The sequence below is a fragment of the Anomaloglossus baeobatrachus genome, chromosome 11 (assembly GCF_048569485.1).
Source record: "Anomaloglossus baeobatrachus isolate aAnoBae1 chromosome 11, aAnoBae1.hap1, whole genome shotgun sequence".
Classification (NCBI taxonomy): Eukaryota; Metazoa; Chordata; class Amphibia; order Anura; family Aromobatidae; genus Anomaloglossus; species Anomaloglossus baeobatrachus.
In genome coordinates this window covers 14,032,994-14,177,172 of record NC_134363.1, presented here as the reverse complement: position 1 = coordinate 14,177,172, position 144,179 = coordinate 14,032,994, and the positions used below count along the sequence as shown (strand labels likewise).

Genomic DNA, 144,179 nt, shown 5'->3' with positions numbered 1-144,179 from the left:
TACCCAGTGACTTTGGATATGGAAACCGTCTCTGCAGTACAAACTGTGCTCTGCTGGAAACCGTTAATTTGTCATGTCCAGGTATCAACCACCACTGTAGAAGGTGTGACAATCCGCTAGATGTAATAGTTGCAGGGCATTAATGAAACAGTTGCAGGGCATTAATGAAACATGTTCAGCATTTTTGGAAATGGAGCAAGAATTTTTTTTTTTATGCAAACAGAATCAAATCTCAAAATGTTCATAGTTGTATGAAACTGCGTATTTCAGAAAATTCGACTAGAAATCGATCTTTCAAGGTTCAAAGTGCTCATCCTAATTCTTTGTTTTTATGGAATATTTTCCTGATATTTTATTGCACATATTTAATTATAAATCAATATTCAATATTACGTATTACATATTTTTATTGATCACCATTTTCCTACAGCTATTAAGAATAGTGATTTTAGCAACATTATTTAATTGCCATACGCTTTACCTTGCATGCATTAACCTTGCACAGTCATCTAGCAACATCTAGTGGCCGCTACTAGTTCTGTTAGCACAATATCACCAGAGCCAATGTACATATAATATAATGGTATTTACTTTTCGCGTCTCACTTTTGTAATTATATCAATCTGTAAAGATCATGCTCTCTCCTCTGCTAAATGCAATTAGTTTTATAAGGCAGTTCCTAGAGACTAGTGACTCTTAAGAACTGTAAGTTGCCTGGATTTGCTGAATTTTGTTAGGAAATTCAATTTGCGGTGAATTAATTTCTCATAAATCAAAATTACTCTTTGTCTGTGTGCCCACGATGAGCTTTTGATGAGCTTTTGATGCCACGTATTTTCGTTATGTCAAAAATGTAGCATCATACTGTTTATGCAAGATGGATGGGATTTATAGAAATCTCCTGCCCGCTGTGTTTTTTTTTTAATACCGTGTAATCTGACCATGCGGTGCAGAAGCTGCAAAAACCCTAGTGCATTCCCTTATTATCTCCCGCCTGGATTATTGCAACCTCCTGCTTTATGGCCTCCCTTCTAACAGTCAAACCCCCCTACAATCTATTCTACACCATGCTTCTCAACTGATCCACCTGTCCCCACGTTACTCCCCGACCTCTCCTCTGCCAATCCCTTCACTGGCTTCCCATTGCCCAACGACTCCAGTTCAAAACCCTAACTATGACCTAAAAAGCCATCCACAACCTGTCTCCTCCAAACATCTATGATCTAGTCTCCCCGGTACTTACCCACACGTAACCTTTGATCCTCACAAGATCTCCTTCTCTGTTTCCCAATCATCTCCTCTTCCCACCACCGCATCCAAGATTTCTCCCGTGCCTCCCCCATACTCTAGAATGCTCTGCAACAACATATCAGGCACTCTCCTACCTTGCCAAGAATCAAAAGGAACCTGAAGACCCACCTCTTCCGACAAGCCTACAACCTGCCGTAACACTCGGTCCGCTATGGCAACTGCACGACCATCTCTACCCTCACCTACTGTATCCTCACCCAACCCTTGTAGACTGTGAGCCCTCACAGGCAGGGTCCTCTCTCATCCTGTACCTGTATGGTCTTTGTTTTGATTATGATTATTGTACTTGTCCATACTATGTATACCCCCTTTTATATGTAAAGCGACTTCCTCTTCTAGACAGGGGAACCTGTTCACTCAATCTCCTCCTCTCCTAGGCTGGAGAACCTACTCACACAATCTCCTCCTCTCCTAGGTTGGGGAACCTGCTCACACGATCTCCTCCTCTTCTAGGCTGGGGAACCTGCTTACATGATCTCCTCCTCTCCTAGGCTAGGGAATTTGCTCTCCCGATCACCTCCTCTTCTAGGTTGGGGAACCTACTCACACAATCTCATCCTCTCGTAGGCTGGGGAACGTGCTCACATGATCTCCTCCTCTCCTGGGCTGGGGGAACCTGCTCACACTAATTCCTCCTCTCCTAGGCTGGGGAACCTGCTCACACAATCTCCTCCTCTCCTAGCCTGGGGAACCTGCTCACACAATCTCCTCGTCTTCTAGGCTGGGGAACCTGATCATACTAATTCCTCTTCTCCTGGGCTGGGGAACCTGCTCCAGGATCTCCTCCTCTCCTAGCCTGGTGAACCAGCTCCAGGATCTGAAATCGAAACTGTGACACATTATGCTTGTGTTCATCAATGGTAACAAAACATTCTTTTGTCTAATCGTGTACTTATGATTAGAAAGTCTCTCTTTAGTTTAAGGCTAGGTTCACACACTGCATTTTTTTCACGCACGCGTTTTTGCCGTGATTTGGTGCGTTTTTGCTGCGTTTTGCTGCGTTTTTGCTCACTGCGTCTTTATGCGTTTTTTATCAGTGAACAAAAAAAAAGGTCTGATGTCATTTCCTTCTTCAATATGTTCTTCATTCTCCACTAGTGTATGCAGGAGAGCAGACAGCTGCAGAACTACAAGGCTCAGCATACTCCATCCAATAGTGTATGCAGGAGAGCAGACAGCAGCTCCAGAACTACAAGGCTCAGCATGCTCCATCCAGGACTGTATGCTTGAGGGAGAGTCAGGGGGAGCAGACCTACAAGGCTCAGCATTCTCCATCCAGTTATGAGTACTGAGCACCTGAGCATGGTAGTGCCCACTCATCACTAGTTACCAGTACTGAGCACCTGAGCATGGTAGTGCCCACTCATCACTAGTTACAAGTACTGAGCACCTGAGCATGGTAGTTCTTGCTCATCACTAGTTCCAAGTACTGAGCACCTGAGCATGGTAGTGACCGCTCATCACTAGTTATGAGTACTGAGCAACTGAGCATGGTAGTGCCCGCTCATCACAAGTTACCAGTACTGAGCACCCAAGCATGGTAGTGCCCGCTCATCACTAGTTACCAGTACTGAGCACCCGAGCATGGTAGTGCTCACTCATTACTAGTTACGAGTACAGAGCACTCGGACATCGTAGTGCCCGCTCATCACAAGTTACCAGTACTGAGCACCCGAGCATGGTAGTGCCCGCTCATCACTAGTTACCAGTACTGAGCACCCGAGCATGGTAGTGCCCGCTCATCACTAGTTACCAGTACTGAGCACCCGAGCATGGTAGTGCCCGCTCATCACTAGTTACCAGTACTGAGCACCCGAGCATGGTAGTGCTCACTCATTACTAGTTATGAGTACACAGCACTCGGACATGGTAGTGCCCACTCATCACTAGTTACCAGTACAGAGCACCCGAGCATGGTAGTGCATGCTCATCACTAGTTACCAGTACTGAGCACCCGAGCCTAGTAGTGCCCGCTCATCACTAGTTACCAGTACAGAGCACCCGAGCATGGTAGTGCACGCTCATCACTAGTTACCAGTACTGAGCACCCGAGCATGGTAGTGCCCGCTCATCACTAGTTACCAGTACAGAGCACCCGAGCATGGTAGTGCCCGCTCATCACTAGTTACCAGTACTGAGCACCCGAGCATGGTAGTGCTCGCTCATCACTAGTTACCAGTACAGAGCACCCGAGCATGGTAGTGCCCGCTCATCACTAGTTACCAGTACTGAGCACCCGGGCATGGTAGTGCCCGCTCATCACTTGTAGACATCTCTGCATTCATTTTTGTCTGCTATAAACAGCTGCATAAAATATATATAGGTGCCTGATCTATTTATAAAAATCCTGAATAGAACATGTAAATTCAAAATGATCAACTTAATGAGCCCTCAGTTTGTATTGTAATCATAATTGAGATTATTCGAGGAAATCACAACTCATTATGTGGAAATCTTTAATAATTTCAAAGCATGTTTATTTGAATTTTTAGGTTATAACACAAGATATATTTGCTACAATAGTTACTAATCTTTGACTACTTCATTTGGCTTCTTCAATTCAAATACCCAAAATTCAACCTTCTCCATTGCACCTTTCTGTAACAAAAAATAAGGTATTAGTCGAAAAACTAAACATACAAAACAATATGTTAAATCAATTAAATGGTCTGGGAAAAAGCAAAAAAAAATCCTTTTTGAGGTTTACTGTCTTAAATTATATGCCTTAGGGGTACTTTGCACACTATGACATCGCAAGCCGATGCTGCGATGCCGAGCGCGATAGTCCCCGCCCCCGTCACAGCTGCGATATCTTGTGATAGCTGCCGTAGGGAATATTTTCGCTATGGCAGCTTCACATGCACTTACCTGCCCTGCGACGTCGCTCTGGCCGGCGACCCGCCTCCTTCCTAAGGGGGCGTGTCGTGCGGCATCACAGCGACATCACACAGCAGGCGGCCAATAGAAGCGGAGGGGCGGAGATGAGCGGGATGTAAACATCCCGCCCACCTCCTTCCTTCCGCATAGCCGGCGTGAGCCGCAGGACGCAGGTAGGAGATGTTCCTCGCTCCTGCGGCTTCACACACAGTGATGTGTGCTGCCGGAGGAATGAGGAACAACATCGTAACATCGGTCCTTCCGAAATTATGGAAATGACCGACCCTACACCGATCATACGATTTCGACACTTTTGCGCTCGTTAATCGTATCAAAAATGATTTACACACTCCGATATCGACAGCGACGCCGGATGTGCGTCACTTTCGATTTGACCCCACCGACATCACACATTTGATGTCGTAGTATGCAAAGTACCCCTAAGTATTTAGAGACCACAGAGATGTGAGGAATGAATTTTCAGAAGTGAGAAGAATAAGGAGACACTGCCATTCTCAATGAAATCACAATATAGATACTAGACCCTTGATTTTGCGTCATAGATACTATAAATTACTATATATTTTTTAATTTTTTTTATGTTTTCTGAATGTTTGTGCTTTAAAATGGTTGTTGAAGGATTAGGAAATTAAAGCAGGACTGTTATGCTTACCAAGTCTCCTATGCGGCTGTATCATTACTTCTGAGGCCGCTCATTACCCCCATAGATATTCACTGCATCACCCACCCACTGACAGTCCTGGCATCCATGATTAATTGCAATCAGATCGCACCTCCACCCTGTGTGACAGTGTGTCGGACTGCTTACAGCCGCATGGGAGACTTGGTAAGTATAACCTTTCTGCTTTATTCCCTATTTTCTTTCTTTTTCCTTCATTTGTTTTTTAATTATCTAAGTGGCCGGATCTGAACAGTTACATGGAGTTCCATAAGAATTCCATGTTCGGGATCGGTGCATGGATGCTAGGTATCCAGTATGGATCCTGAAAGTTACAGTTCAGGTATCACACTGTACAAAGGGCTAGTAAGACGTAGTACAGCATGTTCCCCACTAGATGGCAGCAGAGTAGTGATGGAGATACAAAGTCACACTGTAACTTAAAGGCTGCTGAAGTACAGCAGAGTAATTTCAGCAAGCAGTAAACAGGGGGCAATAGAGTAGTCAAACAGTCAGGGTCTAGCCATAAAAGTCAAGTCACTGCAAGGGGAGTATCAAAATCAAGTCAGAAACAGAACGGAGTCGGAAGCCGGGAGATCAGGTATACAGAGGGAAACGCAAACAACAGACAGGAGTGGGAAGTCAGGGACTGGGACAGGCAGACAAATGGGGAAGCGTGCAAGTCAGGACACAGCAGCAGGGAGGCAGGACAGATCAGGAACACTCACCAGAGCCAGTATACACGCTGCAAGGCAGAAATATCACTGGCACTGAACCATAGGTAGAGAGGCAAGATATAGCGTCCTGGGATCAAGAACAAGGCAAGGGAAGTTAACTCATGACATGACCAGGCCAGAGCTGGGTGTAGCCACAGCAGGGAAAGATGGCCTGGATGATAACATCAGGTTTGTCCATCACTAGAGCTAATCTGTTACCCTCAAGAAGGAAGGGGCAGGAGAATGATGGAAACAGATGTTGACAGACAGGAAAAACATAATGTCAGACACACTACAAACTCACAGAAGCAAACAGTAAGAAACTAAAGAGGTAAGCAAGAGAAGTAAGGCAGCAACAAAAGTACAACAATAGTTAACGCTACAACTGCTAAAAGCAATAATGCGCAACAACCACCAGTAATTCTGGATCAAACCACCTCTCCTGACCAATATAGATAAACTATAGCTGTCACTAATGAAAGTGTCCAGCCAGCATATATAGGAGGAGAGTGAATGTGATTGGCTCTCCCCCACCATGTGACCAAATGAGATTAACAAGCAGCCCATCAGAGATGAACTTTTGCTAGCCTGCCTATGAACTACAAGTCTATGGGTCGATGCTCAAGTCTCCCTGCACTGATCACAGAAATCAGAGTATTTAGCAGGCAGAATACCACAATCTGTAGTCTCCATGGATCCTGACACCATCCTGTGCTAATGCAAATCCACTTCCTGTGACAGTATGGAGTCATCATAGCAGCAAGTCTCCACCCACTAGCTCAGAGACAATTAAAAATTAGAATTGAAACTTGAATGGTGGAATTGGTGAAAAATGCAGAATTTAAATTATATAGTGGCTAGAAATGTTGAAATTCCTGATGTACACATGGTATAACTCATTCTGAAACGTCATCTTACATTTCAAAATTGTATCTCACATTAACACTTCTGTCCTTCAATACTATTACTTTGACATAAAGTGACATAAAAATAAAACATGATATAAATTGTGAATGTATTAATTGATAATGCCTGGCTCATACCTTAATATCTAACACTTCAGATACTCCCTGTATATTTCTTGAAACCCAATGCTGCTGCCAAAGTTGTGTTGGCAGCAGTCCGAATTAACACAGCCTTTGCACGAATATTCCTCCACTACCCCAACTGTAAACATAAAAGCAACAGACATTATTACTAGGGATGATCGAATAATTTAATTATTCGGCTTCACGAATATTTTCCTCGCCACTATCCGACTATTTGCGAATATTCGATGTGCAATGTAAGTCAATGGGAAACCCGAATAACAACTATTCAGGCTTCCCATAGACTTACATTGCGCATCGAATAGTCGAATAGCGCCGAGGTATTCAGAAAATATTCGTGAAGCTGAATATTTGAGGTATTCGATCATCCTTAATTATTACTTAAAAAAAGTATGCACATCTTCTACATTTCATTAATTCGGTACAAACGGGATGTAAAGGTTCCAACTAGAGTTGGATACATTTATGTAATGCCTGCCTGGATCCACAGACTCAGACGAGCTGTAATGGACAGGCTAGAGGGGAGCCACTCACCAAGCAGGACCCCCAGAACCCTGAAACCCTTTAACCCCTATACAGGGATTTGGAATTACACAGGGCCCTGGAGATCACTACCTGTGGAAAGCAACAGTCCGAGAGAGTAGTCGTCAGGCAGGGTCAAACCAGGAATAGCAGAACAGGGACAGAATCAGCAGACAAGGACGTAATCAGAAACAAGCAGAGGTCAAAACCGGATCGGGCAGCAAGGTACAAAAACAGCAGCAGGAGGGTAGTCAGGAAACAAGTGGTAATCAGCATACAAAATCACAGAACAGGATGAAACAGGAGCCAGAATTTTCAGAACTATCTCTGGCAGAGGTCAGCAGGCAGGAGAGGCATTAAAAAGGGTGTGGTGTCTTCCCATTGGGTGCAGCTGAATGATGGTACTTCAGCCGGGAGACACCGACCACCTACAGTCAGCCAGTGGCACTGCAGATCCCCAGGAAACCCAGACTAGTGGATGAGCGGAGCCTGCGCCCACCGGCGTCGCTGACATCGACTCCTCTCCAATCACCAGCACTATCCACGGCAGGAACACGGCATCGCCTGGCGATCGGAGTAGAAGTCGATGGAGCGGACTCCAGTGGTGACGTAGCAATTTATTTGAGTGAAACTTAGCTCTAATAGCATTTTGCACAAATCTATATTTACCAGAATATGGCTTTTTGTCAAATTCAGCAAAATGGCAGATAGCTGGCCAACAATTTGCTAAGTATTATAGGGACAGCAAAAAGGTTAAAAAGAAATAATATTCATCTCACAGCTCACCTGTTCAGCCTCTTCCAGTGCTCACTGCCTCCATCCTACATCTGCCACCTCTTTACTGTAGGCCGAAACTTCCTGCCATGACCAGTCTTCAAATGTCCCTGCACATCATAAACTCATGGCCAACATTGTGATATCACATTTGAGGCCTGGTCAAGGCTGAAAATCCTGACCTAGAGTGAAGAGGCCAGAGATTTTATTATGCAATGGCAAAAGAAGAGTCATTGAGGAAGCAAGAAGCAAGCATCGGGTGGCTGCCAAACAGGTGAAAATGAGATAATACATTTTTGGTGTTACTAGGAAGTCCTGAAATATCTTCCTAACCTAGAGTCCGGAACCCCGTTTGCGACCAAATCTTTCACTTTGAGATGTTGCTTGTATAACATGACTATAGGGGTGGCTGACTCACTTCCCCTAAGTCACTGAGATTCTTTCTTCATTCTCCTCAGAGTTGACAGGACCACGAGAGTCCTCACCCCTGGTCAGTCTCCTTCCTCCTCCTGACTGAATGACTGACTCTCCTAACCACCAATTTTCAAACTCAACTCCGACCACTCACCTCAGACACCTCAGCCACTAAGCTCCTCACCCAAGCTGGTATCAGACCAGTGCACGGGGCTTAAGTGCCATAGTCCAGTACTCCACTGCGCAACCAGCTCTGTCCTCACCTATTGTACCATCACCCATTCCCTGTAGACTGTGAGCCCTCGCGGGCAGGGTCCTCTCTCCTCCTATACCAGTCTGTTTTGTACTGTTAATGATTGTTGTACGTATACCCTCTTTCACTTGTAAAGCGCCATGGAATAAATGGCGCTATAATAATAAATAATAATAATAATAATAATAATAACCAGACTACTGGTCGACAAGCATGAATGGGACCTGCCCAGGCTCTGATCTAATGTGTGAGCTAACAATTGAGTATCTGCAGGTTTTTTGTATGTGAACCGGTAGATGGCCTCTTTCTTACCCAGGACGGGGCACCACACCTCTGACTGAGGTGCAGTACCTCTGCGGTGATGGCAGCCTCAGGGGTGCCACACTATTCTTATCTCTTGTTCAAAATTGACAGCAAATGTGTCATGCCCAAACCCGTGTCTGTCTCTTGCTCTCTCTCGGATTTACAAATCCCATGCAATTTTCTTCACACTTCATCAGGAATAAACACAATTATTTTATTTTATTTTTTTGTGATCAAAAATAAAAGGACACGTGTCATATAAAAATGTGAAACATGTTTGCACTCAGATCTCAAATCTGCTTGGTAGTCTGTGTCCCGTGTTTCAACTAATGAACTTTCTACAAACAAAACAATAAACCCCATTAATGCATGAAGAGTTAACCTCTTGTGCCTTTTTTATTTGTGGCTCACTAAAATTAATTGCATGGGTGTGTTGTGCCCGAATGTCACAAGTGTCGCATCCAACTGACACCTGTGTTGTATCTGGGATTAGAAGGTCCCCCGTCCTTCTTCCTCCGGCTCTCTCTCTGTCGCTTCTCTCCCTGTGTTTCCCCACCTGATCTGCTCTCCTGGCTCCGACCTCGGCTCGTCACTGACTCTGATTTCCGCGCCCCTCCAGTCCTTTGTGCTTTCTCTTGGCTTCTTACCCAGCTTTTACTGACTCTGCCTCTGTATAACCCCTGGTATTGCGTAAGCTCCTGGCACCAACCCCAGCTTGTACAACTATTCCCTCTCATTCACTGGGTGAGTGTAGTGCCCCTGAAGCCATCAGGAGCTACAAGGTACTGTATCCTGTCAATGATGCAGGGCCTACCCCAAGGGACCCAGAAGACCAGTGCCAGTAACAGCAAAACTTTCATTTTAATACCTGTTTTTCCTCATTCCCAAAGACTGGTGACAGACTAGGGTTGGACCCAATGGATGGCCACCTAGGGGTGGTGCCCATCAAGTCCACTAGATGACAACCAGGTGGGAGGGGTCAGACAGTGAGTAAGTGGAAGTGAGAGGGGACGGACGTAACCGCACTGACAGGAGAGTGTAACGTCGACCTGAGGGCTCAGGCATGTGGTTGCCGGTGGAGTACGGTGGAGTACTCCTGGAACCAAAGCAACAACGGGGTACAGAATCCTAGATTAGGCAAACGCTCTAGGCAGACCTGATAAAATCTGTACAGTGAGGGGACCATCCAGGACCTCACTGACCGTAAAGTTCAGGACACAGTAGCAATGGGAGAACCGGGGAACAGGACAAGAGAAACTGACCCCACAGGGTTCATGCTACCTGTTATACAGACTAAGACTGAACGAGAACCAGGAGGGGACCCCCAGACACTCCAAGCCACGGGGACCCACCAACCAGAGACAGGTGCAGGGGAAAGAAGCCACCAGGTTACCACACCGGCACTGGGACTAAGGGGACCACTGGTCAGGACCAGCCCCCATTGGGTTACCAGCCATAACAATGCTGTGAGTAAAGAAACCAGTTACACTACAATCCCTTGTGTGGCTTACCTTCTTCCTGTGCCCATCAGCTATTCCATGTGGCCTGGCCCTACTTGCAGAGGGCCAAACAGCCAGGCTGCCACTATCACCAGCCCCAATAATGAGAACTGTGCAGCGGCGGCTCCACTAAATAACCGCAACCCGCAAGTGACGTCATGACAAAAACTCTTATTTCATCTCCCCTGTAAATATTTCCTCTTTTAAAAGCAACCCCCAGGGTCATGGAACCAGGCAACGGCCACCCAGTGACAAATCCCCAGTAATACATCGCCGGGGACCGAGTACCCCATAGCCCTTGGGCGACACATGAGCACTTCACTTAGTGGATGCTTTATGGCCCCTGCACTTCCCTGTGCTCTAGCTCCCGTCCTGGTGTTTTGCAGCTACATATGTGCTACTTTATCTGTCATCTAATGTCCTGCTTGTAATCTATGTTTGAGTAAAGAAAAATCTGTTAAGCCGAAGTTCTTGCCAATCCAATTTTGTCAGTGGCTATACTCATGCCCGAGCTCTGAGCAGAAGTGGATTGATATTGTTGGTGACCTGGATTCTACAATGAATTACATTTATTATTCGGAGCATAATACGGAAGATTCAATTTGCACAGAATACCCACACTGTATATTGAATTTCCTCGTAATTTTGCAAATTCAAATTTGGCCAGATCAACTCAACTCTAGCTCCAACTGTTGAAGCTTGCATAGGAGCTGTATACACAAAACAGTAAAATATATATTTTCAGACTATATATAAAGTTGCTATAGCTTTTTAATCTGCATTCATTGGAGCAAAAGGAACATTTAGTGGCAAAAGATTTACACAATTTTAAGACAGATTTGCTCACCTGGATTGATCAACTTTGCTCTATAGTCCATACATTGGTCCATGGATCCGGTGCAGTTCAGTTCCTTGTCGCTCTTACATTCCTCCAATGTCCCCATACAGAGAGAAGCTGGGCATTTTACACCGTTTGTTGTTAGGTTTTCTTTAGGAACTGGAGAAATTAAATTTTAATCAATAACCATGACTTTTGGTTAAGGAAACATGTTGATATAATTCCAAAGCATAGGTATCTGGAACTTCTTATTTACCTTCTTTGTTCCAGTTTTGCAACATTTAAAGGGCTTGTCCACTACTTGGACAACCCCTTCCATTCACTTTGTTCACCCAGAAAAATAAATAAGCCTATACTCACCTCTGGTGCAACCACGGTTCCAGAGATATCTGAAGTAATGTTCCCGAGACTCACATGACACTGTTATGACACACAGACCCTGCAACCACTCAGTGCCCGGAGCCTGTCTCCCTACCTTTGGATGTTTGAGCAGGATATGACTTCTTGGTCAAATATCCAAAGGTGGGGAGACAGACGATGATTGGTCTTAAGCCTACTTTACACGTTATGATTAAGCATACGATATCATATGCGATTGTAACCGCCCACATAGTATGTGCGGCACGTTCAATTTATTGAACGTGTCGCACAAACGATTATTTGCCGTCACACGCACTTACCCTTCCATACGACCTCGATGTGGGTGGTGAACGTCCACTTCCTGGAAAGGGAGGGACGTTCGGCGTCACATTGACGTCACGTGGCAGCTGGCCAATAGAAGCGGAGGTGCGGAGATAAGCGGGATGTAAACATCCCGCCCACCTCCTTCCTTCCGCATTGCCGGCGGGAGCTGCGGGACGCAGGTAAGATCTGTTCATCGTTCCCGGGGTGTCACACACTGCGATGTGTGCTACCTTGGGAACATTGAACAACCTCACGTTCAATTTTTAGCATGACAAATGGCAATCAGAATACTTTCAATTGGATATGAGTCATTATATACAAATAGAATTAAATTGAACTCCAATGTACACAAATAATCTGCATTTTCGTAAACTCACTTTTACTTATACTCACCTCACCGTTTATCTGTTCAGCCCCTCTGCTACTCAATATCTACTATCTGGTTTTCAGATCAGCCTCTTCTTTTTTTTGTCACAAGCTTCATATCTTTGCCCAAGTTGTCATATCTTCAACTTGTTCACTGTAGGCCAGGACTTCCAACCACAACCAAGCCTTGGAGGTCACATGTCATAATATCATGGATGCACATTGCTGAGTGACCTCTGAGACCTGTCTAAAACTGGAGATTTGGGTCTAATGTGAATAGGGTGAAGATGCGACAGGAGAAAGTATAGGAATAGATGGTGAGCAGCGATGCTCATTTCTTCCCAGGGCCTTTTCTTTCTGCCATCGTAGCTCTGACCTCTTCACTCTAGTCCATGAATTCCGGCCATGACCAGACTTAAGAGATCACTGCACATTGAGCAATCTTGATGATGTCACCAAGTACAATGCAGAGTGACCTCCTATGCCTGATCAAGGAACTGGGAACAGAACTAAGGTGGTAGGACAAAATCAGAACCACTCACAGGAACCAGAAATGTATACTGCGAAGCAGGAACTATAACTGGCAACATCTCAGGAAAAAGCCTCCAAGATAAGGCAGAGCGATCACCTGGAACGATGCACTACTGAATAGGCTCCTCTTACCGGGCCTAGACCCAGAAAATACAACACAAACAAAACATATTGGCCCTGCATGAAAGCAGAGTCACCAGAAAGAATCATGACAGTAGGGACCTCCTATACCTGATTAAGGTCGGAAGTCCCAGCCTGGTTTGAACAGACCAGAAGATACAGCTTTCAACAGGGAAAAGAGGAGGCTGCTCTAAGGACTATGCAACAGGCAAGCAGCAGTGGAGGAGCCGAAAAGGTGAGCGATGAGGTTAGGATGATGGGGTTTTTGTTGTATTATATATCATAAAGGGAGGTGGAGAGAATGGTAATTTAGATTTTGGTATTGTGTACCAAGCACTTAACCACTCCAAGGGTGCACCAATGCCCCTTCATTTACATATCTTATAAAACTGGTTTAAAATTCAATAAGCATACTCTACAGCACATGTATGATTTTTATATGCGCTAAGTCCCCTGCATGAAGGTATAAATGGTTGCATTTGAGTTTTGGGGGTGACAGACTTCCTTGAATAAACAGAAAATTGCAAAAGTGCATGTTTTAACACATCTATCAACTCTTGTATATGAAGATAGGAACAACTCTTTAAAAGTGTGGTTTTGGTCTTCACTTAATCCTTTACATTTTCATTCCTGGTCACATCGATATCATGTTGGGAAACAAGGTATCGCTCAAATATCTTGTGTTGCCAATAGTGCCTGTGGTTGGCGCTATTGCGGTCCACCCATCCCTTTCGTGTGACCATAGATCTTTGTGACCTCTGTGATCCGATGATGTCACGTCAACTTCCTGTTGGCCCGACATCACCACGGCCAGTCCTGGTCTACCTGAGTGACTGGACTGTGGGCGGAGTTTCACCGCTCGTCACAGCCCAGCGTTGCTGCTGATTGCTGTGTTCTGCAGTGAAGAGAGGGATCAGGGAGATGCTGGGCTGTGCCGCTGGGCTGTAACGAGCGGGGAGACACCACCCACAGCCCAGTCACTCAGGAAGACTGCAGCTTGCCTCAGTTGACGTGACATCACCAGAAATTAGAGGTCGCGGAACCCGGGGATCATGCAAAAGAGGTGAGAAAACCGCAATAGCGCAGCTCAGAAGTACTATTGGCAACACAAGGTGTTTGAGAAAAACGTTGTTTCTCAACATAATATCGATGTGGCCAGTAGTGAACCACCCCTTTAAACAAAACAATCCGGCTCAATGATCAGAATCTTCTTTATTCCTTGTAAAATTATGAAACATGAAAAATTAAATATTTACATAGAATATGCTTTGTTAGCCTATGCATCAACGCATTTCTGCGGCATGTCCACCCTTATTTGAATTAAAAAAGATTCTGCTCGTTGAACCGGATTTCTTCTTTTTATTTATCTTCAACCCAGCCCATGGCCTTGCTTATGTCTGAGCTCCGAACTCGGACTGGTGGTCATCAGTAATGGTGAGCCGGACTTCTCTAATTATGCCTTAAAGGTAATATCATTGGGATACTTACGCTCATAACTTTGATTATTACATAAGTTTCCAGTGCAACAGAAAACGTTAAATCGAAATTTCATATTTGCTACCATGGCAGAGCCCTTGGTTCCACACAAAGTTTCATTAGCGCATCCTCTATATATTGTCTTAAAGGTATTATTTTCACCTAAAAAAGAAATACATAGAAATAGCTGAGAGGGCAATAATGTAAGTTTGTTAAAAGAATCACCGTATTTTTTTGATTATAAGACGCACTTTTCCTCCCAAAAATTTGGGAGGAAAATAAGGGGTGCATTTTAAAATCCAAATGTAGATTAGCGGGAGATGGAGAATGGGCGCTGTGCTGGCTACCATGCGAGCTGTGTGGGGTTGTCTATACGGGTGGCTATGCCGGCGGCTATCTATCTGCCTGTTCGGGCAGCTGTCTGTCTGTATGTGCGGGCAGGTGTTTGCCTGTGCAGATGACTGTTTGCTTTTGCAGGCGGCTCTGTGCAGCAGGGCGATGCGGTGGGTGTCCTAGATGCTCTGCCTTAAAATAATGGTGCCCAGTTTTGGAGCATGCGCAGATGGAGCTCTCGACTTGTCATTGAGCCTAGAGCTCCATCTGTAGAAAAATTGCTGGAAAAGACAAAGGCGAAGATGGTATCTTATCTTAAAAGCATGAGAAGTGAAATGTACATTAGATACACTCACACTTATGGGTTGTGAGGATCAGAACTACCATAGAAACATATAAGCCACATAGGCTGCCGCGTACCCAGCAATAGCAGTGTTGTAGTGGAAGGAGGAAATGGTTAACCGCGCTGCCGCGGAAAGATTCAGGAGAGGCGTCCAGGAATGGATCTTTGTGATTTTTATTTTTAACGTGTTTCAGAGTCTATATTGACTCCTTCATCAGGAAAAAAACACTGATGAAGGAGTTCCATCTGCACACACACCGACTCTAGGCGACATTTCTTTTAAGCCCACAGTGGTGACAGAGCATCTGTGATAGTCATTACACTTCCCTGCTCCACACAGCCAGCATAGCCCCCATTGCTGCCATCACAGACCCCATTGCTGCCGGCACAGACCCCACCATTGCCAGCACAGCCCCCACCACTGCCATTACAAACCACACTGCTGCCATCACAGACCTCACCACTGTCAACACAGACCTCGGTACTGCCAGCACAAACTACACTGCTGTCAGCATAGCCCCCATTGCTGCCATCACAGACCCCACTGCTGCCCAGCACAGACCCCACCACAGCTAGCACAGCCTCCACCACTGCCATCACAAACCACACTGCTGCCATCATAGTCCCCACAACTGTCAACACAGACCCCAACATTTCCAGCACAGACCATACCACTGCCATCACAAACCACACTGCTGCCAGCACAGCCCTCACCACTGCCATCACAAACCACACTGCTGCCATCACAGACCTCACCACTGTCAACACAGACCCCGCCACTGCAAGCATAGACCATACCGCTGTCACCACAGCCCACATTGCTTCTTTCACAGACTCCACCGCTGCCAGCACAGCCTCCACCACTGCCATCACAAACCACATTGCTGTCATCACAGACCCCACCACTGTCAACACAGACCCCAACACTGTCAGCACAGACCACACCACTGCCAGCACAGCCCCCATTGCTGCCATCACTGATTGCTGCCATCACTGACCCCACCGCTGCCTAGCACAGAACCCACCGCTGGCAGCACAGCCTCCACCACTGCCATCACAAACCACACTGTTGCCATCACAGACCTCACCACTGTCAACACAGACCCCGCCACTGCAAGCATAGACCATACCGCTGTCAGCACAGCCCACATTGCTTCTTTCACAGACCCCACCGCTGCCAGCACAGTCTCCACCGCTGCCATCACAAACCACACTGCTGCCATCACAGACCCCACCACTATCAACACAGACCCCAACACTGCCAGCACAGACCACACCGCTGCCAGCACAGCCCCCATTGCTGCCATCACAGACCCCACCGCTGCCCAGCAAAGACTCCACCGCTGGCAGCACAGACTTCACTGATGCCAGCACAGCCTCCACCACAGCACCTGCAGCATGGCCTTACTCCCCTGCCTCCTATGAACCCACACCACTACTTCTGCTACCCCCTTCCTGTAAGACACCACTGTAGCAAAAGATAAGCCCCATTTTTCTTACCTTTTCATCTCTAAATTAGGAGTGCGTCATAATCTGATGTGTCTTATAAAATAAAACATATGGTAAGTTGTACTCACCAATGTTAAAGTATTGACAGGCGGTCATACATTGACTTCCAATGCATTCAATCTCAGTTTCGTTACATGTTGTGGAGTTGCGGGAGTAGCACGAATGACATTTATAGGAAAAGACTGTAAAAAGGAAAGTAACCAGTTACATATTGTGGAAATAATCAGTAAGAGGAATTCAGGCAAAAAAAATGATATACAGATTATCATGAGATTTATCTATCCAGTAAGACCCGGATGTGGGTCATTGCCAAGATTACTCACTTGTCTCCGCACTCCGCCTCCGCGACTTGTATTCTTGACTCATAAAGGCCTCCTATTTTAATATCTTCATCATATTTGACTTATTATTTATTCTTTAGTTCATTTGACTATTATGAATATGGGGTGCTCATTCATCCACTATAATTTCAATATGTTTACAACAGAACCCTGTAAACTTTTGGCACTTAATCATTGGCACAAATGGACACCTTTGATGGGCTTTGATTATTTACAGAAATAAGGCCTGTCACTTGCCAAAAATATGTATTTTTTGACCTGATGTAAATGTCATTGTTCTCCTGAATCTGGCATTGTTATTCCTTGTTTCCTGCACTTCTTCAGTCCTATGTAATAAACCATCTTCCCAGAATAGTTGTTTTATTCAACTGGGAGTGGACAACAGAAAGACCCCCATAGACAAGGGTTGAGGACCACACACACTTAGATAACAAGACCAGGGAGACATAAAGAGACATATCTCAGGAACGGAGAAGCTCAGGATCAAAAGTCAGATTCGGGAGAACAGACACATTTATATCAGCCCAAACATTACTTATTTATGGCAAAAAAATTGTTTAAAAGAACAGAGAGTCCTCAGTGGTTGATACCTTTTAATGGCTAACTGAAAAGATGGTAATAATTGCAAGCTTTCGAGACTACTCAGGTCTCTTCATCAGGCATGGTATAACACAAAATCTGAAGAGTCACATATTTATACACAACAGGACTTAGAATAGTGCAGTAAAAAAAAAAAAAAAAAAAAAAAAAAAAAAAAAGAGAAGAGACCTGAGTAGTCTCGAAAGCTTGCAATTATTACCATCTTTTCAGTTAGCCATTAAAAGGTATCAACCACTGAGGACTCTCTGTTCTTTTAAACAATTTTTTTTATCTCTACTGGCTAACACGGTACAAAGATATATTTTACTTATTTATGGCAAGAGATTCTATATAAATGCAAATAGTTTGGGCTTAAAATAATTTTGCAACTGAATTTAATTTGGGTTTTAAGGCTGTTTATTTGCTCCATACTGACTATATAGACTAATACTAAGGATCATTCTAACTGGGTGTTGGTATCTATTTGTACTGAATTCAGATGATTTATGTCTACATTAAAGGAGACATGAATATCCAGCTTTCAGAAAAGCTTAGTAAAACACATTTTGAAGAGTTACAAGCAGGGGCGGAACTATCGCGGTCACAGGGATCTCCACCATGACCGATCCCGGGTGTGCAGGGGGCGCGCTGGCCCAAGCAGCTGTTTCAGCTCGATGAGCATCCGAGGGTGTACATCCACCTGAATTTCATTGCAGTGCAGAGACCCATTACGCTGCTAGCCAAACAGAAGACAGCAGCTTTCACCGGCGTCCCCATGACTGAAGCGGCACTTTACAATGACATCATGCTTTGCCATAGCACGGATACCAATGGAAGTTGCCGCACACTGCTGACTGGCAACAGAGGAAGACATCATGCGATGTGGGAGCCGGGGAGGGTGAGTATGGTGTATATACCTAAAGGTGGACAGTATATGCCAGGAAGTGCCCAGTAGGGGAAGATATATACCAAGAGGGGCATAGTATATACAATGAGGGGGACAATATATACCAGGAGAGTTCCAGAAGAGGAACATATCTACCAGGAGGGGCCAAGGAGGGCAACTATATAGACTAAGAGGGGCTCAGGAGAGGAACAGTAAATACTAGGATGGGGAAGAGTATATACCAGGGTAGAGGGCATATTTACTAGCATAAAGGACATACCAGGGTGCAAGGCATATTTACCAGGATGGGGACATATTTACCAGGAAGGAGCCCAGGATGGCGTTCATTGTACAGGATGATGAACATTACTACATAATGGGGGAGGGCAACTCGTATGTCTTTATAGGCTTTAGAACTCTAAATTTATACATGTACAAACATATGACCAGCAAAAGGGGATGGGGGTTCAGCTCCAACTTTTGCACCGGGGCCCATCGAACTCTATTTATGTCCCTGGCTACAAGCTTAATCAGTTACTTGACTGATTCTTATCTAACTAACTAATTCTGCAGTCAGCAATAAATGGTGAAAGGGTGCAGTCATACGACCATATCACAAAGACGATGATTGTGTCATGATTGACTCCTGGCTCAGCTGGAGCTGAGCCTTTTTTTTAGTTTCACTTCTGATGCAGGTCACGTTAGGGGTTAATCCTTTCTGCCTCGTTCTGGAGGTCAGGCTGCTTTATTAGGGCACTGTTTCTGTTGGACTTCGCCAGTGATACTTCTGGCTCTGCTGTGTTCTGCTCTTGAGTGACCTGTTGTCTGCCCTGCCCCCTCCTGACCTCCGTGTTCACCTGACCTGGTAACCTCCTCTGTTGTCTGTTTCCATCAGTGTCTTTCCTGCTGTCTCCCTGTTTGTTCCTTATCTGTTTACCTTTATTCTGTCTTGTCTTCCCACTCCCCCTCGCTTCTAGGCTCTGATTTCCCGGCTACTGACTATTTGCTTCCCTCTGACTACGTTTAGACTTTTCCCCTGTGTACTTACAAGACCTCATGTTGTGACACGGCTTTCTGACAATTCTACTGCCATCTGGTGGGCTTGACTAGTATTACCTCTGCTAGGGAATTCCCTGCTCATACGTTTCCTCCACTTTTACGCCCCCTAGGGGTTTACCAGCTAACTACCTTCTCAGATAGTTTCAGGAATCCTCTCAGTCCCACATTACTGCGCTGTACTGCTATTGTACATCTTAGAGTACAGCGTGACAGATTGCATGGCAATGCTCAGACTGGCCAGCGGCTCGGGTCAAGAGTGCCACCGGTCAGTTCGAGCATTGCAATGCAATAGTTGTCCTTATTATGTGGCTCTAACAAGGATCCTGAAGACGGAAAAAAAAAATTGAAAAAATTTACATCAAATTGTAAAAAAATATTTTTAGCTAAAAAAAAATCCATGCATTTTGGTAAAAGAAAATGCCCCCAAAGATGTCCATATCTTTTAAGGCCCTTTCAGACCTTGTCATTAAGGGATTATTAGTGCAAGGGTCAACGCCACCAATGTGTAAGAGATGAGCCCAAATAAAATAATCATTGTAAAGGAAAAAGTTGGGTCTTTCTGAACATACCACCACTGGCATATGTAAGAGGTGGGTCCATGTAAAATTTTGGGGCACATTTATTAAAGGTCCCATTTTCCTAACACTAATTTTAACAATTAAAAAAATGTTCTAGTGTCACCATATTTACCATAAAAAGATTTAAAGGTAATATTCTAAGCTATAGATTAATTGAGGAACATGACAAAAAAAGTTTACAATGTATATATTCTGTAAAGTGGCTGCACCCGTCTTACCAGATCCGACAAGAGCAGAGGTCAAGCAAACTAAAGCCACCAGGTTCTTCATTGTGGATGAATGAGTATCTTCTCGGATTCTCTTCTTCTCATCCTATTGTCTGGGGATCATATAAATACTCTTTTGGAAATGTAAAGAAACTATTGTATTATGGGATGGATAAGATTTCTGCCATTACATTTGCAATGGCACACCTCACTTATAAACATTCATTGGCAAAACAATTCCCCCAACAGCAAAGTTTAAGGTTATTCCAGCAAGTAACAATGAAGTGGCATTTTATATTATGGAATTAGAATATCTATATGTTTGATCTCGCCAAAAAAGAATGTTTCATTATCTTAAAATGCGTCAAGAAAATATATTTACCTTCCTTGAGAAAATAAACTCACAATGGTTGTATACACAAACTTCTTATTGTTTTTCATTTACTGTGCTTAAAGTAAATATCCATCAATAATACACATTTTTAATATACTGTACGCATATACAGGACGTCTAGCTTGTTAAGGACACAGTCCCATTTTTGTTTAATTATAATTATTATTATTTTTATTCATTATATATTTATTATACATTTTTTTTTCACATTTACAATATAACATGAAACAACAACGGGATTTTTCCCGACACAAGAAAATAACATAATATGACGCTAAACAATATTCATGCTGGAAGCCGGTGTTAACTCGGTTACAAAGTTCAGAATGTGACGGGATCTGATCTGAAATCCACGATGAACTTAGACACAATCTGGTCTCTATCAGAATTATAAGTCCCCTGAAGTTTAATGTAAAGGAGTCTACTCCAAGATTTAACACTACCAGACCTGAAAAAGGTACTAGGTCGAGACCTGTCAATTCATGAATCAAGCCGTAAACCAGCCCCCAGAACACAACTGCTTTAGGGCAAGTCCACCAAGCATGAGCTAGAGAACCAGTCTGCTGACACCCTTTTCCAGCACATCAACGAGTATCAAGGTACACAATGAGCAAGGTTGGCAGGGACTAAATACCATCTAAGGTGTGTTTTTTTAACTGTTCAGTATGATTAATACATGTAGAGGATCTTTGAACCCAAGACAAGGCTACGTGTGTGACGGGGTATGCAACAGAGCAGTAAGGGACGCCAGGCCATTGAACAATCCAATGGGCTTTATTGGAACCACAAAGATAAAGCACCAAGCATGAATATGTGATGCCCAGGCAAAACCAGGTAGTCACAAAAGTGTCCACCCTCCTTGTTACCACCAAAACTTACACCCAGGTACAACACACAGCCATTAAAGCCTAGCCACCCCCTCATGATAATAAGGACACACCAGTGGGCGGGATCAGGTGGATGAGAATGCCCACCTAGGGGTTCTGAGGTGTCAGGGGCAGAACACAAACAGAACAGTACTGACAGTTGAAGCTGACAGTTGAGTGTAGTTGAAGTGGAAGTGGAGTTGAGCTGGCAGAGAAGTGTAGTCAGGGGTAGGAGCCCTTGGACTACCCAGCTAGGTGGCAGACAGTGAACAGGGCCACAGGCAACGGAGATCCGGTCATGGGAGACCTTATGTGGACCGGGGCAGGGTATTAGCCCATCAGTGCCGACAGCGGGAATCTGGTCCAGAGGCCATGCAAAGATGGGGTGTCTGGACCCTAGGACGAGGAAGATTGCATGTCCCCTGTTATTCAACCAGCAGAGGACGAGGTTTCAAGCCTTGTTCTCCAGAAGCCCAGAGAGCGAAATGGCAGCCCAACGCGGGGGATAGGGTGTCTGTCAGAACCCACAGAGATCCCAAGGGTCAGATTTCGTGGGCCACAGCTCCCAACAAAACTCAGTACCGGGAGTGGACTTCCCCGTTCCATGCGGTGTCGTCCAACAGAAGAGACAAACACAGAGAGCAGGAGGAAGGGACACCTGTTTACTAAACCCGGGTGTGGGACCCAAATACACCCTCCAACGGCAGCCGGTCACTGGCAACTTGGTTTACCAAGGGACTTGTGTGAAATTACTGAACTGTGAGTACACCATTGACCCCCGGTCTAACCTGGCACGCAACCTCCAGCAGCCATTACTCCCGTGTACCAACCGCGGGCCCTGGGACTACGCCTCCCCTGCCAGTGAAAGGGATCCCATCTTGCTACCACGCTCCATCAACCCCGGGTGCCCCATCACCAGGCAGCGGCGGTGTCACCATCCTTCACCGCAACCCACGGGTGGGGTCACCGACACACAAATACCCCTGTAAATATCCCACCCTTTACGACAGTTGTGAGGATGGATGGCCGTGCGAGCCCGGGTCCGGTCACCACTCGAGCCGCAGCAGCGAACCCGGATATGAGCGGGCCCAGAAAAGCCACAGCGGCCCCCACTTACAACATATATAAATCCTTAAAGTCTGCAAGGAGTCCACAACAAAACAACAGATCCAGGGGCGCCTCCCGATATTCCAACACCAGGGAAAATATGGCAATGGTCCTTTTATGAGTTCCTTGAGCAACAGGGTTAACAACAAAACACAATCCCACGTGGCCACTGATCTCCAATCTGTAACAGTCCATACACAGGCGCTAGGATCCAGCCTCAGCTATAGATCCTAGTACGTCTCCAGCCGAGATCCAACTAACTAAGATGTGTCTCATTGTTCTCCTCTCCTGGGATCAGCCCTTTAGGTGGACAGAAGGGCACAACTCCCCCTGGACATTTGATACATGAAAGAACTCTAGAGTTGTGGATTGGAGGAGTCCCATGCTGAGAAGAACAAACAATCTCCCACCAGAAGCAGTACAAAGGAGGGATAGACTATTTCACCATGAGCACAGGTAGGGGAGGGACACGCTGTTACAACATGCCTGTTTTGCCAAGTAATTCAAGGGATTCGATACAGCTTTAAAGAAGGCAATTCATTTTATTATAATGATTAAATGATTACAGAAAATAGGAAATAGTGTGATATTGTGTACACTTTTGCATAATATAGATCACAAAGGTAAAGTACTTACATTACACACTACATAAGAAGAAACTTCACCAGGAGCTACATGCATCATCTGCCTGGAAACTTCAGTTGTGGGAATCAAAACAGCGAAGACAGAGAAACTCCTGGGATCCACACTGTGGTGTCAACGGGCGTCCCCTCCACCGGTAACAAGGCTTCTGACTTCGCTGTAATCCTCACCAGTCTATATCTCACTTGAAAACAAATTGCTTGCATAACCAAATGTTACAAAAACTCAAATAGGTTTCATTTGTCCAATATAGTATCAGTCTTCTGAGTGGCCAACTCTTCAGATGTCAATCTACAACTGACAAATACGTCACCGGATGAGACATGCCAAAAAGCTCCTGGTTTCAGATGTTTTATCATACTATAAACACGCGCATATTCTCATTAAACATTGATAAGAAAACTATGTGGTACTAAGTGATACTATAAACATGTATTTTCTCACTGGAACTATAATTTCAGGTATGTGGGAAACTTAGAGAAAAACAAGCTAATATAAACTACAGTTGGGTCCAGAAATATTTGGACAGTGCCACAATTTTTGTGAGTTGGGCTCTGCATGCCACCACATTGGATTTGAAATGAAACCTCTACAACAGAAATCAAGTGCAGATTGTAACGTTTAATTTGAAGGTTTGAACAAAAATATCTGATAGAAATTGTAGGAATTGTACACATTTCTTTACAAACACTGCACATTTTAGGAGGTCAAAAGTAATTGGACAAATAAACCAAACCCAAACAAAATATTTTTATTTTCAATATTTTAACACAAAAGCGGTCCTAGTATTTATGGACACTTCCATTTTACAATTATATCAACAATTGAAAAAACTTTGTGAACTCATTTTTTCAAGAAGGAGCAACCAGTCCTAAATGTACCATATAAACTTTATTCAATATACAATCACACAAGCATAAAAAGATGTATACAACAAAAAAACATGGATTAACAGCATGACAATATTGCACATGTATCCGATCCACTATACAAAGTGACTAGTGCTGTACAAAAATGCAATTTATAGTAAATTCCCCTATAATGTCAGTATATAGGATTCTAGACCTAAACTAATTTACCACCAGGAATAATTAGTAGGAAGCCCACAAATAACCTGACAACTTTAAGAATAATATATTGTTGCATACAGAAATAAATATATGTAAGTCACTATATTACTAAAGGGGTCTGAATACCGTGCCATATAGCCCAGTTGCAAATGGATGGTGGTTTTTACCCAATTGCGTCCATAGATGGCGCTATGGTCCAACTTATTCGTGGGACCAATATAGAAATTGTTAGAAAAATAAATCAGCCGGCGCCTGCAACACCACTCCCAAACGGGAGAGATTATCGTGTATTGACAGACGCCGAACCGACAAAATATGGGCGCCAAACCAACCATACAAGAGCAAAGAAGTTACCTGGGCATACTGTAGTAAAAAGCCGCCAATCTCTTACCCCGACATACGTTTCGCTTCCCGCTTCAAACATACAAGAGCATACATGCTCTTGTATGGTTGGTTTGGCGCCCATATTTTGTCGGTTCGGCGTCTGTCAATACACGATAATCTCTCCCGTTTGGGAGTGGTGTTGCAGGCGCCGGCTGATTTATTTTTCTAACAATTTCTATATTGGTCCCACGAATAAGTTGGACCATAGCGCCATCTATGGACGCAATTGGGTAAAAACCACCATCCATTTGCAACTGGGCTATATGGCACGGTATTCAGACCCCTTTAGTAATATAGTGACTTACATATATTTATTTCTGTATGCAACAATATATTATTCTTAAAGTTGTCAGGTTATTTGTGGGCTTCCTACTAATTATTCCTGGTGGTAAATTAGTTTAGGTCTAGAATCCTATATACTGACATTATAGGGGAATTTACTATAAATTGCATTTTTGTACAGCACAAGTCACTTTGTGTAGTGGATCGGATACATGTGCAATATTGTCATGCTGCTAATCCATGTTTTTTTGTTGTATACATCTTTTTATGCTTGTGTGATTGTATATTGAATAAAGTTTATATGGTACATTTAGGACTGGTTGCTCCTTCTTGAAAAAATGAGTTCACAAAGTTTTTTCAATTGTTGATATAATTTTCAATATTTTGTTGCGAATCCTTTGGAGGCAATCATTGCCTTAAGTCTGGAACCCATGGACATCACCAAACGCTGGGTTTCCTCCTTCTTAATGCTTTACCAGGCCTTTACAGCCGCAGCCTTCAGGTCTTGCTTGTTTGTGGGTCTTTCCGTCTTAAGTCTGGATTTGAGCAAGTGAAATGCATGCTCAATTGGGTTAAGATCTGGTGATTGACTTGGCCATTGCAGAAGGTTCCACTTTTTTGCACTCATGAACTCCTGGGTAGCTTTGGCTGTATGCTTGGGGTCATTGTCCATCTGTACTATGAAGCGCCGTCCAATCAACTTTGCGGCATTTGGCTGAATCTGGGCTGAAAGTATATCCCGGTACACTTCAGAATTCGTCCGGCTACTCTTGTCTGCTGTTATGTCATCAATAAACACAAGTGACCCAGTGCCATTGAAAGCCATGCATGCCCATGCCATCACGTTGCCTCCACCATGTTTTACAGAGGATGTGGTGTGCCTTGGATCATGTGCCGTTCCCTTTCTTCTCCAAACTTTTTTCTTCCCATCATTCTGGTACAGGTTGATCTTTGTCTCATCTGTCCATAGAATACTTTTCCAGAACTGAGCTGGCTTCATGAGGTGTTTTTCAGCAAATTTAACTCTGGCCTGTCTATTTTTAGAATTGATCAATGGTTTGCATCTAGATGTGAACCCTTTGTATTTACTTTCATGGAGTCTTCTCTTTACTGTTGACTTAGAGACAGATACACCTACTTCACTGAGAGTGTTCTGGACTTCAGTTGATGTTGTGAACGGGTTCTTCTTCACCAAAGAAAGTATGCGGTGATCATCCACCACTGTTGTCATCCGTGGACGCCCAGGCCTTTTTGAGTTCCCAAGCTCACCAGTCAATTCCTTTTTTCTCAGAATGTACCCGACTGTTGATTTTGCTACTCCATGCATGTCTGCTATCTCTCTGATGGAGTTTTTCTTTTTTTTCAGCCTCAGGATGTTCTGCTTCACCTCAATTGAGAGTTCCTTAGACCGCATGTTGTCTGGTCACAGCAACAGCTTCCAAATGCAAAACCACACACCTGTAATCAACCCCAGACCTTTTAACTACTTCATTGATTAGAGGTTAACGAGGGAGACGCCTTCAGAGTTAATTGCAGCCCTTAGAGTCCCTTGTCCAATTACTTTTGGTCCCTTGAAAAAGAGGAGGCTATGCATTACAGAGCTATGATTCCTAAACCCTTTCTCCGATTTGGATGTGAAAACTCTCATATTGCAGCTGGGAGTGTGCACTTTCAGCCCATATTATATATAATTGTATTTCTGAACATGTTTTTGTAAACAGCTAAAATAACAAAACTTGTGTCACTGTCCAAATATTTCTGGACCTAACTGTATAACTGTTGCATTCTAATATCTTAAAGGGTTTCTTAAAGACAGACTTCCAATATGGATTCCTGATGGCCATATGTTAGCACTACAGTTCCAATCTAAGAGGGAGGAAGAGATGGAGAGATCCCTCTCCCATTTCATCATGAATGGGAGATTTTGATCCTGAAGAGGAGTATTTAGCAAATTATACGCACTGGAAAGGCCTTTAGCTTTAATGAAGCGCCCAAATACAAAATTTTGAAGAGAAGAGACCAACAGATACTCTACAAATCAAGTCGTATCTTAAGATATTGATAGTAAAATTTATTTAAAGAAGGAAAATTACAGCAGATGCTAGTACATGAGGCAAGGGAAATTCCATCCAGTAGGTCTGCAAGTGACTGAATCCCCGCACCCTCCCAACGAGAGAGATTTAGATAAGGTATATGACCCTCAATAGATTTAAAAACCAAAATCACAATAAAAAAATGGAAATATTTAAACCACTGAATATCAACCACCAACAACATATGCCATCACATAAAACAATAAAATTTTATTAGATGTAACATTGTTTAAAATCACAAACCTGAACGCACGTTTCGCACTTGCTATGCTTCTTCCAGGAGTCATCCTGGAAGAAGCATCGCAAGTATGAAACGTGCATTGGGTGTGTGGGACGCCATTACTACTGACCCCCTTGTAGGTATTATTATGTGTTATGATGGGATCTTTAGTGCTTAATTGTAATTCTTGTCATCTTATCAGCACACTTGTGTTTGTATATTGTTACTTTGTTTAATTGAATGTTATATTTGCATCACTCTCATTATTACCTAAGTTTGTTATTATCTATACTATACAGGGAGTTGGCTGACTTGGTGTTCCCAACATAATATAATACCTTAATAGATCTAAGCGAGATGTCTTTAAGCGGAATTCGAAACCCTTTGGGTATAAAATGGTTCCACACCTGAATGGTAGCTTCCATTGGGAACAGATGTGGGCGAGCTGACGACTTGGCCAGATATCACCTTCAATCACACGCTTTGTTGAGTTAAACTTAGCTAAATGCATTTCAATCTGCAACCACCTAAGCGAGGTATCTTCCCGCCACCGGGCCTTCACCCCTTCTAAAAGAGTGGCCTTATATTAAGCCCTGATGTTTGGAGTACCCAGTCCACCCAATTTATACGTATAGTGCATTACTTTGAAAGAGACTCTTGGCCTCTTTTTTGCCCAAATAAATTTATTAGTTAAAGATTGCAATTTGACTAAAGACCTCGTAGGGAGTTCTATGGAAATGCCCCTGAATAAGTAAAGAATTTTTTGGAAGGATAATTATACTGTATTTATCAAAGCAAAGCTAAAAAGCTTTGCTAATGGCTAATGACTCTGAAATTCGTTTTTCTTGACACTTTGTAATTTATATACTTTTTCATGGATATTTTTATCATGTTATTTTTATATGTTTTATATTTGTTTTTAGCATTCTCACACCATGACGTATGTATATTCATCAATGGTAAGGCATGGTGTGTGGATATGTACAGATGTGGGTATAGGTTCAACACGTGGCATGTTCTGGCTGTCTAAAACATCCAGCACCTGCCTCTAAAAGCAGCAAATGGAATTAGCTCTGATTGCTGCTGTTTATTTACTTAAATTTTAAAGAAGTTGTCAATTTGTCAGACAACCCCATCTCAATCAATATTTTTCACTTATATGAAATAATAAAAGCTATAGTCCCCTCCAGTGTGGGTGCTTTTCCAGTAATGTCAGTGCTGGCTCTCCCAGGGCTTGTGTGACACTATTTCATGTGAGTCCTGTATCTAATCAGTGACCACTTCTGTCACGTTCCTCACAGAGTCCACTCCTGCGACTTCTGCTTCGATCACCAGGCGGCGCCGCGCTCCCACTGTGGATAGTGCTGGTGATAGGAGAGGAGTCGGTGCTAGTTGCTCTGGTGAGCGCAAGCTCCACTCATCCACTAGGCTGGGTTTCCCTGAGACCTGCAGTACCACTGGCTGACTGTAGGTGGCGTGTGCCTTCCAACTGAAGTTACCACTATTCAGCTACATCCAATGGGAAGACACCACGCCCTTTTAATTCCTCCTCCTGTTTGCTGGTCTGTGCCAGAGATAGTTCTGCATTCCTGCTTGTGTCTGGTTCCTGTTCTGTTCTGTTCTGTTCTGTACTGTCTATTGATCCCAATGTTGACCCCTGCCTGCTCATTGACTTCTCTCCTGCCTTCCATTTATGTACTTCTCTACCTGATCCAGATTTGACCTCGGCCTGGTTTTTTGTTTATGTCCTTGCCTCCCTGATTTCGTCCCTGTTCTACGTTTCCTGATTTGACCCTGCCTCATTATTACTCTCATTGGACTGCAGCCTACCACCGGTAGTGATTTCCGGGGCCCTGTGTATTTCCAAATCCCTGTATAGGGGTTAAAGGGTTTCAGAGTTCTCAGGCTCCTGCTTTGTGAGCGGCTTTCCTCTAGCCTGTCCTTTACAGCCAGTCTGAGTCTGTGGTTCCAGGCAGGTGATACAACTTCACTCTCATCTCCATTGAACAAATCGGACATCCGGAAGAATTTGGAGAGCAGCAGTAGATGGAGGATAAAGACCATGCAGTGGACAACTTACTGTTGTGCATCAAGCGGCAACTCGCATTTTGACTGGTTCTGCATTTTGGAATCACCATGAATGACAATGCCCAAAACATTCTGACTGCCTTATACTCGGGCAGGGTAACTCCCACTCCATATATGCCCATATCCTGAATTGCAATATTTGCAGCATTTTTATGCATGGACTAGTTTCTCCATACAGGAGGTGTCTTAGATAAAGGTTCGCCAATTTCAAATTCAGTACGAGCCTGAGCTTGTTCTTTCGGGCTTGGCAAAACTGAGCCCCTCCCCCAATAGTCGGTAATGTTTGTTTTTGTTAGTTTTCCGCCCCCTAATGCTGGCCACGTTTCCAAAAATGCTTTTTTTTTTGCTTTTGGATATGATTGAGGGACTGTTTGATGTAGGGATGTGTAAAATCAGTGGAGAAGGCAGGGACTTTCCACCGGGAGAAGGCTTTTTGCGCTTGGCGCCATTTTTTTTCCTTAATTTGATTTGTGGATGTTCCTGTAGCCAATCACGGAGCAGCAAACATTCTCAAAGTGGAGACAGATGGGCTTCTGTGATTGGCTTGCTAAGTCACATGTCAGTGTACATATAAATAGCAAGCATTTTACGTGGGCTCCATTTCTAAATGTTGCTCGTCAGGGAAGGTTCTGCTACTAGATGGTGAGATTGGAGGTTTACTGCTCAGCAGTCTAGCTATATAGCCCAGCGATAGTTTAGAATAGGTACGTGCAGTGTAGGGAGAGGTGTTGTGCCACAAATCTCCCAAATAACCACAAATAACTCTCTGGTGTTTTAAGACCCTATGGGGATGGGGCAATCGATGCTACTGTACTGCTGTTTTTAAAGACAGAGACTACAAGATGTGTCTCCAAATGTTGTGTAGAGGTTACTGCCAGTGTTCTTAGAAAGAGAGGCCTACACCTGTCACTAATGCATGTCTTGATTTAAAAAAAAAAAATGCCGGCCCACAGCCTGTGTGTGGCATGGACCATAACTCCCTGGTCTTTTAACGCCCTATATGGAGGGTCAATTGATACTATTGTACCGCTGTGTTCCTGGAAAGATTTTTAATGTTAAGACTCCAAAATGGGTGTGAAACTTATGTTTTGTGAGTAGTGTAAGGCTTCTGTGTCCAAGAGGCCTAGACCGGTCACTGTAGCATGTCTTCCCTTTTCTATTTCTAATGCCAGACCACACACATTCAGTGTGTTGCATGGACCGTATCTTCCTGCTGTTTTAACACCCTATGGGGAGGGGGGACAATTGATGCTGCTTTACCGCTGTGTCCCTGGAATTTTTTTTTTTGCCCAAACTACAAAATGGGTGTGAAACTTTTTTGGTGTGGGTAATGCCAGACTTCTGTGACCAAGAGGCCTAGACCGGTCACTGTAGCATTTCTTCCTTTTTCTAATTCTAATGCCAAACCACTGGCCAGTGTGTTGCATGGACCACATCTCCCCGCTCTTTTAACGCCCTATGGCGAGGGGGGCAAAGGATGCTATTGTACCACTGTGTCCCTGGAAAGATTTTTAATGTCAAGACTACTACAAGGGTCTCCAAGTTGTGTCTTGTCTGTACTGGCGGGGATATGGGAGCGGCAGACCTACACCTGTCTCTCATCCACATCTATATTTCTTCTGTTAAGAGCCTAGGAAGCGAATGGCTATGCTAAAACAGTGGTGTTGTACGGTAAAATGTATTTTTGCTGTTTTGGAAGCTTTTCGACCCTCTTAAAGGTGTTTACTGTGCCTTACGTTTAGCCTCCCATTGAAACCAATGGGGTTAGGAAAGGTTTGATGTAGGTTCGAAGTTCGGTTCGATAATGGTTCATGAATGCACCCCTTGTTCAGTTCAGTTCAGCAAACCAAACCGCAAGGAGTTTGCTCATCGCTATTAGTGATGAGCGGGCGATACCATGCTCAGGTGCTCGGTACTCGTTAGGAGCAGTTGGATACTCGAATGAGCGCAGAAACATCTTCCAGAAAAATTCTAGAGTCCAGCATTTAATTCCACTATAGTCGGGTACTCGGTTCGGGCCTGAATACCGACAATTCAAGCATGGTAGTGCCCGCTTATCACTAGTTATAAATACAGAGCACCCGAGCATGGTAGTGCCCACTCATCACTAGTTACAAGTACCGAGCACCCGAGCATGGTAGTGCCCGCTCATCACTAGTTACAAGTACAGAGCACCCGAGCATGGTAGTGCCCGCTCATCACTAGTTACCAGTACTGAGCAACTGAGCATGGTAGTGCCCGCTCATCACTAGTTACCAGTACTGAGCACCTGAGCATGGTAGTGCCCGCTTATCACTAGTTATAAATACAGAGCACCCGAGCATGGTAGTGCCCACTCATCACTAGTTACAAGTACCGAGCACCCGAGCATGGTGGTGCCCGCTCATCACTAGTTACCACTACTAAGCATCTGAGCATGGTAGTGCCCGCTCATCACTAGTTACCAGTACTGAGCAACTGAGCATGGTAGTGCCCGCTCATCACTAGTTACCAGTACTGAGCACCTGAGCATGGTAGTGTCCGCTCATCACTAGTTACAAGTACTGAGCACCTGAGCATGGTAGTGTCCGCTCATCACTAGTTACCAGTACTAAGCACCCGAGCATGGTAGTGCCCGCTCATCACTAGTTACCAGTACTGAGCACCCGAGCATGGTAGTGCCCGCTCATCACTAGTTACCAGTACTGAGCACCTGAGCATGGTAGTGCCCACTCATCACTAGTTACAAGAACCAAGCACCTGAGCATGGTAGTGCCCGCTCATCACTAGTTACCAGTATTGAGCACCCGAGCATGGTAGTGCTCGCTCATCACTAGTTATGAGTACCGAGCACCTGAGCATGGTAGTACCCGCTCATCTCTAGTTACAAGTACCGAGCACCTGAGCATGGTAGTGCCCACTCATCACTAGTTACGAGTACTGAGCGCCCAAGCATGGTAGTCCCCGCTCATCACTAGTTACCAGTATTGAGCACCCGAGCATGGTAGTGCTCGCTCATCACTAGTTAAGAGTACCGAGCATCTGAGCATTGTAGTGCTCACTCATCACTAGTTTAGAGTACTGAGCACCTGAGCATGGTAGTGCCCGCTCATCACTAGTTACAAGTAGCGAGCACCTGAGCATGGTAGTGCCCGCTCATCACTAGTTACCAGTATTGAGCACCCGAGCATGGTAGTGCCGCTCATCACTAGTTACCAATACTGAGCACCCGAGCATCGTAGTGCCCACTCATCACTAGTTACCAGTACTGAGCACCCGAGCATGGTAGTGCCCGCTCATCACTAGTTACCAGTACTGAGCACCTGAGCATGGTAGTGCCCACTCATCACTAGTTACCAGTACTGAGCACACGAGCATGGTAGTGCTCGCTCATCACTAGTTAAGAGTACCGAGCACCTGAGCATGGTAGTGCCCGTTCATCACTAGTTACCAGTATTGAGCACCCGAGCATGGTAGTGCCCGCTCATCACTAGTTACCAGTACTGAGCACCCGAGCATGGTAGTGCTCGCTCATCACTAGTTAAGAGTATCGAGCACCTGAGCATGGTAGTGCTCACTCATCATTAGTTACGAGTACTGAGCACCTGAGCATGGTAGTGTCCGCTCACCACTAGATACCAGTACAGAGCACCCGAGCATGGTAGTGCCCGCTCATCACTAGTTACCAGTACTGAGCTCTCGAGCATGGTAGTGCTCACTCATCACTAGTTACGAATACTGAGCACCTGAGCATGGTAGAGCCCGCTCATCACTAGTTACCAATACTGAGCACCCGAGCATGGTAGTGCCCGCTCATTACTAGTTACCAGTACTGAGCACCCAAGCATGGTAGTGCTCGCTCATCACTAATCCCCAGTACTGAGCACCCGAGCATGGTAGTGCCCACTCATCACTAGTTACGTACTGAGCCCCCGAGCATGGTAGTGCCCACTCATCACTAGTTACCAGTACTGAGCCCCCGATCATGGTAGTGCCTGCTCATCACTAGTTACCAGTACTGAGCACCCGAGCATGGTAGTGCCCACTCATCACCAGTTACCAGTACTGAGCCCCCGAGCATGGTAGTGCCCACTCATCACTAGTTACCAGTACTGAGCCCCCGAGCATGGTAGTGCCCGCTCATCACTAGTTACCAGTACTGAGCCCCCGAGCATGGTAGTGTCCGCTCATCACTAGTTACCAGTACTGAGCACCCGAGCATGGTAGTGCCCGCTCATTACTAGTTACCAGTACTGAGCACCCAAGCATGGTAGTGCTCGCTCATCACTAATTCCCAGTACTGAGCACCCAAGCATGGTAGTGCCCACTCATCACTAGTTACCAGTACTGAGCCCCCGAGCATGGTAGTGCCCACTCATCACTAGTTACCAGTACTGAGCCCCCGAGCATGGTAGTGCTCGCTCATCACTAGTTACCAGTACTGAGCACCCGAGCATGGTAGTGCCCGCTCATCACTTGTAGACATCTCTGCCTTTATTTTTGTGTGATATAAACACCTGCATAAAATATAATAGGTACGAGATTTATTTGTAAAAATTCTGAATGGAAAATGTAAATTCAAAACGACCAACTCAATATGCTCTCAGTTTGTATAATGATCATAATTGAGATTATTAGAGGAAATCACAACTCATTATGTATTAATCTTTAATAATTTGAAAACATGCTCGTTCAAATTTTTACTGTATAATGCAAGATAATAGTAACTTTGACTTCTTCATTTGGCTTCTTCAACTCAAGGACCCAAAATTTAACCATTTCCATTGTACCTATGTGTAACAAAAAATAAAGTATTAGGAAAAAAGTAAGCATTCAAAACAATCTGTTAAATCAATTATATGGTTTAGAAAAAGGAAAACAAAAATCTAGCTTTTTGAGCTGAACTTCCTTTAACTATATGCCTAGGTTTTTAGGGACCACAGAGATTTGGGAAATGTAATTCTCAAACGTTAACAACATCATGATTTTGCTTCAGTGTGTAACGTTCTATAAATTACTATACATTTTTATTTATTTTTTATGTTTTCAGAATTTAAATTACTCTATGGAGGTTGCCATTGAGTGTCAACTGCTTCTTTAGTTGTTAATGAATATCCAGAAATTTGATTTTAAGAATCCTCATAGCCACTGGTACAAGGACATCAAGCAAAAAATGTCTCAATGACTTGTATGGGGAATCTACTGAGCATGCTCTGTGACTCTGTGCAAAGAGAGGGTAGATGGAGGAAGAGATGTGCTGTGTACATCACTGAATGTTAATGTGATGACTGCCACAAGATGGCGCTAGACACTACTTTTATGCAGTAGATGGAGAGGTAGTCAGGCAGGCTGAAGTCATAAACCAGGAGGGCATGACAGTATAAGGGAGTAGACAGAGACAAGGTCAGGATACAAGCCGAAGGTCAAGGTTCCAGGAGAATACGTACAAGATACAGGGAGCAGGTGAGGACGTGGTCAGGAGGAAGTCCAAAGTCAGAAGCCAGGAAGTAACAACAGAAAATGGCAGAGATGGGTAAACAGCAGTCTGGAGTCGAGAGACCAAGATCTGAACACTGAGCACCATGGGAACCTACCAGGAAGTACAACTGGCAGCGTCCTGAGCTAACACCTCTCTAATGAGGCAGAGCAATCACCGGGACAAGAAGCATCTGCGAGAGCACCTCCCAGGACCAGCGTGAAACCCAGTGCTGTGAAACAACCAGCAGAGCATTCATCCTGCAAAACGCTCTACAGGAGAGTGTGCAACATTTGCCAGCTCTGAAGGAGAGCATGGCAGAACAATACAGAATGTTCTGCACAAGGAATCGGGACAGTTAATAGTATGATCCAGTTTTATAAATCTGTTATAACGTTTCATTCTAACCCTGATCTCTGTTGACTCAGATGACCGCTGAGAAGTAATCTCCAGTTCTCCACACATCATGGAGGGTCAGTTTATCGTGAGCATTTTTGAAAACCAGAATGTAAATTGTGATCAGATGATATTTTCCCATTGTGGGAGCTCCTGAGGAACCCTGGCGGGATTATGTGCCGGGGGGGAAACGCGTCGGGCAAGCGGTTCCTGATTTATGCCCTCTCCTTTAGGCTTCCAGCGATCAGGCTGAAGCGTCTTTCTCTGGCGATTTGTCCAAATCTGCGCTAAAGCTAAGTATCACTTTAGCCTGTGGAAAATATCATTTAATATATTGGAGTTACATTTCCTACTGTAAATTGGCTTCTAGTGGGGGTTCCCCCCCTCCCCTGATTATTTCATATATCTATGATAGTTGGGTGGTTGGCTTATTTATATATACGTATGTGCTGTTTTGGGAGCCTTTTTAGACACTGATACCTTGATTAGCATAATAAAGCTTTGGAACAAGTTATTGCTGCTACATGCACAGCACTTTAATATCTGTCTATTCATATGCTGCTATTGCGTGGAATGTTTACACATCAATAAGCATAGCACTATAAGGCTAGGTTCACACACTGCGTCTTTTTGACGCTGCGTTTTTGTGCGTTTTTGGCCGCTAAAAACGCACAAAAACGCTTACCTGCGTCGAAAAAACGCATCAAAAAACGCATGTGTTTTTGCCGCGATTTGGTGCGTTTTTGGCTGCGTTTTGCTGCGTTTTTGATCTCTGCGTTTTGCTGCATTTTTCCAATGCATTGCATGGGGGGAAAACGCAGAAAAACGCAGGAAAGAACTGACATGTCCATTTTTTTTAACTCAAAAACGCAGGTAAAAAAACAGATGTGTGCGGACAGCAAAAATGAAAACTCATAGACTTTGCTGGGAAAGCAAAGTCCTGCAGTTTTGAGGCCAAAAACGCACCCGAAAAACGCGCAAAAACGCCGCGAAAAACGCACTGTGCGCACATAGCCTAAGGCTTTCTTTGACTATATAGCACTACTGCACCTTACTACCCACTAAGTGTTTTTGGTGGTTGGAAATGTTTTCCCCCTTTTTGATATTCCTCTATTATAGAGACTGGTTATCATCTAAGCCTTTTTTCATGTAGGGTCACACCTATATGTTCAAACTGATAATAGGTTCTACCCCTGACAGTTTTTTGATTTGCACATTTTTGCTGTATTTGCAGTGCAGAGATCACCTTTGTGCACTCCTATACTGCAGGGAGAGGAGGGCGAGCCGACATTGAGCGGGGGCGCCACTACGCAACCCAGGGTGCCAACCTCCGCGGCAAGGGAGGGAAAAGTGTGAGGGTGTTTGACCATTCCCGCTCTGCACTGCAGCACTTTTTCCTTTCATGTAATATATTTGTATGTGATGTTTATCATATGGGATATCTATTTTAATCTAATTTAAATAAAGGTTTTTAAGGGTTTTTCTATGGTATTTCTGTATCCAGTAGTGACCCTGAACGATAAAGTTTGGATTCACCCATCACTAGAACAGAGCTAATCTGTTCCCCCCAAGAAGGAAGGGGCAGGAGTGTGATGGTAACACAGATGTAGACAGACAGGAAAAACAGAAACTCAGACCCACTACAAACTCACAGAAACAAACAGTAAGAAACTAAAGAGGAAAACAAGAGAAGTAAGGCAGCAACAAAAGTACAACAAGGGTTAACTCCACAACCACTCACAGCAATAATGTACAACAACCACCAGTAAGTCTGGATCAAACCACCGCTCCAGACCAGTATAGATAAACTATAGCTGGCACTAATGAAAGTGTCCAGCCAGCATATATAGAAGGAAGCAAATATGATTGGCTCTCCCACAGCATGGGACCAAATGAGATTAACAATCAGCCCAGCAGAGATTAACTCTTGCTAACCTGCCTATGAACTACAAATATGTGGGTTGACATTCAAGTCTCTCTGCACTGATCACAGATATCAGACCAGATAGCTGGCAGAGTACCACAATCTGTGGTCTCCACGGATCCTGACACCATCCTGATTCATGACAGTGGCCGATGCAAAACACTCCTTGTGACAGTATGGAGTCATCATAGCAGCAAGTCTCCACCCACTATGAAAAATTAGAACAGGAACCTGATTGGTTGAATTGGTGAAAAATGCTGAATTTAAATTATATTATGGCTGGAAAAGTTGATATTCCTGATGTACACATAGGATAACTTATTCTGAAAAGTCACTTTACATTTCAAAATTTTCTCTCATCATCAGGACTCACTGCATCCTGGACACAGCGGGTCCTGACCGGTGGAGCCGCAAGTCTCCGCAGGAGAAAGCAGGAGACTGCAGCTTCTCTACCCATAATCAGGACTCACTGCATCCTGGACGAAGCGAGTCCTAACCGGTGGGGCCGCATGTCTCCTCCGCAGGAGAATGCAGGAGACAGCAGCTGCTCTACCCATGATCAGTACACACTGCATTATGGATGAAGCGAGTCATAACCGGTGGGGCCGCAAGTCTCCTCCACAGGAGAATATAGGAGACTGCAACTGCTCTACCCATGATCAGGACTCACTGCATCCTAGACGCAGTGAGTCCTGACCAGTGGGGCTGCAAGTCTCCTCCGCAGGAGAATATAGGACACTGCAGCTGCCTATACCTACGATCAGGGTTCTAAGCGCTGCAGTCTCTTGCTTGTGTTCTCCCTACGGAGCATGCATGCAAATCCGCAGCAAACAATTGACATGCTGTGGTCTGGAAACGTAGCTTTTTCAATGTTCCAAAACGCTGTGAACACTGATCATGTCCATGCACCCTAACACTTCTGTCCTTCAATAGTACTACTTTTCTATAAAGTCACACAAAAATAAAAGATAACATAATTAATTTGTAAATGTATTAATTGATAATGCCTGGCTCATACCTTAATATCTAACACTTCAGATACTCCCTGTGTATTTCTTGAAACCCAATGGTGTTGCCAAAGTTGTATAGGCAGCAGTCCGAATTAACACAGCCTTTGTTCGAATATTCCTCCACTACCCCGACTGTAGACATAAAGACAACAGACATTATTACGTAAGAAAACATATCCACATGTTCTACAGTTCATTAATACGGTACAAATGGGATGTGAAGGTTCCAAATACAATCATATGAAAAAGTTTGGGCACCCCTATTAATGTTTACCTTTTTTCTTTATAACAATTTGGGTTTTTGCTATTTCAGTTTCATATATCTAATAACTGATGGACTGAGTAATATTTCTGGATTGAAATGAGGTTTATTATACTAACAGAAAATGTGCAATCCGCATTTAAATAAAATTTGAACAGTGCAAAAGTATTGGCACCCTTATCAATTTCTTGTTTTGAACACTCCTAACTACTTTTTACTGACTTACTAAAGCAATAAATTTGTTTTATAACCTCATTGGGCTTTGAGCTTCATAGGCAGGTGTATCCAATCATGAGAAAAGGTATTTAAGGTGGCCACTTGCAAGTTGTTCTCCTATTTGTATCTCCTATGAAGAGTGGCATCATGGGCTCCTCAAAACAACTCTCAAATGATCTGAAAACAAAGATTATTCAACATAGTTGTTCAGGGGAAGGTACAAAAAGTTGTCTCAGAGATTTACACTGTCAGTTTCCACTGTGAGGAACATAGTAAGGAAATGGAAGAACACAGGTACAGTTCTTGTTAAGCCCAGAAGTGGCAGGCCAAGAAAAATATCAGAAAGGCAGAGAAGAAGAATGGTGAGAACAGTCAAGGACAATCCACAGACCACCTCCAAAGACCTGCAGCATCATCTTGCTGCAGATGGTGTCAATGTGCATCGGTCAACAATACAGCGCACGTTGCACAAGGAGAAGCTGTATGGGAGAGTGATGCGAAAGAAGCCATTTCTGCAAGCACGCCACAAACAGAGTCACCTGAGGTATGCAAAAGCACATTTGGACAAGCCAGTTACATTTTGGACGAATGTCCTGTGGAGTGATGAAACAAAGATTAAGTTGTTTGGTCATACAAAAAGGCGTTATGCATGGAGACAAAAAAAACACGGCATTCCAAGAAAAGCACTTGCTACCCACAGTAAAATTTGGTGGAGGTTCCATCATGCTTTGGGGCTGTGTGGCCAATGCCGGCACCAGGAATCTTGTTAAAGTTGAGGGTCGCATGGATTCAACTCAGTATTAGCAGATTCTTGACAATAATGTGCAAGAATCGGTGACGAAGTTGAAGTTACGCAGGGGATGGATATTTCAGCAAGACAATGATCCAAAACACCGCTCCAAATCTACTCAGGCATTCATGCAGAGGAACAATTACAATGTTCTGGAATGGCCATCCCAGTCCCCAGACCTGAATATCATTGAACATCTGTGGGATGATTTGAAGTGGCTGTCCATGCTCGCCGACCATCAAACTTACCTGAACTGGAATTGTTTTGTAAACAGGAATGGTCAAATCTACCTTCATCCAGGATCCAGGAACTCATTAAAAGCTACAGGAAGCGACTAGAGGCTGTGATTTCTGCAAAAGGAGGATCTACAAAATATTAATGTCCCTTTTATGTTGAGGTGCCCATACTTTTGCACCGGTCAAATTTTGTTTAAATGCGGATTGCACATTTTCTGTTAGTGCAATAAACCTCATTTCAATCCAGAAATATTACTCAGTCCATCAGTTATTAGATATATGAAACTGAAATAGCAAAAACCCAAATTGTTATAAAGAAAAAAGGTGCACATTATATAGGGGTGCCCAAACTTTTTCATATGACTGTAGAGTTGGATACATTTATTTGAGTGAAACTTAATTCTAATGGCATTTGACAAAAATCTAGATTTACCAGAATATAGATTTTTTACAAATTAATTTTGCACGAATTCATCAAAATGGCAGATAGCTGGCCAACAATTTGCTATTATAGGGCCAACAAAAGGTTATAAAGAAATAATATTCATCTCACAGCTAACCTGTTCAGCCTCCTCCAGTGCTGACTTCCTCCGTCCTGCTCTTCTACCTCATTACTGTAGGTCAATACTTCCAGCAGTGACCAGTCCTTGAATGTCCATGTGCATTATAGACTCATGACAAACATTGTGGCGTCACATTTCAGTCCTGGTCAAGGCTGAAAATCCTAAATAGGCCAGAGATTTTGTTGCATAATTAAAAAAAAGAACCATTGAGGACAGCGAGCATCAAGCATTGGTTGGCCACTGGACAGGTGAAAGTGAGATATTAAGTTTTTACATCTTACATTTATTAAAAAAATAGCTGTAGTACCCGGTGTTGCCCAGGATAGTAACTAAGTGTCTGTCTGTCTTTCCCTGTCTCCGACTCTCTCTCTCTGTCTCCCTCTCTGTCTGTCTGTCTCCTTTTCTATCTTTCTACCTCTCTCTCTCTCTCTGTGTCTCTGTCTCTCTGAGTGTGTGTGTATCTGTGGGTGTCTGTCTCTGTGTGTCTCTGTCTGTCTCTGTGTGTCTGTGTTTCTATGTGTCTCTGTGTGTCTGTCTGTGTCTCTGTGTGTATCTGTGTGTCTGCCTCTGTGTGTCTCTCTGTGTGTCTCTTTCTCTGTGTCTCTCTATATCTGTGTCTATCTCTGTGTCTCTGTGTGTCTCTGTGCCTATACGCTCTGAGCCTATATACAAAATATTTTTTTCAGCTGCCTGTTCCTGTGATTTTATACTTGTATATGAATTAAGGTTAAAAAATGTAAGACTCCAAGGATTGTGCTGGATTCTTTACATATTGGATTATTTGCTCTGGTTGCCCTGCCATTTCGTGCGCTGGATCCTAATTGGTGAGCTGATACATCTTGCTTTAATTTGCTATTTTATTCCCACTTTATTGTCTCTCTCCCCATGTTGTCTTCTTGTAGTGGTAAGACTAGTGTCCTGCTGCCCAGTTTACTAGCCAGGGCTCACCCATGGTCAGCTAGGGCTTCGGCATGTGATTGAGCAAGGGTGGAAAGACCTGTCTCTTGCAAACATTAAAAATAGTGATACAATTTGCTTCCAATTCTTCAATGACAAGGTTAAAGAACTTAAAATCCCATGCAATATTATTCACACTTTATGAGAAATAAACACAATTATTCAAATGTATTCTGTATAGGAAAAGATAATTGAATATGTGCAATATCCATCATGGATTTCAACCAAATGTATTGTATTATTACAATGTGCATTACTTGGATTGTGATCATTTTAATTCACTGAGTTTGTCTATGTGAACTTTGTGTTTCCACTCAATGTTCATCAATTTTAATCATTCCCCTGGTGTTCTCACCGGAACAGGAACCGATTTAAAGGGGTGGTTCACTAGTTATTTTTCCAAGGTACATAGATATTATGTTGAGAAACAAGGTTTCTCTCCAATACCTTGTGTCACCAATAGTGCCTGTGAGCAGCGATATTGTGTTCCGCTCATCCCCTCCTCATGACCCCCATTGCTCGGTGACCTCTGATGTCTGGTGATGTCAGGTCAACTTACAGTTGACCTGACATCATCATGGCCGGCCCCAGTCTTCCTGACAGATTGGGCTGTAGGCAGCGTTTCACCGCTCGTCACAAACCAGCATCACAGCCCAGCATCTCCTTGCTCCCTCCTTCACTGCAGAGCGCCACAAGCAGGAGCAATGCTGGGCTGTGATGAGCATTGAAACGTCGCCCACAGCCCAGTCACTCACAGAAGCCTGGGGTCGGGCTCATTGATGTCAAATCAACTGGAAGTTGCGTGACTTCACAGGACATCAGAGGTCACGGAGAAAAAACTGATCATCGAGCCAGGCTTCCATTCTTCATTCAATCCAATTTTGGCAGTGGCAGAGCTGATGTCCGAGATCTGACCAGACGTGGATTGCTATTGTTGTTGAGCTGGATTCTACAATTATTATTGTGCATACATTAGAGCAAAAGGAACATTTAGTGGCAAAAGATTTAGACAATTTTAAGACAGATTTGCTCACCTGGATTGATTACTTTTGCCCTATAGTCCATACATCGGTCCATGGATCCGGTGCAGTTCACTTCCTTGTCACTCTTACATTCCTCCAATGTCCCCATACACAGAGAAGATGGACATTTTACACCATTTATTGTTAAGTTTTCTGCAGGAACTGAAGAAATAAGTTCAAATGTTCTAAATCAATATTGATAAAGAACCATGGCTTTAGGTAAAGAAAACATGTTAATGTCATTCCAATACATAGGTGTTTCTGCTTTTCTTTCTGCCCCTGGTGCTTTGGCCTCTCAATTCACAGAGGTCGCTGCACGTTGAACATCCATGATGATTTCACCAAATGCAAAATGTAGTGACCTCCTATACCTGATCAAGGCTGGAAGTTCCAGCTTGGTGTGAACAGGCCAGAAGGTGCAGCTTTCAACAGGGAAAAGAAAAGGCTGCTCTGAGGACCATGCGTCAGGCAATGAGCAGTGGAGGAGCCGGAAAGGTGAGCGGTGAAGTTGCATAGTTTTTACAAAGTTACATAGTTAAAAAGAACCATGAGTTTTAGTTTCTAAATCTTCACTTACCCGGCTCCATCATCGGCACAGCTGACATGTGTGACTCGCAGGCACGGGTGGATCTGTGATCCACACATGCCTGTTAACCCCTTAAACCACGATGTGGCATCGCGATTTAAATCTTCACTTACCCGGCTCCATCGGCAGTGCTGTGACATGATCACTATGAGCCGATGGTTGTCATGGTGGCACAAGGACATGTGATGACTCCTGTAGCTATCATCCCTCATTTCCTGTTTCCCCTGGAAGAGTGCTGATTGTAACAATAGGGGAGTAGTTCTGCAGATCACAGCTGTGTAGCTGTGATCAACAGAAATGAAAGAGCGATCAGACTGCTGATCCTTATAGTCCCCTAGAGGGACTAGTAAAATAAAAAAAAAGTAAAAAACAAAGTTTTATAGGGTTCCTGTCACTAGAATTTTTGCTATGAAACTAAAAGAATCCCCTTCTGCAGCTCCTGGGCTGCATTCTAGAAAGATTCATCTTGCTACTGGGCCCCCTTTCAGACCTAAATAAACACTGATTGTAACAATAGGGAAGTAGTTCTGCAGATCACAGCTGTGTAGCTATGATCAACAGAAATGAAAGAGCGATCAGACTGCTGATCCTTATAGTCCCCTAGGGAGACTAGTAAAATAAAAAAAAGTAAAAAAAAAAGTTTTAAAAAATTTAAAAAATCCAAAAGTTCAAACTCCCCCATTCGCCACATTGAAAATTAAAGGGATAAAAACATTTAAAATATACCCATATTTGGTATTGCAGAGTTCACAAATGCCGGAGCTATCAAAATATAAAATCAATTAATCTGATCGGTAAACAGTGTAGTGGCAAAAAATTCCAAACGCCAAAGTTACGTTTTTTGGTCGCCTCAAATTTTGTGCAAAATACAATAATAGGACAGAATACTTTCTATTGAATATGAGTGAATATATTCAAATGGAATTAAATTTAACTTCAATGTACACAAATAATCTGCATTTTTGTAAACTCACTTTTATGCCTCTTTCACACGTCAGTGATTCTGGTACATATGTGACAGTTTTTATACTTACCAAAATCACAGACATACGCAGACCCATTAAAATCAATGGGTTTGCACACATCAGTGATTTTTCACTGACTGTGGCTCCATGCGGCGTACATGCATGTCCATGATTTCCGCATGGAGACATGTTTTTTTTTCCTGGCATCACTTATGTCCCACAGACCACACTATGGTGTGATCCATGAAACATGTACCAGGAAAAATGTACACTGAAAATAAAAAGCTTTTAAAGCTCACCCGTGTCCAGCGACGCTGTCTCTGGAAGATTCTCTCTGTTGCTTCTAAGCCGGCTCATTATTCTCATACATATGCATTTATGCACTGCACAGCCGAACTGGAAGTAGCTACAGGAGGGAGACAGTGGCAGCCGGAGAGTTCTGCACCATAGACATCAGGAGCAGGTCCAGGTGAGTTTATCTCCACGTGCTATCATGGATCATGGATCACTGATCATGGATAGCACATGTAGAACCCACGTGTGCCATGAATCACGGCACATGGAGGGACATATGCGTTCTTAACACATCTGTGTTTTTCACTGATGTGTGAAACAGGCCTTACTTTTTCTCACCTCGCCATTTACCTATTCAGTCTCTCTACTGCTCGATTCGCACCATTTGGTTCTCAGATCAGCTTCTTATTTTCTCTGTCATGAGCTTCATATCCTGATCCATATTGTCACATCTTCAATCTGTTGACTCTAGGACAGAACTTCCAGCCACAATCAGGCCTTAGAGGTGACTGCTCAGTGCATGTCATAATTAGAGTTGAGCGATGTTCGAGTTGAACGGGTCGCCAATTTCAAGTTCGAGTGATTTTGAGCGGTGTTTGAGTCGTTCGACGAAGTCGAACGATTTGCTTTAAGTTCGGCAGTTCGAGTTACGTTCGATAATGGTTCGATCACCAAAAGAGTGGCTTTTCACAGTAAGGCTATGTGCGCATGTTGCTATATGCATGCGTCCTGCGTCCTGCGTCCCCAGCACAATCCCGCTCTCTTTCCTACTCACCGATCAGGGCGTGATGCTGCATGGCTGTCACAAATCTCCGGCGGCTTTTCCTCTTTTGAAAATGGTTGCCGCTTCATTATTCAATCTGGTATTCCTTGCCTTCCCCACCCACCGGCGCCCATGATTGGTTGCAGTCAGACACACCCCCATCTGCCTATTTGTGCCCAGCTGGGAACTAAAAATATAGGGAAGCCCTTTTTTTAATTATTTCATGAATTTCATGAAATAATTAAAAAAAAAAAAGACAACATGGGCTTCACCCCATTTTTGTGTCAGCCAGGTACAACTAGGCAGCTGGGAATTGGAATCCGCAGCACAGGTTGGCCCGAGCTTTCTGGGCCCCTCTGCTGCAAATTGCAGTCTGCAGCCGCCCCAGAAAATGGCGCTTTTAGAGAAGCGCCATCATCTGGCGCTGTATCCAACTCTTCCAGCAGCCCTGATGCCGGGTGGCTTGCTGGGTAATAAAGGGTTAATACTAGCTTTGTTTTACTAGCTAGTATTAAGCCAGAGATTCTTAATGTCAGGCAAGTTTGACCCGGCCATTTAGAATCTCCAATAAAGGGTTAAAAAAAAACACCACACAGAGAAAAAATACTTTAATAGAAATAAATACACAGACACACTTAGAGACTCAATGTTTATTACTCCCTTTCACCCCTCCACGATCCTGCTCTTCTGTCTTCTTTCTCCTTCAACCCATGCAGCTATGCTACATCAGACAGCGCTGCATGGGAGGAAGACGCTGCTGCTCCGTTCAGTCTAATCACTCAGTGAGTGAGCAGAGGCTGTGGGTTGTAAACGGTGACGTCCCAACTGCTACCGTTGCAAAAGTAATCTGACAGGCGTGTTACTATAGCAACAGTGATCTCCGATCACCTTATTCCCGGCGCCGCTATTCACCAGCTGTGGCAACCAGTCCTTGCATGTGGGCTGACTCTGTAAAGAGCGCCGACATGCAGAAATGGGGAGCCAAGCATGTGCCCAAGCATCTCGCAGGTACACGGAGATGCTCAAATGAGCACCGCGTACCGAAGAGATGCAATGACAGGACCTAGCATGACGTCTAGCCATGTGACCAGTCTGTAGCCAATGAGATAATACACATGTGACTGGTCACATGCTATGATGTCACGGAAGGTCATATCATCAGTGCTGGTTACCGGGAGGGCGCAGCGATGATCGGAAGGAGAAGCGGTGGGAGACAGAGTCTGCAGGATGCGTCGCAGGGACCTGTAAGTATAATGGCAATGTTTATTAACTGTATGTGTATATGTATAATGTGTTTGTATGTGTTTGTGTTTGCCTGCCATTATTTTCAATGGGGTTCGAAGGTGTTCGTCGAACGTTTGACGAACACACCCGCCAATCGACGAACCGAACTCGAACACTAGGGGGGTTGGCTCATCACTAGAGTTGAGCGCGGTTCGCGGTTCGTAGTTCTCCAGTTCTATGCTCGAGTGATTTTGGGGGCTGTTCGAGATCGAACTAGAACTTGAGCTTTTTGCAAAAGCTCGATAGTTCTAGATACGTTCGAGAACAGTTCTAGCAGCAAAAAGCAGGGCTTTTTACAGCTACAGTGTGCAGGAGCCATCGCTGGCAGCCTGCCAGAAGCTGGTAACCAAGATAAACATCGGGTATCCAAGCAAAGCGCTTTGGTTAGTAACCCGATGTTTATCTTAGTTACGTGCAGGAAGCCCACACTTCCCCGCTCAGCTCACTCCGCCCCCTCCTGCCCGCGGCATGTACACATATACACACACACACACACACACACACACACACATGGTTCCGCTCGGCTTACCTGCGGTGATGAAGTCCCGCCATCCCGACCTCAGCGCTGTCACTGTCCTCCATGGCCGCCGCTTGTCACATCACCTCTCGCTTCCGACCCGAGACTGACTAGCGGTGACGTCACGGACCTCTCGCGATACTTGGTGTGAAGGCGCCGGTCATTGAACTCAGTGACAGGGGCTGTCAGTGTGCTGGAGATCAGCGCAGGTAATGTACCTCGCTGACAGCAGCACTTGTCATCCCCTGCAGTGACCTGGGCTGACCCATTGATGTTAGCTCAGGTCACTGCATTGCTCTCCCAGCCAATGGGGAACATCCTGCTCTTCATTGACTGGGACAGTGTGGATCATCATGGCAACCCCTTGGATTACAGCAGACCTGGATTTGTTTTTCATTCTAATAAATTGGTTAAAGAGGGAATGTTTTGGGGAGTGTTTTTTCAAATAAAAATGTGTTTGTCGTCTATTTTTTTTATTACTGACTGGGTTGGTGATGTCGGGTATCTGATAGACGCCTGACATCATGAACCCCAGGGCTTGATGCCAGGTGACATTACACATCTGGTATTAACCCCATATATTACCCCATTTGCCACCGCACCAGGGCACGGGATGAGCTGGGGCGAAGCACCAGGATTGGCGCATCTAATGGATGCGCCACTTCTGGGGCGGCTGCGGCCTGCTATTTTTGGCTGGGGAGAGTCCAATAACCATGGACCTCCCTAGTCTGAGAATATCAGGCCCCAGCTGTCTGCTTTACCTTGGCTGGTGATCCAATTTTGGGGGACCCCTACGTGTTTTTTTTTTAAAATTATTTATTTAATTTAAAATAACAGTGTGGGGTGCCCTCAGTTTTGGATTACCAGCCAAGGTGAGGTTGCCAGCTGTGGTCTGCAGGCTGCAGCCGTCTGCTTTACCCTAGCTGGCTACAAAACTAGGGGGAACCCTACGTCATTTTTTTTTTCATTTTTTTGGCTAAATGCAAAGCTAAGCACCTTAGTGCCACATGAAAGGCACCAAAGGGTGCTCCACTTTTTCTCCACTTTTTCTCCATTTTTCTCCACTTTTTCTCCACTTTTTCTCCACTTTCTCTCCACTTTTTCTCCACTTTTTTCTCCATTTTTTTCTCCATTTTTTTCTCCATTTTTTATCCATTTTTTTCTCCACTTTTTCTCCACTTTTTCTCCACTTTTTCTCCACTTTTTCTCCATTTTTTTCTCCATTTTTTCTCCACTTTTTCTCCACTTTTTCTCCATTTTTTTCTCCACTTTTTATCCACTTTTTCTCCACTTTTTCTCCATTTTTTTCTCCACTTTTTCTCCACTTTTTCTCCACTTTTTATCCATTTTTTTCTCCACTTTTTCTACATTTTTTCTCCACTTTTTCTACATTTTTTCTCCACTTTTTTTCTCCACTTTTTCTCCACTTTTTCTCCACTTTTTATCCATTTTTTTCTCCACTTTTTCTCCACTTTTTCTCCATTTTATTCTCCACTTTTTCTCCACTTTGTCTCCACTTTTTTTCTCCACTTTTTCTCCACTTTTTATCCATTTTTTTCTCCACTTTTCTCCACTTTTTCTCCACTTTTTTTCTCCACTTTTTCTCCACTTTTTCTCCACTTTTTCTCCATTTTTTCTCCACTTTTTCTTCACTTTTTAGCCATTTTTTTCTCCACTTTTTCTCCACTTTTTCTCCACATTTTCTCCATTTTTTTCTCCACTTTTTCTCCACTTTGTCTCCACTTTTTCTACATTTTTTCTCCACTTTTTCTCCATTTTTTTCTCCACTTTTTCTCCACTTTGTCTCCACTTTTTCTACATTTTTTCTCCACCTTTTCTACATTTTTTTCCCCACTTTTTCTCCACTTTGTCTCCACTTTTTCTACATTTTTTCTCCACTTTTTCTACATTTTTTTCTCCACTTTTTCTCCACTTTTTCTTCACTTTTTTCTCCACTTTTTCTCCACTTTTTCTTCACTTTTTTCTCCACTTTTTATCTACTTTTTATCCACTTGTTCTCCACTTTTTATCCACTTTTTATCCACTTTTTCTCCACTTTTTCTCCATTTTTTTCTCCACTTTTTCTCCACTTTTTCTCCACTTTTTCTCCACTTTTTTTCTCCACTTTTTCTCCACTTTTTCTCCATTTTTTTCCCCACTTTTTCTCCAATTTTTTTCTCCACTTTTTCTCCACTTTTTATCCATTTTTTTCTCCACTTTTTCTCCACTTTGTCTCCACTTTTTCTACATTTTTTTCTCCACTTTTTCTCCACTTTGTCTCCACTTTTTCTACATTTTTTCTCCACTTTTTCTACATTTTTTTCTCCACTTTTTCTCCACTTTTTCTCCATTTTTTCTCCATTTTTTTCTACATTTTTTCTCCACTTTTTCTTAACTTTCTCTCCACTTTTTCTCCACTTTTTTCTCCACTTTTTCTCCACTTTTTATCCATTTTTTTCTCCACTTTTTCTCCACATTTTCTCCACTTTTTCTCCACTTTTTCTCCATTTTTTTCTCCACTTTTTCTCCACTTTTTCTCCACTTGTTCTCCACTTTTTCTCCACTTTGTCTCCACTTTTTCTACATTTTTTCTCCACTTTTTCTACATTTTTTTCTCCACTTTTTCTCCATCTTTTCTCCATTTTTTCTCCATTTTTTTCTCCATTTTTTCTCCACTTTTTCTCCACTTTTTCTTATTTTTTTCTCCACTTTTTCTCCACTTTTTTCTCCACTTTTTCTCCACTTTTTCTCCACTTTTTATCCATTTTTTTCTCCACTTTTTCTCCACATTTTCTCCACTTTTTCTCCACTTTTTCTCCATTTTTTTCTCCACTTTTTCTCCACTTTTTCTCCACTTTTTCTCCACTTTTTCTCCATTTTTTTCTCCATTTTTTCTCCACTTTTTCTCCACTTTTTCTCCACTTTTTCTCCGTTCTTTTTCTATGGTCGGTCTACCCATTAGCTCTGCCATGCATACTGTAGCTCTACACCTACTGCACATGTTACTTTATGATTGACATCTCTTTCGTACCAGAGCTGTCTAAGTCTACTCTTACCCCATATTTGTCATTACTATATTGTCCTTGTACTGTATTATGACATTTGTATCATGTGTTTCATTTCTTGCTGTGTTGCAATTTTTTTGCTGCATCCCAATTGGAACTCTACATTGTTCGAGTTTATGTTATTGTTCTCTCGCTCTTATGTGATACTGATTATTGTCATTTTTCATGATTACATGCAGATAAGTCCAATCTGACGAAGGCTCAGGCCGAAACGTCATTTGTAACTTGTTTTGGACAAAAACATATATGCTTATGAAAATTTTTTTTTCTTAATACGGACCAATAAAGAGTGATTTTGCATTACTATCCGTTGTGACTTACTGACTTAGTCTGGGAGATTTAGAGTGCCGAGGTTACTCACTAATTTTATCTATTATTACCTCTGAGCACCTATATACCAGTGAGCAGAGCTTCCTCTACAGTAGTTCTCCTGATTAGGCATGCCCTTACCTCATGAGCAGGGCATTGCAGCTTTGGTAGCAACCATTACGACATGGACTCTGCTGCTGTGGACCCGAGAAGAGTGAGTGCAGATTCATTGCACCCACACTCCTCACATGAAGGGTCCGCACTCCTAGAAAATGGGGGATACGTTCCCTGAGTGTCTCCCCCCATACTCTAGACGGTCCAGAGTCGTCGTGGGACCCCTTTATTTTTTTTTCTTACAATAAATTGGTGAAAGAGGAAATGTTTTGGGGACTGTTTTTTCAAATAAATTTCTTTTGTCGATTTTTTTTTTTTTTGTTAGTACTGACAGTTTATGATGTTGGGTATCTAATAGACGCCATGACATCACAAACTGCTGGGCTTGATCTCAGGTGACTTTACAGCTAGTATCAACCCGATTTATTACTCCGTTTGCCACTGCACCAGGGCACGGGATGAGCTGGGGGGAAGCACCAGGATTGGCGCATCTAGTGTATGCGCCACGTCTGGGGTGCCTGCGGCCTGCTATTTTTAGGCTGTGAAGGCCCAATAACTATGGACCTTCCCACCCTGAGAATACCAGACCACAGCTGTCCGCTTTACCTTGGCTGGTGATCCAATTTGGGGGGGACCCTACTTTTATTGTGTAATTATTAATATTTATAAAATAATTATAAAAAAGAGCCTGAGGGGACCTCCACATTGGATCCCCAACCACGGTAAAGCTGCCAGCTGTGGTTTTCAGGCTACAGCCGTCTGCTTTACCCTAGCTGGCTATCAAAAATGGGGGGACCCAACGTCATTTTTTTTTTTAACTGATTTTTAAATAGAAAAAATTAATGGGCTTCCCTGTATTTTGATTGCCAACCAAGGTAACGGCAGGCAGATGGGGGTGGCAACCCATAGCTGTCTGCTTTATCTGCGCTGAGAATCAAAAATACCGCGGAGCCCTGCGTCATTTTTTTAAAGATTTATTTTTACAGCACTGTGATGTCCAGCAATCAAAATACAGGGAAGCCCATTTTATTTTTAGTTATTTAAATAAATAATTAAAAAAAATATATATGGGCTCCCGCTGCATTTTTTGTATTGCTAGCTAAGGGTAATCCAAGCAGCTACTGGCTGCTAACCCCCACTGCTTGGTGTTACCTTCACTGGCAATGGAAAATCCAGGGAAGCATTTTTTATTTTTTTTGCCAAAAAACTACAAAAAAAGGACGTGAGCTTCGCCATATTTTTGTATGCTAGCCAGGTATAGCAGGCAGGTGCTGGAAGAGTTGGATACAGCGCCAGAATATGGCGCTTCTATGAAAATGCCATTTTCTGAGGCGGCTGCAGACTGCAATTCGCAGCAGTGGGGCCCAGAAAGCTCAGGCCAACCTGTGCTGCGGATTCCAATCCCCAGCTGCCTAGTTGTACCTGGCTGGACACAAAAATGGGGCGAAGCCTACGTCATTTGTTTTCTAATTATTTCATGAAATTCATGAAATTATAAAAAAGGGCTTCCCTTTATTTTTGGTTCCCAGCCGGGTACAAATAGGCAACTGGGGGTTGGGGGCAGCCGTACCTGCCTGCTGTACCTGGCTAGCATACAAAAATATGGCGAAGCCCACATAATTTTTTCAGGGGGAAAAAAACTTCTGCATACAGTCCTGGATGGAGTATGCTGAGCCTTGTAGTTCTGCAGCTGCTGTCTATCTGTATGGAGAAGAGCAGACAGCAGCTGCAGAACTACAAGGCTCAGCATACTCCATCCAGGACTGTATGCAGAATTTTTTTGCCCACCAAAAAAATGACGTGGGCTTCGCCATATTTTTGTATGCTAGCCAGGTACAGCAGGCAGCCACGGGCTGCCTCCAACCCCCAGTTGCCTATTTGTACCCGGCTGGGAACCAAAAATATAGGGAAGTCCGTTTTTTTTAATTATTTCACTTATTTCATGAAATAATTAAAAAACAAATGACGTGGGCTTCGCCCCATTTTTGTGTCCAGCCGGGTACAACTAGGCAGCTGGGGATTGGAATCCGCAGCACAGGTTAGCCCGAGGTTTCTGGGCGCCTCTGCTGCGGATTTCAGTTATTTTGACGTCACCATAGGTCCTGCATCTCTGCTGGCAGTGCAGGTCACCGGGAGGATTAAGCGATCATCGGATGGAATAGCGGCAGGAGACAGAGTTCAGAAGGGATCGCGGGGACCGGTAAGTGTTATGGCAATGTTTATTAACTGTTTGTGTACATTTATAATGCATTTTTATGTGTTTGTGATTGCCTCCCATTATAGCCTATTGGTTCGAGTTTGGTTCGTCGAACGTTCGACGAACCGAACTCGAACGGGACCTCCGTTCGGCGAACCGACCTCGAGCCGAACCGGGACCGGTTCGCTCATCTCTACTCATCACTAATAAAGGAGTAAATCACCTTTTTAAACAAAATAATCCGGCTAAATGAACAGAATCTTCTTTACATGGGAAATCCTATATTTATATAAAATTGCTGTGTTAACATATACTTCAATATAATATAAATCAAAAAGAAAGAAAACATATGCATCAACACATTTCTGCTGCATGTCCACCCTTAATCAGAATTAAAGATTCTGTTCATTGAGGTGGATTTCTTGTTTTTATTTATATTCAACCCAGCCCTTGGCCTTGCTTATGTCGAGCTCTGAACTCGAATGGGTGGTCATCAGTAATGGTGAGCTGGATTTCTCTATTGATGCCTTAAAGTTAATATCATTGTGATACTTACGCTCATAACTTTGATTGTTACATAAGTTTCCAGTGCAGCAGAAAACGTTAAATCGAAATTTCTTATTTGTTACCATGCCTGAGCCTTTGGTTCCACACAAAGTTTCGTTAGCGCATCCTCTATATATTGTCTTAAAGGTATTATTTTCACCTACAAAAGAAATACATAGAAATAGCTGAGAGGGCAATAATGTAAGTTTGTTAAAAGAATCACCGTATTTTTTGGATTATAAATGCACTTTTCCTCCCAAAAATTTGGGAACGAAATATGAGGGTGTATCTTTAAATCCGAATGTAGCTTACCGGGAGGTGGAGAATGGGCACTTTGCTGGCTACCATGCGAGCTGTGGTGGGGGCTGTCTATGCCGGGGGCTTGCTGTCTGCCTTTTTCGGTGGCTGTCTGACTGTCTATGCGGGCGGGTGTCTGTCTGTGCGGGAGGTTGTCTGCCTGTGCGGGCAGCCCTGTGTGGCAGGGTGGGTGTCCCAAATGCTAAGGCTTCAAATAATGGTGCCCAGTGTCAGAGACTGTGCAGATGGAGCTTTCAACTTGTCATTGAGCCAAGAGCTCTTTCTATACACACACTGACTCTGGGCACCATTTCTTTGAAGCTCACACTGCCAATAGAGCCTCTGTGACACTCGCCACACCTCTCTGCTTCACTCAGCCAGCATAGCCCCCATCGATGCCATCACAGACCCCACCGCTGCAAGCACAGACCCCACCGCTGCCATCACAGACCCCACCACTGCCATCACAGACCCCACCGCTGCCATCACAGACCCCACCGCTGCAAGCACAGACCCCACCGCTGCCATCACAGACCCCACCACTGCCATCACAGACTCCACCGCTGCCATCACAGACCCCACCGCTGCCATCACAGACTCCACCACTGTCAACACAAATCCCACCACTGCCAGCACAGACCCCACCACTGACATCAGAGACCCTGCCACTGCCATCACAGACCCCACCACTGTCAACACAGATCTCAAAACTGCCAGCACAGACCTCACCACTGCCAGCACAGACCTCACCACTGCCAGCACAGACCTCACCACTGCCAGCATAGACCTCACCACTGCCAGCACAGACCTCACCACTGCCAGCATAGCCCCCATCGCTGCCATCACAGACCCACCACTGCCCAGCACAGACCTCACCATTGCCAGCACAGACCCCAATGCTGCCAGCACAAGCACCACCGCTGCCATCACAGACTCCACTGCTGCCATCACAGCCCCCACTGCTGCCGGCACAGCCCCACGACTGTCAGCACAGCCCCCACCACTGCCAGTACAGCCTCCAACACAGCACCTGCAGCATCACCCTACTCCACCAGCACCCCTGCCTCCTGTGACCCCGCTCTACCACCACTGCCACCCCCTTCCGGTAAGACACCACTGTAGCATAAGATGGACTCCATTTTTTTTTACCTTTTTCATCTCTAAATTAGGGGTGCGTCGTAATCCAATGTGTCTTAAAAAATGAAAAATACAGTAAGTTGTACTCACCAATGTTAAAGTATTGACAGGCGGTCATACATTGACTTCCAATGCATTCAATCTCAGTCTCGTTACATGTTGTGGAGTTGCGGGAGAAGCACGAATAACATTTATAGGAAAAGACTGTATAAAGGAAACTAACCAGTTACATAATGTGGAAATAATCAGTAAGGGGAATTCAGGCAAAAAAATGATATACAGATTATCATGAGATTTATCTATCAAGTAAGACCCGGATGTGGGTCATTGCCAAGACTACTCACTTGTCTCCGCACTCTGCCTCCGCAACTTGTATTCTTGACTCATAAAGGCCTCCTATTTTAATATCTGCATCCTATTTGACTTTTTATTTATTCTTTAGTTCTTTTGACTATTATGAATATGGGGTGCTCATTCATCCACTATAATTTCAATCTGTTTACAACAGAACCCTGTAAACTTTTGGCACTTAATCATTGGCACAAATGAATACCTTTGATGGGCTTTGATTATTTACAGAAATAAGACCTGTCACTTGCCAAAAATATGTATTTTTTGACTTGATGTAAATGTCATTGTTCTCCTGAATCTGGCATTGTTATTCTTTGTTTCCTGCGCTTCTTCAGTCCTATGTAATAAACCATCTTCCCTGAATTCAAATATAGTTGTTTTAAGGCCCCATTACACGCAACGACGTATCTAACGATATATCGCCGGGGTCACGGATTCCGTGACGCACATCCGGCATTGTTAGCGACGTCGTTGTGTGCAACAGCTCCGAACGAGTGTTAACGATGCAAAATACTCACCTTATCATCCATCATTGACACGTCGGTCCTTTTCAAAAAATCGTTGATTGTTGAGGACGCAGGTTGTTCATCGTTCCCGAGGCAGCACACATCGCCACGACGAACAACAGCTTACCTGCGGCCGCCGGCAATGCAGAAGGAAGGAGGTGGGCAGGATGTTACGGCCGCTCATCTCCGCCCCTCCGCTTCTATTGGGCGGCCGCTTAGTGATGCCGCTGTGATTGGCACGAACTGCCCCCTTAGAAAGGAGGCGGTTTGCCGGCAACAGCGACGTCACTAGGCAGGTAAGTCCATGTGACGGCTCCTAACGATTTTGTGCGCCACGGGGAGCGATTTGCCCGTTATGCACAAATGACTGGGGCGGGTACTTTGCTGCGTGTAAAGCCCCCTTTATTCAACTGGGCGTGGAACACAGAAAAACTCCCATAGGCAAGGGTTGAGGACCACACACACTTAGGTAACAAGACCAGGGAAGAAAGAGACATATCTCAGGAACGGAGAAGCTCAGGATCAACAGAGAAACAATGTCATATTTGGAAGAACAGCCACATATACACCAGCACAAAAAGTACTTATTTATGGCAAGAGGTTCTGTCTAAATGCAAATAATTTGGGTTTAACATTTTTTTGCAATTGAATTTCATTTGGGTTTTAAAGTTCTTTATTTGCATCATATTATCTATTTAATAAAGCTGAGTGTATATATGTTGAGTATGTGTGCATGTATATGTGTGTATGTCCGCTAAAGAAATTAGCACCGTCGATGTAAAATCACGAAATTTTGCACAGCCGCCCCATTTGACCCAGGAACATCGTAAACTATGTTATGAGGGGAAATTTTAACACTTTATAGTTATTTTCCAAAAAACCTGTTTCCATTAAAGCCAATAGAGCTAGGAGACACAATACAGCCAGAACTTCAGAAGAATGTTGGCATGTCACAATGCAGCCAGGGAAAGAGACAGACAGAGACAGACAGACAGAGACAGACACATTTCTTTAAAATTCAGTGGTACAGGCATCCACAGGAACACAAGGTTAGAGATCCAGGGTTGGAGTTATTTACCAAAAAACCTGCTTACATTAAAGTCAATGGCGCTGGGAACAGATCTCTTATTATAGGCTCCTATTATGGACAGGTGATAAAAGTCACATGACCTTACCTGTATACTAATTGTGTGGGGTTTTATGAGGTAATAATTTGGCTGTTTTGACAGTTAACCTAGATGTTTAGACAGAAAGGGAAAGAGACAGAAAGACAGTGAAAGGCAGAGACAGACAGAGAAAGAGACAGACAGATACAGATAGACACAGTCAAAGAGACAGACACAAGAGACTTACAGGGAAAGAGACAGACACGGAAAGAGACAGACAAAAAGGGAAAGAGAGAGACAGGGAAAAAGATAGAGAGACAGACAGACAGGGAAAGAGACAGACAAGGAAAGAGAGAGACAGGGAAAGAGAGAGAGACAGGGAAAGAGACAGAGAGTCAGACAGGGAAAGAGACAGACAGGGAAAAAGACAGAAAGCGAAAGAGATAGAGTGACAAACAGGGAAATAGAGAGACAAACAAGGAAAGAGACATACAGACAAGGACAGACAGACAAAGAGATAGAGAGAGACAGGGAAAGAGACAGACAGATACAGATAGATAAAGTCAAAGAGACAGACAAGGAAAGAGACAGACAGGGAAAGACAGGGAAAGAGACAGACAGAAACAGACATAGCAGATAGGGAAAGAGAGAGAGAGACAGACAGGGAAAGAGACAGACAGTGAAAGAGATAGAGAGACAGATAGGGAAAGAGACAGACAGACAGGGAAATACACAGAGAGAAAGACAAGTAAAGAGACAGATAGACAAAGACAGACAGGGAAAGAGATAGAGAGACAGACAGGGAAAGAGACAGACAAAGAGATAGGGAGAAAGACAGACACACACAGAGAAAGAGAGAGACAGACAGTCACACAGAGACTGGGAGAGAGACAGAGAGACAGTTACTATCCCAGGCAGTGCCGGGTACTACAGCTAGTTAACTATAGAATGATATTAGGGAGTTTGTATCTGTTTTGCACCTCAAAATTTTGCACCAGGGCCCAACTTTAGTTATGCCACTGGCTACAAGCTTCCCATCATAATCAGTTACTTGACTGATTCTTATGTAACTAACTAATCCTACAGTCAGAAATAAATGGTGATAGGGTGCAGTCATACAGCCATATCATACAGAGGACGATCGCATGGCAAAAAAAGCAAAAGATAGAAAACTTTTAATTACATCAAATTAAAAAAAAAATATTTTTTAGCTAAAAAAACCCCAGACATTTTAGTAACAAATGCACCCAAAAATGTCCTTATCTTTTAAGGCCCTTTCAGACCTTGTCATTAAGAGCTTAATAGTGCAAGGGTCGACTCTACCGAAGTGTAAGAGATGAACCCACATAAAATAATCACTGTACATGAAAGAGTTGGGTCAATGTAAAATTTTGGGGCACATTTATTAAAGGTCCTATTTTCCTAACACTAATTTTTCCAATTAAAAAATTGTTAAAATGTCACATTTGCTATAAAAAGTGCAAGATCAACAAGGATTTAAAGGTAATATTCTAAGCTATAAATTAATTGAGGAACATTACAATAAAGTTTGAAATCATTCCACAGTGCATTATATATATATTCTGTAAAGTGGCTGCACCCATCTTACCAGATCCGACAAGAGCGGAGATCATGCAAAGTAAAGCCCCCAGGTTCTTCATGGTGGAAGGTTGGGCGTCTTCTCGGATTCTCTTCTGCTCGTTCTGTTGTCTATACACTGGGATCATATAAATACTTTTTGGAAACTATTGGATTATGGGATGGATTAGATTTCTGCCAAAACATATGCAATGACGCACCACAATTATAAACATTCATTGGCAAAAAAATTCTCCCGCCAGCAAAGTTGAATGTTATTCCAGCAAGTAACAATGATGTGGCATTCTATATTATGGAATGTGTTAGAATATCTGTATACTCGATCTCGCCAAAAGCAAATATTTATTATAAAAGGTGTTAAGAAAATATATTTACATTCTCTGAGAAAATAAAATTAATAAAATTCATGTTTGTTGTATACACAAGCTTCTTATTGTTTATTTCCATTTCAGGTGCTTAAAGCAAATTTCCATAAATTAATCCAAGATTTTTAAATGCACATATACAGGGCTTTTAGCGTTTTAATATCTGAATGACTCTGAAATTCATTTTTTTTCGACATGTAATTAATATACTTTTTCATTGATATTTTTATCATTTTATTTTAACATGTTTTATGTTTCTTTATCTCATTCCCATGCCATGATGTAAATATATTCATCAATGGGAAGGCATGGTGTGTGGACAGGTACAGATACGGGTATAGGCTCCACATGGGGCATGTGCTGGCTGTATAAAACATCCAGCACCTGCCTCTAATGGCAGCAAATGGAATTCGCTCTGATTGCTGCTGTTTATTTACTTGAATTTTAAAGAAGTTGTCAATTCGTCAGACAACCCCATCTCAATCAATATTTTTCACTTATATGAAATAATAAAAGCTATAGTCCCCTCCAGGGTGGGTGCTTTTCTAGTGGTGTCAGTGCTGGCTCTCCCAGGGCTTGTGTGACACTTATGTCATGTGAGTCCTGTATCCAATCAGTAGCCACTTCAATCTCCTCTCCATTCAACAAATCAGACATCCAGAAGAATTTGTAGAGCAGCAGTGGATGGAGGATAAAGACCATGCAGGGGACAATTTACGCCCTGACTGGTTCCCCATATTGGAATCTCCATGAATGGGTAAGAAAGGATTGATCCAGCTTCCAGCTTGTAAATAAAATCCAACTTTTAATGAATCATCTTTAAAAAAAAAGTTCATATTATCCATGTGCAAAAATATACCATCTCCAGGTCTACAAAAAATGCCAATGTTTAGACCCCACACCAGACACATTTCAAGCGCAGGACTCTTAAACTTATAAAGTCTGGAGTTAATATACAGTGCTTACAAGTAGTATTCAACCCCCTGCAGATTTAGCAGGTTTACACATTCGGAATTAACTTGGCATTGTGACATTTGGACTGTAGATCAGCCTGGAAGTGTGAAATGCAGCAAAAAAGAATGTTATTTCTTTTTTTTATTTTATTTTTTTAAATTGTGAAAAGTTTATTCAGAGTGTCATTTATTATTCAACCCCTCAAAACACAAGAATTCTGTTTGGCTCCCCTAAAGTATTAAGAAGTATTTCAGGCACAAAGAACAATGAGCTTCACATGTTTGGGTTAATTATCTCTTTTTCCAGCCTTTTCTAACTAATTAAGACCCTCCCCAAACTTGTGAACAGCACTCATACTTGGTCAACATGGGAAAGACAAAGGAGCATTCCAAGGCCATCAGAGACAAGATGGTGGAGGGTCACAAGGCTAGCAAGGGGTACAAAACCCTTTCCAAGGAGTTGGGCCTACCTGTCTCCACTGTTGGGAGCATCATCCGGAAGTGGAAGGCTTATGGAATTACTGTTAGCCTTCCACGGCCTGGACAGCCTTTGAAAGTTTCCTGCCGTGCTGAGGCCAGGCTTGTCCGAAGAGTCAAGGCTAACCCAAGGACAACAAGGAAGGAGCTCCGGGAAGATCTCATGGCAGTGGGGACATTGGTTTCAGTCAATACCTTAAGTAACGTACTCCACCGCAATGGTCTCCGTTCCAGACGAGCCCGTAAGGTACCTTTACTTTCAAAGTGTCATGTCAAGGATCGTCTACAGTTTGCTCATGATCACTTGGAGGACTCTGAGACAGACTGGTTCAAGGTTCTCTGGTCTGATGAGACCAAGATCAAGATCTTTGGTGCCAACGACACACGTGACGTTTGGAGACTGGATGGCACTGCATATGACCCCAAGAATACCATCCCTACAGTCAAGCATGGTGGTGGCAGCATCATGCTGTGGGGCTGTTTCTCAGCCAAGGGGCCTGGCCATCTGGTCCGCATCCATGGGAAGATGGATAGCACGGCCTACCTGGAGATTTTGGCCAAGAACCTCCGCTCCTCCATCAAGGATCTTAAGATGGGTCGTCATTTCATCTTCCAACAAGACAACGACCCAAAGCACACAGCCAAGAAAACCAAGGCCTGGTTCAAGTGGGAAAAAAATCAAGGTGTTGCAGTGGCCTAGTCAGTCTCCTGACCTTAACCCAATTGAAAACTTGTGGAAGGAGCCCAAGATTAAAGTCCACATGAGACACCCAAAGAACCTAGATAACTTGGAGAAGATCTGCATGGAGGAGTGGGCCAAGATAACTCCAGAGACCTGTGCCGGCCTGATCAGGTCTTATAAAAGACGATTATTAGCTGTAATTGCAAACAAGGGTTAATCCACAAAATATTAAACCTAGGGGTTGAATAATAATTGACCCACACTTTTATGTTGAAAATGTATTAAAATTTAACTGCGCAACATAACTTGTTGGTTTGTAAGATTTATGCATCTGTTAATAAATCCTGCTCTTGTTTGAAGTTTGCAGGCTCTAACTTATTTGCATCTTATCAAACCTGCTAAATCTGCAGGGGGTTGAATACTACTTGTAGGCACTGTAGATGTACAATTAATCCACCCTTAAAGCACCTGACGGGCTGCACATACAGGAACAATCAAGAAGTTAGAGTTACACCCTCTAAAACAATTAAAGAACACTACATAAGGCCTCTTTCACACGTACGTGCCTCCGGTACGTGTTTGGCAGTTTTCTCACGTACCGGAGACACGTACACACGTTGACATGTGTTTTCATATGGTTTAGGACACACGTAAGTATTTTCGAACGGAACGTGTGTCCGTTCCGTGCTTACGTGTGTCCGTGTGTTTCTCACGCCGACATGTCCATTTTTCTCCGGCATCACGGGTGTCACACGGAAAGCAAATGTGTCACACGTAATGCATACGGACCACACGGATGTGTCCCATGTGACACGCACCGGAGAAAAGATGTGTCTGTGAGAAAAAAAAACAAATCTTTACTCACCTTCTCCAGTCCTGCTGTCTCTGCCGCTGCTGTCACTTGCTTCCGACCACCGCTCATTATGCTCATTTAATATTCACTTCACTGCGGCCGGAAGCAGCAGCAGCGGGGAGTCGGCAGGACTGGAGACCGAAGGTCAGCACCACGGACAGCGATGCCAGGGACAGGTGAGCAGAAAGTTCCTGTTCTCTGTGTGTTATCACGGTTAACAAATGGAGAACACACGTCAGCCATACACACTGCTCACCAAGGGCAATACGCATCTTTGACACGTCCGTGAAGCACGTCCGTGATTTTCACGGGCGTGTGAAAGAGGCCTAAAACATTACAACATTTTTTTTTATTTTTTTTTTCAGTATGAAGACACTTAAATATGGAAAATCAAGTCAGGCTAAATGTCCCAAAGAAATAACATAACCAAAATGTAAATCAAAAATGCAGTTCATTTCTAACATTCAATCCCAGGGTGCTTCAATTCCTAATAGAAACATCCAAGAGGTTTCTCTGTTACAAAGCATCATCTTCCTGTCACCTCCCCGAGTATGCCTGTTTACTGACTCGATCGCAATTGCACGAAAGCTATGGCTACTGCGATTGTGGCAAGTAATTAAATGTTTTGCAGCATTAAATATATTTCTGCCTGAGCTGTCCGAAATATTGTGAAGATGTTCTCTTATTCTGCATTTGAATTTTCTGATAGTGGACTGTTGTGAATGTCATCCGAGTGGGTGCTGGTGTGGAGCGCCCTCTGGTGGCCAGGATTGGTAATGAAGCTGATTCTGAATCTGTGACTCAAACAGGTGTTGAAATTAATTAGGAATCCAAGAAATTATATTGCAGATCAGCCTAGTGTATTTAGGAGAGCAGTTTCTGCCTGGCGGCTGCCGGTGGTGGAAGTTTCCTGCTGCTTCTGTAGATTGCTCCCTTCAGTTTCTCCCATTATTCTGTGCCTGAATCTATTCCAGATATGTTTACTGTTTCTGTGCTTAATTGCTGGAATTGCACTTAAGGGTGTTTCTGCTTAATCCATTTGGTTCTGTGTTTGGTTTCTTGTATGTGAGGATCTGTCTGTCTGGTTTTGTGAGCAGGGCAGTTCCTCCAGCAAAAAAGGGAGCTTGCTCCCTGTTCATGTTTGGATTATTTGCACTTTAGAGTATTATTTGTTCTGTGTTTTTATTCCTCCCATTATATCTGCAGTTCTGTTTAAAGTGTCTGACACCAGAGTACCTGATATAGCAGGGGAAGACCATATGGTCTTAGGACTCTTTCTATCAGGAGTTTGGTATTTTTTGCAGGGTTTTTTTCTGGCCACAATCAGTTAGCTTTCCTGTCCTGTTGTATTTAGTAAGTTGGGCCTCACCTTGGAGAATCTATATTTTCTATCTGTGTATTGTGTTTTCTTACATCACCATCATTACATGTTGGGGGTTTGCTATTCCTTTGGGGACTGCTCCAAGGCAAGTTAGGATTCCTCATTTCTATCTTTGAGGTGTAGAACATTTCTTGGGCAGTGACGAGGTGTCTAGGTGGGTTAGGAACATCCCACTGATACTTCTAGTTTTGTCCGATAGATACGGGATTGCGGTCAGCTCAGTTTCCAACTACTCTTGTGGTTTTGTCTTTTCCTGATTAATGGGATTTTTCTGATCGTCCACGGTTACCAGATCATAACAGTGGACCCCAAATATTTCAAATTACATTCACTACAAATAATTATGTATATAACCTACTCCAAATTGCAATGTAAAACCCCCCGAATGTTGTATTTTTTACTTCCACATTGTTATAAAAGTCCCGTGTTTTATAGGAATACTGACACGTTTTGCATGGAAAATTACCACATTTATAGTATCCATCAATTTTTAACCATGATGATTTATTCTGTGGTTTATTATGAGATTTTAATAGACTTGGAGACAAAACCTGCCCCAAAGTAGGAGCTTTTTGGGATACAATTTTTATACCCTTAGATAAAAAAATTTCAACAATGGGGTCCTTTATTAGAAAATGCAAGGTTTTTTTTACAATATTTGAAATGGATTTGAAGGAACTACTGTATGTGAGTACCAAAGTACAGTAGAACTTTGGTTTACGAGAACAATCCGTTCTGGGAGTTGCTTGTTAACCAAGTTACTCATCTAGCAAAGCAAGATTTCCCATAGGAAATCATTGAAATGCAGACAATTTGTTCAACAACTTATTCAATGTGCCATCCTGGTCCCCTATTGTACCATTCCACACATGTACAAACACACACAAACATACACGCACACACAGATATTATGCTCACCTCACCTTCCGTTCCATTGCCGGCCTACTGGTTCTTGTAGTTCGCCGGTACAGGATGTGTATCAGGTAACCATCGTGACCGATGCCGGAACTTCCCTGCCAGAGAGCTGACGTCAAAGTCATGAGCCGCTTACCTCTGATTGGCCAGCACGCTGCCTTTGAGTAGTGGCTGACAGCGGAAGTTCCTCCATCATTAACTGATACACATCCTGTACCGGTGAACTACAAAATCCAGGAGGCCGGCGAGGGAACGGAAGGTAAGGTGAGCGTAATATGTGTGTGTGCATGTGTGTGTGTGCGTGTTTGTGCGGACTGCAAGAGCGGATCAGAGCGCGGTAAAAAGAACGGAACCGGAAGTGTGTGCGGTGAGTATTTGCTCGTACAGCAAAGCTTGCTCGTAAACTGAGTTACAAATTTACAGCAAGCTTTGCTCATATAGCAAAATGCTCACAAACTAGGTAACTCGTAAACCGAGGTTCCACGGTAGGTGTCTTGAATGTTAGAAATTAACTTATGCTACATTATTGATTTACATCTTGGTTACGTTAATTTTTTATGACATTTAGCCTGACTTGATTTTCGATATTTAAGTGTCTTCATAATAAAAAAAAATGTTTTTTGTAATGTTTTATGTAGTGTTTTTTAATTGGTTTAGAGGGTGTAACGCCTTCTTGATCGTGCCTGTGTGTGCAGCCCGTCAGGTGCTTTCAGGGTGGATTAATTGTTCCTCTGTATTAACTCCAGACTTATATATATATATATATATTCATATATATATATATATATATATTGTACCCACAAAAGTTTAAGAGCCATATGCTCGAAACGCATGTGTTGTGCAGTCTAATTATTGGAATTTTTTTCTAGACCTGGAGATGGTATATTTTTGCACATGGATAATATGAATTTTTGTTTTTAAAGATAATTCATTAAAAGTTGGATTTTATTTACAAGCTGGAAGCTGGATAATTCCTTTCTTACCTGTGTCTCAGCGCTGAGGAGCAGCGGGATCACTTGTTCTACAACGCCAAGAGCGTGGATGGTTCCTGGGGTGAGCTGGATGTATTTTTTCTTTACAAATCACCATGAATGACAGTTCCCAAAACATTCTGACTGCCTTATGCTCGGGCAGTGTAACTCACACTTCTTATATGCCTGTGATGGTGGAATATGGGGGGTTGTATTGTATATCATGTTGTGTAGGTTTGGACTTTAGGCTTGGTGCGCTGTCCAATATTTGTATTGCTTGTGTGTACATTGTATTGACTGTAGGTAATCACCTCCTGTAGTGTTCCTGTCCCTAGGTCTGGGGGAAGGGGCTTGGGATCCCCATAAACTCTCTACTGACCTGAAGAATTGATCAGTCAGGCTAGAAAGGACTAGAGAGAAGGATTGATCCTCTAAGGGAAAAGCTGAGGCTGCGGCCAGCACCCCAGAGAGACTGTGAGAAACCCCGATCTCCCTGGAGAAGGACTGCTGGAGGAGTGTGACTGATCCCCGGGACATTTATGCCATTACTGGACTATTTTACCTTTTGTGTGGTGGATTATTTGATGAACATTCTGGATCGCATGAAATAAATATTCTTTGGATTCTTCAGCCATCTCTCGCTCTGTTGATTGTATGATATTGGAGAAGGACCCCATGACAATGCCCATATCCTGAATTGCGATATTTGCAACATTTTTATGCATGGACTAGTTTTTCCATACAGGAAGTGTCTTTGATAAAGGTTCACCAAATTCTAATTCGGTATGAGCCTGAGATTGTCCGTTCGGGCTCAGCAAAACCGAGCACATCCCCTGACGAAGGTAGCCTAGTGTTGCCGAAACGGCCGTCGGGTGGTCTGCGGGTCCCTCCTCTCTCTCTCCCCCTTCCTTCTGGCATCCAGATTTGACCTTGCCTATGTAAGTATTTTACTGACTTATTATATACTATGCGGCTCATTTAAGCTGACATTATCTTCAAAGGTCACATGTATTGAGATTGTCCTATAGGTGTACGGTGACATCCAGTGGGCATAATGAGTAATTATGGTGTTACATTGCAATTGCAATGGTTGTATGTATATCATTTTTGGAGGGGTCCATGGACTTTCTTGGGTTGAGCTATCTCTGTACCTAATGTCTCCACCCTTTCCACGTTGTCTGTTATAATTACACAATAAATTTGCAATTTCATATAATGGGCGTTTGATCGTTTTTTTTCTTTGCGGTGTTGGTAAAATATTAGCGATTTTCCTAATTTAGTCCTGACCAACACCTGGCTATATTATATATGCTCCTATATATCTTGAGTATCACATATTCATTGAGGAAATGTGTTGTATAAATTTCTAACCATGTGTAGGTGGTTGTTGCTAATTTGTTTGGTCCCCGAAAAGTCAGTAATGTTTTTTTTTGTTTGTTTTCTGCCCCCAAACGTTTCCAAAAAATGCTTTTTTAATAGCATTTTTTTGTTTTTGGATATGATTCTGGTGCTGTTTGATGTGGGGATGTTTAAAAATCGGTGGAGGAAGCCGCTACTCTGCACTGGTAGAAGGCTTTTTGCGTGCGGCGCCATGTTGTTTTTTTTTACTTAGCTTTATTTGTGGATGTTCCTGCAGCCAATCAGGGTGCAGCAAACATTCTAAAGGTGGAGACAGAAGGGCTTCTTGTGATTGGCTTGCAGAGTGCATATAAATAGCGGCCATTTTGAATTGGCTCCATTTTCTGAATGTTGCTCGTCAGGGAAGGTGCTGCTGCTAGACAGTGCGATTTGGGGCTTAATGCTCGGCAGCTTAACAAGATAGGCCAACGATAGTTTAGAATAGGGAAGTGCCTTGTAGGGAGAGGTGTTGTTGTACAACAAATCGGCACACTAAATCATAGAAATAAGGATTGGCGACACTAGTAGGGCCTGAAAAACAGTAGCGAGTGAGGCATCCAAAAAGGTATGGCTGCCTGCTCCAGATTACACAGGTCAACACATTTATAGGTATTGTTAATGCAGGATCTACACACTGCATCTTGGCAATTTTAATTGCCTTTACAAAAATGTAACAAACACCGCTCTGGGTATTGCCACGAATTCTTCTCCTCCCTTCCCATATCTCCTATAGAAGTGAATATGTCATCAGGAACATCCAAGTGCTCCTCTTTCGGTACTTTGGTGACCAAGTTTGATAAATGACTGGCTTTACAGAACCTGGAGCTAGGGAAGGCCATGCACAATTAGGGTGAAAACTTTGTGGTGGCACTACGTCTGGGCGACTCTACGTCTGGGTGACATCACATTTGCACTACATGGATCAACCTGGTTGTACTGCAATTTCTATGGTAGTATGATGCCCTGGATGTGGTGCTGAAGAAGGCACGGTCACTGTGGGCTCACTTTTTCTAATTAAAATACTGGCCCACAGCCTGTGTGTTTCATGTACAATAACTCCTTGGTATTTTAAGACCCTTTGGGGAGAGGACAATTAATGCTATTGTTCTGCTGTTTTTGAAGGCAGTGTTCTTGGAAAGAGAGGCCTATGCCTGCCACTAATCCATGTCTTGATTTAAAAAAAAAAACTGGCCCACACCCTATGTGTTACATTTGCCGTTACTCCCTGGTGTTTTAGGGCCCCGTGGAGAGGGGGCAATTGATGCTGCTGTACTGCTGTGTTTGAAGGCAGAGACTACAAGATGTGTCTCCAAATGTTGTGTAGAGGTTACTGCCAGTGTTCTTGTAAAGAGAGGCCTGCGCCTGTGACTGATGTGTGCTGACTTGCAAATTAAAATACCGGCGCACAGCCTGTGTGTTGCATGAACTGTACCTCCCTGCTCTTTTAACGCCCTATGGGGAGGGAGGTAATTGATGATATTGTACCGCTGTGCTCCTGGAAGTATTTTTAATGTCAAGACTACTACATAGGTCTCTAATTTGTGTCTTGTCTGTACTGTCAGGAGTATGGGAGCGCCAGCTCTACACCTGTCTCTCATCCACCTCTATATTTCTTCTGCCAATAGCCTAGGAAGCTAATGGCTATGCTAAAACAGTGGTGTTGTACTGTAAAATATATTTCTGCTGTTTTGGAAGCCCTCTAAAGGTGTTTTCTGTGCCTTACATTTAGCCTCCCATTGAAACCAATGGGGTTAGGAAAGGTTTGATGTAGGTTTGAAGTTTGGTTCGATAAAGGTTCATGAATACACCCCTTCTTCAGTTTAGTTCAGCAAACCGAACCGCGAAGAGCTTGCTCATCTCTATTAGTTATAAACGTGCAATACCATGCTCAGGTCCTCGGTAAACGTCATGAGCAGTTGGATGCTCAAATGAGCGCAGAAACATCTTCCAGAAAAATGCTCAAGTCGAACATTGAATACCATTATAGTCGGGTACTTGATTCGGGTTCATCCAAGCACCAACTGTTTATTACGAATACGAGCACCCGAGCATGGTAGTGCCCGCTCATCACTAGTTACCAGTACTGAGCACCCGAGCATGGTAGTGCCCGCTCATCACTAGTTACCAGTACTGAGCACCCGAGCATGGTAGTGCCCGCTCATCACTAGTTACCAGTACTGAGCACCCGAGCATGGTAGTGCACGTTCATCACTAGTTACCAGTACTGAGCACCCGAGCATGGTAGTGCCCGCTCATCACTAGTTGTGAGTACGGAGCACCTTGGCATGGTAGTGGTCACTCACCACTAGTTACGAGTACCGAGCACCCGAGCATGGTAGTGCCCGCTCATCACTAGTTACCAGTACTGAGCACCCGAGCATGGTAGTGCACGTTCATCACTAGTTACCAGTACTGAGCACCCGAGCATGGTAGTGCCCGCTCATCACTAGTTGTGAGTACGGAGCACCCTGGCATGGTAGTGGTCACTCACCTCTAGTTACGAGTACCGAGCACCCGAGCATGGTAATGCCCGCTCATCAATAGTAGACATCTCTGCATTCATTTTTGTCTGATATAAACAGCTTCATAAAATATAATAGGTATGTGTTCTATTTGTAAAAATTCTGAATGGAAAATGTAAATTCAAAACGACCAACTCAATGAGCCCTTAGTTTGTATAAATTATCATAATTGAGATTATTAGAGGAATTCATGTACCGCCCTGTGCTCGGCTGCAGCAGAGCCGCTCGGATCCGGGCTCGTCGGTGGGTGGCTCGAGCGCCTCCGGACCCGGGGTCACTTCGCTCTAAAGGGGCTGGCTCTTTGAAGGGGGTAGGTTTATGGCTGGAGCTGTGGTTTTGGTTAAGTTCGTGATGCCACCCACGGGTCTTGGTAAATGTGGACACCACCGCTGCTGTTTACTAGTCACCGGGGAAGATGTTGCGCAGCAAGGTGTTAACACCTCCGTGGGTAGGGGTGATGGCACCGGGACCCGATTGGGAAGGACATGCTGGTGCGGTGCAGGGCGGTGCGCAGCCCGAGGGCACAGTTGCACTCACGATGATTGACACACAAGAGTCTCTGGTAAACCAAGATGATGGTGGTCAGTGCCCGCTGCCGGCTGTGTCTGGTCCCCCACCTGGTTTGGTGGTCCCTGCCTTTCTCCTGCACCGTGTTGTGTAGCTGTGGACTGCCTGCGCTTCAGCGACGGGAGTCCGCTCCCCGGTGTTGAGTATGTCCGGAGAGCCCTTTGCCCGAAGACGCTGGCCTGTGGGATCTCTCTGCTTTTGCGGTGGCTTTCTATCCCCCTCGGTGGGCGGTTGTCTTCAGTCGAGACTTGGTTGGGAAAGGACCTAAAGTCCAGACCTCAATCAGTTAATTAACGTGGTCTAGTAGCTTCTGGGCCTGTGAACTCCTCGGTGGGTGTGGCCAACCGCCTGGCTCCACCCCCTGGTGTGTCCATCAAACCCTGAGGGAGGTGACTAGAGTTTATGTGTTTGGCTGATGTTACCTTATTAGGGGACAGGTGTTATGCAAGGGCCTACCTGTGACTACCTGGATAGTCCAGGGCGTCACATTCCCCCTTGGCTTAATACAGACTGTCCGCGGGCTGTCCGACCACCACTGGTTTATTTTTACTTTTCGTAACTGTAGAAAAGATAAAACATCATTAACAGGTATAATAACATATTTACATTAAGAAGTGGTATTGTTTCTTCCCTTTCGGGAGTCACATGCTTAAACGTTGCAACATTTTTATTAAACCGGGAACGAGACGGGACCGGGTCCTTTCATTTGCCCACTCAAGCAAATGTAGCCTTGATGCTGCCTCTAAAACCAGGTCAGCACCCCTTTTTTGCCCATACGGGCCGGGTAAAAAGTTCCTTTTCCCGGCAGTCTCTCAGAGGCCCCACGTTTAGAGGACCCCTGGCCCCGGAGGGTAGTCATCGGTTTCCATGGTGAGGGGACCTCGGCCGACTCCACCGCAGGCCCTTCCTCCAACCAGCCTCTCCGGAGACTGTAGGTGTGAAAAGGTGGTCCAGTGGCTATTTACGAGGCCCAATAGTTTTTGGGGTGGCCTGCAAGTTTTTGGCCTTGTCTATTGTAAAATATTAATAAAGTAACGGGAAATTCAACATAGTCCCAACGGGGATGGACAACATGGTAGCTGGGAACCGCTACCTTTTTCAACTTTTCTTTACTGTATAGGATCAGGCCCCTCCCGCTGCTGCGGGTAACCGGGCACGCCAAACCAGAAACGGAATATCCAGGGATTCACGGCCTCCATGGTGTACTGGGGCAGCTCTGCAGGCACCGACGTTCCCTCCTGGGATTGAGCCACCTGGGGTTCACCGCCCCCATCCAAAGGGGATTCGGTCTCCGAGCCGGCTGATGGTGTGGAGGGGGTCTGCGTGGCCTTATCCTCCTGCGAGGCGGGCTTCTCATGTGCCCACACCATGGCCACCATTTTATGCATCTCCCCCCTCCAGCCCAGGGCCTGCTGCATCGATTCGACCCATACCTGGAGGCAAAGCCACGCCATACTCCGTTCAAACCACGCAGTGGTCCCTGGTAGCAGCCCGTATCCCTCCGCCTCGGCTTCGGCATCCATAGTGGGGACCGCAGCCTCTTCGCCCTTAGGCGCCGCCGCATGGGGAGTCACCACCGGAGCCCCGGGATCCCCAGCTCCTGCGACCGGAGCGGGAGCTGCGGCTTCTTCCTCGCCGGCTGCTTCCTCTGCGGGCGCCGCAGCTCCAGCGGTCGGCGCAGGGCCGGCATCGGGCTCAGGAGCAGACATCCTCCATCCGCTCCCCCCTTGGTCTTTTCACGGCACTCGCTTCTTCGGCCGATCAGTTTCGTTTTTTGACCGAGGGCTTTTCTGCACGGCCGTTTTCCCAGGGGGCGGGCTTCAACTCTTTTCGCGGGGAAGAAGGCTTTGGCGGGAATCTTCTCACCAAAAGATGGCGGCAAGATGGCGGATTCTGAAATTTTTCAACGGGTCACCGCTGACTTCTACTTCAAGGCGTACTTCACCAGGTAGGTATTAGGTAAGTATCCTGTTCGTGATGCCAGAAGAGTCGATGTGTACCACCCCGTGCTCGGCTCCGGGCTCGTCGGTGGGTGGCTCGAGCGCCTCTGGACCCGGGGTCACTTCGCTATGAAAGGGGCTGGCGCTTTAATGGGGGTAGGTTTACGGCCGGAGCCGTGGTTTTGGTTAAGTTCGTGATGCCACCCACGGGTAGTGGTGAATATGGATACCACTGTTTACTAGTGACCGGGGAAGATGTTGCGCAGCAAGGTGTTAACCCTTCCATGGGTAGAGGTGATGGCCCCGGGCCCCAATTGGGAAGGATGTGCTGGTGCAGTGCAGGGCGGTGCACGGCCCGAGGGCACAGTTACTGTATACTCAGGATGATTGACACACAAGAGTCTCTGGTAAACCAAGATGATGGTGGTCGGTGCCTGCAGCCGGCTGCATCTGGTCCCCCACCCGGTTTGGTGGTCCCTGCCTTTCTCCTGCACCGTGTTGTGTAGCTGTGGACTGCCTGCGCTTCAGCGATGGGAGTCCGCTCCCCGGCGTTGAGTATGTCCGGAGAGCCCTTTGCCCACAGTCGCTGGCCCGTGGGATCTCTCTGCCTGTGCGTTGGCTTTCTATCCCCCTCGGTGGGCGGTTGTCTTCAGTCGAGACTTGGTTGGGAAAGGACCTAAAGTCCAGACCTCAATCAGTTAATTAATGTGATCCAGTAGCTTCTGGGCCTGTGAACTCCTTGGTGAGCGTGGCCAACCTCCTGGCTCCGCCCCCTGGTGTTTCCATCAAACCCTGAGAGAGGTGACTAGAGTTTATGTGTTTGGCTGATGTTACCTTATTAGGGGACAGGTGTTATGCAAGGGCCTACCTGTGACTACCTGGCTAGTCCAGGGCGTCACATTCACAACTCATTTTGAATTAATAATTATTATTAATTATTAATACAATTAATTTAATAATTTCAAAACATGTTCATTCAAATTTTTACTGTATAATGCAAGATAATAGTAACATTGACTTCTTCATTTGGCTTCTTCAATTCAAGGACCCAAAATTTAACCATTTCCATTGTACCTATGTGTAAAAAAAAATAAAGTATTAGGAAAAAAGTAAGCATTCAAAACAATCTATTAAATCAATTCTATGGTCTGGAAAAAGGAAAACAAAAATCTAGCTTTTTGAGCTGTACTATCTTAAACTATATGCCTAGGTTTATAGGAACCACAGAGATTTGGGAAATGTAATTCTCAAACGTTATCAACATCAGTGACAAGAAAAAGGAGACTCTGCCATTCTCAATGAAAGCACACTACAGACACTGGACCCATGATTTTGCTTCAGTGTGTAACGTTCTATAAATTACAATACATTTTTATTTATTTTTTATGTTTTCAGAATGTAAATTATTCTATGGAGGTTGCCATTGAGTGTTAACTGCTTCTTTAGTTGTAAATGAATATCCAGAAATTTGGTTTTAAGAATCCTCAAAGCCATTGGTACAAGGATATCAAGCAAAAAATGTCTCATTGACTTGTATGGGGGAATCTACTGAGCATGCTCTGTGACTCTGTGCAGGGAGAGTGTAGATCGGGGTGGGAAACCTCCGGCCTGTGGGCCATATGTGGATCCCGATGACTTTTTATGCGGCCCCTGGGCACATTCCCGAGGACTGCAGTACTCGGGCGGCAGCCATGGTCTTGTCTGCCGGCTCTTTAAATCACCATGTGTGGTGCGCATACCATTAGGTCCTCAGCTTGCTGGCCTGTGCCAGCCTGCTGAGGACGCACTTTGGGAGCGGGGTAAGCTGCTGCGCTCCCGTCCCACAGAAGAAGAGAAAGCATCAGGTTTACCGGCCTCTCTTTTGTAGATGTCTCCCAGTGCCGTGAGCCTCCTGCCTCCTGCAGTGAAGTGAGCCTCCTGCCGCCCGCGGTGCTGTGAGCCTCCTGCTTTTGCAGTGCTTTGAGCCTCCTGTCTCCCACGGTGCTGTAAGCCTCCCCTAGTACTGTAAACAAGTCCAAGTGCTGTGTACCACCCCCTCCCAGTGATGCGCAGTGATGTGTGCCACCCTCCAGTGCTGTGTGCCACCCTCTGGTGATGTCTGTGCCCCCTTAGTCCTGTCCAAGCTCCAACCCCTCCTGTGATGTGTATATGCCCCCAGCCACTCATGTGATGTATATATGCCCCCAGTCCCTCCTCTGATGTATATATGCCCCAGTCCCTCCTCTGATGTATATATGACCCCATTCCCTGCTCTGATGTATATATGTCCTTAGCCCCTCCTGTGATTTATATATGCCCCAACCCCTCCTGTGATGTATATAAAAGCCCCAAACCCATCCTGTGATGTATATATGCCCCAACCCCTCCTGTGATGTATATATGCCCCCAATTCATCCTGTGATGTATATATGCCCCCAACCCCTGCTGTGATGTACATATGCCCCAACCCCTCCTGTGCTTTATTTATGTCTTCAGCCCCTCCTGTGATGTATGTGCCTCTAGTGTCTCTTATGTCATGTATATGATTTACCAATCTGTTGGCTGTGCTCCAGATCGAGACAAACCTGGAACAGCAGTTGTGAGAAGCCACATGATCAATATCACCGAACATCACAGCCGCACCAAAGAAAAGCAGCTCCAGCCACTACAATAGGGGTAAGTTAATTAATTGTTTGATGAAATATATTAGGGTAATTTTCAAGCTGAAAATTTGGTGCGGCCCCCGAAGGTTGGTAGAAATTTCCAAATGACCCCCGGCAGTAAAAAGGTTTCCCACCTCTGGTGTAGATGGAGGAAGAGATGTGCTGTGTACATCACTGAATGTTATTAATATGATGACTGACACAAGGTGGCCTAGACACTACTTGTATGCAGTAGATGGAGAGGTAGTTAGGCAGGTTAAGATCATAAACCAGGAGGGCACGACAGTATATGGGGGGCAGACAGAGACAAGGTCAGGATACAAGCTGAAGATCAGGGTTCCAGGAGAGTACATACAATATACAGGTAGCAGGTGAGGACGTGGTCAGGAGGAGGTCCAAGGTCAGAACCCGGGAAGTAACAACAGAAACAGGGGAGGACATGTAGAGATGGGTAAACAGCAGTCTGGAGTCGAGAGACCAAGATCTGAACACTGAGCACCATGGGAGCTAACAGCACAACTGTAAACAGGAAGTATGACTGGCGGCGTACTGAACTAACAACCTTTCAAATGAGAGAGAGCAAATCACTAGGAATGAAAAGCATCTGTGAGAGCACACTACAAACTCACAGAAGCAAACAGTAATAAACTAAGGAGGAAAACAAGAGAAATAAGGCAGCAACAAAAGTACATCAAGGGCTAACTCCATAACCACTCACAGCAATAATGTAAAACAACCACCAGTAAGTCTGGATCAAACCACCTCTCCAGACCAGTATAGATAAACTATAGCTGTCACTAATGAAAGTGTCCAGCCAGCATATATAGGAGGAAGCAATTGTGATTGGCTCTCCCGCAGCATGGGACCAAATGAGATTAACAAGCAGACCACCAGAGATTACCTCTTGCTAGCCTGCCTATGAACTACAAATATGTGGGTTGACATTCTAGTCTCCCGGCACTGATCACAGATATCAGAGCAGATAGCTGGCAGAGTACAACAATCTGTAGTCTCCACGGATCCTGACACCATGCTGAATCATGACAGTTGCCGATACAAAACACTCCTTGTGACAGTATGGACTCATCATAGCAGCAAGTCTCCACCCACTATAAAATTAGAACTGGAACCTGATTGGTTGAATTGGTGAAAAATGCAGAATTTAAATTATATTGTGTCTAAAAAAGTTGATATTCCTGATGTACACATAGAATAATGTATCTTGAAAAGTCACCTTACATTTCAAAATTTTCTCTCCTCCTATGGATGCGGGCCCACGATCAGGACTCACTGCATCCTGGAAACAGCGGGTCCTGACCGGTGGAGCCGCAAGTCTCCGCAGGAGAATGCAGGAGACTGAAGCTGCTCGTACCCATGATCAGGACTCACTGCATCCTGGACCCAGCGAGTCCTGACCGATGGGTCTCCACAGGAGAATGCAGGAGACTGCAACTGCTCGTACCCATGATCAGGACTCACTGGATCTTGGACGCAGCGAGTCCTGACCGGTGGGTCTCCGCAGGAGAATGCAGGAGACTGCAGCTGCTCGTACCCATGATCAGGATTCACTGCATCCTGGAAACGGTTGAGTCCTGACCAGTGGGGCCGCAAGTCTCCTTTGCAGGAGAATGTAGGAGACTGAAGCTGCCTATACCCACGGTCAGGGTTCGGTGCACTGCAGTCTCTCACTTGTGTTCTCCCTACGGAGCATGCATGCAAACAATTGGAGAAAGGGCATAGGTATCCAGCTCATCTGTTGAAACTTCCAGCATGCACAGATCAAAGCACTCTAAATGTGCTGAGCTTCAGAAGAAAAAAGGAGGAGGATCCAGCTTCCGGATAATAGTAAAAAATCTTTCAAGCTTTATTTCCAACAATAAAATAAAATAACGATACAAGGTCAGTAAGAGTAAGCCCCAACGTGGCAACGCGTTTCGAACGCGGCCTGCGTTCTTTATCAAGCCCATGCAACTATTGACATGCTGCAGTCTGGAAAGACGCACAGCAGGTCAGTGTTTGCTGTGGTAAAATCAAGCACAGTGGGCACGGGATTTCTAAAAATCCATCCACTGTGCTTGTACTGTACAACGAAGCGTTTTGGATGTTCCAAAGTTCTGCAGAAGATCTTTTAGTTTCAAAGTTCTGCTTTGGATGTTCCAAAACGCTGTGAACACTGATCATGGCCACGCACCCTAACACTTCGGTCCTTCAATAGTACTACTTTCCTATAAAGTCACACAAAAATAAAAGATAACATTTGTGAATTTATTAATTGATAATGCCTGGCTCATACCTTAATATCTAACACTTTAGATACTCCCTGTGTATTTCTTGAATCCCGATGGTGTTGCCAAAGTTGTGTAGGCAGCAGTCAGAATTAACACAGCCTTTGTTCGAATATTCCTCCACTACCCCGACTGTAGACATAAAGCCAACAGACATTATTACTTAAGAAAATATATCCACATGTTCTACACTTCATTAATACGGTACGAATGGGATGTAAAGGTTCCAAATAGAGTTGGATACATTTATTTGAGTGAAACTTAATTGTAATGGCATTTGACAAAAATCTACATTTACCAGAATATGGATTTTTGACAAATTCCCTTTGCACGAATTAAGCAAAATGGCAGATGGCTGGACAACAATTTGCTAACTTATATAGGGCCAGCAAAAGGTTATAAAGAAATAATATTCATCTCATGGCTAACCTGTTCATCCTCCTCCAATGCTCATTGCCTCCATCCTGCATCTTTAACCTCTTTACCGTAGGTCAATACTTCCAATTATGACACCTCTGGTGTCTGGTGATGTCATGTCAACTCCCAGTTGACCTGACATCACCGCGGCCGGCCCCAGTCTTCCTGAGTGATTGGGCTTTGGGCAGCGTTTCACCGCTCGTCGCAGACGAGCGTCACAGCCCAGCATCTCTTTGCTCCCTACTTCACTGCAGAGAGCCACAAGCAGGAGCAATGCTGGGCTGTGATAATCAATGAAAGGTTGCCCACAGCCCAGTCACTCACAGACACCTGGGGCCGGGCTCATTGATGTCAGGTCAACTGGAAGTTGCGTGTCATCACAGGACATCAGATGTCACGGAGAAAAAATTGATCGTCGAGCCAGGCTTCCATTCTTCATTCAATCCAATTTTGGCAGTGGCAGAGCTGATACCCGAGCTCTGAGCAGAAGTGGATTGCTATTGTTGATGAGCTGGATTCTACAATTACTTACATTTATTATGCAGAGCATAGTGAGAAACATTCAATTTGCCACACTTTAAATTGAATTTCCTTGTAATTTTTCAAATCTGGCCAGATCAACTCATCTCTAGTAGAGATGAGCGATGTTCGAATTGAACCATTCGCCAATTTCAAATTCAAGTGATTTTGGGCGGTGTTCGAGTCGTTCGACGAACTCGAACGATTTGCTTCAAGTTTGGCCGTTCGAGATACCGTTCGATAACAGTTCGATCACCAAAAGCGTGGCTTTTCACAGTAAGGCTATGTGCGCACGTTGTGTATTTGCATGCGTCCTGCGTCCCCTGCACAATCCCTCTCTCTTTCGTACTCACCGATCACTGGCGTGACGCTGCATGGCTGTCACAAAGCTATGGCGGATTTTCCTCTTTTGAAAATAGCTGCCGCTCATTATTCAATATGGTATTCCCTGCTTTCCCCGCCCACCGGCACCCATGATTGGTTGCAGTGAGACAGCTGTCACTCATCGTGGGGGCGTGTCTGACTGCAACCAATCACAGCCGCTGGCAGGCGGGTCTATATCGTGCAGTAAAATAAATAAATAAATAATTAAAAAAACAAAAAAAATCTGTGGATCCCCCCAATTTTGATACCAGCCAAGATAAAGCCACACGGCTGGAGGCTGGTATTGTCAGGAAGGAGAGCACCACGTTATCGGGAGCCCACCACCCTAACAATATCACCCAGCAGCCGCCCGGAATTGGCGCATCCATTAGATGCGACAGTCCCGGGACTCTACCCGGGTCATCCCGAATTGCCCTGGTGCCGTGGCAATCAGGGTAATAAGGTTAGGTTAATCATGACAGGCGTCTCCCCGAGATACCTTCAATGATTAACCTGTAAGTGAAAGTAAATAAACACACACAACGAATAATCCTTTATTTGCAATAAAAGACAAAAAAAACGCCTCTTTTACCACTTTATTAATCCCCAAACCAACATCCAGGTCCGAAGTAATCCACATGACGCTTTCAGCTCTGCTACATCAAACTGACAGTGAGCGCCATAGAACACGAACGCTCTGTGTCAGCTCCACGCAGCAACTGAAGTGAGCCGCGCTGTCACCGGAGACTTCACTCAGGTAGTGCCTGCGATTCTTTCTTTCTTTCTTTCTTTCTTTCTTTCTTTCTTTCTTTCTTTCTTTCTTCTCTCATCTTTTTCATGGTTTCTCTACTGCAATACAGAGGTCAAGAATACGAAATCTTCCTATGCTTTTCATTACAGGCAGTGGATCAATGGGTAGAGCTGCTGCCTAAGAAGGATTAGTACACGAGTTTGAGTCCCGGCAAAAAATGTATTTTATTATGCACTGAGGGGAGGAGCCGGACATCAGCTGTGAGCCGCAGAACACACCTCTAAAATCGGAGCAGTTCACAGAATGAGGCTGCATTGCTCTATCCTCTCTCTCTTCTCTCTCTTTCTCTCCTCTCTCTTTTCTCTCTCTCATCTCTCTCCTCTCTCTCCTCTCTTTTCTCTCTCTAGTCTCTCTTCTCTCTCTTCTCTATCCTCTCTCTCCTCCCTCTCCTGTCTCTTTCTCTCTCTTTCCTCTCTCTTTTCTCTCTTTTTCTCTCTCTTCTCTCTCTTTTTTCTCTCTCTTTTTTTCTCTCTCTTTTTTTTCTTTTTTCTCTCTTTTTTTCCTCTCTTTTTTTCTCTCTTTTTTTTCTCTCTCTCTTTTTTTTCTCTCTCTCTTTTTTTTCTCTTTTTTTTCTCTCTCTCTTTTTTTTCTCTTTTTTTCCCTCTCTTTTCCTGGCGAAGATCAGCTGATGCGGTCACCTGGCAGCGTCAGCTGACACTATAAGTCGAGCGGTGAGGTCGGCTTTTTACTGCCCGTCCGGCTAAACTATCAGCATCAGCTGATTGTATAAAAGCCGTTTATACAATCAGATGCTGTGTCATGTGATTCAGGCTCTTGAACCTGACACATCATCTGATCACTTTGCCTTCCAGCAAACCGATCAGATGATATTGGATCCAGATTAGACGGCGCGGTACCCTTGACCAAGGATTACTGCAGAGGGGGGTTCTTTATTTCAATAAAGATAGAGTCACTAATTGTGTTGTGTTTTATTTCTAATAAAAATATTTTTCTGTGTTGTGTTTTTTTTTATCTGTGCTAGAAATTCATGGTGGCCATGTCTATTATTGGCGTGACACCATGAATTTCGGGCTTAGGGCCAGTTGATAATATACAGCTAGCCCTAACCCCATTATTACCCAGCGAACCACCCGTCACCAGGGAAGCTGGAAGAGTTGGATACAGCGCCAGAAGATGGCGCTTCTATGAAAGCGCCATCTTTTGGGGCGGCTGCGGATTGCAATTCGCAGCAGGGGTGCCCAGAAAGCTTAGGCACCCTGCGCTGCGGATTCCAATCCCCAGCTGCCTAGTTGTACCTGGCTGGACACAAAAATTGGGCGAAGCCCACGTCATTTTTTTTTTTTAATTATTTCATGAAATTCGTGAACTAATTAAAAGAAAATGGGCTTCCCTATATTTTTTGTTCCACGCCGGGTACAAATAGGCAGCTGGGGGTTGGGAGCAACCCATAGCTGCCTGCTGTACCTGGCTAGCAAACAAAAATATAGCAAAGCCCACGCAATTTTTTGAGGGGCAAAAACTCCTGCACACTGTCCTGGATGGAGTATGATGAGCCTTGTAGTTCTGTAGCTGCTGTCTGCTGTCTGTATGGAGAAGAGCAGACAGCAGCTGCAGAACTACAAGGTTTAGCATCCTCCATCCAGAACTGTTTGCTGGAGGGAGAGGCAGGGGGAGCAAAACTACAAGGCTCAGCATACTTCATCCACTACTGTATGCAAGATCAGACAGCAGCTGCAGAACTACAAGGCTCAGCATGCTGCATCCAGGACTATATGCTGGAGGGAGAGACAGGGGGAGCAGAACTACAAGGCTCAGCATGCTCCATTCACTAGAGTATGCAGGAGAGCAGACAATAGCTGCAGAACTACAAGGCTCAGCATACTCCATCCAGAACTGTATGCAATAGTTTTTTGCCCATCAAAAATATGACGTGGGCTTCGCCATATTTTTGTATGCTAGCCAGGTACAGCAGGCAGGTACGGCTGCATCCCAACCCCAGCTGCCTATTTGTACCCGGCTGGAAACTAAAAATATAGGGAAGCCCTTTTTTTAATTATTTCATGAATTTCATGAAATAATTAAAAAAAAAATGACTTGGGCTTTGCCCCATTTTTGTGACCAGCCAGGTACAACTAGGCAGCTGGGGATTGGAATCCGCAGCACAGGTTGGCCCGAGCTTTCTGGGCCCCTCTGCTGAGAATTACAGTCCACAGCCGCCCCAGAAAATGGCGTTTTCATAGAAGTGCCATCATCTAGCGCTGTACCCAACTCTTCCAGCAGCCCTGATGCCGGGTGGCTTGCTGGGTAATAAAGGGTTAATACTAGCTTTGTTTTACTAGCTAGTATTAAGCCAGAGATTCTTAATGTCAGGCAAGTTTGACCCGGCCATTAAGAATCTCCAATAAAGGGTTAAAAAAAAAGACACCACACAGAGAAAAAATACTTTAATAGAAATAAATACACAGACACACTTGGAGATTCCATGTGTATTACTCCCTCTCACCCCTCCACGATCCTGGTCTTCTGTCTTCTTGTTCCTTCAACCTATGCAGCTCTGCTACATCAGACAGCACTACATGGGAGGAAGACGCTGCTGTTCCCGTGCAGTCTAATCACTCAGTGAGTGAGCAGAGGCTGCGGGTTGTAAGCGATGATGTCACTGCTGCCACCGTTGAAATGGTATTCTGACAGGGGGGTTACTATAGCAACGGTGATCTCCGATCACCTGATTCCCGGTCCCGCTATTCACCGGCTGTGGCATCCAATCCCTGCATGTGGGCTGACTCTGTAAAGAGTGCTGACATGCAGTAATAGGGAGCCAAGCATGTGCCCAAGCATCTCGCCGGTACACGAAAATGCTCAAACCGCGTACCGGAATGATGCACTGACAAGACCTAGCATGACGTCTAGCCATGTGACCAGTTTGAAGCCAACGAGATAATAGACACGTGACTGGTCCCATGGTATGACGACGTCACGGAAGGTCCTATCATCAGTGCTGGTTACCGGAAGGGCGCAGCGATGATCGGTAGGAGAATCGGTGGGAGAGAGAGTGCAGGACGCGTCACGGGGATCTGTAAGTATAATGGTAATGTTTATTAACTGTATGTGTATATGTATAATGTGTTTTTATGTGTTTGTGTTTGCCTGCCATTGTTTTCAATGGGGTTCGAAGGTGTTCGTCGAACGTTCATCGAACATTCGCCGAACACACCCGCTGTTCGACAAACCGAACCGAACTCGAACTCTAGGGGGTGGCTCATCTCTAATCTCTAGTTCCAAATGTTTACGCATGCACAGGAGCTGTATACACAAAACAGTAAAATATATACAGTATTCTCACGCTATACGTAAAGTTGCTATAGCTTTTCATTCTGCATACATTAGAGCAAATGGAACATTTAGTGGCAAAAGATTTACACAATTTTAAGAAAGATTTGCTCACCTGGATTGATCACTTTTGCCCTATAGTCCAAACATCGGTCCATGGATCCGGTGCAGTTAACTTCCTTGTCACTCTTACATTCCTCCAATGTCCCCATACACAGAGAAGATGGGCATTTTACACCATTTATTGTTACATTTTCTGCAGGAACTGGAGAAATAAGTTCAAATGTTCTAAATCAATATTGAAAAAGAACCATGACTTTTTATCAAGAAAACATGTTCATGTCATTCCAATGCATAGGTGTTTCGGCTTTTCTTTCTGCCACTGGTGCTTTGGCCTCTCCATTCTAGTCCAAGACTTGAAGATGTGACCAGACTTTAGAGGTCACTGCATGTTGAGCATCCATGACGATGTCACCAAATGCAAAATGTAGTGACCTCCTATACCGGAACAAGGCTGGATGTTCCAGCCTGGTGTGAACAGGCCAGAAGGTGCAGCTTTCAACAGGGAAAAGAAGAGGCTGCTCTAAGGACCATGCAGCAGGCAATGAGCAGTGGAGGAGCCGGAAAGCTGAGCGGTGAGGTTGCATAGTTTTTACTTAGTTACATAGTTAAAAGAACCATGAGTTTTAGTTTTTAAATCTTCATTTACATGGCTCCATCATCGGCGCAGCTGAAATGTATGCCTCGCAGGCATGAGTGGATCTGCGATCTGCACATGCCTGTTAACCCCTTAAACCACGATGTCAAAATGTGCCATCGTGATTTAAATCTTCACTTACCCGGCTCCATCGGCAGCGCTGGGACTTGATCACTATGAGCCAATGGTTGTCATGGTAGCACAGGGTCAAGTGATGACTTCTGTAGCTATCATCACTCACTTCCTGTTTCACCTGGCTGAGTGCTGATTGTAACAATAGGTGAGTATTTCTGCAGATCACAGCTGTGTAGCTGTGATCAACAGAAATGAAAGAGCGATCAGACTGCTGATCCTTATAGTCCCCTAGAGGGACTAGTAAAATAAAAAAAAAGTAAAAAACAAAGTTTTATAGGGTTCCTGTCACTAGAATTTTTGCTATGAAACTAAAAGAATCCCCTTCTGCAGCTCCTGGGCTGCATTCTAGAAAGATTAATCTTGCTACTGGGCCCCCTTTCAGACCTAAATAAACACTTTATAAAATCTTACCTCTTGGTGTGATTTTTGGTATGACGTTGTCAACACCAGCGTCATCCTAGTAGCCGCCCATAATCTCGTGCCTGCGCAATAAGATCACCAGCGCTCGCGATTTGAAAAGGGCTGTCCAGCGATAATGCCACTGCGCATGCGCGAGATTATGAGCAGCTACTTGGATGACGCTGGTGATGGCATTGTCATCACCAACGTCATCCAAGTACCTGACCATAATCTCGCGCCTGTGCAATAAGATCACCGACGCTGGTGATTTGAACAGTGCTTAGTCCCGAGATAGTGCCCCTGGGCATGCGCAAGACTTCAGGAGCACTGTCGAAGATGTGGGCGGCAGCCTCATCTATGTTTCAATCAACACTGGGGGACGGCGAACAGCGGCAGTAGGGGGAATAACGAACGCAATACAGCCCGCACCAGTGGCCAGGAAAGCTCATTAGCATACCAAAAGATAAGATTTTATAAAGTGTTTATTTAGGTCTGAAAGGGGGTCCAGTAGCAAGATGAACCTTTCTAGAATGCAGTCCATGAGCTGCAGAAGGGGATTCTTTTAGTTTCATAGCAAAAATTCTAGTGACAGGTTCCCTTTAAAAAATATAAAAAAAAATCTAAAAGTTCAAGTCGCCCCCCCCTTTCACCCCATTGAAAATTAAGGGGTTAAAAAAATTTAAGATATACACACATTTGATATCGCCGAGTTAACAAATGCTCAATCTATCAAAATATAAAATCAATTAATCTGATCGGCATACCGCGTAGTGGCAAAAAAATTCCAAACGCCAAATTTACGTTTTTTGGTCGCCGCAAATTTTGCACAAAATGCAATAACAGGAGATCAAAACGTAGTATCTGCGCAAAAATTGTACCATTAAAAACATCAGCTCGAGACGCAATAAATAAGCCATCACTGAGCCCCAGATCCCGAAAAATGAGAGCGCTACGGGTTTCGTAAAATGGCGCAGAAAGTGTGCCACTTTTTTTGGATAAACTGCTGATTCTTTTTTAACCCCTTAGATAAAAGTAAGCCTTTACATGTTCAGTATCTACGAACTCATATCAGCCTGAGGACAACACATCGGTTGTACCGTATAGTGAACACAGTGAATAAAAAGATCTAAAAAATAATCATGCAATCACACTTGTTTTACAATTTTTCCTTACTTAGTACTTTTTTGCAGTTTTCCAGTACACTATATGGTAAAACCTATGGTTTAATTTAAATATACAACACGTTCAGCAAGAACACAAGCCCTCAAATGGCAAGACAGACAGAAAAATAAAAAATGTATGGCTCTCGGAAGAAAGAGAGGAACCTCCCCCCCCCCCCGAAAAAAAAAACAGAAAATCGGTTGGGGTTGAAGGGGTTAATACATTTTCTATGGGACAGATATAAATGAAGCAGCAGTTCAATATGTTCTCTCTTTTTTAACTCTAATGCATGAATTCAACAAAGTTTTCTTTTTAACCCTTTTCAGCCTTTAGGTTTTTAGGTCTGGAGAGACCTCAGAGCATAATAAATGGCAATCAGAATACTTTCAATTAGATGAGTGAATATATTCAAATAGAATTAAATTTAACTTTTCGTAAACTCACTTTTAGGCCTCTTTCACACGTCAGTGATTCTGGTACATATGTGACAGGTTTTTTTGTACCAGAATCACGGACAAATGCAGGCCCATTATAATCAATGGGTCTGCGCACATCAGTGATTTTTCACTGACTGTGTCTCCATGCGGCGTACATGCATGTCCATAATTTCCGCACGGAGATATGTCCTTTTTCTGCCATCACTGATGTCCCACGGACCACACTATGGTGTGATCCGTGTAAAATGTACCAGAAAAAAATGTACATTGACAATAAAAATAACACATAAATGGTCCTAAGGTATGTGGACACTCCCATTTTTCAATAATCTCAACAATTGAAAAAACTTTGTGTAATCATTTTTCCAAAAAAGGAGCAAAAAGTCCTAAATATATAACAATCTTTATTCAATAAATATAAATCACACACACATAAAAAGATGTTTACAGCAACAGAATCAACTGGCAGCACAATAATATTGCACATATATTCAGACCGTTATGTAAAGTGACTCATGCAATACAGAAGGTGCAAATTCGCAATATATTCACATATGTTGTCCATTAAGGATATTATACCTACACTATTTTCTAATAAAGGAATATTAGTGGAGGGTCCAAAATAATCTGACAACTATAAAGTTAATTTGTTACTGCACAACAAGATATTAATGGTCACTACATCAGAATAGCAGGTCTCAATATCATGCTATCAAGCCCAATTGCAGATAAATGGTGGATGAAAGCCCCATTACATCCATAGGTGGCACTGTGGTCCCAGCTTATAAGCAGGGCCTTTCTAATGTCTATGTAGACAAGGAATCAGTCAGCTGGTGCCCGCAAACAACTCCCGGTGAACGGGAGAATTAACCCTGTTTGCACGGACATCAAGCTGAACTGACTACGGGCATGAATCCACAATCTATAAGCAAGACGTTACCTGGGCATATTAAGAAAAAGCCGCCAGTCACCTACCCCGACGTACGTTTCGCATCCCGCTTCAACGGGGGGCATGTCGGGCTGGACCAAGCGCCAGGATTAAATACCGGTAGCCGCCCAATCAAACCGCATTCGCGGCGCTCGCACCGGTCGTGTTCCTCCCATAATCAAGGGTCACTTCCTGTCGGGCAATCGTGGAGCGCAGCCTGCGTGTCAGGCACCCGGAAGTGGCCGACAGGCAAAAGCCGCCCCACATATTGTGCCCGGCATTTCAGTTCCGGGAGGCTTCAGACCGTGTGAGCGCTCAGCAATTGAATGGTAGGACTACTGCATTATGGCGCACACATTGCTTAATATTCTTACTTATCCATAATCATTTAGCATTAGAACCCCATATATAAAGGAGTATACCAAATCCCAAACAGAATAGAATAACCATCTTTTCCAAGGGGTATTTTACAACATTTCATCGTAGCATATATAATGTAAAAATACATAGAAAATTCCTCATAAACTTTATATAACAATCTTTATTCAATAAATATAATCACACACACATAAAGAGATGTTTATAGCAGCAGAATCAACTGGCAGCAAAATAATATTGCACATATATTCAGACCGTTAAGTAAAGTGACTAATGCAATGCAGAAGGTGCAAGTTCGCAAAACATTCACATATGTTGTCTGTTATAGGATATTATACCTACACTATTTTCCAATCAAGGAGTATTAGTAACGGGTCCAAAATAATCTGACAACTATAAAGTTAATTTGTTACTGCACAAAAAGATGTTAATAGTCACTATATCACAGTAACCGGTCTCAATATCGTGCTATCAAGCCCAATTGCAAATAAATGGTGGATAAAAAAAAAAAAAAAAAAAAAAAAAAAAAAAAAAAACCCATTATATCCATAGAAGGCACTATGGTCCCAATTTATAAGCAGGACCTCTAATGTCTATATAGAACAGGAATCAGTCCGCTGATGCCCGCAAACAATTCCTGATAAACGGGAGAATTAACCCTGTTTATACGGACGTCAAGCTGAACTGACTACGGGCATGAATCCACGATCTATAAGCAAGATGTTACCTGGGCATGCTATGAAAAAGCCGCCAGTCACCTACCCCCCAATACACATAACCTAACACCAACATTTAAATAATTCACAATTATCTATAAACATACATAAGAAACACTTTTTCTTCAAGATTTTGATAGTGGATTTCTGTATTTCCAACTCCTACAGATGAAAAGCGATATCTATTATGGAAAAATATAATAGTATAAGTAAGAAATCACATATGTCAACTAAAAACCTAAACACACTTCCATCCATCCCAACATAACATTAAAACCATTAAAAAGAAGAACTTGACAAGAGAATAATTAAAACAATTGCTATGGACCCCGTTGCTTCAACTCACAAGAAAGCCCCAAACCCTAGGGTTTCATTTAATCCCTGTGGGCTGAGTGTACCTAACCGGTAAATCCACCGGCTTTCCACTCTGGCCAGAACCTTGCCCAGATCTCCCCCTCTGATTCCGAGATCTACCTGATCAATAGCCCTAACTTTCAGAAAAAAAGGATTGCAGTTATGAAACTCTTTAAAATGTCGTGGAAGAGTTTTTAACTGTGTATAGTCCTCCACTGTTTTTGCTTTAATAATGTCTCTGCAGTGCTCTCGCACTCTGATCTTTACCTCACGGGTCGTCAGACCAACGTACAGCTTTTTACAAGGGCATTCGCCCAGGTAAATGACCCCCCTTGATGCACATGTCAGTTGTTTCCTAATAACAAATGTTTTGGACCCATCAAAGTTGCTGAAAGTTTTAGATTTTACCAGATTCGCACAAGCTTTACACAGCCCACAAGGAAAAAACCCTTGATCTGCTGTGGTAAGTGGTCTTTTATTCTTTACATTTGGGTCAAAGTGACTGTGGACCAAAGTGTCTTTTAAATTCTTTGATCTTCTCGCCGTAACCAGTGGTTTAGGAGGTAAAATACTATTCAAAATTGCGTCAGAACGTAAAATGTCCCAATGTTTTTGTAAAATTTCCTTCATCTCTCCCCATCGATTATGGTAGGTGGTAATGAATCGTGTAAATTCCGTTTTTTCTACTTTAGTTTTTTTATTTCTGTTTATACTTGTATTATTAGAAAACAGGAGCATATTTCTAGACGAGAGTGAGGCTCGATAATACCCTTTTTGGATCATTTTCTTATTATAACCTCTCTCCAAAAACCTTAATGCCAACTCATTAGATTGTTTTTCATAACTAAGTTGGTCAGAACAGATCCTTTTCGTTCTCAAAAATTGACCTATTGGAATACCCGAAATCAATGTTTTCGGGTGGGATGAAGAGGCATGGAGGAGGCTATTTGTAGCTGTATCTTTCCTAAAAACGGAAGTCGACAATACTCCATTTTCTTCCGTTTTGATAGCAATATCCAAAAATTCAAGCTCCCTTCCCTGCTTAAATATTAATTTGATATTCTGTTCATTGTTGTTTAAAGCTTGCATCATCCCATTCAATTCAGACGGGGTGCCGTCCCAAATGAACAGAATATCATCTATGTAGCGCATCCAATTAAGGATACGACTACATTCAGGAATGGCATCACTCAAAAAGATGTCCCTCTCCCAGGCTCCTAAAAACAAATTAGCATAAGAGGGGGCACATGCCGCCCCCATTGCTGTTCCCTGTGTCTGCAAAAAAATCTTTCCATCAAAGGTAAATGTATTGTGTGTTAATATAAACTCCAGTAGAATCAACAATAGTTCCACCATTGGTCTATCAATCGCACTATTTCTCAGAAAGAATGCAACAGCCCTCAGACCATCTGAGTGTCTGATTGATGTATACAAGGATTCGACATCGGCCGTGACTAAAGTCATATTTGGATTCAGCTGAATTCCATCCAATCTGCACAAGGCCGATGTCGTATCCTTAATATATGATGGTAGTTCAACAACCAATGGTTTGAGATAATAGTCAATTATATCACAGACAATTTCGCACAGCCCTCCATTACCTGCAACAATGGGTCTTCCGGGAGGGTCTGTGACGCTTTTGTGAACCTTCGGGATCAGATAAAAAGTAGCCAGACGAGGGTGTAAATTCTTCACATAATCCAACAATTTTTTAGGGATTATTCCTTCATCAAAAGCTTGAGATAAAATTGAGAGTAATTCTTCCTGAAACATCGAAAGAGGATTAGCCACTAATTTTTTATAGCAGTGTTTCACATTTAATAGTTTATAGGCCTGTCGCTCATACATGGCGACCGGCCACACCACAATATTTCCGCCTTTATCGGCACCTTTAAAGACCACATCAGTCCAAGACTGTAAATCTTTAAGTGCCTCCCTTTCCTTTCTGGACAGATTAGAATAGCCAGATTGTCTAGGTAACCGTTTTTCAAACTCTTGTGAAACCATTCTAGTGAAGATTTCAATAGCAGGGCATGTATTAAAAGCAGGAAATTTAGTAGATTTGTTTAACAAATCATGTGGAAAACTACTTACTACCTGGGATGTGTTTTCATCCTCTAAAGATTGTAATGTGGCCAACGCCTCCTTCTCCTTCTCAGAAAGTAAATCCTCAGGTTGGTGAGATTTATTATATAGCCTCTTGAAAAAAAGTTTTCTTGCAAACAGATGTAGATCTTTTACTGATGTGAACGCATCTGCAGAACATGAGGGAGAGAAAGATAAGCCCTTCCCCAATAGTGAAACATGTAATTCTGTTAGGACATGATCAGAAAGATTAATTACCTTAGGCTGTTGTTCACCACCATGATCCTTATTAAAAATGTCATAGGGCCGTTTGTTATATTTCTGCTTATTTTTTGACCGTGTATTAATTGTATGTCCCAGGTCTACTGAAGCACTACCACTCGCGCCACTTGATGATACTGACTGTATGGATGAGCTCCTTGAGCGGTTGTGTATCAGTTCCATCTTCCTATTTTGCCATCGGAAGATTTTGTTGTTATCATAATCTCCTACATCCCGCACGTATTTTTTCTGTTTGTCTGTACTTATTTCCCTCTCCCATTTTTCAAAATCTTTATCTAAAAGTGAGAGAAAATTCTGAAAAGAATCATTATTCATTTCTTTTTGTAGGGTAGATTGGATAGATTCTATTTCTTTCTCAATTTTGCTCATAGTCATAGAATTTTTCTCCATAATAATTCGTATAAATTCTAATGAGCAAGTGGTTGCCGCCGCAATCCACCTTTGATTTAAACTATCTTCCTCCAAATCAAAAGAGGGGTAGATCTGAACTCTCAGTCCTCTGGGTATTATTTTTTGCTCATAATAGTTCTCTAACGACGTACGGGTCCACCACAATTTCATTTTTTTATATAACATGTTTTTATATCTTCTTGTCAAGTCCTTATGTATTACATTACTATCAACACTTGCTGTAACATCTCTCTTAAAAATCCCTGAGGCTTTGGATTGCCAGGCTGTAAGCTTGGCTTCAAAATCCATTTTGAGATGACCAATCTGTAATGAAAACAGAAGCAATAGAATTAACACATAAATGGTCCTAAGGTATGTGGACACTCCCATTTTTCAATAATCTCAACAATTGAAAAAACTTTGTGTAATCATTTTTCCAAAAAAGGAGCAAAAAGTCCTAAATATATAACAATCTTTATTCAATAAATATAAATCACACACACATAAAAAGATGTTTACAGCAACAGAATCAACTGGCAGCACAATAATATTGCACATATATTCAGACCGTTATGTAAAGTGACTCATGCAATACAGAAGGTGCAAATTCGCAATATATTCACATATGTTGTCCATTAAGGATATTATACCTACACTATTTTCTAATAAAGGAATATTAGTGGAGGGTCCAAAATAATCTGACAACTATAAAGTTAATTTGTTACTGCACAACAAGATATTAATGGTCACTACATCAGAATAGCAGGTCTCAATATCATGCTATCAAGCCCAATTGCAGATAAATGGTGGATGAAAGCCCCATTACATCCATAGGTGGCACTGTGGTCCCAGCTTATAAGCAGGGCCTTTCTAATGTCTATGTAGACAAGGAATCAGTCAGCTGGTGCCCGCAAACAACTCCCGGTGAACGGGAGAATTAACCCTGTTTGCACGGACATCAAGCTGAACTGACTACGGGCATGAATCCACAATCTATAAGCAAGACGTTACCTGGGCATATTAAGAAAAAGCCGCCAGTCACCTACCCCGACGTACGTTTCGCATCCCGCTTCAACGGGGGGCATGTCGGGCTGGACCAAGCGCCAGGATTAAATACCGGTAGCCGCCCAATCAAACCGCATTCGCGGCGCTCGCACCGGTCGTGTTCCTCCCATAATCAAGGGTCACTTCCTGTCGGGCAATCGTGGAGCGCAGCCTGCGTGTCAGGCACCCGGAAGTGGCCGACAGGCAAAAGCCGCCCCACATATTGTGCCCGGCATTTCAGTTCCGGGAGGCTTCAGACCGTGTGAGCGCTCAGCAATTGAATGGTAGGACTACTGCATTATGGCGCACACATTGCTTAATATTCTTACTTATCCATAATCATTTAGCATTAGAACCCCATATATAAAGGAGTATACCAAATCCCAAACAGAATAGAATAACCATCTTTTCCAAGGGGTATTTTACAACATTTCATCGTAGCATATATAATGTAAAAATACATAGAAAATTCCTCATAAACTTTATATAACAATCTTTATTCAATAAATATAATCACACACACATAAAGAGATGTTTATAGCAGCAGAATCAACTGGCAGCAAAATAATATTGCACATATATTCAGACCGTTAAGTAAAGTGACTAATGCAATGCAGAAGGTGCAAGTTCGCAAAACATTCACATATGTTGTCTGTTATAGGATATTATACCTACACTATTTTCCAATCAAGGAGTATTAGTAACGGGTCCAAAATAATCTGACAACTATAAAGTTAATTTGTTACTGCACAAAAAGATGTTAATAGTCACTATATCACAGTAACCGGTCTCAATATCGTGCTATCAAGCCCAATTGCAAATAAATGGTGGATAAAAAAAAAAAAAAAAAACCCATTATATCCATAGAAGGCACTATGGTCCCAATTTATAAGCAGGACCTCTAATGTCTATATAGAACAGGAATCAGTCCGCTGATGCCCGCAAACAATTCCTGATAAACGGGAGAATTAACCCTGTTTATACGGACGTCAAGCTGAACTGACTACGGGCATGAATCCACGATCTATAAGCAAGATGTTACCTGGGCATGCTATGAAAAGCCGCCAGTCACCTACCCCCCAATACACATAACCTAACACCAACATTTAAATAATTCACAATTATCTATAAACATACATAAGAAACCCGTAGTCAGTTCAGCTTGACGTCCGTATAAACAGGGTTAATTCTCCCGTTTATCAGGAATTGTTTGCGGGCATCAGCGGACTGATTCCTGTTCTATATAGACATTAGAGGTCCTGCTTATAAATTGGGACCATAGTGCTTTCTATGGATATAATGGGTTTTTTTTTTTTTTTTTTTTTTTTTTTTTATCCACCATTTATTTGCAATTGGGCTTGATAGCACGATATTGAGACCGGTTACTGTGATATAGTGACTATTAACATCTTTTTGTGCAGTAACAAATTAACTTTATAGTTGTCAGATTATTTTGGACCCGTTACTAATACTCCTTGATTGGAAAATAGTGTAGGTATAATATCCTATAACAGACAACATATGTGAATGTTTTGCGAACTTGCACCTTCTGCATTGCATTAGTCACTTTACTTAACGGTCTGAATATATGTGCAATATTATTTTGCTGCCAGTTGATTCTGCTGCTATAAACATCTCTTTATGTGTGTGTGATTATATTTATTGAATAAAGATTGTTATATAAAGTTTATGAGGAATTTTCTATGTATTTTTACATTATATATGCTACGATGAAATGTTGTAAAATACCCCTTGGAAAAGATGGTTATTCTATTCTGTTTGGGATTTGGTATACTCCTTTATATATGGGGTTCTAATGCTAAATGATTATGGATAAGTAAGAATATTAAGCAATGTGTGCGCCATAATGCAGTAGTCCTACCATTCAATTGCTGAGCGCTCACACGGTCTGAAGCCTCCCGGAACTGAAATGCCGGGCACAATATGTGGGGCGGCTTTTGCCTGTCGGCCACTTCCGGGTGCCTGACACGCAGGCTGCGCTCCACGATTGCCCGACAGGAAGTGACCCTTGATTATGGGAGGAACACGACCGGTGCGAGCGCCGCGAATGCGGTTTGATTGGGCGGCTACCGGTATTTAATCCTGGCGCTTGGTCCAGCCCGACATGCCCCCCGTTGAAGCGGGATGCGAAACGTACATCGGGGTAGGTGACTGGCGGCTTTTTCTTAATATGCCCAGGTAACGTCTTGCTTATAGATTGTGGATTCATGCCCGTAGTCAGTTCAGCTTGATGTCCGTGCAAACAGGGTTAATTCTCCCGTTCACCGGGAGTTGTTTGCGGGCACCAGCTGACTGATTCCTTGTCTACATAGACATTAGAAAGGCCCTGCTTATAAGCTGGGACCACAGTGCCACCTATGGATGTAATGGGGCTTTCATCCACCATTTATCTGCAATTGGGCTTGATAGCATGATATTGAGACCTGCTATTCTGATGTAGTGACCATTAATATCTTGTTGTGCAGTAACAAATTAACTTTATAGTTGTCAGATTATTTTGGACCCTCCACTAATATTCCTTTATTAGAAAATAGTGTAGGTATAATATCCTTAATGGACAACATATGTGAATATATTGCGAATTTGCACCTTCTGTATTGCATGAGTCACTTTACATAACGGTCTGAATATATGTGCAATATTATTGTGCTGCCAGTTGATTCTGTTGCTGTAAACATCTTTTTATGTGTGTGTGATTTATATTTATTGAATAAAGATTGTTATATATTTAGGACTTTTTGCTCCTTTTTTGGAAAAATGATTACACAAAGTTTTTTCAATTGTTGAGATTATTGAAAAATGGGAGTGTCCACATACCTTAGGACCATTTATGTGTTAATTCTATTGCTTCTGTTTTCATTACAGATTGGTCATCTCAAAATGGATTTTGAAGCCAAGCTTACAGCCTGGCAATCCAAAGCCTCAGGGATTTTTAAGAGAGATGTTACAGCAAGTGTTGATAGTAATGTAATACATAAGGACTTGACAAGAAGATATAAAAACATGTTATATAAAAAAATGAAATTGTGGTGGACCCGTACGTCGTTAGAGAACTATTATGAGCAAAAAATAATACCCAGAGGACTGAGAGTTCAGATCTACCCCTCTTTTGATTTGGAGGAAGATAGTTTAAATCAAAGGTGGATTGCGGCGGCAACCACTTGCTCATTAGAATTTATACGAATTATTATGGAGAAAAATTCTATGACTATGAGCAAAATTGAGAAAGAAATAGAATCTATCCAATCTACCCTACAAAAAGAAATGAATAATGATTCTTTTCAGAATTTTCTCTCACTTTTAGATAAAGATTTTGAAAAATGGGAGAGGGAAATAAGTACAGACAAACAGAAAAAATACGTGCGGGATGTAGGAGATTATGATAACAACAAAATCTTCCGATGGCAAAATAGGAAGATGGAACTGATACACAACCGCTCAAGGAGCTCATCCATACAGTCAGTATCATCAAGTGGCGCGAGTGGTAGTGCTTCAGTAGACCTGGGACATACAATTAATACACGGTCAAAAAATAAGCAGAAATATAACAAACGGCCCTATGACATTTTTAATAAGGATCATGGTGGTGAACAACAGCCTAAGGTAATTAATCTTTCTGATCATGTCCTAACAGAATCACATGTTTCACTATTGGGGAAGGGCTTATCTTTCTCTCCCTCATGTTCTGCAGATGCGTTCACATCAGTAAAAGATCTACATCTGTTTGCAAGAAAACTTTTTTTCAAGAGGCTATATAATAAATCTCACCAACCTGAGGATTTACTTTCTGAGAAGGAGAAGGAGGCGTTGGCCACATTACAATCTTTAGAGGATGAAAACACATCCCAGGTAGTAAGTAGTTTTCCACATGATTTGTTAAACAAATCTACTAAATTTCCTGCTTTTAATACATGCCCTGCTATTGAAATCTTCACTAGAATGGTTTCACAAGAGTTTGAAAAACGGTTACCTAGACAATCTGGCTATTCTAATCTGTCCAGAAAGGAAAGGGAGGCACTTAAAGATTTACAGTCTTGGACTGATGTGGTCTTTAAAGGTGCCGATAAAGGCGGAAATATTGTGGTGTGGCCGGTCGCCATGTATGAGCGACAGGCCTATAAACTATTAAATGTGAAACACTGCTATAAAAAATTAGTGGCTAATCCTCTTTCGATGTTTCAGGAAGAATTACTCTCAATTTTATCTCAAGCTTTTGATGAAGGAATAATCCCTAAAAAATTGTTGGATTATGTGAAGAATTTACACCCTCGTCTGGCTACTTTTTATCTGATCCCGAAGGTTCACAAAAGCGTCACAGACCCTCCCGGAAGACCCATTGTTGCAGGTAATGGAGGGCTGTGCGAAATTGTCTGTGATATAATTGACTATTATCTCAAACCATTGGTTGTTGAACTACCATCATATATTAAGGATACGACATCGGCCTTGTGCAGATTGGATGGAATTCAGCTGAATCCAAATATGACTTTAGTCACGGCCGATGTCGAATCCTTGTATACATCAATCAGACACTCAGATGGTCTGAGGGCTGTTGCATTCTTTCTGAGAAATAGTGCGATTGATAGACCAATGGTGGAACTATTGTTGATTCTACTGGAGTTTATATTAACACACAATACATTTACCTTTGATGGAAAGATTTTTTTGCAGACACAGGGAACAGCAATGGGGGCGGCATGTGCCCCCTCTTATGCTAATTTGTTTTTAGGAGCCTGGGAGAGGGACATCTTTTTGAGTGATGCCATTCCTGAATGTAGTCGTATCCTTAATTGGATGCGCTACATAGATGATATTCTGTTCATTTGGGACGGCACCCCGTCTGAATTGAATGGGATGATGCAAGCTTTAAACAACAATGAACAGAATATCAAATTAACATTTAAGCAGGGAAGGGAGCTTGAATTTTTGGATATTGCTATCAAAACGGAAGAAAATGGAGTATTGTCGACTTCCGTTTTTAGGAAAGATACAGCTACAAATAGCCTCCTCCATGCCTCTTCATCCCACCCGAAAACATTGATTTCGGGTATTCCAATAAGTCAATTTTTGAGAACGAAAAGGATCTGTTCTGACCAACTTAGTTATGAAAAACAATCTAATGAGTTGGCATTAAGGTTTTTGGAGAGAGGTTATAATAAGAAAATGATCCAAAAAGGGTATCATCGAGCCTCACTCTCGTCTAGAAATATGCTCCTGTTTTCTAATAATACAAGTATAAACAGAAATAAAAAAACTAAAGTAGAAAAAACGGAATTTACACGATTCATTACCACCTACCATAATCGATGGGGAGAGATGAAGGAAATTTTACAAAAACATTGGGACATTTTACGTTCTGACGCAATTTTGAATAGTATTTTACCTCCTAAACCACTGGTTACGGCGAGAAGATCAAAGAATTTAAAAGACACTTTGGTCCACAGTCACTTTGACCCAAATGTAAAGAATAAAAGACCACTTACCACAGCAGATCAAGGGTTTTTTCCTTGTGGGCTGTGTAAAGCTTGTGCGAATCTGGTAAAATCTAAAACTTTCAGCAACTTTGATGGGTCCAAAACATTTGTTATTAGGAAACAACTGACATGTGCATCAAGGGGGGTCATTTACCTGGGCGAATGCCCTTGTAAAAAGCTGTACGTTGGTCTGACGACCCGTGAGGTAAAGATCAGAGTGCGAGAGCACTGCAGAGACATTATTAAAGCAAAAACAGTGGAGGACTATACACAGTTAAAAACTCTTCCACGACATTTTAAAGAGTTTCATAACTGCAATCCTTTTTTTCTGAAAGTTAGGGCTATTGATCAGGTAGATCTCGGAATCAGAGGGGGAGATCTGGGCAAGGTTCTGGCCAGAGTGGAAAGCCGGTGGATTTACCGGTTAGGTACACTCAGCCCACAGGGATTAAATGAAACCCTAGGGTTTGGGGCTTTCTTGTGAGTTGAAGCAACGGGGTCCATAGCAATTGTTTTAATTATTCTCTTGTCAAGTTCTTCTTTTTAATGGTTTTAATGTTATGTTGGGATGGATGGAAGTGTGTTTAGGTTTTTAGTTGACATATGTGATTTCTTACTTATACTATTATATTTTTCCATAATAGATATCGCTTTTCATCTGTAGGAGTTGGAAATACAGAAATCCACTATCAAAATCTTGAAGAAAAAGTGTTTCTTATGTATGTTTATAGATAATTGTGAATTATTTAAATGTTGGTGTTAGGTTATGTGTATTGGGGGGTAGGTGACTGGCGGCTTTTTCATAGCATGCCCAGGTAACATCTTGCTTATAGATCGTGGATTCATGCCCGTAGTCAGTTCAGCTTGACGTCCGTATAAACAGGGTTAATTCTCCCGTTTATCAGGAATTGTTTGCGGGCATCAGCGGACTGATTCCTGTTCTATATAGACATTAGAGGTCCTGCTTATAAATTGGGACCATAGTGCCTTCTATGGATATAATGGGTTTTTTTTTTTTTTTTTTTTTTTTTTTTATCCACCATTTATTTGCAATTGGGCTTGATAGCACGATATTGAGACCGGTTACTGTGATATAGTGACTATTAACATCTTTTTGTGCAGTAACAAATTAACTTTATAGTTGTCAGATTATTTTGGACCCGTTACTAATACTCCTTGATTGGAAAATAGTGTAGGTACAATATCCTATAACAGACAACATATGTGAATGTTTTGCGAACTTGCACCTTCTGCATTGCATTAGTCACTTTACTTAACGGTCTGAATATATGTGCAATATTATTTTGCTGCCAGTTGATTCTGCTGCTATAAACATCTCTTTATGTGTGTGTGATTATATTTATTGAATAAAGATTGTTATATAAAGTTTATGAGGAATTTTCTATGTATTTTTACATTATATATGCTACGATGAAATGTTGTAAAATACCCCTTGGAAAAGATGGTTATTCTATTCTGTTTGGGATTTGGTATACTCCTTTATATATGGGGTTCTAATGCTAAATGATTATGGATAAGTAAGAATATTAAGCAATGTGTGCGCCATAATGCAGTAGTCCTACCATTCAATTGCTGAGCGCTCACACGGTCTGAAGCCTCCCGGAACTGAAATGCCGGGCACAATATGTGGGGCGGCTTTTGCCTGTCGGCCACTTCCGGGTGCCTGACACGCAGGCTGCGCTCCACGATTGCCCGACAGGAAGTGACCCTTGATTATGGGAGGAACACGACCGGTGCGAGCGCCGCGAATGCGGTTTGATTGGGCGGCTACCGGTATTTAATCCTGGCGCTTGGTCCAGCCCGACATGCCCCCCGTTGAAGCGGGATGCGAAACGTACGTCGGGGTAGGTGACTGGCGGCTTTTTCTTAATATGCCCAGGTAACGTCTTGCTTATAGATTGTGGATTCATGCCCGTAGTCAGTTCAGCTTGATGTCCGTGCAAACAGGGTTAATTCTCCCGTTCACCGGGAGTTGTTTGCGGGCACCAGCTGACTGATTCCTTGTCTACATAGACATTAGAAAGGCCCTGCTTATAAGCTGGGACCACAGTGCCACCTATGGATGTAATGGGGCTTTCATCCACCATTTATCTGCAATTGGGCTTGATAGCATGATATTGAGACCTGCTATTCTGATGTAGTGACCATTAATATCTTGTTGTGCAGTAACAAATTAACTTTATAGTTGTCAGATTATTTTGGACCCTCCACTAATATTCCTTTATTAGAAAATAGTGTAGGTATAATATCCTTAATGGACAACATATGTGAATATATTGCGAATTTGCACCTTCTGTATTGCATGAGTCACTTTACATAACGGTCTGAATATATGTGCAATATTATTGTGCTGCCAGTTGATTCTGTTGCTGTAAACATCTTTTTATGTGTGTGTGATTTATATTTATTGAATAAAGATTGTTATATATTTAGGACTTTTTGCTCCTTTTTTGGAAAAATGATTACACAAAGTTTTTTCAATTGTTGAGATTATTGACAATAAAAAGCTTTTTAAACCCACCCGTCTCCAGCAACGCTGTCTCTAGCCGATTCTCTCTGCTGCTTCTAAGACGGCTTATTATTCTCATGCATATGCATTTATGCACTGCACAGCCGAACTGGAAGTAGCTACAGAGGGGAGATAGTGACGGCCGGAGACAGCATCCGCGAGTGTTCAGCACCACAGACAGCAGGAACAGGTCCAGGTGAGTTTATCTCCACGTGCTATCATGGATCACGAATCACTGATCAAGGATAGCATATGTAGAACCCATGTATGCCATGAATCACGGCACATGGAGGGACATATGCGTTCTTAACACATCTGTGTTTTTCCCTGATGTGTGAAACAGGCCTTACTTTTTCTCACCTTACCATTTATCTATTTCGCCCCTCCACTGCTCGATTCACACCATCTGGTTCTCAGATCAACCTCTTATTTTCTCTGTCATGAGCTTCATATCCTGGCCCATATTGTCATATCTTTAACCTGTTGACTCTAGGACAGAACTTCCAGCCACAATCAGGCCTTGGAGGTCACTGCACATTGCATGTCATAATATCATGGATGTGGGTGCCCCTGAGACTCTGGTCGCCACAGGGTACTGCACCTCAATTAGGGTGTGTTATCTATCTCAGATAAGGGGGATTAATCACCGATGTTCCATATTTACACACTACATGCAGCTTAGGAGCCTTCACACAGGGTGGGATGGCTCAGGCTTAGCAGGGGGTTGGCCATAGCGATCATGGAACTTCCCCGATCATTGAAACCAGCCACCTGGGGGGCCAGTTCCACTTGGGGGTAGATATAGGTGCAATATACACAGACAAACAGACCCATCAGGACTTAAGGGTGCTTTACATGCTGCGACATCACTAGCGATTGCTAGCGATGCCGAACGTGATAGTACTCGCCCCCGTCGCACATGCGACATCTTGTGATAGCTGCCGTAGCGAACATTATCGCTACGGCAGTGTCACACGGACATACCTTGTCTGCGACGTTGCTGTGACCGCCAAACAATCCCTCCCTCAAGGAGGAGGTGCGTTCGGCATCATAGCAACGTCACTGCGGCATCACTATGCGGTCGACCAATAGAAGCGGAGGGGCGGAGATGAGCGGGACATAACATCCCATCCACCTCCTTCCTTCCGCATTGCCGGTGGACGCAGGTAAGGAGATGTTCGTCGTTTCTGCGGTGTCACACAAAGCGATTTGTGATGCTGCAGGAATGACAAACAACATCGTACCTGCAGCAGCAACGATATAAGGAAAGGAGTGACGTGTCAACGATCACCATTTTTGAGCGATTTTGCGAATGTTGATCGTCGTTCCTTGGTGTCACACGCTGCAATGTCGCTACCGGCGCCGGATGTGCGTAACTAATGACGTGACCCTGATGATATATCGGTAGCGATGTCGCAGCGTGTAAAGCACCCTTTGATCCATTACAGTTAATGAATTAAAGAGGAGGTTCATCCATTTTCATCACTGGCCACATCGATATTATGTTGAGAAACAAGGTTTTTCTCAAATATCTTGTGTTGCCAATAGTGCCTGTGATTGGCGCTATTGTGGTCCACTCATCCCCTTTGCATGACCCCACGGCTCCGTGACCTTTGGGATCCGGTGATGTCACGTCAACTTCCTGTTGACCCGACATCACTGCGGCCAGTCCCGGTCTCCCTGAGTGACTGGGCTGTGGGCGGAGTTTTACCGCTTGTCACAGCCCAACGTCACTCCTGCATGCGGTGCTCTGCAGTAAAAGAGAGAGAAGGGAGATGCTGGGCTGTGACTCTGGGCTGTGACGAGCAAGGAAATGCCACCCACAGACCAGTCACTCAGGAAGACTGCGGTCGCCTCAGTTGATGTGACAACACCGGACATCAGATGTCATGGAGCCCAGGAGTCACACGAAGGGAGTGAATGGACCGCAATAGCACTACTCAGAAGCACTATTGGCAACACAAGGTATTTGAGGGAAACTTTATTTCTCAACACAATATCAATGTGGCCAGTAATATAAAAGGGTGAACTACCCCTTTAAACAAAATAATCCGGCTCAATGAACAGAATCTTCTTTACATGGGAAATCAAATATTTATATAAAATTGCTGTATTAACATATGCATCAACGCATTTCTGCTGCATGTCCACCCTTAATCAGAATTAAAGAGGATTCTGTTCATTGAGCCGGATTTCTTCTTTTTATTTATCTTCAACCCAGCCCTTGGCATTTCTTAGGTCGAGCTGTGAACTCGGATTGGTGGTCATCAGTAATGGTGAGCCGGACTTCTCTATTTATGCCTTAAAGGTAATACCATTGTGATACTTACGCTCATAGCTTTGATTGTTACATAAGTGTCCGGTGCAGCAGAAAACGTTAAATCGAAATTTCATATTTGTTACCATGGCCGAGCCCTTGGTTCCACACAAAGTTTCGTTAGCGCATCCTCTATATATTGTCTTAAAGGTATTATTTTCACCTACAAAAGAAATACATAGAAATATCTGAGAGGGCAATAATGTAAGTTTGTTAGAAGAATCACCGTATTTTTTGGATTGTAAGATGCACTTTTCTCCCAAAAATTTGGGAAGAAAAATGTGGGGTGCATCTTAAATCCAAATGTAGCTTACCGGAAGGTGGAGAATGGGCACTGTGCTGGCTACCATGAGTGCCTGTTCGGGCAGCTGTCTGACTGTCTGTGTGGACTGGTTTCTGCCTGTGCGGGCGGCTCTGTGGAATAGGTCGGTGCAGTGGGTGTACCAAATGCTCTGGCTTCAAATAATGCTGCCCAGTGTCAGATCAAGCGCAGATGGAGCTCTAGACTTATTATTGAGCAAAGAGCTCCATCTGCACACACATCGACTCTGGGTACCATTTCTTTGAAGCCCACACTGCCAACAAAGCATCTGTGACACGCACTACACCTCCCTGCTCCACTCAGCCAGCATAGCCCCCATCGCTGCCATCACATACCTCATCACTGCCATCACAGACCCCACCGCTGCCATCACAGACCCCACCGCTTCCATCACAGGCTCCAGCGCTGCCATCACAGACTCCACCACTGTCAACACAGATCTCACCACTGCCAGCACATACCTCACCACTGCCAGCACAGACCTCACCACTGCCAGCACAGACCTCACCACTGACAGCAAAGACCTCACCACTGCCAGCACAGACCTCACCACTGACAGCAAAGACCTCACCACTGCCAGCACATACCTCACCACTGCCAGCACAGACCTCACCACTGACAGCAAAGACCTCACCACTGCCAGCACAGACCTCACCACTGACAGCAAAGACCTCACCACTGCCAGAACATACCTCACCACTGCCAGCACAGACCTCACCACTGACAGCAAAGACCTCACCACTGCCAGCACATACCTCACCACTGCCAGCACAGACCTCACCACTGACAGCAAAGACCTCACCACTGCCAGCACAGACCTCATCGCTGCCAGCAAAAGCACCACCGCTGCCATCACAGACTCCACTGCTGCCATCACAGACTCCACTGCTGCCATCACAGCCCCCATTGCTGCTGCTGCCAGCACAGCCCCCCCCCCACTGCCAGTAAAGCCTCCACCACAGCACCTGCAGCATCACCCTACTCCACCAGCACCCCTGCCTCCTATGACCTCGCCTTACCACCACTGCCACCCCCTTCCGGTAAGACACAACTGTAGCATACGATGGACTCCATTTTTTTTTACCTTTTTCATCTCTAAATTAGGGGGGCGTCATAATCTGGTGTGTCTTATAAAATAAAAAATATGGTAAGTTGTACTCACCAATGTTAAAGTATTGACAGGCGGTCATACATTGACTTCCAATGCATTCAATCTCAGTCTCGTTACATGTTGTGGAGTTGCGGCAGTAGCATGAATGACATTTATAGGAAAAGACTGTAAAAAGGAAACTAACCAGTTACACATTGTGGAAATAATCAGTAAGAGGAATTCAGGCAAAAAAATTATATACAGATTATCATGAGATTTATCTATCCAGTAAGACCCGGATGTGGGTCATTGCCAAGAATACTCACTTGTCTCCGCACTCCGCCTCCGCGACTTGTATTCTTGACTCATAAAGGCCTCCTATTTTAATATCTGCATCCTATTTGACTTTTTATTTATTCTTTAGTTCATTTGACTATTATGAATATGGGGTGCTCATTCAACCACTATAATTCAATCTGTTTACAACAGAACCCTGTAAACATTTGGCACTTAATTATTGGTACAAATGGGCACCTTTGATGGTCTTTGATTATTTACAGAAATAAGACCTGTCACTTGCCAAAAATATGTATTTTTTGACCTGACGTAAATGTCATTGTTCTCCTGAATCTGGCATTGCTATTCTTTGTTTCCTGCGCCTCTTCAGTCCTATGTGATAAACCATCTTCCCTGAATTCAAATATAGTTGTTTTAAGGCCTCGTTACTAGAGTTGAGCGCGGTTCGAGGTTCGAGGTTCTCCAGTTCTAGGCTCGAGTGATTTTGGGGGCTGTTCGAGATCGAACTAGAACTCGAGCTTTTTGCTAAAATTCGATAGTTCTAGATACGTTCGAGAACGGTTCTAGCAGCAAAAAGCAGGGCTTTTTACAGCTACAGTGTGCAGGAGCCATCGCTGGCAGCCTGCCAGAAGCTGGTAACCAAGATAAACATCGGGTATCCAACCAAAGCGCTTTGGTTAGTAACCCGATGTTTATCCTAGTTACGTGCAGGAAGCCCACACTTCCCCGCTCAGCTCGCTCCACCCCCTCCTGCCCGCGGCATGTACACATACATACACACACACACACACACACACACACACACACACATGGTCCCGCTCGGCTTACCTGCGGTGATGAAATCCCGCCATCCCGACCTCAGTGCTGTCACTGTCCTCCATGGCCGCCGCTTGTCACATCACCTTCTGTCGCTTCCGACCCGAGACTGACTAGCGGTGACGTCACGGGCCTCTCGCGATACTTGGCTGTGAAGGCGGCGGTCATTAAACTCAGTGACAGGTGCTGTCAGTGTGCTGGAGATCAGCGCAGGTAATGTACCTCGCTGACAGCAGCACTTGTCATGCCCTGCAGTGACCTGGGCTGACCCATTGATGTTAGCTCAGGTCACTGCACTGCTCTCCCAGCCAATGGGGAACATCCTGCTCTTCACTGACTGGGACAGTGTGGATCGTCATGGCAACCCCTTGGATTACAGCAGACCTGGATTTGTTTTTCATTCTAATAAATTGGTTAAAGAGGGAATGTTTTGGGGAGTGTTTTTTCAAATAAAAATGTGTTTGTCGTCTATTTTTTTTATTACTGCCTGGGTTGGTGATGTCGGGTATCTGATAGACGCCTGACCTCACCAACCCCAGGGCTTGATGCCAGGTGACATTACACATCTGGTATTAACCCCATATATTACCCCGTTTGCCACCGCACCAGGGCGCGGGATGAGCTGGGGCGAAGCACCAGGATTGGCGCATCTAATGGATGCGCCACTTCTGGGGCGGCTGCGGCCTGCTATTTTTAGGCTGGGGAGAGTCCAATAACCATAGACCTCCCTAGTCTGAGAATATCAGGCCCCAGCTGTCTGCTTTACCTTGGCTGGTGATCCAATTTTGGGGGACCCCTACGTGTTTTTTTTTTTAATTATTTATTTAATTTAAAATAACAGCGTGGGGTGCCCTCAGTTTTGGATTACCAGCCAAGGTGAGGTTGCCAGCTGTGGTCTGCAGGCTGCAGCCGTCTGCTTTACCCTAGCTGGCTACAAAACTAGGGGGAACCCTACGTCATTTTTTTTTTCATTTTTTTGGCTAAATACAAAGCTAAGCACCCCTTAGTGCCACATGAAAGGCACCAAAGGGTGCTCCACTTTTTCTCCACTTTTTCTCCATTTTTTCTCCACTTTTTCTAACATTTTGTCTCCACTTTTTCTACATTTTTTCTACATTTTTCTCACACTTTTCTCCACTTTCTCCACTTTTTCTTCACCAATTTTCTCTCACTTTTTCTCTCACTTTTTCTCCATTTCTTTTTCTCCGACTTTTCTCCATTCAACACTTTTTCTCCACTTTTTCTCCACTCTTTTCTCCACTTTTTCTCCTCACTTTTTCTCCATTTTTTTCTCGCACTTTTTCTACACTTTTTCTCCATTTTTTCTCCATTTTTTTCTCTCACTTTTTCTCCACTTTTTCTCCACTTTTCTTCACTTTTTCTCCACTTTTTCTCCATTTTTTTCTCCACTTTTTCTCCACTTTTTCTCCACTTTTTCTCCATTTTTTTCTCCACTTTTTCTCCACTATTTCTCCACTTTTTTCTCCATTTTTTTCTACACTTTTCTCCACTTTTTCTCCATTTTTTTCTCCAATTTTTTCTCCACTTTTTCTCCCACTTTTTCTCCATTTTTTCTTCACTTTTTCTCCACTTTTTCTCCACTTTTTCTCCATTTTTTCTCCACTTTTTCTCCACTTTTTCTCCATTTTTTTCTCCACTTTTTCTCCACTTTTTCTCCATTTTTTTCTCCACTTTTCTCCACTTTTTCTCCACTTTTCCTCCATTTTTTTCTCACACTTTTTCCTCCCACTTTTTCTACACTTTTTCTTCCATTTTTTTCTCCATTTTTTCTCCACTTTTTCTCCACTTTTTCTCTCCACTTTTTCTTCACTTTTTCTCCACTTTTTCTCCATTTTTTTCTCCACTTTTTCTCCACTTTTTCTCTCACTTTTTCTCCATTTTTTTCTCCACTTTTTCTCCACTATTTCTCCACTTTTTCTCCATTTTTTTCTACACTTTTTCTCCACTTTTTCTCCATTTTTGTCTCCATTTTTTCTCCACTTTTTCTCCACTTTTTTCTCCACTTTTTCTTCACTTTTTCTCCACTTTTTCTCCACTTTTTCTCCATTTTTTTCTCCACTTTTTCTCCACTTTTTCTCCATTTTTTTCTCCACTTTTTCTCCACTTTTTCTCCATTTTTTTCTCCACTTTTTCTCCACTTTTTCTCCACTTATTCTCCACTTTTTCTCCACTTTTTCTCCACTTTTTCTCCACTTTTTCTCCAATTTTTTTCTCCATTTTTCCTCCACTTTTTCTCCACTTTTTCTCCACGTATTCTCCACTTTTTCTCCACTTTTTCTCCACTTTTTCTCCATTTTTTTCTCCACTTTTTCTCCACATTTTCTCACTTTTTCTCCATTTTTTTCTCCACTTTTTCTCTCACTTTTTCTCCACTTTTTCTCCATTTTTTTCTCCACTTTTTCTCCACTTTTTCTCCACTTATTCTCCACTTTTTCTCCACTTTTTCTCCACTTTTTCTCCACTTTTTCTCCATTTTTTCTCCATTTTATCTCCACTTTTTCTCCACTTTTTCTCCACTTTTTCTCCATTTTTTTCTCCCACTTTTTTCTCCACTTTTTCTCCACTTTTTCTCCATTTTTTTCTCCACTTTTTCTCCACTTTTTCTCCACTTTCTCCATTTTTTTCTCCACTTTTTCTCCACTTTTTCTCCACTTTTTTCTCCACTTTTTCTCCACTTTTTCTCCACTTTTTCTCCACTTTTTCTCCATTTTTTTCTCCATTTTTTCTCCACTTTTTCTCCCGTATTCTCCACTTTTTCTCCACTTTTTCTCCACTTTCTCTCCACTTTCTCTCCATTTTTTTCTCCACTTTTTCTCCACTTTTTCTCCACTTTTTCTCCCATTTTTTTCTCCACTTTTTCTCCACTTTTTCTCCACTTTTTCTCCATTTTTTCTCCACTTTTTCTCCACTTTTTCTCCACTTATTCTCCACTTTTTCTCCACTTTTTCTCCATTTTTTCTCCATTTTATCTCCACTTTTTCTCCACTTTTTCTCCACTTTTTCTACATTTTTTTCTCCATTTTTTTCTCCATTTTTTCTCCACTTTTTCCTCCACTTTTTCTCCACTTTTTCTCCATTTTTTTCTCCACTTTTCTCTCACTTTTTCTCCACTTTTTCTCCATTTTTTTCTCCACTTTTTCTCCACTTTTTCTCCATTTTTTTCTCCACTTTTTCTCCACTTTTTCTCCACTTTTTTTCCATTTTTTTCTCCACTTTTTTCTCCACTTTTTCTCCATTTTTTTCTCCACTTTTTCTCCACTTTTTCTCCACTTTTTCTCCACTTCTCCACTTTTTCTCCATTTTTTCTCCATTTTTTCTCCACTTTTTCTCCACTTTTTCTCCCATTTTTTTCTCCATTTTTCCTCCACTTTTTCTCCACTTTTTCTACATTTTTTCTCCACTTTTTCTACGTTTTTTTTCCATTTTTTTTCTCCATTTTTTCTCCACTTTTTCTCCACTTTTTCTCCACTTTTATCCATATTTTCTCCACTTTTTCTCCACTTTTTCTCCACTTTTTCTCCACTTTTTCTCCATTTTTTCTCCACTTTTTCTCCACTTTTTCTCCATTTTTTTTCTCCATTTTTTCTGCACTTTTTCTCCACTTTTTCTCTATTTTTTCTCCACTTTTTATCCATTTTTTCTCCACTTTTTCTCCACTTTTTCTCCATTTTTTCTCCACTTTTTCTCCACTTTTTCTCCACTTTTTCTCCATTTTTTCTCCACTTTTTCTCCACTTTTTCTCCACTTTTTCTCCACTTTTTCTCCATTTTTTCTCCACTTTTTCTCCATTTTTTCTCCACTTTTTCTCCACTTTTTCTCCATTTTTTCTTCACTTTTTATCCATTTTTTTCTCCACTTTTTCTCCACTTTTTCTCCATTTTTTTCTCCACTTTTTCTCCACTTTTTCTCCACTTTTTCTCCATTTTTTTCTCCACTTTTTCTCCACTTTTTCTCCACTTTTTCTCCATTTTTTCTCCACTTTTTCTACACTTTTTCTCCATTTTTTTCTCCATTTTTTCTCCACTTTTTCTCCACTTTTTCTCCACTTTTTCTTCACTTTTTCTCCACTTTTTCTCCATTTTTTTCTCCACTTTTTCTCCACTTTTTCTCCACTTTTTCTCCATTTTTTTCTCCACTTTTTCTCCACTATTTCTCCACTTTTTCTCCATTTTTTTCTACACTTTTTCTCCACTTTTTCTCCATTTTTTTCTCCATTTTTTCTCCACTTTTTCTCCACTTTTTCTCCACTTTTTCTTCACTTTTTCTCCACTTTTTCTCCACTTTTTCTCCATTTTTTTCTCCACTTTTTCTCCACTTTTTCTCCATTTTTTTCTCCACTTTTTCTCCACTTTTTCTCCACTTTTTCTCCATTTTTTTCTCCACTTTTTCTCCACTTTTTCTCCACTTATTCTCCACTTTTTCTCCACTTTTTCTCCACTTTTTCTCCACTTTTTCTCCATTTTTTTTCTCCATTTTTCCTCCACTTTTTCTCCACTTTTTCTCCACGTATTCTCCACTTTTTCTCCACTTTTTCTCCACTTTTTCTCCATTTTTTTCTCCACTTTTTCTCCACTTTTTCTCCACTTTTTCTCCATTTTTTTCTCCACTTTTTCTCCACTTTTTCTCCACTTTTTCTCCATTTTTTTCTCCACTTTTTCTCCACTTTTTCTCCACTTATTCTCCACTTTTTCTCCACTTTTTCTCCACTTTTTCTCCACTTTTTCTCCATTTTTTCTCCATTTTATCTCCACTTTTTCTCCACTTTTTCTCCACTTTTTCTCCATTTTTTTCTCCACTTTTTCTCCACTTTTTCTCCACTTTTTCTCCATTTTTTTCTCCACTTTTTCTCCACTTTTTCTCCACTTTTCTCCATTTTTTTCTCCACTTTTTCTCCACTTTTTCTCCACTTATTCTCCACTTTTTCTCCACTTTTTCTCCACTTTTTCTCCACTTTTTCTCCATTTTTTTCTCCATTTTTTCTCCACTTTTTCTCCACTTTTTCTCCCCGTATTCTCCACTTTTTCTCCACTTTTTCTCCACTTTCTCTCCATTTTTTTCTCCACTTTTTCTCCACTTTTTCTCCATTTTTTTCTCCACTTTTTCTCCACTTTTTCTCCACTTTTTCTCCATTTTTTCTCCACTTTTTCTCCACTTTTTCTCCACTTATTCTCCACTTTTTCTCCACTTTTTCTCCATTTTTTCTCCATTTTATCTCCACTTTTTCTCCACTTTTTTTCCACTTTTTCTACATTTTTTCTCCATTTTTTTCTCCATTTTTTCTCCACTTTTTCTCCACTTTTTCTCCACTTTTTCTCCATTTTTTCTCCACTTTTTCTCCACTTTTTCTCCACTTTTTCTCCATTTTTTTCTCCACTTTTTCTCCACTTTTTCTCCATTTTTTTCTCCACTTTTTCTCCACTTTTTCTCCACTTTTTTTCCATTTTTTTCTCCACTTTTTCTCCACTTTTTCTCCATTTTTTTCTCCACTTTTTCTCCACTTTTTCTCCACTTTTTCTCCACTTCTCCACTTTTTCTCCATTTTTTCTCCATTTTTTCTCCACTTTTTCTCCACTTTTTCTCCATTTTTTTCTCCATTTTTCCTCCACTTTTTCTCCACTTTTTCTACATTTTTTCTCCTCTTTTTTTACGTTTTTTTTCCATTTTTTTCTCCATTTTTTCTCCACTTTTTCTCCACTTTTTCTCCACTTTTTATCCATATTTTCTCCACTTTTTCTCCACTTTTTCTCCACTTTTTCTCCACTTTTTCTCCATTTTTTCTCCACTTTTTCTCCACTTTTTCTCCATTTTTTTCTCCATTTTTTCTCCACTTTTTCTCCACTTTTTCTCTATTTTTTTCTCCACTTTTTATCCATTTTTTCTCCACTTTTTCTCCACTTTTTCTCCATTTTTTCTCCACTTTTTCTCCACTTTTTCTCCACTTTTTCTCCATTTTTTCTCCACTTTTTCTCCACTTTTTCTCCACTTTTTCTCCACTTTTTCTCCATTTTTTCTCCACTTTTTCTCCATTTTTTCTCCACTTTTTCTCCACTTTTTCTCCATTTTTTCTTCACTTTTTATCCATTTTTTTTCTCCACTTTTTCTCCACTTATTCTCTACTTTTTCTCCACTTTTTCTCCACTTTTTCTCCACTTTTTCTCCGTTCTTTTTCTATGGTCGGTCTACCCATTAGCTCTGCCATGCATACTGTAGCTCTACACCTACTGCACATGTTACTTTATGATTGACATCTCTTTCGTACCAGAGCTGTCTAAGCCTACTCTGACCCCATATTTGTCATTACTATATTGTCCTTGTACTGTATTATGACATTTGTATCATGTGTTTCATTTCTTGCTGTGTTGCAATTTTTTTGCTGCATCCCAATTGTACCTCTACATTGTTCGAGTTTATGTCATTGTTCTCTCACTCTTATGTGATACTGATTATTGTCATTTTTCATGATTTCATGCAGATAAGTCCAATCTGACGAAGGCTCAGGCCGTAACGTCATTTGTAACTTGTTTTGGACAAAAACATATATGCTTATGAAAAAATTTTTTTCTTAATACGGACCAATAAAGAGTGATTTTGCATTACTATCCGTTATGACTTACTGACTTAGTTTGGGAGATTTAGAGTGCCGAGGTTACTCACTAATTTTATCTATTATTACCTCTGAGCACCTATATACCAGTGAGCAGAGCTTCCTCTACAGTAGTTCTCCTGATTAGGCATGCCCTTACCTCATGAGCAGGGCATTGCAGCTTTGGTAGCAACCATTACGACATGGACTCTGCTGCTGTGGACCCGGGGAGAGTGAGTGCAGATTCATTGCACCCACACTCCTCACATGAAGGGTCCGCACTCCTAGAAAATGGGGGATACGTTCCCTGAGTGTCTCCCCCCCATATTCTAGATGGTCCAGAGTCGTCGTGGGACCCCTTTATTTTTTTTCTTACAATAAATTGGTGAAAGAGGAAATGTTTTGGGGACTGTTTTTTCAAATAAATTTCTTTTGTCGATTTTTTTGTTTTTTTGTTAGTACTGACAGTTTATGATGTTGGGTATCTAATAGACGCCATGACATCACAAACTGCTGGGCTTGATCTCAGGTGACTTTACAGCTAGTATCAACCTGATTTATTACCCCGTTTGCCACTGCACCAGGGCACGGGATGAGCTGGGGGGAAGCGCCAGGATTGGCGCATCTAGTGGATGCGCCACGTCTGGGGTGCCTGCGGCCTGCTATTTTTAGGCTGTGAAGGCCCAATAACTATGGACCTTCCGACCCTTAGAATACCAGACCACAGCTGCCGCTTTACCTTGGCTGGTGATCCAATTTGGGGGGGACCCTACTTTTATTGTGTAATTATTAATATTTATAAAATAATTATAAAAAAGAGCCTGAGGGGACCTCCACATTGGATCCCCAACCACGGTAAAGCTGCCAGCTGTGGTTTTCAGGCTACAGCCGTCTGCTTTACCCTAGCTGGCTATCAAAAATGGGGGGACCCAACGTCATTTTTTTTTTTAACTATTTTTTAAATAGAAAAAATTAATGGGCTTCCCTGTATTTTGATTGCCAACCAAAGTAACGGCAGGCAGATGGGAGTGGCAACCCATAGCTGTCTGCTTTATCTGCGCTGAGAATCAAAAATACCGCGGAGCGCTACGTCATTTTTTTAAAGATTTATTTTTACAGCACTGTGATGTCCAGCAATCAAAATACAGGGAAGCCCATTTTATTTTTAGTTATTTAAATAAATAATTAAAAAAAATATATATGGGCTCCCGCTGCATTTTTTGTATTGCTAGCTAGCGGTAATCCAAGCAGCTACTGGCTGCTAACCCCCACTGCTTGGTGTTACCTTCACTGGCAATGGAAAATCCAGGGAAGCATTTTTTATTTTTTTGCCAAAAAACTACAAAAAAAGGACGTGAGCTTCGCCATATTTTTGTATGCTAGCCAGGTATAGCAGGCAGGTGCTGGAAGAGTTGGATACAGCGCCAGAAGATGGCGCTTCTATGAAAATGCCATTTTCTGAGGCGGCTGCAGACTGCAATTCGCAGCAGTGGGGCCCAGAAAGCTCAGGCCAACCTGTGCTGCGGATTCCAATCCCCAGCTGCCTAGTTGTACCTGGCTGGACACAAAAATGGGGCGAAGCCTACGTCATTTGTTTTCTAATCATTTCATGAAATAATAAAAAAAGGGCTTCCCTTTATTTTTGGTTCCCAGCCGGGTACAATTAGGCAACTGGGGGTTGGCGGCAGCCGTACCTGCCTGCTGTACCTGGCTAGCATACAAAAATATGGCGAAGCCCGCACAATTTTTTCAGGGGGCAAAAAAATTCTGCATACAGTCCTGGATGGAGTATGCTGAGCCTTGTAGTTCTGCAGCTGCTGTCTGTCTGTATGGAGAAGAGCAGGCAGCAGCTGCAGAACTACAAGGCTCAGCATACTCCGTCCAGGACTGTATGCAGAATTTTTTTGCCCACCAAAAAAATGACGTGGGCTTCGCCATATTTTTGTATGCTAGCCAAGTACAGCAGGCAGCCACGGGCTGCCTCCAACCCCCAGTTGCCTATTTGTACCCGGCTGGGAACCAAAAATATAGGGAAGCCCGTTTTTTTTTAATTATTTCACTTATTTCATGAAATAATTAAAAAACAAATGACGTGGGCTTCGCCCCATTTTTGTGTCCAGCCGGGTACAACTAGGCAGCTGGGGATTGGAATCCGCAGCACAGGTTAGCCCAAGGTTTCTGGGCGCCTCTGCTGCGGATTTCAGTCCGCAGCCGTCCCAGAAAATGGCGCTCTCATAGAAGCGCCATCATCTGGCGCTGTATCCAACTCTTCCAACAGCCCTGGAGCCAGGTGGCTTGTTGGGTAATCATGAGTTAATACTGGCTTTGTTTTACTAGCCAGTATTAAGCCAGAGATTCTTAATGTCAGGCACGTTTGACCCGGCCATTAAGAATCTCCAATAAAGGGTTAAAAAAAAACACCACACAGAGAAAAAATACTTTAATAGAAATAAATACACAGACACATTAGAGACTCCATCTTTATTACCCCCTGTCAGCCTTCCACGATCCTGCTCTTCTGTCTTCTTTCTTTCTAGTGTAGTAGTAGTGACCATTGTAGTGAGGATGAGGTTCCCCAGCTCATCACTTGATGAGATGGGGAACCTCATCCTCACTACAATCCTCACTAGTGTAGTAGTAGTGACGATTGTAGTGAGGATGAGGTTCACCAGCTCATCACTTGGGGCTGGGGAACCTCATCCTCACTACAATCCTCACTACAATCGGGAAGCAGCGTGCAGCCTTCACTCCGTGAGTGATCAGTGCTGGCTCTCAGCGGTAACAGCGGTAACGCTGACAGACGCGTTACCATAGCAATGGTGCTCTCGGAGCTGCGGTTAGCGGTGACGTCACCGCTAACTGCGTTGCTATTGCAACGGTGATCTCCGTTAATGACCGGCTGTGTCAGCCGGTCCCTAACGGAACAGGGAGTCGACCGTGTGCTAGAGCATGTCGCCGGTACACGGCGATACACATATGTGCACCGTGTACCGGAGAGATGCACTCGCAGGTCCTACATGACGCGTCATAGTCATGTGGCCAGTCTGTAGCCAATGAGATAATAGCCACGTGACTGGTCACATGGCTATTTTGACGTCACGATAGGTCCTGCATCTCTGCTGGCAGTGCCGGTCACCGGGAGGATTCAGCGATCATCGGATGGAATAGCGGCAGGAGACAGAGTGCAGAAGGGATTGCGGGGACTGGTAAGTGTTATGGCAATGTTTATTAACTGTTTGTGTACATTTATAATGCATTTTTATGTGTTTGTGATTGCCTCCCATTATAGCCTATAGGTTCGAGTTTGGTTCGTCGAACGTTCGACGAGCCCAACTCGAACGGGACCCCCGTTCGGCGAACCGACCTCGAGCCGAACCGCGACCGGTTCGCTCATCTCTACTCGTTACACGCAACGACGTATCTAACGATATATCGCCGGGGTCACGGATTCCGTGACGCACATCCGGCATTGTTAGCGACGTCGTTGTGTGTAACAGCTCCGAGCGAGGGTTAACGATGGAAAATACTCACCTTATCGTTCATCGTTGACATGTCGTTCCTTTTCAAAAAAATCGTTGATTCTTGAGGACCCAGGTTGTTTGTCGTTCCCAAGGCAGCACACATCGCTACGTGTGACACCCCGGGAATGACGAACTACAGCTTACCTGCGGCCGCCGGCAATGCGGAAGGAAGAAGGTGGGCAGAATGTTACGGCTGCTCATCTCCGCCCCTCCGCTTCTATTGGGCGGCCGCTTAGTGACGCCACTGTGACGAAGCATGAACCGCCCCCTTAGAAAGGAGGCGGTTTGCCGGCAACAGCGACGTCGCTAGGTAGGTAAGTCCGTGTGATGGCTCCTAACGATTTTGTGTGCCACAGGAAGCGATTTGCCCGTGATGCACAAACGACGGGGACGGGTACTTTCACCAGCGATATCGCTAGCAATATTGCTGCATGTAAAGCCCCCTTTATTCAATTTGGTGTGGAACACAGAAAAACTCACAGAGGCAAGGGTTGAGGACCACACACACTTAGGGGTACTTTGCACCTTGCGACATCGCTACTGCGATATTGTCGGGGTCAAATTGAAAGTGATGCACATCCGGCGCCAGTAACGATGTCGCAACGTGTAAAGCCTAAATGCACCGATTTACAATCGCAAAAGCGTCGTAAATCGGCGATCTGTGTAGCGTCAGTCATTTCCATAATTTAGGGATGACTAATGTTACGATGTTGTTCCTCGTTCCTGCGGCAGCACACATCGCTGTGTGTGAAGCCGCAGGAGTGAGGAACATCTCCTTACTTGCCTCCACCGGCTATGCGGAAGAAAGGAGGTGGGCGGGATGTTCATGTCCCACTCATCTCCACCCCTCCGCTTCTATTGGCCGCCTGCAGTGTGACGTCGCTGTGATGCCGCATGACCCGCCTTCTTAGGAAGGAGGCTGGTCGCTGGCCAGAGCGACATCGCAGGGCAGGTAAGTGCGTGTTAAGCTGCTGTAGCGATAATGTTCGCTACGGCAGCTATCACAAGATTTTGCATGTGCGATGGGGGTGGGGACTATCGCGCTCGGCATCGCTAGCCGATGCTAGCGATGTCGCAATGTGCAAAGTACCCCTTAGGTAACAAGAGCAGGGAAGAAAGAGACATATCACAGGAATGGAGAAGCTCAGGATCAAAAGAGAAACAATGTCATATTTGGGATAACAGCCACATTTACACCAGCCCAAAAAGTACTTATTTATGGCAAGAGGTTCTGTATAAATGCAAATAATTTGGGTTTAACATTTTTTTGCAATTGAATTTCATTTGGGTTTTAAAGTTGTTTATTTGCATCATATTATCTATTTAATAAAGCTCAGTGTATATATGTACAGTATGTGTGCATGTATATGTGTATGTCCGCTAAAGAAATCAGCACCGTCGCATGTAAAAATCACAAAATTTTGCACAGCCGCCCCATTTGACTCAGGAATATCATAGACTATGTTATGAGGGGAAATTTTAACCCTTTATAGTTATTTTCCAAAAAACCTGCTTACATTAAAGCCAATGGAGCTGGGAGACACAATGCAGCCAGAACTTCAGAAGAATGTTGGCGTGTTAAGGCCGCTTTACATGCTACAATTTATCTGACGATATGTCGTCGGGGTCATGGTTTTCATGACACACTTCCGCCATCATTAGCGACGTCATTGCGTGTGACACCTACGTGCGACTCTGAAAGATCGCAAATAGGGTGAAAATCGTTGATCGTTGACACGTCGTTCAGTTTCAAAATATTATTCGTCGTTTGGAACGCAGCAGACATATTGCTACGTTTGACACCCTGCCAACGACCAACAACATCCACTCGACCGCCTTGGTCAAACAATATATCGTTGAACGATGTAGCATCGTTTTTGAGATGTGTACATGTGACCGCTACAAAATGACCTATGAGCGAACTCGGCAAATCGTAACAACGATCTGGGCTTGTCACATCGCTAATGAGATCCCTAGTGATATTGTTGTGTGTAAAGCAGCCTTTACAATGCAGCTAGGGAAAGAGACAGACAGAGACAGAAAGAGACAAAGAGACACAGACAGAGACAGACAGACAGAGACAGACACATTTCTTTAAAATTTAGCGGTACAGGCGTCCACAGAAACACAAAGTTAGCGATCCAGATTTGGAGTTAGTTACCAAAAAACCTGCTTACATTAAAGTCAATGGCGCTGGGAACAGATCTGTTATTATAGGCTCCAATTATAGACAGGGTGATGTAAGTCACATGACTTTTCCTGTATACTAATTGTGTGGGGTTTTATGAGGTAATATTTTGGCTGTTTTGACAGTTAACCTGGATGTTTAGACAGACAGGGAAAGAGACAGACAGGGAAAGAGACAGAGAGACAGTGAAAGGCAGAGACAGACAGACAAAGAGACAGACACAAAGAGACTTACAGGGAAAGAGACAGACATGAAAAGAAAGAGACAGGGAAAGAGAGAGACAGAAAGGGAAAGATATAGAGAGACAGACAGACAGGGAACGAGATAGAGAGATAGACAGGGAAAGAGTCAGACAGGGAAAGATATAGAGAGACAAACAGGTAAAGAGATAGACAGACAGGGAAAGAGACAGACAGGGAAAAAGAGACAGAGACAGACAGGGAAATAGACAGACAAACAAGGAAAGAGACAGACAGACAAGAAAAGACAGACAAAGAGATAGAGATAGACATGGAAAGAGACAGACAGATACAGATAGACAAAGTTAAAAAGACAGACAGGGAAAGACAGGGAAAGAGACAGACAGAAACAGACAAAGACAGACAGGGAAAGAGATAGAGAGACAGACAGGGAAAGAGACAGACAAAGCGATAGAGAGACAGACAGTCAGACAGAGACTGGGAAAGAGAACTAGAGACAGTTACTATCCTGAGCAATGCCGGGTACTACAGCTAGTTAACTATACAATATTAGGGAGTTTGTATCTGTTTTGCACCTCAAAATTTTGCACCAGGGCCCAACTTTAGTTATGGCACTGGCTACAAGCATCCCAACATAATCAGTTACTTGACTGATTCTTATGTAACTAACTAATTCTACAGTCAGAAATGAACAGTGAAAGGGTGCAGTCATACAGCCATATCCTACAGACGACAATTGCATGGCAATGCTCGGACTGGCCAGTGGCTCGGGTCAGGCGTGCCACCAGTCAGTCTGAGCATTGCAATGCAATAGTTGTCCCTATATGCAACGTGGATCTTGAAGACAGCAAAAGATGGAAAACTTTTAATTACATCACACTGTAAAAAAAAAAAAAAAAGCTAAAAATCCCCAGACTTTTTAGTAAAAAAAAAATGCACCCAAAAATGTCCTTATCTTTTAAGGCCCTTTCAGATCTTGTCATTAAAGGGTTAATAGTGCAAGAAGTGTAAGAGATGAGCCCACATAAAATAAGCATTGTAGAGGAAAGAGTTGGGTCTTTCTGAACATACCACTGTCCCATGTAAGTGCCAGTGCCATGTAAAATTTTGGGGCACATTTATTAGAGGTCCCATTTTCCTAACACTCATTTTTCCGATTAAAAAAATGTTCTAGTGTCACCATATTTACCATAAAAACATTTAAAGGTAATATTCTAAGCTATAGATTAATTTAGGAGCATGACAAAAAAAGTTTACAATGTATATATTCTGTAAAGTGGCTGCACCCATCTTACCAGATCCGACAAGAGCAGAGATCATGCAAAGTAAAGCCCCCAGGTTCTTCATTGTGGATGATTGGGCGTCTTCTCGGATTCTCTTCTGCTCGTTCTGTTGTCTGTACACCGGGATCATATAAATACTTTTTGGAAACTATTGTATTATGGGATGGATTAGATTTCTGCCATAACATTTGCAATGACGCACCACAATTATAAACATTCATTGGCAAAAAAAATTCTCCCGCCAGCAAAGTTGAAGGTTATTCCAGCAAGTAACAATGATGTGGCATTCTATATTATGGAATGTGTTAGAATATCTGTATACTTCATCTCGCCAAAAGCAAATGTTTATTATAAAATGTGTTAAGAAAATATATTTACCTTCTCGGAGAAAATGAAATTAATAAAATTCATGTTTGTTGTATACACAAGCTTCTTATTGTTTGTTTCCATTTCAGGTGCTAAAGCAAATTTCCATAAATTAATCCTATATTTTTAAATACACATATACAGGGCTTTTAGCGTTTTAATATCTGAATGACTCTGAAATTCTTTTTTCTTGACACATAATTATTATACTTTTTCATTGATATTTTTATGATATAGTTTTAGCATGTTATATATTTCTTTAACTCATTCTCATGCCATGAGATATATATATATATATATATATATATATATATATATACAGTTAGGTCCAGAAATATTTGGACAGTGACACAAGTTTTGTTATTTTAGCTGTTTACAAAAACATGTTCAGAAATACAATTATATATATAATATGGGCTGAAAGTGCACACTCCCAGCTGCAATATGAGAGTTTTCACATCCAAATCGGAGAAAGGGTTTAGGAATCATAGCTCTGTAATGCATAGCCTCCTCTTTTTCAAGGGACCAAAAGTAATTGGACAAGGGACTCTAAGAGCTGCAATTAACTCTGAAGGCGTCTCCCTCGTTACCCTGCAATCAATGAAGTAGTTAAAAGGTCTGGGGTTGATTACAGGTGTGTGGTTTTGCATTTGGAAGCTGTTGCTGTGACCAGACAACATGCGGTCTAAGGAACTCTCAATTGAGGTGAAGCAGAACATCCTGAGGCTGAACAAAAAGAAAAAATCCATCAGAGAGATAGCAGACATGCTTGGAGTAGCAAAATCAACAGTCGGGTACATTCTGAGAAAAAAGGAATTGACTGGTGAGCTTGGGAACTCAAAAAGGCCTGGGCGTCCACAGATGACAACAGTGGTGGATGATCGCCGCATACTTTCTTTGGTGAAGAAGAACCCATTCACAACATCAACTGAAGTCCAGAACACTCTCAGTGAAGTAGGTGTATCTGTCTCTAAGTCAACAGTAAAGAGAAGACGCCATGAAAGTAAATACAAAGGGTTCACATCTAAATGCAAACCATTCATCAATTCCAAAAATAGACAGGCCAGAGTTAAATTTGCTGAAAAACACCTCATGAAGCCAGCTCAGTTCTGGAAAAGTATTCTATGGACAGATGAGACAAAGATCAACCTGTACCAGAATGATGGGAAGAAAAAAGTTTGGAGAAGAAAGGGAACGGCACATGATCCAAGGCACACCACATCCTCTGTAAAACATGGTGGAGGCAACGTGATGGCATGGGCATGCATGGCTTTCAATGGCACTGGGTCACTTGTGTTTATTGATGACATAACAGCAGACAAGAGTAGCCGGATGAATTCTGAAGTGTACCGGGATATACTTTCAGCCCAAATTCAGCCAAATGCCGCAAAGTTGATCGGACGGCGCTTCATAGTACAGATGGACAATGACCCCAAGCATACAGCCAAAGCTACACAGGAGTTCATGAGTGCAAAAAAGTGGAACATTCTGCAATGGCCAAGTCAATCACCAGATCTTAACCCAATTGAGCATGCATTTCACTTGCTCAAATCCAGACTTAAGACGGAAAGACCCACAAACAAGCAAGACCTGAAGGCTGCGGCTGTAAAGGCCTGGCAAAGCATTAAGAAGGAGGAAACCCAGTGTTTGGTGATGTCCATGGGTTCCAGACTTAAGGCAGTGATTGCCTCCAAAGGATTCGCAACAAAATATTGAAAATAAAAATATTTTGTTTGGGTTTGGTTTATTTGTCCAATTACTTTTGACCTCCTAAAATGTGGAGTGTTTGTAAAGAAATGTGTACAATTCCTACAATTTCTATCAGATATTTTTGTTCAAACCTTCAAATTAAACGTTACAATCTGCACTTGAATTCTGTTGTAGAGGCTTCATTTCAAATCCAATGTGGTGGCATGCAGAGCCCAACTCGCGAAAATTGTGTCACTGTCCAAATATTTCTGGACCTAACTGTATGCCTGTGATGGTGGAATATGGGGGTTGTGTATCATGTTGTGTAGGTTTGGATTTTAGGCTTGGTGCACTGTCCATTATTTGTATTGCTTGTGTGTACATTGTATTGTCTGAAGGTAAGAACCCCCTGTAGTATTTCTGTCCATAGGTCTGGGGAAGGGGCTTGGGATCCACATAAACTCTCTGCTAACCTGAAGAATTGGTCAGTCAGGCTGGAAAAGACAAGAGAGAAGGATTGATCCTCTGAGGGAAAAACTGAGGCTGTGGCCAGCACCCCAGAGAGACTGTGAAAAACCCCGATTTCCCTGGAGAAGGACTGCTGGAGGATTCTGACTGATCCCTGGGACATTTATGCCATTACTGGACTATTTTACCCTTTGTGTGGTGGATTATTTGACAGACATTCTGGATCGCATGAAATAAATATTCTTTGGATTCTTCACCCATCTCTCGCTCTGTTGATATCGGAGAAGGACCTCATAAATAAATAAAAAAAAATCTTTATTTTCATATAGCGCTAACATATTCCGCAGCACTTTACATACATCAGAAACACTGTCCCCATTGGGGCTCATAATCTACGTTCCCTATGTGTATGTCTTTGGAGTGTGGGAGGAAACCGGAGAACCCGGAGGAAACCCATGCAAACATGGGGAGAACATACAAGCTCCTTACAGATGTTGTCCTTGGTGGGATTTGAACCGAGGACCCCAGCGCTGCAAGACTGCAGTGCTAACCACTGAGCCACTGTGCCGCCAACCTCATGACAATGCCCATATTCTGAATTGCAATATTTGCAACATTTTTATGCATGGACTAGTTTCTCCATACAGGAAGTGTCTTCGATAAAGGTTTGCCAATTTCAAATTCGATACGAGCCTGAGATTGTTCGTTTGGGCCCGGCAAAACTGAGCACCACCCTGAAAAGTCCGTAATGTTTGCTTTTGTTTGTTTTCTGCCCCCAAGCATTTCCAAAAATGCTTTTTTCATAGCTATTTTTGCTTTTGTATATGATTCTGATGCTGTTTGAGGTGGGGATGTGTAAAATCAGTGGAGGAAGCGGGGACTCTGCACCGGTAGAAGGTTTTTTATTTGCGGTGCCATGTTGTTTTTTTTCCTTAGCTTTATTTGTGGATGTTCTTGCAGCCAATCACGATGCAGCAAACACTCTCAAGGTGGAGACAGAAGGGCTTCTTGTGATTGGCTTGCAGAGTGCATATAAATAGCGGCCATTTTGAATTGGCTCCATTTTCTGAATGTTGCTCATCAGGGAAGGTTCTGCTGCTAGACAGTGAGATTAGGGATTTAATGGTCAGCAGATTAACTAGATAGGCCAGCGATAGTTTAGAATAGGGAAGTGCAATGTAGGGAGAGGTGTTGTTGTGAAACAAATCGGCACATTAAATCATAGAAGTAGGGAATGGAGGTACTAGTAGTGCATGAAAAACAAACCTAGTGGCGCCTCTATGGCTGGGCGACTCTATGTCTGGGTGACATCGCATTTGCACTCCATGGATCAACCTGGTTGTACTGCAATTTCTATGGCAGTATTATGTCCTGGATGAGCCACTGCAGAAGGTACGGTCACTGTGGGCTCACTTTCTCAAATTAAAATACCGACCCCAGCCTGTGCGTTGCACATAATATAACTCCCTGGTGTTTTAAGGCCCTTTGGGGAGAGGACAATTAATGCTACTGTACTACTGGTTTTGAAGACAGTGTTCCTGGAAAGAGAGGCCTATGCCTGCCCCTAATCCATGTCTTGATTTAAAAAAAAAAAAAAAAAAAATACTGGCCCACACCCTATGTGTTACATTGACCATTACTCTCTGGTGTTTTAAGGGCTTATGGGGAGGGGGAAATTGATGCTGCTGTACTGCTGTTTTTGAAGACAGAGACTACAAGATGTGCCTCCAAATTTTGTGTAGTGGTTACTGCCAGTGTTCTTTGAAAGAAAGGCCTACTCCTGTGACTTATGTGAGCTGAATTTTGCAAATTAAAATACCGGCGCACAGCCTGGGTGTTGCATGGACCGTACCGCCCTGCTCTTTTAACACCCTATGGGGAGGGGGGTAATTGATGATATTGTACTGCTGTGTCCCTGGAAGGATTTTTAATGCCAAGACTACTACATAGGTCTCCAATTTGTGTCTTGTCTGTACTGTCAGGAATATGGGAGTGCCAGCTCTACACCTGTCTCTCATCCACCTCTATATTTCTTATGTCAATAGCCTAGGAAGCTAATGGCTATGCTAAAACAGTGGTGTTGTACTGTAAAACATATTTCTGCTGGTTTGGAAGTTTTCAAGTCCCCTAAAGGTGTTTTCTGTGCTTTACATTTAGCTTCCCATTAAAACAAATGGGGTTCGGGAAGGTTTGATAATGGTTTGAAGTTTGGTACGATAAAGATTTGCGAACGCACCCCTTGTTCATTTTAGTTTGGTGAACTGACCACGGGGGATTTGCTCATCTTTATTAGTTATGAGCGGGCGATACCATGCTCACGTGCTCGGAACTCATAATGAGCAGTTGGATGCTCGAGTGAGCGCAGAAAAATCTTCCGGAAAAATGCTTGAGTCCACCATTGAATTCCATTATAGTCGGGTACTTGATTCGGGCCCATCCAAGCACCAACTGTTCATTACGAGTACCGAGAACCCGAACATTATAGTGCTCACTTTTCACTAGTGTTGAGTACTGAGCACCTGAGCATGTTAGTGCCCACTCATCACTAGTTACCAGTACTGAGCACCTGAGCATGGTAGTGCCCGCTCATCACTAGTTACCAGTACTGAGCACCCGAGCATGGTAGTGCCCACTCAACACTAGTTATGAGTACTACTGACCACCTGAGCATAGTAGAGCTCACTCATCACTAGTTAAAAGTACCGAGCACCCAAGCATGGTAGTGCCTGCTCATCACTAGTTACGAGTACTGAGCACTGAGTAAAGTGCTTAGTGCAAGGACTACTATAAAATAAATATCCATTTATCATATACAGCAAAGTGCATAGTGCAAAATGAAATATCCAAGTGATATGTTGTATATGATGGAGATATAATATAATTACCCATATAGAACAAGAAAGTGTACCGCTATGCCCCGACGTGCATTTCAGTGACCCCCTGAGGAAAGGATCGCTGAAACGCGCATCGGGGCATAGCAGTACACTTTGGATCATTTACAGACCACATTGAAGGTATAGTTTCCTTTACAATTTAATACATCCTTACACTTTATTGTTCTATATGGGTAATTATACTATATCTCTATCATATGCAACATATCACTTGGATATTTAATTTTGCACTATGCACTTTGCTGTATATGATAAATGGATATTTATTTTATAGTGGTCCTTCCTTGCACTAAGCACTTTATATTCCTAGTAAACCGCTGCTATAATTTATGGGACTTTTTCCCGCCTTTTACTTCTATGGATTTATAATGAATATTTATTTTAATTATTGAATAAAAATAAAAATTTTAATATCAACTTCATCATCATTTCCTTTATTTATTGAATCCTCAGGGATTTTTATCTAAAGGTTTTTTGATATTTAAGAAATTATAATAGGTACGTGATCTATTTTTAAAAATTCTGGCTAAAACATGTAAATTCAAAACCATCAACTCAATGAGCAATCGTTTTGTATAATTATCATAATCGAGATTATTCGAGGAAATCACAACACATTATGTATAAATCTTTAATAATGTCAAAATATGTTCATTCAAATTGTTATGGTATAATAAAAAATATATTTGCTACAATAGCAACTAAGGTATAAACAACCAAATAAAAAAGTACAAGGCCTAAAATAATTCGTATTAAACATATTAAAATCAAAAAAATTACATACGACATTTATAGATGGTGGGACAGGTATAAGGAATGGACAGAAAAAACTGCAATTAATTACAGATGTTCATATATAGAGAGTATAATTATGATAATATCTTCATGGAATACACAAGTTAAAATTGGTAAGGTGTTGTGTCAATAATAATTATTTAATGTCTTGAACTATATGCCTAAGTTTCTAGGGACCACAGAGATTTGGGGGACAAAAATCTCAGACGTTATCAACATCAGTGAGAAGAATAACGAGACTCTGCCATTCTCAGTGAAATCTCACTGTTTTCTTAATGTTTCATTACTCTATGGAGGTTGTCATTAAGTGTCAACTGCTTCATTAGTTGTAAATAAATGTCCAGATTTTAAGAATCCTCATAGCCATTGGTACAAAGACGTCAACCAAAAAACGGCTCATTGACTTGTATAGAGGAATCTACTGAGCATGCTCTGTGACTCTGTGCAAGGAGAGGGTAGATGGAGGAGGAGATGTGCTGTGTACATCACTGAATGTTAATGTGATGACCGCCACTTGTATGCAGTAGATAGAGAGGTAGTCAGACAGGCCGAGATCATAAACCAGGAGGGCATGACAGTACATGGGGAGCAGACAGAGATGAGGTCAGGATACAAGCCGAAGGTCAGGGTTCCAGGAGAATACGTACAAGATACAGATAGCAGGCGAGGACGTGGTCAGGAGTAAGTCCGAGGTCAGAAGCCAGGAAGTTTCAACAGAAACAGGGAGGACAGGCAGAGACGGGTAAACAGCAGTCTGAAGTCGAAAAACGTCCAAGTCCAAAGTCATCTGCGAGAGCACCTCCCAGGACCAGCGTGAACCCAGTGCTGTGAAACAGCCAGCAGAGCATTCATCCTACAAAACGCTCTGCACCATAGGCAACATATACCGGCTCTGCAGGAGAGCATGGCAGAACAATACAGAACGTTCTTCACAAGGAATCGTGACAGTTAATAATATGATCCAGTTTTATAAATCAGTTATAACGTTTCATTCTAACCCTGATCTCTGTTGACTCAGATGACTGCAGAGAAGCAATCGCCACACGTCATGGAGGGTCAGTGTATCGTGAGAACTTTTGAAAACCGGAATGCAAATTGGGATGAGAATTTAGAAATAAATCTACCACTTTCTTACTTTTATCTAAAGATAGATTTCCTTTTCTTGATCATTCTTGTTTTCAAGAAACTTTGCACAAATCAATGATACAATCAAATATAAGTAATTTTGTAATGTCGGAGGAAAATGCTTCATTCTTCACATATAAGACAATTCTTCTTTTGCCTACTGGACTGATCATTCAGTTAGAAAAATGGGTAAAATCAAAGTCAAAATAAGACGAGGACAGCCAAGTCACTGATTGTTTACATGACAACTGCTAATTGAAGAGCAGAAAAAAAGAGCTGAATTAGAAAACAGGAAGAGGAATACACTGGCAGAATGCAACCAAAGCTGAATGTCCTTCAAGCTATCCCTTATTTCAAGTAAGTCACACCAGTGCTGGATTGACAGCTACCCTGTTCAATACTGATGTATAATGTACTTCAAGCTGTCCCTTATTTCTAGTAAGTGTTATACCTCATGCAAGTGCTAGATTCACAGCTACCCTGTTCAGTACTGATGTATAATGTCCGTCAAGCTGTCCCTTATTTCTGGTAAGTGTTATACCTCACACCAGAGCTGGATTCACAGCTACCCTGTTCAGTACTGAGGTATAATGTCCTTCAAGCTGTCCCTTATTTCTAGTAAGTGTTATACCTCATGCAAGAGCTAGATTCACAGCTACCCTGTTCAGTACTGATGTATAATGTCCGTCAAGCTGTCCCTTATTTCTGGTAAGTGTTATACCTCACACCAGAGCTGGATTCAAAACAACCCTGTTCAGAAGTGATGTATAACGTCCTTCAAGCTGTCCCTTATTTCTGGTAAGTGTTATACCTCACACCAGAGCTGGATTCATAGCTACTCTGTTCAATACTGAAGTATAATGTCCTTCAAGCTGTCCCTTATTTCAAGTAAGTGGCATACCTCACACCAGAGCTGGATTCACAGCTATCCTGTTCAGTACTGATGTATAATGTACGTCAAGCTGTCCCTTATTTCTAGTAAGTGTTATACCTCACACCAGAGCTGGATTCACAGCTACCCTGTTCAGTAGTGATGTATAATGTCCTTCAAGCTGTCCCTTACTTCTTGTAAGTGTTATATCTCCCACCAGAGCTGAATTCACAGCTACACTGCTAAGTAAGTAAGGCCAATGTCCTCCATGCTGCTGCTCCTTTACACTTCCTACATAAAGACCGGAGAGCAGGTATTGCACATGTTTATATATGCTGTGTATGGGAGACAAGTCTTCACCCACTAGCTCAGAGACAAATAAAAATTAGAACTGGAACCTGAAGGGAGGAATTGGTGAAAAATGCAGAATTTAAATTACATAGTAGCCAAAATATTGCTATTGACATACACATAGGATAACTTATTCTCAACAGTCACATTACATTTCAAAAGTTTCTCTCATCTTAGCACTTCTGTCCTTCCATAATATTACTTTCCTATAAAGTCACACAAAAGTAAAACATAAAATCATTAATTTGTGAATTTATTTATTGACAATGCCTGGCTTATACCTTAATATCTAACACTTCAGATACTCCCTGTCTATTTCTTCAAACCCAATGTTGCTGCCAAAGTTGTATCGGCAGCAGTCAGAATTAACACAGCCTTTGGCCGAATATTTCTCCACTGTCCCATCTGTAGACATAAAGACAACAGACATTATTACTCAAGTAAACTTATGCACATGTTCTACATTTCTTTAACCCCTAACGACCATTAGCCACAATGGTACGTCCTAACCTATATAGTTGTAATCACCTGCGGCTGCTGCGGGCAGCTGCTGGTGATATGCACACATGTCAACTGATTTGAACAGCTAATATCTGTACCTCCCAGGCATGAGTGGAGCCGTGATCCACCTGTGCCTGTTAACAACTTACATCGTGATGTCAAAATGTGACATCACGATTTAAATCCCCACCGCAGTAAATCTTCACTTTCCCCGCCCCATCAGTGGTGCTGTGACGTTATCACTGTGAACCAATGTTTGCCATGGTAGCACAGGGTCATGTGATGACTCATGTAGCTCACGTGACTCACTTCCTGTTTCACCTGACGGAGTGCTGCCAGTGATAAGAGGTTAGTGTTTCTGGTAATCACAGCTGTGTAGCTGTGATCAACAGAATTGAAGCAGCGATCAGACTGCTGATCCTAATATCCCTTTAGGGAGACTAGTAAAATTTTAAAAAGTAAAGAAAAGTTTTAAAAAATTTTAAAAAATGTAAAAGTTCATTTGTCCCATTGAAAATTAAAGGGATAAAAAAAATATAAAATACACACACATTTGGTATCACCACATTCAGAAATGCCCGACCTATCGAAATATAAAATCAATCAATCTGATCGTTAAACGGACAAGTGACAAAAAAATTCCAAACACCAAAATTACTTTTTTTGGTAGCTGCAAATTTTGTGCAAAATGCAATAACATGCGATCAAAACATAGCATCTGCGCACAAATTGTACCATAAAAACATCAGCTTGAGACAAAAAAAATAAGCCATCACTGAGCCATAGATGCCAAAAAATGAGAACGCTACAGATCGTGGAAAATGGCACAAAAAGTGTGCCACTTTTTTTGGACAAACTTCTGAATTTTTTTAATCCCTTAGATAAAATTAAACCTATACATATTTGGTATTTACGAACTCATACCGACCTAAGAAATGATACCAACATATCAGTTCTATTATATGGTGAACACGGGGAATTAAATATCCCAAAAACCATTACGCAATTGCACTTTTTTTGCAATTTTTCTGCACTTATAATTTTTTTGCAGTTTTCCAGTACACTATATAGTAAAATGTATGCTTTCATTTAAAAGTACAACTTGTACAGGTGAAAAGTGGTGTATTAAGATTTTACTGTTACATCCTATATTTATTATTAATTAAAAATGGAAATAGTCCGGCTCAACAAACAGATTCTTCTTTATTTAAAAATAGATTACAAATAAAGAAGTGCATATGTAGCTTTTGCATCTGTGCATTTCGGGTGTCTTTTCATCCCTTAATCATGATACATTAAAATGATGGTCATGACCTTAAATTGGATCCTGTTCCTGTGAGAACACAGGGTAAATGATTAAAATTAACATTAAAAACTGAGTGTAACACAATTCTCACATAGACAAATGCAGTGAATTAAAATGATTACAGTCCAAGTAATGCACATTGTAATAATACGATACATTTGCTTGAAATGTGTGACAGAATAAAATTAAAGGGAGTCTGTCAACAGGTTTTTTGTGATGCTAGACACTACGAGCAGTATGAATAGGAGGGTAGTCAGACAAGCCGGAATCATAAGCCAGGAGGTAACATATAAGGGTCAGAGAGCAGACAGGGATGTGGTCAGGATGATGTATGAGGTCAGAAGCCAGGAGGTAATGTATAAGGTTCAGGGAGCAGACAGAGATGTGGTCAGGAATAGGTCTGAGGTCAGAAGCCAGGAAGTAATATATAAGGTTCAGGGAGCAGACAGAGACGTCTGTATATGTATGTTTTAAATGCACTTTTGCATGCTAACCCACTAACTGCTGATCTTACAGGTGAACAATTAGTAATGGGTGGACTCCCTTCTTAAAGAAGGATTTGTTCAGTCTTGATTCAGACCATGATTAAGACAGTTTGTGGAAACGCATCGCTCTGACCTGGGCAAAGCCATAATTTTCTGCTGTATGTTCATGGATTTTATTGAACTTATTTGAATAAAGAAGAAAACTTTTTATCTAATATGGGACTGCACTGGATTCTGCTTTTTCATATACGTGGTGTTAGGGCCAGGTGGACGGGCAGACCCAGGAGGTGGATCCACTGGGCCGAACTCCTTGATGAAGGTAAGGGGTCCGGTAGCTGGAGCACTACGGGTAGCAGGACAGTCCGTGCACAAGAGTAGAATGGAGAAGTCCCTGGGACCACGGAGTCACTGATGGTAGTCCGGGTGATGGAGCTCAGGTTCGGAAGCCGAGATGTTGTCAGGCGGAGTCCGGAACCGATGGAGCGAGAGGACGGGTCACCACAGGGATCAGAGATGGAACGGACTGTCAGGATGGCAGATAGTCAGCGTTCGGGGTTCGGGATTCGACAGGACCAGATGGCGAGGCAGGACCGGCTCTAGAAGAGAGAGAGGTGAGTATCTCACAGGAACACAAGGAGACCTGACTCCTAGCTTAGGAAACACGAAGAACAGGCCCCGCCCACTTGGACACTAACCCCTTTATACCCTGTACCTGTGTGCTCAATTTCCTGTCAGTGGACGCTGGCCCTTTAAGAAAGGGTCAATGACCGCGCGCGCGCCCTAATGCGCATGCGCGAGGCCCGGGTGCCAGAAGCCAGGGCAGGGAGCGGTGAGGAGGAAGCAGGAGAGCCGGGCTGGGGCTGAGTAGCCGACGGGCGCCGGGAGCGGGGACCAGGACGCCTGGGAACCGCAGGCAATGGAGGCTGGAGACCGGGGAGCGGCGGACGCCGGACAGAGGAACCGGGGAGCGACGCAGGGAAGCCGGGGAGCGTGGCAGGTGAGCCGGGGAGCAGAGCAGGGGACCCGGGGAGCGTGACACGTGGTCAGGAAGAGGTTTGAGGTCAGAAGCCAGGAGGTAATGTATAAGGTTCAAGGAGAAGACAGAGGCATGGTCAGGAAGAGGTCTGAGGTCAGAAGCCAGGATCAGAACACTTACACCAGACCAGAGCCAAGAGCACACTGAGCAAACACAGGAAGTACCCTTAGTGAAGTTCAGACCGAGCAAGCCCAGTAAAGAAGCAAAGCAATCACCAGGAATGAGGCGCATCGGGGAAGGCTCCTCCAAAAACAATGTGGACTCTAGTGCTTAAAGACAACCTGGCAGCAAGTGCACAAGACACATTGCAGAGAATTTTCAAATGCAAAATGCTCCGCACAGCGGAACCATGACAAAAATATTCCAAATGCAAAACGTTGCGCACAGCGGAACCGTAACATTTTTGCTATGTAAGATGAGGACAACATGATGTAGGGGTTAAGCAACAAAAAGCAACTATGCTCCTCTTATCTTTGTGCTTGCAATTGTTTACTTAACCAATGGCTTCATTACCCTGTGATTAACATTGCAGGACTAGAAACTCATGTGCAAGGCAGTCAGACACACCCCTTGCTGTGATTGACACCTCACAGTTAATGCACAATCTTGATAGACAGCCTGATGTTGGGAGAAAAAGCTCCATGGGTTCAGCTTCATGCATAAACCTCAATTGTTTGATAGTTACAGAGCGGCTGCTCTCAGTAATCTATGTGACACATCCTTGTATTCCGAATCTCCTTGCTTACATTATGTTGCTGTCAGATGAAGTAGTAAAAACCTGCTGACAGATTCCCTTTACTAGATTTCAAGATTTGTTTACAACTATATGAAGATACAAGGTTTTTGTAAATTAAATTAAATTACATACTTGATTATAATTGCTTCTGAAGATAAAATATTACCCATTTATTTATATTAGCATTGCAAGAGGAACTTATACTTCATAGCTTTATATTATACATATTCTGTTATTTTTTTCCATACAAAATAAATTAGAATAAAATGTTGTATTTCTAATAAAGTGTGAATAAAATTATAAAATTTGTAGGCATATACAAAGATTGATCAGTGCATCACCAAATAATTATATTTTGCCTGACAGTCTTACATAATTATTTTTAAATGTAATTTCAGTGAATAATACCATCTAATTATCATGTTTTTGACCAAAACATATTCTATTTGTTGTTTTCTTCCCACTTGTTTGTCTTTCTACCAATGTTGTCTTATTGTAGTGGTTAGACTAGTGTCTTGATGTCCAGCTCACTAGCCAGGGCTAGTCCAGGGTCTGCCAGGGCTGAGACAAGTGATCACACACAGGGAAAAGGACCTGTCTAGGGAAAACATGGAGTGCCGGGTTCAGTCTCAGGTGAGTATTTAAGAGTCACCCATACCATCTCTCCCTATCATAATGGCCCCCCTTTATACCATCCCTTCCTTTGTGCCACATACCAGCCATCATTCTGCCCTGTCATGACATCAAACTCTTGTCTGCCTCTTGGTTTTTCTCGCAAACTTAAAAAATAAGATTAATTTTGATTCCAATTCCTTAATGACAAGGTTAAAGAATTTAACATCAAAAGCAATTTTATTCACACTTTATTAGAAATAAGCACAATTATTCTAATTTATTCTGGATAATAGGGTAGGATACATGTAATATAAAGGTGTGAAATACAGTATATGTGCATCTTGCAATGCTAAAGCAAATAAATAGGAAATATTTGCTCTTCAGAAGTGTTAAACATGCAACTTAATTTCCTTCCAGCTGTTTGGTTTAGCAGTCACAAAAACCTTGTATCTCCATATAGTTGTAAACCAAATCTTAATAACTATTCATTTCATTCTGTCGTGAATTTCAACCAAATTTATTGTACTAGAAGGTGGCCGGATTCTACGCATCGGGTATTCTAGAATTTACGTATTATGTAGTTCATGTATGATTTTTGATATAGATATAGATGTTGTTGTGTGTAGTTACCAAGTGTTTGTGTAGGGCGCTGTACATGTTCTGGGTGTTGTCTGGGTGTGGCGGGGGGTGAGAGCGGTGTTGTATGTGTGTTGCGTTGTTTGTGGAGCGCTGTGTGTCTGTCGCGTTGTGTGTGTGTGTGTTGCGCGGTTTGTGTGGGTGTGGTGTGTTTTGGGGGGAGGTATGTTTTGTGCAATGTGTGTTGTGCGGTATGTGCGTATATTTATGTATGCCGCGGTGTTTGTGTGTGTGTGTGTTGTGTATGGCGGTGTTTGTGGTTCCGTGTGTGTGTGTGTGTGTGTGTTGGGGGGAGGTGTGCACCTCCCATCGTGCTCCATCCCCCATGCTGCGCACCCCCCATCATGCCCCATCCCCTATGCTGCGCATTCCCCATCGTGCTCCATCCCCCATGCTGCGCACCCCCCATCGTGCTCCATCCCCCATGCTGCGCACTCCCCATCGTGCTCCATCCTCCATGCTGCGCACTCCCCATCGTGCTCCATCCTCCATGCTGCGCACTCCCCATCGTGCTCCATCCCCCATGCTGTGCACCCCCCATCGTGCTACATCCCCCATGCTGCGCACTCCCCATCGTGCTACATCCCCCATGCTGCGCACCCCCCATCGTGCTACATCCCCCATCGTGCTACATCCCCCATCGTGCTACATCCCCCATCGTGCTACATCCCCCATGCTGCGCACTCCCCATCGTGCTCCATCCCCCATGCTGCGCACCCGCCATCGTGCTCCATCCGCCATGCTGCGCACTCCCCATCGTGCTACATCCCCCATGCTGCGCACTCCCCATCGTGCTACATCCCCCATGCTGCGCACCTACTTATTGTGCTACATACCCCATGCTGCGCACTCCCCATCGTGCTACATCCCCCATGCTGCGCACTCCCCATCGTGCTACATCCCCCATGCTGCGCACTCCCCATCGTGCTACATCCCCCATGCTGCGCACTCCCCATTGTGCTACATCCCCCATGCTGCGCACTCCCCATTGTGCTCCATCCCCCATGCTGCGCACTCTCCATCGTGCTACATCCCCCATGCTGCGCACTCCCCAGTGCTACATCCCCCATGCTGCGCACCCCATCGTGCTACATCCCCCATGCTGCGCACCCCCCATCGTTCTACATCCCCCATGCTGCACACTGCCCATCGTGCTACATCCCCCACGCTGCGCACTCCCCATCGTGCTACATCCCCCATGCTGCGCACTCCCCATTGTGCTACATCCCCCATGCTGCGCACTCCCCATCGTGCTACATCCCCCATGCTGCGCACTCCCCATCGTGCTACATCCCCCATGCTGTGCACCCCATCGTGCTACATCCCCCATGCTGCGCACCCCCCATCGTGCTACATCCGCCATGCTATAATAGTTCTCCTATTATACTCAGAGAGGAGTATAATAGGAGGACTGTAATAGGAGGAGTAGTCCTGGGGGGAGAGGAGTATAATGCCGGCTCCCTGCACATGTGTACCGGGAGCCGGTGTACGCTGGTAACTATGATACACATCGGGTAACTAAGGGACCTTAGTTACCCGATGTGTATAATGGTTACCAGCGTTCACGGGCTCCGTCAAGATCCCAGCATCGCAAGGTTATGTCTGGCGCTGCTGGGATCGTGACGGAGCCGGTGTAGAAGCAAGCGATATCCCAGGATGTTGTGAGTGTGTGGATGTGATGTGTGAGGTGTGTGTGAGAGTGAGTGTGATCTGATGTGTGTGTGTGTACTCACCTGGGAGTCGGAGCTCCGTGTCAGTTGGGCCAGAGCAAGCGTGCATTGCGTGAGGGGGGCGGGGCCTGCAGAGAGCCGGGGCGAGAGGCCAATCCGTGTGGGGGAGCGGGGCCATGGTGAGCCCAGCGGCCAATCAGCTTTGTGTCACCGTAAGGACACAATTTTGGAGCATGACAGACAGACAGAATAAGGCAATTATATATATAGATTATTACAATGTGCATTACTTGGATTGTGATCATTTTAATTCACTGATTTCGTCTATGTCAGCTTTATGTTTACACTGAGTGTAAACATATGTTCTCACCAGAATAGGATCAGATTTAAAGGGGTGTTTCGCTACTCTACAATAGTGGCCACATCTCTGTAAACCTGATAGGGAAGGTTTAGTTATCTTGCTCAGCCAATTCTGCCTCTGGGCAGCGTTATTGCGGTCCTCTCATCCCCATAAAGTGACCCCCCCCCCGGGCTCCATGACCTCTGAGATCTGGTGATGTCACATCACCAGATGTAACACGCCCACACCGAGGCTGTGGGGCACTCATTACCGGGCCGGTCCTTGTCTTGGGTGGGATGTTGCGGTGGCAAGGTCCAGTTCCGTAACCCTGGCGATGCAGTTTAAACAGAGGGATGTATTTACAGGGGATGATAATAATGTGCTAACTGAGGAAGGTCTACGGACCGAAAACGTTCTGTTGTTGTTATGCACATTAAATAAATCACACGTTGCAGCCAATCTTGGGAGTGCCTTGTATTCTTCTACATGTACACATTTCACAAACGATGCTACATCGTTCAGCGATATATGTTGTTTGTCGTTGGCAGGGTGTCAAACGTAGCAATATGTCTGCTGCATTCCAAACGACGAACAATATTTTGAAACTGAACTACGTGTCAACGATCAACGATTTTCAACCTAGTTGTGATCGTTTGGAGTCGTACGTAGGTGTCACACGCAACACCATACCTAACGATGACGGAAATGCGTCACGAAAACCGTGACCCCAATGATGTATCGTCAGATAAATCGTAACGTGTAAAGCAGCCTTAACTCATCTCTATTTCCAAATATTTAAGGATACACCAGAGCTGTATACACAAAATGGTAAATTCTATATTTTCAGACTGTATGTGAAGATGCTGTAACTTTTTAGAGTGCATGCCCTAGAGCCAAAAGATTTACATAATTTTAAAAAGATTTGCTCACCTGGATTCTTCAATTTTGCCCTATAGTCCATACATTGGTCCATGGATCCGGTGCAGTTCACTTCCTTGTCACTCTTACATTCCTCCAATGTGCCCGTACAGAGAGCAGTTGGGCATTTTACACCATTTATTGTTAAGTTGTCTAAAGGAACTGGAGAAAGAAGCTCAAATGTTCTTTTAAATCAATATTTAACAAGCACCATGACTTTTGGTTAAGAAAACATGTTCATGTAATTAAATACATAGGTGTCTCTGCTTACTTCTTATTAAATGGACCTTTCTTATTTACCTTCTTAGCTCCAGTTTTGCAACATTTAATACATTTTCTATGGGCCAGACATACAGTGAAGGAAATAAGTATTTGGTCCCTTGCTTATTTTGTAAATTTTCCCACTGACAAAACCATGAACAGTCTATAATTTTAGGGGTTGATTAATTTTAACAGTGAGAAATAGACTTTCCAAAAAAAATCCCAAAAATCACATTGTATAAATTATATAAATTTATTTGAATTTTTCCAAGAGAAATAAGTATTTGATCCCCTACCAACCATTAAGAATTCTGACTCCTACAGACACTTGGACGCTCCTAATCCACTCATTACCTGCATTACAGACAGCGGTCTTACATTGTCACCTGTATAAAGACTCCTGTCCAAAGACTCCATTAATCAGTCAGGCTCTAACCTCTACAACATGGGCAACCAAAGAGCTTTCTAAGGATGTCAGGGACAAGATCATACACCTGCACAAGGCTGGAATGGGCTGCAAAACCATAAGTAAGATGGTGGGTGAGACGGAGACAACTGTTGGTGTAAAAGTAAGAAAATAGAAGAAATACAAAATGAGTGTCAATTGACATCGATCTGGGGCTCCATGGGGTTTCCAGGATCATGAGGAAGGTAAGAGATCAGCTTAAAACTACACGGAGGGAGCTTGTTAATGATGTGAAGGTAGCTGGGACCACTGTCACCAAGAAAAACATTGGTAACACATTACACCGCAATGACTTAAAAACCTGCAGTGCCCGCAAAGTCCCTCTGCTCAAAAAGGCCCACTTGCAGCTGGCCCATCTGAAGAAGGCCCATGTGCAGTCGCTCCGTCTGAAGAAGGCCCATGTGCAGCCGGCCCGTGTTGAGAAGGCACATGTGTAGCTGGCCCATCTGAAGTTTGCCAATGAACACCTGGATGATTCTGAGCATTTGGGAGAAGGTCCTGTGGTCAGATGAGACAAAAATTGAGCTCTTTGGCTTTAACTCAACTCATTGTGTTTGGAGGAAAAGAAATGCTGCATATTACCCAAAGACCATCATCCCCACTGTTAAGCATGGAGGTAGAAACATTAATCCCATAGAAAACTTATGGAGGAGCTGAAGCTCCGAGTTGCCCAGCAACAGCTTGAAAATCTTAATGATTTAGAGATGATCTGCAAAGAGAAGTGGAGAAAAATTCCTCCTGACATTTGCACAAACCTCATCATTAACTACAAAAAACCTCTGACTGCTGTGCTTGCCAGCAAGGGTTTTGCCACCAAGTATTAAGTCTTGTTTGCCAGAGGGATCAAATACTTATTTCTCTCTGCAAAATGAATATATATTTTTAAAATTTATACAATGTGATTTTCTGGATTTTTGGGGGGATATTCTATCTGTCACTGTTAAAATTAACCTACCCTTATGCGGGCGTCACACGGTACAATATATCGGGCGATATGGCGTTGGGGTCACGTCGTTAGTAACGCACATCCATCATCGTCAGACATATTGTACCGTGTGACAGCTACAAGCGACTGTGACCGAGCAAAAATACTCACCTTATCGTTGCTCGTTTACACGTCGTTCATTTTCAAAAAGTCAGTCCTCCTTTTGTGCTCCAGTTGTTCATTGTTCCCATGGCAGCACACATCGCTAAGTGTGACACCCCGGGAACGATGAACACAGCTTACCTGCGTCCCGCCAGCAATGAGGAAGGAAGGAGGTGGGCGGGATGTTACGTCCCGCTCATCTCCGCCCCTCCACTTCTATTGGCCGGTGGCTGTGTGACGTCGCTGTGATGCCGAACGTCCCTCCACCTTCAGGAAGAGGATGTTCGCCGCCCACAGCAAGGTCGTGCGGCAGGTATGTGTGGCGGGGGTAAACGACTTTGTGCGCCACGGGCAAAAAATTGCCCGTGATGCACAAACGACAGGGGTGGGTGCGATCGCACGATTTATTGTCCCGTGTGACGCCCGCATTAAAATTATAGATTGTTCATGTCTTTGTCAGTGGGCAAACTTACAAAATCAGCAAGGGATCAAATAATTATTTTCTTCACTATAAAAGAAGCAGCAGTACATTTTTTTGTCTTTTCTTGAACTCCAGTGCATGAATCCAACAAAATTTCCTTTTTAACTATTTTAACCCTTAAGGTTATAAGGTCTAGAAAGATCTCAGAGCATAATAAATGGCAATCAGAATAATTTTTATTAGAGATGAGTGAATTTATTTACTCAAATGTAGAGTTGAGCGCGGTTCCCCGGTTCGTGGTTCTCCAGTTCTAGGCTCGAGTGATTTTGGGGGTTGTTCGAGATCGAACTAGAACTCGAGCTTTTTGCAAAAGCTCGATAGTTCTAGATACGTTCGAGAACGGTTCTAGCAGCAAAAAGCAGGGCTTTTTACAGCTACAGTGTGCAGGAGCCATCGCTGGCAGCCTGCCAGAAGCTGGTAACCAAGATAAACATCGGGTATCCAAGCAAAGCGCTTTGGTTAGTAACCCGATGTTTATCCTAGTTACGTGCAGGAAGCCCACACTTCCCCGCTCAGCTCACTCCGCCCCCTCCTGCCCGCGGCATGTACACATACATACACACACACACACACACACACACACACACACACACATGGTCCCGCTCGGCTTACCTGCGGTGATGAAGTCCCACCATCCCGACCTCAGCGCTGTCACTGTCCTCCATGGCCGCCGCTTGTCACATCACCTCTCGCTTCCGACCCGAGACTGACTAGCGGTGACGTCACGGGCCTCTCGCGATACTTGGTGTGAAGACGCCGGTCATTGAACTCAGTGACAGGTGCTGTCAGTGTGCTGGAGATCAGCGCAGGTAATGTACCTCGCTGACAGCAGCACTTGTCATGCCCTGCAGTGACCTGGGCTGACCCATTGATGTTAGCTCAGGTCACTGCATTGCTCTCCCAGCCAATGGGGAACATCCTGCTCTTCATTGACTGGGACAGTGTGGATCGTCATGGCAACCCCTTGGATTACAGCAGACCTGGATTTGTTTTTCATTCTAATAAATTGGTTAAAGAGGGAATGTTTTGGGGAGTGTTTTTTCAAATAAAAATGTGTTTGTCGTCTATTTTTTTTATTACTGACTGGGTTGGTGATGTCGGGTATCTGATAGACGCCTGACCTCACCAACCCCAGGGCTTGATGCCAGGTGACATTACACATCTGGTATTAACCCCATATATTACCCCGTTTGCCACCGCACCAGGGCGCGGGATGAGCTGGGGCGAAGCACCAGGATTGGCGCATCTAATGGATGCGCCACTTCTGGGGCGGCTGCGGCCTGCTATTTTTAGGCTGGGGAGAGTCCAATAACCATGGACCTCCCTAGTCTGAGAATATCAGGCCCCAGCTGTCTGCTTTACCTTGGCTGGTGATCCAATTTTGGGGGACCCCTACGTGTTTTTTTTTTTAAATTATTTTTTTAATTTAAAATAACAGCGTGGGGTGCCCTCAGTTTTGGATTACCAGCCAAGGTGAGGTTGCCAGCTGAGGTCTGCAGGCTGCAGCCGTCTGCTTTACCCTAGCTGGCTACAAAACTAGGGGGAACCCTACGTCATTTTTTTTTCATTTTTTTGGCTAAATACAAAGCTAAGCACCCCTTAGTGCCACATGAAAGGCACCAAAGGGTGCTCCACTTTTTCTCCACTTTTTCTACACTTTTTCTCCATTTTTACTCCACTTTTTCTCCACTTTTTCTCCATTTTTTTCTCCACTTTTTCTCTACTTTTTCTACATTTTTTTCTCCATTTTTTTCTCCATTTTTTCTCCATTTTTTCTCCACTTTTTCTCCACTTTTTCTCCACTTTTTCTCCATTTTTTCTCCACTTTTTCTCCACTTTTTTCTCCACTTTTTCTCCACTTTTTCTCCACTTTTTCTCCACTTTTTCTCCATTTTTTCTTCCACTTTTTCTCCACTTTTTCTCCACTTTTTCTCCACTTTTTCCTCCACTTTTTCTCCATTTTTACTCCATTTTTTCTCCACTTATTCTCCACTTTTTCTCCATTTTTTTCTCCACTTTTTCTCCACTTTTTCTCCACTTTTTCTCCATTTTTTTCTCCACTTTTTCTCCACTTTTTCTCCATTTTTTTCTCCACTTTTTCTCCACTTTTTCTCCACTTTTTCTACATTTTTTCTCCATTTTTTCACCACTTTTTCTCCATTTTTTTCCACTTTTTCTGCACTTTTTCTCCATTTTTTTCTCCACTTTTTCTACATTTTTACTCCACTTTTTCTCCACTTTTTCTCCATTTTTTTCTCCACTTTTTCTCCACTTTTTCTCCACTTTTTCTACATTTTTTTCTCCATTTTTTCTCCACTTTTTCTCCATTTTTACTCCACTTTTTCTCCACTTTTTCTCCATTTTTTTCTCCACTTTTTCTCCACTTTTTCTCCACTTTTTCTCCATTTTTTTCTCCACTTTTTCTCCACTTTTTCTCCACTTTTTCTCCATTTTTTCTCCATTTTTTCCTCCATTTTTTCTCCACTTTTTCTCCATTTTTACTCCACTTTTTCTCCACTTTTTCTCCATTTTTTTCTCCACTTTTTCTCCACTTTTTCTCTACTTTTTCTCCATTTTTTTCTCCACTTTTTCTCCATTTTTTCTCCACTTTTTCTCCACTTTTTCTCCACTTTTTCTCCATTTTTACTCCACTTTTTCTCCACTTTTTCTCCAATTTTTTCTCCACTTTTTCTCCACTTTTTCTCCACTTTTTCTCCACTTTTTCTCCACTTTTTCTCCATTTTTTTCTCCACTTTTTCTCCACTTTTTCTCCACTTTTTCTCCATTTTTTCTCCACTTTTTCTCCACTTTTTCTCCATTTTTACTCCACTTTTTCTCCACTTTTTCTCCATTTTTTTCTCCACTTTTTCTCCACTTTTTCCCACTTTTTCTCCATTTTTTCCTCCACTTTTTCTCCACTTTTTCTCCACTTTTTCCTCCACTTTTTCTCCATTTTTACTCCATTTTTTCTCCACTTTTTTCTCCACTTTTTCTCCACTTTTTCTCCACTTTTTCTCCATTTTTTCTCCACTTTTTCTCCACTTTTTCTCCACTTTTTCTCCACTTTTTCTCCATTTTTTTCTCCACTTTTTCTCCACTTTTTCTCCACTTTTTCTCCATTTTTTTCTCCACTTTTTCTCTACTTTTTCTCCACTTTTTCTACATTTTTTCTCCATTTTTTCTCCACTTTTTCTCCATTTTTTTCCACTTTTTCTGCACTTTTTCTCCATTTTTTTCTCCACTTTTTCCACATTTTTACTCCACTTTTTCTCCACTTTTTCTCCATTTTTTTCTCCACTTTTTCTCCACTTTTTCTCCACTTTTTCTACATTTTTTTCTCCATTTTTTCTCCATTTTTACTCCACTTTTTCTCCACTTTTTCTCCATTTTTTTCTCCACTTTTTCTCCACTTTTTCTCCACTTTTTCTCCATTTTTTTCTCCACTTTTTCTCCACTTTTTCTCCACTTTTTCTCCATTTTTTCTCCACTTTTTCTCCACTTTTTCTACATTTTTTTCTCCATTTTTTCTCCATTTTTTCTCCACTTTTTCTCCACTTTTTCTCCACTTTTTCTCCATTTTTTCCTCCATTTTTTCTCCACTTTTTCTCCATTTTTACTCCACTTTTTCTCCACTTTTTCTCCATTTTTTTCTCCACTTTTTCTCCACTTTTTCTCTACTTTTTCTCCATTTTTTTCTCCACTTTTTCTCCACTTTTTCTCCATTTTTTCTCCACTTTTTCTCCACTTTTTCTCCATTTTTACTCCACTTTTTCTCCACTTTTTCTCCAATTTTTTCTCCACTTTTTCTCCACTTTTTTCTCCACTTTTTCTCCACTTTTTCTCCACTTTTTCTCCATTTTTTTCTCCACTTTTTCTCCACTTTTTCTCCACTTTTTCTCCATTTTTTCTCCACTTTTTCTCCACTTTTTCTCCATTTTTACTCCACTTTTTCTCCACTTTTTCTCCATTTTTTTCTCCACTTTTTCTCCACTTTTTCTCCACTTTTTCTCCATTTATACTCCACTTTTTCTACACTTTTTTCTACACTTTTTCTCCACTTTTTCTCCACTTTTTCTTCACTTTTTCTCCACTTTTTATCCATTTTTTCTCCACTTTTTCTCCACTTTTTCTCTACTTTTTCTCCATTTTTACTCCACTTTTTCTCCACTTTTTCTCCATTTTTTTCTCCACTTTTTCTACACTTTTTCTCCACTTTTTCTCCACTTTTTCTCCATTTTTTTCTCCACTTTTTCTCCACTTTTTCTCCACTTTTTCTCCATTTTTTCTCCACTTTTTCTCCACTTTTTCTCCATTTTTACTCCACTTTTTCTCCACTTTTTCTCCATTTTTTCTCCACTTTTTCTCCACTTTTTCTCCATTTTTAATCCACTTTTTCTCCACTTTTTCTCCACTTTTTCTCCACTTTTTCCCAATTTTTACTCCACTTTTTCTACACTTTTTTCTACACTTTTTCTCCACTTTTTCTCCACTTTTTCTTCACTTTTTCTCCACTTTTTATCCATTTTTTCTCCACTTTTTCTCCACTTTTTCTCCACTTTTTCTCCACTTTTTCTCCACTTTTTCTCCATTTTTACTCCACTTTTTCTCCACTTTTTCTCCATTTTTTCTCCACTTTTTCTCCACTTTTTCTCCATTTTTACTCCACTTTTTCTCCACTTTTTCTCCACTTTTTCTCCACTTTTTCCCATTTTTACTCCACTTTTTCTACACTTTTTTCTACACTTTTTCTCCACTTTTTCTCCACTTTTTCTTCACTTTTTCTCCACTTTTTATCCATTTTTTCTCCACTTTTTCTCCACTTTTTCTCCATTTTTACTCCACTTTTTCTCCACTTTTTCTCCATTTTTTTCTCCACTTTTTCTCCACTTTTTCTCCACTTTTTCTCCACTTTTTCTCCATTTTTACTCCACTTTTTTCTACACTTTTTCTCCACTTTTTCTCCACTTTTTCTTCACTTTTTCTCCACTTTTTATCCATTTTTTTCTCCACTTTTTCTCCACTTTTTCTCCACTTTTTCTCCATTTTTACTCCACTTTTTCTCCACTTTTTTCTCCACTTTTTCTCCACTTTTTCTCCACTTTTTCTACATTTTTTTCTCCATTTTTTCTCCACTTTTTCTCCATTTTTACTCCACTTTTTCTCCACTTTTTCTCCACTTTTTCTTCACTTTTTCTCCACTTTTTATCCATTTTTTTCTCCACTTTTTCTCCACTTTTTCTCCACTTTTTATCCATTTTTACTCCACTTTTTCTCAACTTTTTTCTACACTTTTTCTCCACTTTTTCTTCACTTTTTCTCCACTTTTTATCCATTTTTTCTACACTTTTTCTCCACTTTTTCTCCATTTTTACTCCACTTTTTCTCCACTTTTTTCTCCACTTTTTCTCCTCTTTTTCTTCACTTTTTCTCCACTTTTTCTACATTTTTTTCTCCATTTTTTCTCCACTTTTTCTCCATTTTTACTCCACTTTTTCTCCACTTTTTCTCCACTTTTTCTTCACTTTTTCTCCACTTTTTATCCATTTTTTCTCCACTTTTTCTCCACTTTTTCTCCACTTTTTCTCCATTTTTACTCCACTTTTTCTCCACTTTTTCTCCATTTTTTCTCCACTTTTTCTCCACTTTTTCTCCACTTTTTCTCCATTTTTACTCCACTTTTTCTCCACTTTTTTCTCCACTTTTTCTTCACTTTTTCTCCATTTTTTCTTCACTTTTTCTCCTCTTTTTCTCCACTTTTTCTCCACTTTTTCTCCACTTTTTCTCCACTTTTTCTCCATTTTTTCTCCACTTTTTCTCCACTTTTTCTCCACTTTTTCTCCATTTTTACTCCACTTTTTCTCCACTTTTTTCTCCACTTTTTCTCCACTTTTTCTCCACTTTTTCTCCATTTTTTCTCCACTTTTTCTCCACTTTTTCTACATTTTTTTTCTCCATTTTTTCTCCACTTTTTCTCCATTTTTACTCAACTTTTTCTCCATTTTTTTCTCCACTTTTTCTCCACTTTTTCTCCACTTTTTCTCCATTTTTTCTCCACTTTTTCTCCACTTTTTCTCCACTTTTTCTCCATTTTTACTCCACTTTTTCTCCACTTTTTTCTCCACTTTTTCTCCACTTTTTCTCCACTTTTTCTCCATTTTTTCTCCACTTTTTCTCCACTTTTTCTCCACTTTTTCTCCATTTTTTTCTCCACTTTTTCTCCACTTTTTCTCCACTTTTTCTCCACTTTTTCTCCATTTTTACTCCACTTTTTCTCCACTTTTTTCTCCACTTTTTCTCCACTTTTTCTCCACTTTTTCTCCATTTTTACTCCACTTTTTCTCCACTTTTTTCTCCATTTTTTCTCCACTTTTTCTCCACTTTTTCTCCATTTTTTCTCCACTTTTTCTCCACTTTTTCTCCATTTTTTCTCCACTTTTTCTCCACTTTTTCTCCATTTTTTCTCCACTTTTTCTCCACTTTTTCTCCATTTTTACTCCACTTTTTCTCCACTTTTTTCTCCACTTTTTCTCCACTTTTTCTCCGTTCTTTTTCTATGGTCAGTCTACCCATTAGCTCTGCCATGCATACTGTAGCTCTACAGCTACTGCACATGTTACTTTATGATTGACATCTCTTTCGTACCAGAGCTGTCTAAGCCTACTCTGACCCCATATTTGTCATTACTATATTGTCCGTGTACTGTATTATGACATTTGTATCATGTGTTTCATTTCTTGCTGTGTTGCAATTTTTTTGCTGCATCCCAATTGTACCTCTACATTGTTCGAGTTTATGTTATTGTTCTCTCACTCTTATGTGATACTGATTATTGTCATTTTTCATGATTACAAGCAGATAAGTCCAATCTGACGAAGGCTCAGGCCAAAACGTCATTTGTAACTTGTTTTGGACAAAACATATATGCTTATGAAAAAAAATTTTCAAAATAACAATTCTGTTAGCAAAGAAAGAGGTAGGAAGAGTTTTGGGGCTGCAAAGCTGCAGAGTCGTGACCTTTCAAATTTAACTTAGGGTACCGTCACACTTTAGCGACGCTCCAGCAATCCCACCAGCGATCTGACCTGGTCAGGATCGCTGGTGTGTCGCTACATGGTCGCTGGTGAGCTGTCAATCAGGCAGATCTCACCAGCGACCAGTGACCAGCCCCCAGCCCCTAGCAACGCGTGGAAACGGTACTGCGCTTGGTAACTAAGGTAAATATCGGGTAACCAAGTGCTTGGTTACCCGATATTTACCTTGGTTACTAGCGCAAACCGCTTAGCGCTGACTTCCTGCACTCGTAGCCAGAGTACACATCGGGTTAATAAGCAAACCGCTTTGCTTATTTACCCGATGTGTACTCCGGCTACGTGTGCAGGGAGCCAGCACTGGCAGCCTGATAGCGGCGGACGCTAATAACCAACGTAAATATCGGGTAACCAAGCAAAGGGCTTCTCTTGGTTACCTGATATTTACCTTGGTTACAGCTTACCGCAGGCTGCCAGAAGCCGGCTCCCTGCACATTCAGATCGTTGCTCTCTTGCTGTCACACACAGCGATGTGTGCTTCACAGCGGGAGAGCATCGTCCAAAAAATGAACCAGAGCAGTCTGTAACGAACAGCGATTTCACAGCAGGGGCCAGATCGCTGCTCAGTGTCACACACAGCGAGATCGCTAATGAGGTCACTGGTGCATCACAAAAAACGTGACTCAGCAGCGATCTCGCTATGTGAGAAGTACCCCTTACTCTTCCCTTCCCTGTGCAGAACAAAGACTGATTTATGGCATTTCGTGCTGTCATTATCAGAACAGTATAACTATATTCTATGATATTGGTAAACATTTAGCAGGTTTTGATACGCAATTTGAATTTTTATTGACCTCACCGATTTTGGTGGATTCTGCAGGCTGGGCTTTGTCATGTACTCATACAGGGGGTAAAAGATATATTTTTATCATAAGGATTAATTTAAGGATTAATTCACACTTCTCCCCTCCAGAGGAAGTACGGGATTACCATTGCAGCAAGTCGTTGATCAGTTTAGACAGACAGAAAACAGGTGTGATTTGCTGATTTGTCCAGTGGCATTTGAACATTTCCATCTCTTTGAGTATACAATTACCAATGATTATTATGGGAGTTTGATGTTTATGGATATACTTTAAGCAATATATGACGTGTGACGTGTGAAAATTTTGTT

General features: G+C 42.9%; 4 protein-coding genes across 4 annotated transcripts in view; all 4 read right to left on the bottom strand.

Moving 5' to 3' along the window:
* Nucleotides 1-3,787: 3,787 nt before the first annotated feature.
* On the bottom strand, nucleotides 3,788-16,744 carry LOC142256870 (phospholipase A2 inhibitor and Ly6/PLAUR domain-containing protein-like). Its single transcript, XM_075328815.1, has 5 exons — nucleotides 16,666-16,744; nucleotides 14,425-14,574; nucleotides 11,245-11,394; nucleotides 6,627-6,750; nucleotides 3,788-3,909 (listed from the first exon to the last, which is right to left on the bottom strand). The coding sequence occupies exons 1-4, from the start codon at nucleotides 16,691-16,693 to the stop codon at nucleotides 6,635-6,637; spliced, it is 444 nt and encodes a 147-aa protein (XP_075184930.1). The 5' UTR covers nucleotides 16,694-16,744; the 3' UTR covers nucleotides 3,788-3,909; nucleotides 6,627-6,634.
* Nucleotides 16,745-33,962: 17,218 nt separating this feature from the next.
* LOC142256636 (phospholipase A2 inhibitor and Ly6/PLAUR domain-containing protein-like) lies at nucleotides 33,963-57,946 on the bottom strand. Its single transcript, XM_075328431.1, has 6 exons — nucleotides 57,870-57,946; nucleotides 54,388-54,501; nucleotides 52,874-53,023; nucleotides 42,236-42,385; nucleotides 38,186-38,309; nucleotides 33,963-34,161 (listed from the first exon to the last, which is right to left on the bottom strand). Exons 1-5 carry the CDS (start codon nucleotides 57,919-57,921, stop codon nucleotides 38,194-38,196), a joined length of 582 nt encoding a protein of 193 aa, XP_075184546.1. The 5' UTR covers nucleotides 57,922-57,946; the 3' UTR covers nucleotides 33,963-34,161; nucleotides 38,186-38,193.
* A 13,874-nt stretch (nucleotides 57,947-71,820) lies between these two features.
* Nucleotides 71,821-116,971, bottom strand: LOC142256635 (phospholipase A2 inhibitor and Ly6/PLAUR domain-containing protein-like). Its single transcript, XM_075328430.1, has 6 exons — nucleotides 116,893-116,971; nucleotides 102,044-102,157; nucleotides 100,573-100,722; nucleotides 81,327-81,476; nucleotides 75,819-75,942; nucleotides 71,821-71,957 (listed from the first exon to the last, which is right to left on the bottom strand). Exons 1-5 carry the CDS (start codon nucleotides 116,942-116,944, stop codon nucleotides 75,827-75,829), a joined length of 582 nt encoding a protein of 193 aa, XP_075184545.1. The 5' UTR covers nucleotides 116,945-116,971; the 3' UTR covers nucleotides 71,821-71,957; nucleotides 75,819-75,826.
* An 8,675-nt stretch (nucleotides 116,972-125,646) lies between these two features.
* Nucleotides 125,647-144,179, bottom strand: part of LOC142256936 (phospholipase A2 inhibitor NAI-like) — a 22,888-nt gene continuing 4,355 nt past the window's right edge. Inside the window, exons 4-5 of the mRNA XM_075328937.1 lie at nucleotides 133,695-133,844; nucleotides 125,647-125,844 (exon numbers count right to left, since the gene is read on the bottom strand). Coding sequence (XP_075185052.1) covers nucleotides 125,729-125,844; nucleotides 133,695-133,844 — 266 coding nt within the window. The 3' untranslated portion in view covers nucleotides 125,647-125,728. The remainder of the gene's footprint in view (nucleotides 125,845-133,694; nucleotides 133,845-144,179) is intronic.

Excerpts from the sequence above, each read along its gene's own strand:
- LOC142256636 (XM_075328431.1), bottom strand. The coding sequence starts at position 57,921 with ATGAAGAACCTGGGGGCTTTACTTTGCATGATCTCCGCTCTTGTCGGA. Across the intron at positions 53,024-54,387 it reads CTGTCAATACTTTAACATTG|GTGAAAATAATACCTTTAAG; the intron begins GTGAGTACAACT and ends TTTCTTTTGTAG. Across the intron at positions 38,310-42,235 it reads GGCAAAAGTAATCAATCCAG|TCGGGGTAGTGGAGGAATAT; the intron begins GTGAGCAAATCT and ends TTATGTCTACAG.
- LOC142256870 (XM_075328815.1), bottom strand. The coding sequence starts at position 16,693 with ATGACCGCCTGTCAATACTTTAACATTG. Across the intron at positions 14,575-16,665 it reads CTGTCAATACTTTAACATTG|GTGAAAATAATACCTTTAAG; the intron begins GTGAGTACAACT and ends TTTCTTTTTTAG. Across the intron at positions 6,751-11,244 it reads AGCAAAGTTGATCAATCCAG|TTGGGGTAGTGGAGGAATAT; the intron begins GTGAGCAAATCT and ends TTATGTTTACAG.
- LOC142256635 (XM_075328430.1), bottom strand. The coding sequence starts at position 116,944 with ATGAAGAACCTGGGGGCTTTACTTTGCATGATCTCTGCTCTTGTCGGA. Across the intron at positions 100,723-102,043 it reads CTGTCAATACTTTAACATTG|GTGAAAATAATACCTTTAAG; the intron begins GTGAGTACAACT and ends TTTCTTTTGTAG. Across the intron at positions 75,943-81,326 it reads GGCAAAAGTGATCAATCCAG|TCGGGGTAGTGGAGGAATAT; the intron begins GTGAGCAAATCT and ends TTATGTCTACAG.